Genomic DNA, 137,116 nt, shown 5'->3' with positions numbered 1-137,116 from the left:
GCCAATTCCAACCAATGGTGCACATGTGCACTGTCATCCTGGGTCATGCGAACAGTGACTACAGGCTACAATTCTTTGTACGAATCCCCCCCGTGTTTTGCGGCGTCATCACGTCAACTGTTCTCCTGGCCTTAGTGCCAGTATTAAGGGAGGAAATATCCTTCCTGCTCCAGAATAGGCAAAACGAGTGGTTTATCTGTTGGAAGGTCAGGACAACTGGTACAGTCTATTTCCTGGTTCCGAAAAGTGATGATGGTTTAAGCCCTATTCTAGACATGCGTGCCCTGAACAAGCATCTCAGAGTTCGCAAGTTCAAAATACTCACAAACCAGTGGCTGTTACGGTCTGTACGTCACATAAAGTTCCCGAGGTTCCATTTCGAGGCTATAGCCTACAGTTAGCCAGGCTACAATTCTTTGTACGAATCCCCCCCGCGTTTTGCGGCGTCATCACTTCAACTGTTCTCCAGGCCTCAGTGCCAGTATTAAGGGAGGAAATATCCTTCCTGCTCCAGGCTGTTACGGTCTATACGTCACATAAAGTTCCCGAGGTTCCATTTCGAGGCTATAGCCTACAAGTTTTTGGTACTCCCGTTCGGCTTGTCCTTCTCGCCTCGTCTTTTCACAGGTGGTGGAGGCAGCTCTGGTACCCATCAGGGGCTGAGTGTGTTGGCCTATCTGGACGATGGCTGATAGCAGTCAAAGGAACAAGCAGTGTTACCCACATCGAAGCTAGTTAGACTCATCCTTAAATTGTGCTTTTCTATCCCCGGAGAGGGTGTTCAGGTTCCAGCTCTGTCTGGCCCAATTTTGGTTTGGGTGCACAGTACGTTTTCGTAAGTTTCATCTGCCTACTGGGGATGATGGCTTCTATGATGGTGGTCATTCCCTCTGGATTATTATTGATGCAGCTGTTCCAGTGCTGAGTCCAAGTAACGCGCTTTGATGCATCTCGTCACCTAAACCGGTCAATTCCGGTGTCCCCGACATGCCTTCGGGCACTGGCCCAGTGGAGGGATCCCCAGCTACTGTCGCAAGGGGTTCTCATGGGCCTGGTGTTGTCCCACAAGGTGGTCACAAAAGACTTATCCCCCCAGGGGTTGATGACGGTGTCATAGAGCCCGGCATATCAATTACCTGTAACTTCTGACAGTGTACTTGGCACTCAAGAGTGGAGACTAGGACCATCGTAGATTTTTATGCATCGCCAGAAAACGCACCTTGTCGTCTAGTTCTCTCATTGAGGGACCAGAGTGCCCAGTTGGAAGCGATCGCTCTGGTGCACCAGTGGCCTCACCCTCCTTTACGCATTTCCACCAGTGGTTCTGGTTCAGCACACGTTGGAGAGGGTGCGCCGGGAGGACTTACCATTGATTCTTGTGGCTCCCTGTTGGCCCAGGCAGCCTTGGTTTTGCAGACATCATTCACCTTTTAGGTGGGGGACCTGTGGCAACTCCCGTTGCGCAGGGAATTATTGTCTCAGGCGCACAGGCAGGTTTAGCGCGTGAGGCCGGATATTCAGTTCCAATGGGCCTGGCCCCTGAGAGGGCCAATCTGATGGCTAGAGGTTTACCGTCAAATGTTATTGCTACCATTAGTCTGCAAGGGCGCCCTCCACGACAGGGCTGTATGCGTGTAAGTGGTAAGCGTTTGAGCTATGGGGCCAAGATAAAGGACTTGTTCCTTATCAGTGCTCTTGGAGGGACATCCTTATGTTCCTGCATGAGCTTTTCGAGCAGGGGCGGGCATCCTCAACATTTAAGTGTACATGGTCGCTATCTCAGCGTATCATTTGGGAATTGACGGAGCCTCACCAGGGGCCCACCCCCTGATTGTGCGGTTCCTGAAAGGTGTACAACGTCTCAGACCGGTCTCTAAACCTATTGCGCCCACATGGGACTTGGCTCTGGTTTTAGAGGCACTATGTGCTGCCCTCTGAGCCTCTGGAGTCAGTGGATCTGAAGATCCTCGCCTACAAAAGGTCTCTGCTCATGGCTTTGGCCTCAGTTAAACTTGTTGGACTTCCACACGTTATCCGTACACTCTTCCTGGACTCAGTTCACCCTGGGCGACTAAGGTGACAATGTGGCCTTTGTCCCGAAAGTCATGTCCTTTAGCTTTAGAGCTATTTCCCTTTTTGCCTCCTCATTTTGCTTCTGAAGAGCAAAAGAGGTTACATGTCCGGTGTGTGCTTTACGCACGTACTTTGAACTGACCTGGGATATCCGGTTATGTGACCAGCTTTTTGTATGTGTTGCTAATCCAGCTCGCGGCAAGGCGCTCTCTATGCAGAGTCTCTCCCACTGGGTTGTGGAGGCTATCTCCCTGGCATATAGCGGCAAGGGTTACCTAGCTGTGGCAGCTCCCACTTCACAAGGGGTCTGGCAGCGTCTTGGGCGTTGTTTAAAAGGTTGACTAGAGGAGATATTAATGCTGTGGCGAGTTGGGCATCACCACGCACGTGATATTTTAACGTGGGAGGTTGAGCATTAGGATGGACGCCGACAAGCCGTACGCCCACACCACGTTTGGGAAGCACTTTACTGAGGCGAACTGTGAATAAGCACCAGACCGTTCACGCCAAGGAGAGGTCCTTCAAGTGCAAACTATGTTACAAGAGCTTCTTCCTGAGTAGTCTTATCAGACATAGGAGTGTCCACAATGGGGATAAATCTTAGTGTGGCTTGAGATGTACACAGGGGAGATCTGGGAACCATTCTTTGGTGACATATTATAGTTATCATGTGAAGTGTCTTGGGTAAGAGGGTAATTAACCACATACCCCTTATTAACCCTTCGTTAACTTGTCATTTGAAACAGGCATAAACAAATACCTGTTTTTAGAGAGAAAGTCAACATGGGCTAGAACAGGACAGTTCAATATTTACCTTACTGAGGTGATGTAGATGGAATAAAGTAATTCTAATATTTTCTACTCTATTCTTGCTAACACACTGTTCTTTATAAACAAGTATGCTCTTAGCTTGAAAGATACTGATCATAGGAGATTTAGGGCTCTATTTTAACAAACATAATGGTAAATTTTAGCGAGGCCGTGGTGGTAGTGCTGTAGGTTCAGGAGTGTGTCAAATATTTTTGTTATTTTCACAATTGGAGTTATGGGTGCAGTAGCTGCCGTGAAAGTGCTGGGTTTTGATGAATAAACAAGATGTAGGTGTTGAGGGTTGACCCCAGATGTCACTAGTTACATAAGCCACAATCACAACAAAATTGGCTAAATTGTAAAAATTTATGAAAACATAAATTTGCTTTTTGGTCTTAATTTAAAGGTGCAATATGCAGAAATCGCTCCACCATTTCCTGGTGGCAAAAATTCTAATAGTTTGCCTAATTTCAGTTAATGTGCCAAAACAAGCAGTGTAGAGAATCATTGTACCATCCAAACCGCTGTGAAATATATTTTCAATAACCCAAAATATTGTATTTTCTGCTGTTGGGAGCTGGTGTATGAAACCAAAAGCAAGACACAAAACTGAAGAATGGGAAGCATAGAAACAGAGCAGATAGAACAGATTCACAGGTTCTTAGACTTGCTTTCAATGTGAATGACATATCTATAACTCACATTTGTATGTGAATTTGGTGAGGTAGCACAAAAAAGTTACATATTGCAGCTTTAAGGTTAGGCAAAAGGTTAGCAGTGTGGTTAAGGTTAGAGTTAGGTTTAAAATCAGATTTTAAGAAGACAAATTGTAGAAATAGGAAGGGTTTATGACTTTGGGTCTGTGGTAACTAGTGACGACCCTTGACCCCTCACTGACCAATCAGAATGTGCTCCATGGCTAAATATGTGGTTGCTTCAAGTTGTGTATTTATGGTCTTTTATGTATTGCATTCTCATCAACTCCAATTCGAATGTTAGTCTGTTATAGCCTAGTTTGCTAATTCCATATTTGCTAAATATGTTTAACAGGTTTGCAGTCTACAATTTTCGGAGTAATTGCATGGCTTCAAGGGCTGTTCTAAAGCACGACGCAACACAGAGTGCCTGGACACAGCCCTTAGCCGTGGTATATAGGCTATATATCACAAACCCCCGAGGTGCCTTATTGCTATTATAAACTGTTTACCAATGGAATTAGAGCAGTAAAAATGTGTTTTGTCATACACGTGGTATACGGTCTGATATACGACAGCTGTCAGCCAATCAGCATTCAGGACTCGAACCACCCAGTTTATAATGTTAAACATAGCTGAAATTAAATGCATTCATTATGTCTGAGCCATGGACATGCCAGATGTTGTTAATAAGAACGTTTAAATTCACTAGGCTATTGATAAGACCTAAAAGATTATGAAAAATTCGAATAAACTTTGTTTTAAATAGGCTATCTCAAATGGTTACAGACACCAGAATTGCTCACCAGAATAAGACCCTCGATACTTATTGGAAAGGAGCATCAAGCTCATCATCTTGCACATTCCCCACTCTGTGAAGTTCATCATAATTTATTTCATCTGTAGACTAATAAACAGTGGTGTAAAGTACTTAAGTAAAAATACTTTAAAGTACTACTTAAGTAGTTTTGGGGGGTATCTGTACTTTACTATTTATATTTTTGACTACTTTTACTTCACTACATTCCTAAAGAAACTAATGTACTTTTTACTCCATACATTTTCCCTGACACCCAAAAGTACTCATTCCATTTTGAATGCTTAGCAGGATGGGAAAATGGTCCAATTCATGCAGATATCAAGAGAACATCCCTGGTCATGCCTACTGCCTCTGATCTGGCGGACTCACTAAACACACATGCTTTGTTTGTAAATTATGTCTGAGTGTTGGAGTGTGCCCTTGTCTATTTGTAAATTTAAAAACAAGACAATGGTGCTGTCTGGTTGGCTTAATATAAGGAATTTGAAATAATTTGTACGTTTACTTTCAATACTTAAGTATATATTAGCAATTATATTTTGATGCTTAAGTGTATTTAAAACCAAATACTTTTATAATTTTACTCAAGTAGTATTTTACTGGGTGACTTTCACTTTTAATTGAGTCATTTTCTATTAAGGTATCTTTACTTTTACTCAAGTATGACAATTAGGCACTTTTTCCATCACTGCTAATAAACTGCATGCTTTCCCGAGTCGTAGTGACTCCAAATTTATGGCGTTTCCACTGCCATTTCTCGCATAATTTATTTAACTGACACAAAAAGATCCCACCATGTCGAACGAACAAATTGTCTGTCGGCATTAATAAAATTATACCGGCATTTCATGTTTCCATCAGCCATGTCGTTGCTTTTTTCATGCGACAGGTAATTCATCTGCATGAAATGGTTGGATAGAAACATGGTTACTGACAAATTTCTCTGAACAGGGGGAAAAAAACAACATAAAATTCACTAATAGATTACATAGGATGAAGAAACAATACTCCATGCCGCAACTCCATATTACTTGTAAGACATAGAAAACTGATCATGTATACCTACCTGGTCTCAGAGCATTTTGTACCTAACGTTGTACCTAACGTTAGCCACCTAGCTAAAATTCGTAATGTACATTTTTGCAAATCCGTAACATGTAATTCGTAACATATCATACGAAATAGGAGATGGAAATCCACACATGAATGCATACCGTAAGAAATGTAACATATCATACTAAATGGAGTATCTCGGATTTATGTACAGTGCGGGTAGGCTAGTGAGTTTACATGATGAGATTATTATGGATAAGAGCCAGAATACTTTTATTTGTCAAACCGCAGTCAAGCATCGATCAATATGTCACCAGAATAAGACCCTCAATATGTGTTGGAAAGGAGCATCACATTTACTGTATCACCGTGCACTTTCACCACCCTGTGAAATTCAGTATAATTTATTGAATCTGTAGTTTAATAAACCGCATGGTTTCTGGAGTCGTAGTGGGAGGACCACACATCATATCATCGCGTGACTCCAAGTTTACTTCGATATGATAGTTATTATATTAATATTTGTGCATAAAGTTGTTTTCACCGCATTTCCTCGCATAATTAATTTTAACGACACAAAAAGTTCCCACCATATCAAACGAACAAATGTTCTGTCTGCATTTACAAAATTGTACCGAAACTTCCTGTTTCCGTCACAGCTGTTGTGATTTTTTTTATATGGTATGATTTTACTCGCATAAAACTGTGGATGGAAATGTGGTTAGAGTTAGAAAAAAGTTTGGTTCAAATCGGTTATTAGGTACTGTTTATTGAATATTATGAGTCCTATAAATTAAAATGGCCAATTTGGGTGCAATCGATTACCTTAATTTCAATTTATATTTAATCAAAATAATGTTGCCGGAATGGTAATCTTATGTTTCTAACTACATAAACGATTTCAGGATAGCCTAAAATGGCTTGCTGAAATGACATGGAATGACCCCTATGAGATAATATCAGTCAGTTAATATGACCTTTATGAATTATGAAGCCTTTATGTGTGTACATTGATTACATGTTACATTTACATTTTAGTCATTTAGCAGACGCTCTTATCCAGAGCGACTTACAGTAGTGAATGCATACATTTCATTTCATGCATTTTTTTTGTACTGGCCCACAACCCTGGCGTTGCACACACCATGCTGGCGTTGCAAACACCATACTCTACCAACTGAGCCACAGAGAAGGCCTATTTGGGTGCTTACATAAATGTTTTAAAGTCTTAAATGCTTCAAAATTCACAAAAAAAGTTACGTTAGCTGATTAAAAGAATATCTCACAGAAGACGTATAAGATCTCCTAAGCCTGTGTTAACCACAGACCTGATTTTTTTCGCGTTTATCCAAAACTCTTACAATTTCACCTTGCCCTTTGACCAACATGGCGGAGTTTGTGCCTGCAAAAAGACACCATTATGTTATAAGCAGTACCGTATTTCAAAGAACAGCGCGCATAAATTGCTCTTTAACCACACCCTTTCAGCTCTTACGCGAACCAATAAGATCCTTTCTCTTTAGTGTAAACGGAAGAGAACAGTGACCAAGAACAATTTCCACGTTAGCGTTTTTATTGTTGTTATTTAGACCTGTATTAACCTGTTGGGGCTAGGGGGCAGTATTTGCACGGCCGGATAAAAAACGTACCCGATTTAATCTGGTTACTACTCCTGCCCAGTAACTAGAATATGCATATAATTATTGGCTTTGGATAGAAAACACCCTAAAGTTTCTAAAACTGTTTGAATGGTGTCTGTGAGTATAACAGAACTCATTTGGCAGGCCAAAACCTGAGAAGATTCCTTACAGGAAGTGGCCTGTCTGACCATTTCTTGCCCTCCTTGATTATCTCTAACAAATACAGGGGATCTCTGGCATGACGTGACACTTCCTATGGCTCCCATGGGCTCTCAGAAGGCGGGAAAAAGCTGAACGATGTAATTCCATCCCCAGGCTGAAACACATTAGCGCGTTTGGCAAGTGCTCTATCAGAGGGCCATTAGACTGAGGCTCGTGCATGAGGGGATAGCATGCTTTTACTTTCACTCTCTTTGTAATAAAAAACGATTTCCCGGTCGGAATATTATTGCTTTTTTACGAGAAAAATGGCATAAAAATGGATTTTAAACAGCGGTTGACATGCTTCGAAGTACGGTAATGGAATATTTAGAATTTTTTTGTCACGAAATGCGCCGTGCTCGTAACCCTTATTTACCCTTTCGGATAGTGTCTTGAACGCACGAACAAAACGCCGCTATTTGGATATAACAATGGATTATTTGGGACCAAACCAACATTTGTTATTGAAGTAGAAGTCCTGGGAGTGCATTCTGACGAAGACAGCAAAGGTAATAACATTTTTCTTATAGTAAATCTGACTTTGGTGAATGCTAAACTTGCTGGGTGTCTAAAGAGCAAGCCCTGTGATGCCGGGCTATGTACTTAGAATATTGCAAAATGTGCTTTCACCGAAAAGCAATTTTAAAATCGGACATATCGAGTGCATAGAGGAGTTCTGTATCTATAATTCTTAAAATATTTGTTATGTTTTTTGTGAACGTTTATCGTGAGTAATTTAGTAAATTCACCGGCAGTGTTCGGTGGGAATGCTAGTCACATGCTAATGTAAAAAGCTGGTTTTTGATATAAATATGAACTTGATTGAACAAAACATGCATGTATTGTATAACATAATGTCCTAGGGTTGTCATCTGATGAAGATCATCAAAGGTTAGTGCTGCATTTAGCTGTGGTTTGGGTTTATGTGACATTATATGCTAGCTTGAAAAATGGGTGTCTGATTATTTCTGGCTGGGTACTCTGCTGACATAATCTAATGTTTTGCTTTCGTTGTAAAGCCTTTTTGAAATCGGACAGTGTGGTTAGATTAACGAGAGTATTGTCTTTAAAATGGTGTAAAATAGTCAGGTTAACACCCTGGAACTCAAAATATGATTCATACTTTCCCCATGTAATGTTTAATTGGCGTTGGAAATAGGACTTGGTTGATAGATGTTATCTAGGGAACGCTAGCTAACTAGTAGCTGTTAACAATGGGTAACTTGTTGGGTTATATTTTCTTAAACTAGTTGTGGTGCATAACTTATGAAAACTAATGCTAAACATAAGAGGTTTATATTATATTAACATTGATTGAGCAACATATAATAGACATGACTAACGGGAGGGTTGCTGACTAGTAGTGTAGGCTGAGTAGACTCGTGACACACACACACAATGCCTGGTTGTGGGGCCGTTCAAGGACAGGTGTATGTGAGGAACTAATAGAGGGGAGAATGGCTGTGGCATAAGAACAGGCACTGTCCTTGGGTGTCTGACTCTCGGGTACACACACACACGAAGATAAGCTAGAAGACAACTATGCTTGGCAACAAAGTTGCGTCTAGAGGCTGGGACCAGCCTGCACGCCAACAATAGGCTGGAGTAAGTCTAAACCACACCCAAGCCTCTACTATGACAGGCCCTCAGGGAGAGGGAACTAAGTCTGTCAAGAAGTATTTAAAGAAAAACTTGTGATGTCATTCCAGTTCTCTGTCTGCCCTGCGTGGTGTCACAGTGAGCCCGTATATATGAACTTCATATTTACCATTTAAATGTTTGCTTCATTAAATACATAACTAAAGGAATTCTATTGAGTTAACTGTTTTATTCCAATACCAGATTCGAATTGACGCAACCCGACAATTGGTGACCCCGACGTGATCTGGTAGAGGAACTTCGCTGAGTATTGATCAGCCGACTGGACATCGCTATCGTGGGACGGTGTGTTTCACAAAGAGTCCGGACAACTAAAAACAGGTAAGCAGACACCTATTGTTATAATAACTGAAGATCTGCATATTGGCTATATCCAAATTAATTTTGTGAAGCACCTGTTCGATGTAAGTGAACTAAATTACGAATTATTGTAATCGTAATGAATATTGATTTGAGCAAACCTAAGTGTGGTAAATGTGAGGGTTAATTCAGACATGGCCATGTTGAAATCCTCAGGCTAGGACCACAGGGTGGGAACTGAGGGTACAGGGAAATAATTGATTAGATGGTGTTGCGCTATTGACAAGGACCGTAACTACGAGGGTGCGGCCACGATCATAGGAACACTTAAATTATAGAAAGTGTAGCGCTGACGACAAGGTCCGTAACTAGTACGGCTAGGATCTTAGGTGCACTATAAAGTACACGATAGTGTTGCGCTCCGACAGAGAGGTGTACTTGGGGGTACACCCTAGAGCGGAGGAGCACTTTAAAGTATAGGTGGTTGTATGTATGAGAGTGTGAATGATCCCAGTGAATGTGAGAGTGTACAAAATTGGCAAATATAGAAATTGAAAGTGTATAACAAAACAACGTGGGAATATTAAACTTATATAGAGTGTGTTAATAGAGCCATAAGAGGGTTGGAGTAGTATAAGAAAACTGATGGGGAGAGGGTGTTAAAAGCATTGAAATCCACCCTCGAGATAAATGGGGGGAAAGAGTGGAAAAGGAGGGGATGGTCAGATCTTCCGGAGGAGCAAATCTAGGTCTGATTATCCATTGAAGAAGGGAGACCTAATATGGCGGAGTGAGATACAGATATTATTGTCAAAAGTTACATGAAGCAACAGATAAATAGGCTGTTAACTAGGGCTTTACGACCCCTGGAAAATAGTTTATAGTTGCATACGTATGCGACCTAATGTCCAATCAAAAGTCACCTCTATAGATAAAGTTTCAAGAAAGAGATACACATAGATTGTACAACACATAGACACATTGGGAAATTTCCACAGGGGTAAGAGGATAATTGCGTGTGAGATGGATAAGAGGGTCAAAAGCCATATACATGTGAGACCTAATGGATCTATCAAAAGTCATGAAAGAAATTATTCTGGGATCCTAGAGGAAATTACCAGTAGGACATGGACAAAGGAAAATACAGCACACACATAGAGATCAATAGCAAGTACACACAGATTGTAATTGAATCAGAGTTTTAAAAAACACATAGAATGAAAGATAATTTAAGATTCATATGAATACTCCTTCTAAAAATTCTAGAGTGGGAAAAGGAGCAGAATAACTACGATAGTAATTTAACAAACATGGGTAGTAAATCCTCAAAGGAGGTGCAGGAATTAACGGGAGATGAGCGATACATGGAGTTAAATGTTATAAAATAAATATTTATTTTGGTCCAATGTGGAGAAGGAAATAGGAATTTGATGGAGATTTGGATGTGGAAAAGTTGGGATTAATGGTAAGAAAGATGCATAAGGTATGTGGGGACAAGACAGGGAAACAGCATGTCGAGGGTTAGACATAGCCAGGGTGTGGCTGTCTGAAGCCCGCAGAAGAAGGCAAGTGTAGAAAGAGAGAGAAGCAGAGTCAACGGTCGCAGGAGAAAGGCTTAGATATTTACATTAGGGCTATGTTCTGGAAATTGTATCGATAGTACGTGCCTAATTTTACGACTACAGACATTGATGAATAGGGTTATTTGCGAGGGGTGTCCAACAGTTCAATAACGCGTTAAACCGAACGTTTTGATGGCTTGTTTAGTTTAAATTGAAGAGACAGTTACCGAAATCTAATGAATTATAATGAGCGGATAGGTGATTGCGATAGAATAGTACCGAGCGAAATGGGGTTTATTTTTATGCAGGTTGAGTTTATTTTATTTTGTGGGAATAGTGCAAATTAATCATAGTTGTGCGTGTGCCTGGCCGGCGTGCGCGTTCCTGTAGGACGTAGAGTCGCAAGCTAACTCGAGGACGTGCTATCTGTAAGGGGGGTGAGTGTAACCGCAGTGGTGCACGCTAATAGCGTTTCAATCGGTGAGGTCACTCGCTCTGAGCCCTTGAAGTATAGTTTTGGTACCGCTGTAATAAAACAATTTCATATGCTTTGGAAATTAGCTAGGTTGCATTTGGTTATTAAAATTACTTTTTTCATTTGCTTTTTAAATGTTGAAAGATTGGAATCAATGGTTAAACAAATAAATTGGGTACCAGGACATGGTGATTTGATAGTAGTGACCTGGGCGACAGATGGACAGTATGTCGAGAAAATCACACAGCTGTGTAATAATCTGAGGGACCACTATCACCGACATGCAGATTTCTCTAAGGTCCACGAGTGTAAACAAGCAGACAGTGAGACTATAAGCCAATACCTAGAGAGATTAAAGGACGTGTTCAACGCAAATAGTGGGTTAATAGAACCCCCGGTAGTGGATGGATTTGATGCCCCGTATTATCAGCAATTAAAAATTGCTTTCCTCAGTGGAATGCGTCCTGAGATAAGTCGTGCCATCAAACAGAACCTCGTAGGGTGGGGGCTAGCAGATCTGAGGGAAGTAACAGAGGCAAGAGAGGCCAGAGAGGGGGTTGAGACAAATACAGCGAGAAGAAGGTCAGGCGCTCACAGCCAGAAAAAGGAGCACTTAGCTCTCTTTGGGAAAAATTCATAGGGACAGGATATCTAAAGGGGTATACACACATGGCACTTTGGAAGTTTTGTTTTCTGAGTTTTAATTAAACACGTGAAATTCTTTTGATAGGGAATGTTCTGGGAACCTGGGATACAAAATGTTGATAAAGTCCTTAGCTTTCATTTGTCTAATAAAGTAAGAAACACATTTTTGAAAGGGTGGTATGACTTTTGACCCCTCTAGTGGCTTCCCTGTGTGGTCTGATCAGCCACATTGAAAAGCCATTTGGATAGTGAATTTAAGGTCATTTGTGATACTGACTTTAAGGGAATTTGTATAACTGATAATTATGATGGAGTTAAAGTTCTTAGACACAACTGATAATTTGAACCAATGAGAAGACTAAAAGGGCAAAGCCTTAGACTAAGGGTAGGCTTCCTTAAGTCTATTTTCCTAGAACAATAAGGGTACATTAATTTTCCTTTGTGGAGTAGTTCAGATTAGTCCTTTTTGATCTGATTATGTTATTTGAATATCTTTTGACAAGTAGTAGTATTCTTGTACATTATCTAGCCAAGTTTATTTTCCCCTAGGTAGTCAGCTGTGGTTGTATTCAGTGAAAGAGATTTAACACAACAAGGCTGTGGAATTAATATAATAGAATTATTATATTTTGTTGTTGAATAAGTTTAATAATGGTAGACTTATGTCAAGTATCAGGATATATTCTAAGCCAACGGGACAGGAATATATGACATCTGTAGGTGATCCAGGATCATTGAGGGTATCGAGATCAATTTAAGTAGCTATGGAATAAGATAGTGAGACATTTAGTACTCCCCTACACTGCTGAGACCTTGATGGGTTGGAAGTAGCAGGAGGAGAGCATAAGCAAGGAAGAGAAGATAAAAGGGACACAGAAGAATTAGATAACAGTTAGTGAGTGGAGACCAGCATAGTTAAATTATAAACAGGTGAGGACAGAAATAATACTGGGACAGACAGAAAATACATAATAAGAATAGAAGATAGGAAGAGAATTTAGTTTGGTTCGCTTAGTTAGGATATTAATTCATGGAGAGACTATCGGCTCCATTTGGCATGTATTTTAGTTTATGTTTGGTAAATTCTCTGAGATATGACTATTTACACAGACAAGCACATAGGCATTTAAAACCATACAAAGCAGCACAGATCAATCTTAAATAAGATACTTGACAGAGAATTGTTACAGGGTAGCTAAGGATGAATTCCCCAGGGAGAATTGGACATGTGGAAAATGAAAGGGGGCAATCCTACAAGAGAAGGGCTGACATAAGGATAATTTGTTTAGATATGCAGCAATATTGATACATGGCTTGAGCCATGTATAAATAGGGGGAGTATGGTAGGGCAGGCGATAGAACAGGTTAGGATAATTACTTAAACAAAAAAATTTTTTGTAGAATATCCATTCCAACATTTGGAAATGGACTTAGTGAACTATTCCAAATTGAGGGGAAGAAGGGGTGTTTAACAATAATAGATAAATATAGCAAATGGGTAGAAGCGTTCCCAAATTACTTGGTGGACATGATTATGGTAGCTAAAATATTAAGTCAAGATATGATCCCTAGAGTTGGTTTACTAGGAGCCATCTCTTTAAATGATGGATGACATTTTAGCTAATGAGGTAAAGCCTATAGAATGCCAGAGTTAGGGAGAATAGAGATACCAGAACAGGTAGACATAGAAGTTGAAGAAATACTAGCAGAGCACATGAAAAGACTGTTTGTTAACCAAACCCGTATGTCCAAGAATTTGTGTCCAACAGGTGAATTACAGGAGAAGGTGATTCACTCAGTACAACCAGGAGACTGGGTGTGGATCCAGTCCCTGAGGAGAAAAGACTGGAAGCAGCCCCGTTGGGAAGGCCCATACCAGGGTCTGTTAAACCACTGCTTTTGCCATTAGAGAAGCTGAGAGAGTCACTTGGGTCCACGTTATCCACTGCAAGAAGGTATGTACACATATGAGCACTGCTGATCACACACAGAGTTAGGAGAAGAACCGAGTACCAACAGGGTCCGGGGGCTACCTCCTTAACGAAGATTTCCTAACCCGACCGTTCATCACTGTGTGTGCTCCTAGAGGTGTGAGTATGGGGTGGTACCTAGCAGATCGACTATGGGCAGGAGAGGGTTGGAGGTTTTTGGGAAGAGTAGAGACTCTGAGCTGCATCATAGTCTAATCTTTCTGATACATTCAGATCCACCACCTTCCGGTACTAATCATACGACACCAATCATACGACACCGTTGTCATTTATAAGAATGAAAAGATAAACTATATAATACACTGATGAGTGACATACAGAATAAGGCATTAAAGAAAATCAAGATGAAGAATTTAAGGTAAACATTAAACAATTTCCTGGGAAAGCAGACTACTGTACAGGAATTGGGGTTGGCCAGATAGAAGTGCTTAGCCAACCCACCTCGGTTCACCTTAACTCCTGATGAGTACCAGTGTTATAGATACACAAATGGCACCGAGAACTTAGATGATTTTAATGGCTGAAAGTAATCGTAATGTGACTGAATTAGGTTTGAAAGATAAATAGAAAATGCTTAACCTCACAGCACCTATAACTGATGAAGGGTGGGCTAGTACCAGCAAAGGATGCATACGACAGAAATGACCACAAAGGGTGGTTAGGAGCTTGCGCCCTGGGGTTATAGGTCCAACCAAGTCAAGTTAGTCATCAGAGGCCAGTTTTAAGAGGCTAAAGTAGGCACTGGAGGAGTTTTGACCAGGATGGGAGTAGCTTTGTCTAGATGGATGCTATTGGCATCCTCAGGGAAGTTCCAGATGAATACAAAGCTATGAATCAAATATGTGAAGGTTTTAACACTACATTATTTTGGTGGGGGACAATAAATAAAAATGTGGATTGGATTAATGACTTAATATTTTATAATCATCAGAGATTCATGAATGAAACCGGGGATGCAGTAAAGAGGTTCTCTGACCAATTATCCGCCACCTCCCTCATGACCTGGTAAAATAGATTGACTCTCGATATGTTATTGGCAGAAGAGGGCGGTGTAGGTAGAATGATTAGGTTCATTGCTGTACGTACATTCCTGATAACACAGCTCATGTTTGGGAAATGGAAAATGGAAAAGTGTTGTAAGAACTGTATTATGGGCTGCTTTCACCTGTATGAGTGTGTTTGTGTTGTGTGGTTGTTGTTTGGTCCCGTGTGCGAGAGGTCTCATTTCCAGGGTTCTGGAGAGATTGATAACGGAGCAGATGAGCAACCGGAATGATGCCTTTGATGGAAGTGACCCCAGAGGACACTGAATCCAGCTCGGGGCAAAAGATGGGTCTGTCTGAGGACGATCCTTGGTTTGCTGTTGAGGAAGTGGTTGAATAAAGCCTATCCGAAATGTTCTCATATGTGTTGAATGTAGCGGCAGGTGGATGTGAAGGTTTTAAGTTCTGGGACAAAGAGTCTGTCCCACACATGTTAGGTGTAGCCACTGACGCAAGAAGGTCTTATTTTTATACGTTTTTTAAATAATAATGTTCTGAATTTATCCTGTGTACTATTTGTCTTTCCTTATGTGAAGGTTTGAAGTTCCTGGGTGGCTGGTAGTCAACCTAGTACAATTTAGGTGTAGCTGGAGGACTGAAGGTTTTTTGTTATCGTTATTGCCTATTAATAAAAGTGTATGTATTGTATTTTAGTGAGTGACACCCTAGTGGGTGTCAAAAGGGGGAATCCTAAATTTCTCAAAAATTTCTTACTGGGAAATGTTCACACCCAGTGGGTGTGAAAAGGGGGATTGTTGGGTTATATTTTCTTAAACTAGTTGTGGTGCATAACTTATGAAAACTAATGCTAAACATAAGAGGTTTATATTATATTAACATAGATTGAGCAACATATAATAGACATGACTAACGGGAGGGTTGCTGACTAGTAGTGTAGGCTGAGTAGACTCGTGACACACACACACAATGCCTGGTTGTGGGGCCGCTCAAGGACAGGTGTATGTGAGGAACTAATAGAGGGGAGAATGGCTGTGGCATAAGAACAGGCACTGTCCTTGGGTGTCTGACTCTCGGGTACACACACGAAGATAAGCTAGAAGACAACTATGCTTGGCAACAAAGATGCGTCTAGAGGCTGGGACCAGCCTGCATGCCATCGATAGGCTGGAGTAAGTCTAAACCACACCCAAGCCTCTACTATGACAGGCCCTCAGGGAGAGGGAACTAAGTCTGTCAAGAAGTATTTAAAGAAAAACTTGTGATGTCATTCCAGTTCTCTGTCTGCCCTGCGTGGTGTCACAGTGAGCCCGTATATACGAACTTCATATTTACCATTTAAATGTTTGCTTCATTAAATACATAACTAAAGGAATTCTATTGAGTTAACTGTTTTATTCCAATACCAGAATCGAATTGACGCAACCCGACAAACTGTATGGTTTTTCATGCTCAAATAGCCTCCATCATGGAGGTAGCGAATTCAGCCGTAGCAGAGATCTGTAAACTCGTAGACGACGACTATGCAGTGTTTCGTTTGGAAATAACTCAAAGCCAGAAAGAAAACAGGACATTGCGGAGGAAACTACAGCTACAGGAACTGAAGGTGGCACGGGAGCGCGTCCTCGCCAGTCGTCCTAGTAGTGTCAAGATCCTCTACCGATACAGAGGAACGGCAAGAGGTACATTTTGCAGAAGGCAAGGGCTATGCCCCTTTCTTTCCCCTCTGTGCATGGGTTCAGATGTGTTATCTAGAATTGGGTTTTGTTACATTTTTGGATAGTATCCAATACTACCCCAGATTATCTAGCTTTTTGGGGGGTTTAGCTTCTTTTTTTTACCAGGTGAAGAACAAATTCATCTTGCACAAAGACTCATATTCTAACCAAATTCTTGATTTACTGAGTTTGCTATTATCATACTCAATTAAAATAATGTGATGCATGGAACATAATCAATTCAGCAATAGTATATCAAGAAGTTATGAGAAGTGTTACCTTGCCAATTGTAGACTGTACAATATAGCGTTGCACATTGGCAGCACCTAACTTAACCAACCCATTTTCCCCAATAACTCTCTTAGGTGAAGGACGTCTCACTGGAAGCCAAAGGAGCTTTGTGAAGCCAGCGGAACACAATACATTGAGAGATGACCAACCAATCACTGTTGATGAGGGGAGTGGAACCTCAACCCAGCATGTTATCGTGATAGAGGTTTGTTTCATGGTGACATTGAAAATGGCACTTCATAAAATTTTGTCTGTTTATTTCAGAAAGGCTCCTCTTAACTATTAATTTGCTTACATGTGCATCCTCAGGATGTGAGAGCCCTACGACGTTGTTATCCAATTCCACTGTACCGGTAATAACCTCCTCTCTTTTTGTGTCAGTCAGCAGAGGCTGCAGATTCTGGGGGCAAGCAGGAGAAGACTGAAGGAGAGGAGAACTCACGACACAGCAGAGACATCCAGACAGGCGCAGCGGCTGGAGTGGCGCTCCCTGTAGCCACGGAGGACCTCGCCACCTCCGTCTCGCCACAGGCCATAACTCGATGCAGCATCATGGAGGTCAGTGGAACGCCGAACGCCATCCTCAAGTCAGCGACAGATACAAAGACTGTAACAGACAGGCTCTTACACACAGGATCTGACCATCGATCAGACCCAGAGAGACTAGGGCTCAGGCCACTGGGCTCTCCTACTGTTCCCGGCTCAGAATACCTACCTGTATTTTACCAGAGCCATAGGATGGTTCATTCCTGTGGAGATGGTGACACGTTAGACACTGGCAGTGATGATGCGTCTTGTTCTTACACAACAGAAATGGACCCTGGCAACATATCCTTCGGTTTAGAGAGACAGACTGATCTGTCTAGTGGGGACTGGAACCAGTACAGTAGTAGTGTGTACTCTGAATGGTGCCTAGATAAGGGGAGGTTATAGTCGTAGATGAGGTGACTGTGAAAGTGGAGGGCGACGCTCCTCTGACATGGAATGTAGACGAGTCTCACTCAGGAGAAGGACACTCACAAGGTAGAGATTTCTTAGATTATAGGGAACGCTTAGAGACAAATCCAAATGTCTCAACCCACTCCCCTTGCCCCCAGAAGGTGGAGATCCACCAGAGGGTGCACACAGGGGTGAAATCCTTCAGTTGTACCCAGTGTCACATGCGCTTCGCCCAGGCTGGTGACCTGAAGAGGCACCAGAGGGTCCACACAGGGGAGAAATCCTACAGCTGCCCCCAGTGTGAGAAGAGGTTCTCCCGCCAACACCAGCTGAAGATGCACCTGAAGGTCCACACGGGAGAAAGGCCGTTTGCTTGTACGCGTCGCAGTAAGAGTTTTTCAGAGAGGAGCTACCTCAGGATACACCAGCAGAAAAACCATTCCACTCTATAATATATAAAGTAACCATTCCACCCGATAGCTTCTAACGTTTAGATCAAACCCCGCATTAAAGACAAAGATTAATTTTAATTGTTGTCAACAGAAAGATCCACAGATGCATTTGGAAAAAACGAGAGTAACACATTTCAGTGTTGAATTTTCCTGGGTAGAATATTGTATCCAGACATTGTGTGATTTATATAAGGCTTACAGTATATAAGCCTAAAAAGTCTGTTACATATTGTGTTTGTACTTTGTAAGTCAAGGGTCTCTTGTAGGTTTTCGCTCCAACCCTACTTGTATCGAGCCTGGTTCAGCTTATCAACCAGCTAATTATTAGAATCAGGAGCGCTAGATTAGGGTTGGAGTGAACCTACAGGACAATAGCTCTCCAGGAACAGGTTTGGAGAGTCCTGGTGTAGGCTATATGATGTTCCCAAATTACTATAAAAAATCCCAAGACACTTTTAATGAGAAAATGTATGCAGTTTATCAAGTTCATGCAGATTTTTAGTTGAGATGTGTATTTGTGGTTTTCATATGGAGTATTTAAAATGCGTTTGTTTAATAAACACAAAATGGGACATCTCATTCTAAGACTTTCATTATTCTTTTTAGACAGTACTTCTGAAAGTAGCCCACGAGCCAAAAGTGGTCCCCGAAAATTGCGTACTACCTCACATGACCTAAAGTAAGTGGACACCTGCTCGTCGAACATCTCATTCCAAAATCATGGGCATTAATATGGAGTTGGTCCCCCCTTTGCTGCTATAGCAGCCTCTACTCTTCTGGGAAGGCTTTCCATGTTGGAACATTGCTGCGGGGACTTAATTCCATTCACCTGCAAGCATTAGTGAGGTCGGGCACTGATGTTTGGCAATTAGGCCTGGCTCGCAGTCTGTGTTCCAATTCATCCCAAAGGTGTTCAATGGGGTTGAGTTCAGGGCTCTGTGCAGGCAGGTCAAGTTCTTCCACACCGATCTTGACAAACCATTTCTGTATGGATCTCGCTTTGTGCATGGGGGCATTGTCATTCTGAAATAGGAAAGGGCCTTCTCCAAACTGTTGCCACAAATTTGGAAGCACAGAAGAATGTAGAATGTCATTGTGCTGTAACGTTAAAATTTACGTTCACCGGAACTAAGGGGCCTAGCCCGAGCCATGAAAATCAGCCACAGACCATTATTCCTTCTCCACCAAACTTTACAGTTGGCACTATGCAATGGGGCAGGTAGCTTTCTCCTGGCATCTGTCAAACACAGATTCGTTCCGTTTGACTATTAGATGGTGAAGCCTAATTCATCACTCCAGAGAACCCGTTTCCACTGCTCCAGAGTCCAATGGCAGCGAGCTTTACACCACTCCACTCCAGCCAATGCTTGGCATAGTGCATGGTATCTTAGGCTTGTGTGTGGCTGCTCGGTCATGGAAACCCATTTCATGAAGCTCCCGACGAACAGTTCTTGTGTTGATGTTGCTTCCAGAGGCAATTTGGAACTCGGTAGTGAGTGTTGCAACCAAGTACAGACAATTTTTATGCGCTTCAGCACTCAGCGGCCCCGTCCTGTGAGCTTGTGTGGCCTACCACTTCACGGCTGAGCCGTTATTGCTCCTAGACATTTCCACTTCACAATAACAGCACTTACTGTTGGCCCGGGGCATCTCGAGCAGGGCAGAAATTTTACAAACTGACTTGTTGGAAAGCTGGCATCCTATGACGGTGCCACAATGAAAGTCACTGAGCTCTTCAGTAAGGCCATTCTACTGCCAATGTTTGTTTTATGGAGATTGCATGGCTGCGTGCTCGATTTTATACACCTGTCAGCAACGGGTGTTGCTGAAATAACCAAATCCACTCATTTGAAGGGGTGTCCACATACTTTTGTATATATAGTGCATGTTCAATTCACGTCATTGCGCTCTCTCTTGCTCTGCTGTGTGTGATTCTTGCTACGTTGAGGGAGTGAATGTCATTGGCTGGAACTTGAATTGCTAGGGGGCTGTTCCGTGTGGGGGGAAGTGTGGGGGGAAATGTAGGGAAAATGGCGCAGCACAGCTTCCAGAAAACTGTTTGTTGCTTTCAAACTAGGGATTTCGTAACTGAGGTAAGACAGTAACTGATCTCACCCTATTCTGCATCCCGACAGCGCTTTATAACCAATATACATTAAATATACCTACACGCGCACACACACACTAACAAACACCTACTGTACAAGTCAAAATAGTTTAGTCAGGTCTGTCTGACTTTTGACTTATCATAGCTGACTATTTACCCACATCATATTTATATCCACCATGATGGATTTAACAACAATGAAGTAATTCTGTAACTACAGTATAGAACTCAAACATAGTGGGGATGGGTAAACACTCCATGTTGAAAGTGTGTTGATTATCTGTGTGTACGTACCTGAGGGAGAGGTGTTCTATGTAATCTGTATCACATCTCTCTTCCAGGAGGAGGAGGGTCCTGAGGTGCTGTTGGTGAATGAGGAGGGGTATGAGGGTCTGGGTAACCCTGAGGGGACCATTGTCAGGGAGGACAACCAGACTATACCTCCTCCTGTACCCACAGAGGAACCAGCTGAGCAGCACAGGACCACACACAGTCTCACTGAGGTGAGCCCACTGTGAAATACTGTCTGCATTGTATTAGGTCAGGGCCCGTATACACAAAGCCTCAGAGTAGGAGTGCTGGTCTAGGATCAGTTTAGCCTTTTAGATCATAATGAATAAGACTATGAAGACAGGCGGGGAACTGATCCTCGATTAGCAATTTGTGGATATAGGCCCAGGTCTTGATACATTTATCTTAAGTGTGGGACCATGCCCTTGAATTATCAATCCATTAAAGAGTGTCAAGTAATCAAATCAACTAACACATTTGCGTAATACTCATAGCAATCCCTCATTGCCCAATCAGAAGATGCTCCATAGCAGGGTGCTCATATCATATTTCTTGATCCAACATCCTCTCACTCTGTATCTCTTACAGTCAGTAGACATGGAGGATGGGAAGCCTGATCTGCTACTAGTCAAAGAGGAGACAATAGAAGATGGACCAGAGAGCATTGATCTGCTGAGTGGACTAAAGATGGGGGAGCAAGGTAAGGGAGTAATAATATGGTCTACATACAGTAATAGATCTTCAATGTGAATAGTAAAGTAAGGGTAAGGTAAGGGAGACATACATATACAGAACTTAATATACAGTGCCTTCAGAAAGTATTCATACCCCTTGACTTATTCCACATCTACACACAATACCCCATAATGACAAAGTGAAAACATGTGTTTTAGTATTTTCTTCACATTTATTGAAAGAGAAATACAGAAATCTAATTTTACATAAGTATTCACACCCCTTTTGCTATGACACTCCAAATTGAGTTCAGGTGCATCCAATTTCCTTCGATCATCCTTGAGATGTCACTACAACATGATTGGAGTACACCTGTGGCCAATTCAATTGTTTGGACATGATTTAGAAAGACACACACCTATCTATATACACTGAGTGTACAAAACATTAGGAACACCTTCCTAATACTGAGTTGCACCCCATTTTGCCCTCAGAACAGCCTCAATTTGTCTCTACAAGGTGTCGAAAGCGTTCCACAGGGATGCTGGCCCATGTTGACTCCAATGCTTCCCACAGTTGTATCAAGTTGGCTGGTAGTGGATCTCTACTCTGAATAGCTTGTTCTATCTCATCCCACAGATGCTCAATTGGATTGAGATCTGGTGACTGGGCAGGCCACTGCAGTAAGCTGAATTCACTGTCATGTTCGTGGAACCATTCCTGGACAATCCTAGCCTTGTGGCATGGGGCATTATCCTGCTGGAAATGAAGGGATGCACCTGATTGGCTATGATGTTCAGATATCCTGTGGCATTCAAACGTTGCTCCACTTTTATCAAGTGCCCAAATGTGTGCCATGAAAACACACCATCACACCACCACCAGTCTGCAATGTTGACACGCGGTATGATGGATGCATGTACTCGTGGTTTTCTCCGTAAGCTAGTCCTCTCATCAGTGTAAAACAGCAGGAACCAGGGATTCATCAGACCAGGCAATGTTTTTCCACTTCTCCAGTGTCCAGTGTTTTCGTTCCTTGCCGCACTGCAGCCGCAGTTATTCGTTTTTTGCTGAAAGAAATGTAACTCTGTAAGGTTGTCGGCTGCCATAACCCCTTTGTGTCAAGGTACTATGAGTTGTGCATTATTTTATGGGTCTTTGGGCACTGATGTTGTACTGGAGTGTCAGTTGACTAACTGTAGCCCGTCTGTTTCTCTGCACAATTTGTGTCAGCCTCCTTTGTCCTCTTTCATCAATGACCCGTTTTCGAACAATGGCCTGTCATTGGCTGGATGTCCTTTTGGGTGGTGGACCATTCTTGATACACACACAAACTGCTGAGTGTGAAAAGCCCAGCAGCGTTGCAGTTCTTGACACACTCAAACCAGTGCGCCTGGCACCTACTACCATACACCGTTCAAAGGCACTTAAATCTTTTCTTGCCCATTAACCCTCTGAATGGCACACATACACAATTCATGTCTCAAGGCTTAAAAATCCTTCTTTAACCTGTCTCCTCCCCTTCATTTACACTGATTGAAGTGGATTAAACTGGTGACATCAATAAGGGATAATTGCTTTCACCTGGTCAGTCCATGTCATGGAAACAGGTGTTCCTAATGTTTTGTACACTCAGTGTAAGGTCCCATAGTTGACAGTGCATGTCAGAGCAGAAACTATACCATGACGCCCAAGGAATGGTCTGTAGATCTCCAAGATAGAATTGTGATGAGGCGTATCTGGGGAAGGTTATAAAACAGTTTCTAGAGTGTTGAACGTTTCCAAGAGCACATATGGAAGTACCCAGACTCTGCCTAGAACTGGCCGTCCAACCAAACTGAGCAACCATGCAAGAAGGACCTTGTTCAGAGAGGTGACCAAGAACCCAATGACCACTCTGACAGAGCTACAGAGTTATTTGGCTGAGATGGGAGAACATGCCAGAAGGACAACAGTCTCTACAGGACTTCACCAATCTGGGCTTTAATGGAGAGTGGCCAGAAGGAAGCCACTCCTGAGAAAAAGGCACATGATAGCACACCTGGAGTTGGCAAAAAGGCATGTGAAAGACTGAGATTCTGTGGTCTGATGAGACAAAAATATGTTACTCTTTGGCCTGAATGCAAAGCGCTATGTTTGGAGAAAACCAGGCACAACTCTTCCCCCCTCTAACACCATCGCTACCGTGAAGCATGGTGGTGGCAGCGTCATGCTATGGTGATGCTTTTTAGCGACAGGGACTGGGAGACTGGTAAGGATAGAGAAAACAATAAATGGAGCCAAATACAGGCAAATCCTTGATGAGAACCTGCTTCAGAATGCAAACAACCTTAGATTTACGTTCCAACAGGACAATGACTACAAGCTTTCAGCCAAAACAACGCTGTAATGGCTTCAGAACAAGAATGTGAATGTCCTTGATTGAATCACATTTGAAAATCTGTGTTAAGACTTGAAGATTGCTGTTCACCGCCGCTCCCCATCTAACTTAACAGAGCTTTAGAAGATCTACAAGGAAGAATGGGGGAAATCCCCAAATCCAGATGTGCAAAGCTGATACAGACCTACCCAAGACGACTCAAAACTGTAATCGTCGCCAAAGGTGCTTATACAAAATATTGACTCAGGTGTGAATACTTCTGTAAATGAGATTTTTGTATTTCATTTTCAAAACATTTGCAAACAGTTTTCATTTTGTCATTCATTATGAGGTATTGTGTATAGATGGGTGAGAGAAAAAAAATCTATTAAAGCATTTTGAATTCAGGCTGTAACACAACAAAATGTGGAATAAGACAAGCGGTATGAATACTTTCTGTAGAGTATGGCACTTGCACAGTCATGGTTGTGGGTTCAATTCCCGGAGCCACCCGTACATAAATTGTATGCACGAATGACTAAGTCGCTTTGGATAAAAGCGTCTGCTAAATGTCATATTATTATTATTATTATTATTATATTACTAATGGGCATACAATGAAATCAATAAAATTTGTTTAGATACTAAAACAAACAATGTATGAACTTTACCATTGACAACTGCATATGTAGAGTTCTCTGCCATGTTTAAGTATTTTTTTTAAATTAAACCTCTTCCTGCAGGTGGTTGGCTGGAGGCTAAAAGAAGAGACTGGGCGGCCATCTTGGATTCCCAGACCCAGACGGATGCAGCCCAGGGGACAACATCACTGAGCAGGCCAGGACCAGAGGTGACATAGTGGAGGTCAGTGGATGAGACAGCATCCTCAACTCTGGTCTGGGTATCAACACCACAACCAGAAACAGTGGAACACAAACAACAACTGAACATAATCTCCATGACGACAGGCTGAGACCAGTGCGAGGAGTAGATTTTGTCTGTGGGGACGGGGAGGTGTCCATATGCAGGGGGAGAGAGCAGACACAGACTCGGTTAGCGATGCTCCATCCTGCTCCTATAGTTGTGATTCAGAGAGACTGATGGCGCCTCAGGTTAACCCCCTAACAGGTGCTGCCTTCAGCCTGCCTTCTATAGGATCTATCAACTGGAACATGGACCCTGCGACAACACAGACACTCCCTGGCCTTCGTCCTCCTCACACTCTCCTTATGTTAAACCAGACCTCAGACAATGCCAGTGCTTCAACACCAAATTGCTACACAAATTAAAGTAGTAGTAATGCTATCAGTAGATTCAGTGGCAAAGAGAAGCGCTTCCCGTGTTCATTCTGTGGGAAAGCTTTCAGTTTCCCCAAACAGGTGGAGATCCACCAGAGGATGCATACAGGGGAGAAACCGTTCAGCTGCCATCTGTGCTGGGCCAATTTCTCCCACTTGTCCAACCTGACAAGGCACCAGAGAGTCCACACAGGGGAGAAATCCTACAGCTGCCCCAGTATGAGAACAGGTTCTCCCACCAGCTGAAGATGCACCTGGAGAGAGGCCGTTCATCTGTACGCACTGCAGGAAAAGGTTCTCAGAGAGGAGATACCTCAGGATACACCAGCAGAAAACGCACATGGCCCATGTATAGTTACATGAAGTTCTCAGTCACTGCGATGGATTTCAGTCATATGGATTCTGGTTTAGAGATGACATAGCCTAATACAGACAGAAGCATGTCTGTTCTACGAAATATATTCCCAAATATAGAATTTTCACTGTTAAACTGTGTGCACTGAACTGACATGCATGATTGTTGATGACACTCCAATGTTCAGATGGAAAAGGAATTCAATGGTCTGTAAAGGGCACCACAGCAGCGTTCAACTCAGTGGTGTGTAACTTACTGTAGCTGCTGGCAAAGTAATTCAACGCCTCTACTTTATCACTCAGGATGTTACTTTCCAGTGCTACAATTTTTTTTCTATGTAATGTTATTGTTCAAACCAAATCAGACAGCCCAATAGTAGAATAGTGTACCTATTCAGTGCTTACTTTGTAAATCAGGAGGTGCTGGAACAAAGTGAGCCCTAGAGGGGGGTGACTTGGGGAGTTCTGAGGTACTAGAACGCATGAGAAAAAAAATCACCTTTATAATAAAGCGTTGCATGCATATCATCGCATTTGAGAAGTGGCATAGAGCAGTAGAGTAGAGGCACTTACAGAAGTTTCACACATGGGGAACATTTTTAGTAGCCTAGGGTTCGGGAAAATGTTGGCCTTTTTATAAACGCATTTCATGCAATTATACATCATTTATATGACTGGAGAATTTGGCAGAATCTTTTTTAATACTGCACAAATTATCGAAATGCCAGGCTACTTTGTCACTGACAAACCGAGAATCTGAGATCAATAAAAACAACCTTGTCTTGAATCCGTCAATAGACTAGGTCTAGGTGTGTGGAGACATATTGTACGCTACAATATGAGGAAATTATAGTCCTAAAAATGCTTTCCAGTTTAACTGACTCACCCAATGATGCGCAGCTTACTCGCTGATGATTGTCTATGCGCTCATGCCGAAAGTCTTTTGTAAAAACTATATTTGGAAGTTGATCAAATATTTTGGTAATCTACAGCTTAGAGATTAGTCTTCTCTTTTCAGCAGGAGCCATTGCTTTCCAACCTGTGCTTTCCCTCGATTGTATTTTAAATATTGCTTAAGGCCTGTTTTGTGTGCCTGCTGATTTTTCACTGACAGATTTTCTGCGCGTTCCCGACTATAGTCTATTCCTTGTTATTGGGCTACAATCCACAGACAGCTAGGCTATTTAAAAAAGAAGCCATTGATCCTCTGTTGCTAAATTATTGTAATTATCATGGTGTAGTAGGCTATTCTGAATGATTTCATTTATTTCTGAACAGACGGCAATAATTCTATAACTTTGACAAATGTATTTCAATTTATTAGTGTTGCTGCAGCTCCTCCAGAACCCTTCGCACGGTTATGATTCTATAAGGAAATAAATGATGAAGTGCAACGCTGGAGAGATGAGTTGCAGGCTCATGTCGATCAGAGGGCGAGAGGTCATAGAAAGTGAATCTCACTCTAGTTATGTGAGAGATACAGGCGCGCTTCTCACATAGCCACCGCCTCGGGTTGGTCTCAAACATAGGTTACAATGTTGCACAAACTCTAAACCTGGGCCGGCCCAACCCAAATCAACTCTTAGAATATTAGACCCGTGCTGAAAATCTACTTTTTCACATTACGTTTTTTTGTGGGGGCAGGAGAATAAACAATGGCAACAGAGAGAGAGAGAGAGAGAAATCCAGGGCAAAAGAGGTACCGGATCCTGCCAAATAGGTTCCGGAACAAAACAGTCCAAAACGGAGAGGTGCCGGATCCTGTTCCTGCAGGAACATCTGTTTACCTTGTTGTGTTCTGATTCAGAGGGGTTGGGTTAAATACCACATTTTCAGTTGAATTCATTCAGTTGTACAACTGACTAGGTATATCCCCCTTTCCCTTCCCTTTCTATGCGAGATAAATATTCCTCCTCGAGGCTCATTCAAGTTTTAAGAGCAATAGGAGGGCCACATGTATTCTGACAAGCAGTCAATGCACAACAATTCTTAATGCAATCGCGGGAAAACACTTTTGAAAGCAGTTTTGTCAAATGTATTTTCAAAGCAGTTTTGGCATTTGTTGAAAAATGCTTCAGCGTATGTACATTTTATAGCCACATCTGATAGCATAGGCTAAATGCATGGTTAAATACAGTGCATTCGGAAAGTATTCAGACCCCTTGACCTTTTCCACATTTTGTTAACAGCCTTATTCTAAAATTGACTAAATTGTTTTCTCCCTAATTCATCTACACACAATACCCTATAATGACAAAGCAAAAACTGTTGTTTTTAAAAAAAAATATTTGCAAATTTATAAAAACAAATACAAAGAAACTGACCCTTTACTCAGCCTACCACTTTGAAGATGAAAAATATTTTTTTATTGTGAAAGAAATAAGACAAAAAAACAGAACTTGAGCATGCATAACTATTCACCCCCCCCAAAGTCAATACTTTGTAGAGCCACCTTTTGCAGCAATTACAGCTGCAAGTCACTTAGGATATGTCTCTATAAGCTTGGCACATCTAGCCACTGGGATTTTATCCCATTCTTCAAGGCAAAACTGCTTCAGCTCCAAGTTGGGTGGGTTTTGCTGGTGTACAGCAATCTTTAAGTCATACTACAGATTCTCAATTGGATTGAGGTCTGGGCTTTGACTAGGCCATTCCAAGACATTTAAATGTTTCCCCTTAAACCACTCGAGTATTCTCTTTAGCAGTATGCTTAGGGTCATTGTCCTGCTGGAAGGTGAACCTCCGTCCCAGTCTCAAATCTCTGGAAGAGTGAAACAGGTTTCCCTCAAGAATTTCCATGTATTTAGCACCATCCATCATTCCTTCAATTCTGACCAGTTTCCCCATCCCTGCCGATGGAAAAACATCCCCACAGCATGATGCTGCCACCACCATGCTTCACTGTGGGGATGAAGTTCTCGGGGTGATGAGAGGTGTTGGGTTTGCGCCAAACACAGCATTTTCCTTGATGGCCAAAAAGCTCAATTTTAGTCTCATCTGACCAGAGTACCTTCTTCCATATGTTTGAGGAGTCTTCCCACATGCCTTTTGGTGAACAACAAACGTGTTTGCTTATTTTTTTCTTTAAGCAATGGCTTTTTTCTGGCCACTCTTCCGTAAAGCCCAGCTCTGTGGAGAGTATGGCTTAAAGTGGTCCTATGGACAGATTCTCCAATCTCCGCTGTGGAGCTTGCAGCTCCTTCAGGGTTATCTTTGGTCTCTTTGTTGCCTCTCTGATTAATGCCCTTCTTGCCTGGTCTGTGAGTTTTGGTGGGCGGCCCTCTCTTGGCAGGTTTGTTGTGGTGCCATATTCTTTAAATATTTTAATAATGGATTTAATGGTGCTCCGTGGGATGTTGAAAGTTTCAGATATTTTTTTTTATAACCCAACCCTGATCTGCACTTCTCCACAACTTTGTCCCTGACCTGTTTGGAGAGCTCCTTGGTCTTCATTGTGCCGCATACTTGGTGGTGCCCCTTGCTTAGTGGTGTTGCAGACTCTGGGGCCTTTCAGAACAGGTGTATATTTACTGAGATCATGTGACAGATCATGTGACACTTAGATTGCACACATGTGGACTTTATTTAACTAATTAAGTGACTTCTGAAGGTAATTGGTTGCACCAGATCTTATTTAGGGGCTTCATAGCAAAGAGGGTGAATACATATGTACCCACCACTATTCCATTTTAATTATTTTTTCAAATTTGTTGAAACAAGTTATTTTTTCCATTTCACTTCACCAATTTGGACTATTTTATGTATGTCCATTACATGAAATCCAAATAAAATGCAACAAAATAGTAAAAACGCTAAGGGGGATGAATACTTTTGCAAGGCACTGTATGTTCCTATGATATACACACACACCACAGTATCCATGATGAACAGAGCAGGTCACCCTGGGCTTCAGCCTTCACGGAGAGTGTTGGGAGACACAGGGTGTCTGTCTTCTAATGCCTGGTGAATGGCTTCATAGAAGGCCTGGACCCGGACCTTGGTTTAGCCTTCCTCAGCTACCTCATGGTTACCCATGAATACAGACAGGGTTTGGATGGGCGTTCACCACAAGAGGTACCAAGCCTATAACGCAGCACACAATCCCAACAACACCCAAACAATGGCTAGAGGTCAAGGAGGGAGGTCAAAGACTAACCACCTGAGGGTGGTGGCTCCTGCTTCTACCTCTGGTGTCATTGGGTTACAACATGGGAGGCCGAGTATTAGGACGGACGGCAATTAGCTATACGCCTGCCCCACGTGTGGGAAACGCTTCACTGTGGCGAACTATGTAAAAAGCCACCAGACCATTCACACCAAGGAGAGGCCCTTCAAGTGCAAACTATGTTACGAAAGCTTCCCCTTCCTGACTAGCCTTATCAGATATGTGTCCACAATGGGAAGACATCGTAGCAGTGTGGTTTGAGATGTACACAGAGGATATCTGGGAACCATTCCTTAGCTGACATATTATAGTTGTGAAGTGTCTTAGGGTAAGACGGTAATTAACCACATACCCTTTGTGGTGAAATTGTAATCAAAAGGAGAGACTTTTAGATTTCTTCAAAACAATCAAACTTTATTATTTAATTACTGCAGTAATGGAGCTGTGAATGTCCATCCCTCATTGTAAACTAGACGATCACTTTTAGTTTATGCTTGTGTGGTGTTGACTAAGAGCCAATAAAACATCTGCCTTGTTCTTGCCGGACAGCCTGTAGTGAGTCAGAACTTAATCAGCATAAAGTACTAGCGGGTGAGGACATTCACAGCCGACCGCTTAGATGAGCTCCAGCGAACCGTTTTTTCATGGTCCTTCGTATTGCCTGATACTGACCTAGTTCACATTGAAGATGTTCCAGTATCCAAAAGAGTGTTATCGTTGTCCAAAGGGAGAAGACACACATTTTTTGGAGGACTTTTTATTGTGGACATTAACACAAATACCTGAATGTTGTGCGTGCATCGAAATGTAAGTTGCATGGGTTCTTATTTGGGGGTTTGACATGCTGTGTAATAATGAGTAATTACCACTAATTACTTTGTTATTTTGATAAGCTTGCAGACATATTTTCTACTATACTACCAAACTAGTCTGTAATGTACGTGTGTTGCCAATACTGCGATGCATATTGTCTATAGACACACTGAACAAAAATATAAATGCAACATGCAACAATTTCAAAGATTTTACTGAGTTACAGTTCATATAAGGAAATCAGTCAATTGAAATACATTCATTAGGCCCTAATCTATGGATTTCACATGACAGATAACTTACAAAAAACAGTATGTGCGTGGATCAGGAAATTAGTCAGTATCCTGTTTGACCACCATTTGCCTCATGCAGCGTGACATCTCCTTGGCATAGAGCTGATTAGGCTGTTGATTGTGGCCTGTGGAATGCTGTCCCACACTTCTTCAATAGCTGTGCGAAGTTGCTGGATATTGATGGGAACTGGATCACATCAGTCCACAGCAGCCCAAACATGCTCAATGGGTGACGTCTGGTAAGTATGCAGGCCATGGAAGAATTGGGACATTTTCAGCTTCCAGGAATTGTGTACAGATCCTTGAGGTGATGGCTGCGGATGAATGGCAAGACAATGGGCCTCAGGATCTCATCACGGTATCTCTGTGCATTCAAATTGCCATAGATAAAATGCAATTGTGTTCGTTGTCTGTAGTTACTGCCTGCCCATACCATAACTCCACTGCCAACACGGGGCAGTCTGTCCAAGACGTTGACATCAGCAATCCGCTCGCCCACACGACGCCATACATGCGGTCTGTCATCTGCCCGGTACAGTTGAAACCGGGGTTAATCCGTGAAGAGCACACTTCTCCAGCGTGCCAGTGACCATTTACCCACTGAAGTCTGTTACGATGCCGAACTGCTGTCAGGTCAAGACCCTGGTGAGGACGAAGAGCACACAGATGAGCTTCCCTGAGACAGTTTTTGAAAAAATTATTTGGTTGTGTAAACCCACAGTTTCATCAGCTGTCCGTGTTTTTAGTCCCAGACGATCCCGCAGGTGAAGAAGTCGGATGTGGAGGTCCCGGGCTGGCGTGGTTACACGAGGTCTGCGGTTGTGAGGCCGGTTGGACGTACTGCCAAATTCTCTAAATCAACGTTGGAGGTGGCTTATAGTAGAGAAATTAACATTAAATTCTCTGGCAACAGCTCTGGTGGACATTCCTGCAGTCAGCATGCCAATTGCATGCTCCCTCAAAACTTAAGACATCTGTGGCATTGTGTTGTGTGAAAATAAATGCAGATTTTAGAGTGGCCTTTTGTTGTCCCCAGTACAAGGTACACCTGTGTAATGATCATGCTGTTTAAGCTTCTTTATATGCCACACCTGTCAGGTGGATGGATTATCTTGGCAAAGGAGAAACGCTCACTAACAGGGATGTAAACAAATTTGTGCACAACATTTGAGAGAAATTAACTTTTTGTGCATATGGAAGATTTCTGGGATCTTATTTCAGCTCATGAAACATGGAACCAACACTTTACATGTTGCTTTTATGTTTTTGATCAGTGTATGTGCCTGCTACTGCATTGGTTGCACAGGGGCTTATGCACAAGTGTACTGTTATTGCTTGTACTGGTAGAGTGTCATATAAGCATACTACCGTGGCGCTTCTCAATGTAGCCACTTACTGTTGCTGTTGTGCACTGTAATTTACGGCTTTGTGGCGCCAGGCAGATCAGATCTTTAACCCGGCAGATTCAGATGACAGCTTCACCAGGCTGGAGAGAGTGCCAGAAATATTTGTTTTGGTTTCTCTCTTTAGTGTTTATTATTTAGGTTAATGTTATTATGCTATGTTTATAGCCCTGTGTATAGTTGTTATAATAGTCTAATGCTATGGTTATTAATTTGTGTATATATCCTATTTACATAGCATATTTATAACGCTTTAACAACTGTTCACAAGTTGTGCATATTCTTGCCTTGTAAAACCACAACAGTTCAACTGCTATTGTCACGACTTCTGCCAAAGTCGGTCCCTCTCCTTGTTTGGGCGGCGTTCGGCGTTCGACGTCACCGGCCTTCTAGCCATCGCCGATCCACTTTTCATTTTCCATTTGTTTTGTCTTTGTTTTACACACCTGGTTTCAATTCCCCAATTACATGTTAATTATTTAACCCTCTGTTTTCCCCATGGTGTTTGTGCGTGTTTGTTTATTGTATTTCGGCCCGTTTGTGTGGGCTTGGTAATTCTACATGTACTTGGTATTTTGAGTAAAGTTACTTTATTACTCATCTCTGCTGTCCTGCGCCTGACTCCTCTGCACCAGCTACACCCAGACCATTACAGAAAAACGCACCTTAGAATGGAGTCAGTAGGAGCAGACAACCCCCCTTTCGATGTCGAGGACCGATGGGAGAGAGGAGGAGTTCTGCCAGCGCCTCCACATCCGGCACCACTACAACAGCCACCACCGTTCACCCCTCCTTCACCCGGTCCCAGTGGGATTAGGCCCGCGCTCCCGAGGGAGTATGACGGGATGGCTGCCGGATGCCAGGGGTTCCCACCCTAGCTGGAACTACCTGGCGACCGTCCACCCGGCTCCTTCGGGACGTGAGAGCGTGTCCGCCCTTGTCTCCTGTCTCTCAGGGAAAGCCCTGGAGTGGGCCAACGCCATATGGGGGGAAGGAGAAGCGGTGTTGGACAATTACGCAGAGTTCACCCGTCGCTTTCAGGCAGTTTTCGACCACCCGCCTGAGGGTAGAGCGGCGGGTGAACGTCTGTTCCACTTGAGGCAGGGGACGAGGAGCGCACCGGAGTTCGCCTTGGACTTCCGGACCCTGGCCGCCAGCGCGGGATGGACCGGCAGGGCCCTGATCGATCACTACCGGTGCAGCCTGCGCGAGGACGTCCGTCGGGACTTGGCCTGCAGTGATACCACTCTAATGTTTGACCAGCTGGTGGACCTGTCCATCCGGCTGGATAACCTGCTGGCTACCCGCGGACGTCTGGATCGGGGCCTATCAGTTCCATCCCCCAGCACCACCGCTCCGACTCCCATGGAGCTGGGAGGTGCTGCGCGTAGGGCGACCGGAGGAGGGGCCGTTCCCTGTACCATCTGTGGCCGCAGAGGGCACACTGCTGGTCGGTGCTGGGGAGGTTCCTCTGGAAGTCGAGACAGCAGGCAGGGCACTCTCGTGTCACCCCAGGTGAGTCGGCACCAGGCTCACTCAGAGCCCCCTGTTGCTCACATGTTTTTGTTTATTAATTTTCCTGGGTTTTCCCCGCATTTCCAGCATAAGGCGCTCGTAGATTCAGGAGCAGCTGGGAATTTCATTGACAGAGCATTTGCCCATAGTTTAGGATCCCCATTGTTCCTGTGGATATACCCTTCCCTGTGCACGCCATAGTTAGTCGACCATTAGGGTCAGAGCTAATTATGAAGGCCACCGCTCCACTGGGCATGGTGACGCAGGAGGGTCACAAGGAGAGAATTAGTTTTTTCCTTATTGATTCTCCTGCGTTTCCGGTGGTGCTGGGCATACCCTGGTTGGCCTGTCATGACCCCACTATTTCGTGGCAACAGAGGGCTCTCAAGGGGTGGTCACGAAAGTGCTCGGGGAGGTGTTCAGGGGTTTCTGTCGGTGCTACTACAGTGGAAAGTCCAGACCAGGTCTCCACCGTGCGCATCCCCTCTGAATATGCAGATTTGGCTCTCGCCTTCTGTAAGAAGAATGCGACTCAATTACCACCCCATTGACGGGGGGATTGTGCGATAAATCTACTGGTAGACGCAGCACTTCCCAGGAGTCACGTGTATCCCCTGTCACAGGAAACATATGTCTCCGAATCCCTGGGGCAGGGGTACATTTGGCCCTCCACTTCACCTGCCTCCTCAAGTTTCTTTTTTGTGAAGAAGAAGGATGGAGGTCTGCGCCCGTGCATTGACTATCGAGGTATCAACCAAATCACTGTGAGGTACAGCTACCCGCTACCGCTCATAGCCAGTGCGATAGTCAATGCACGGGGCGCGCTTCTTCACAAAATTGGATCTCAGGAGCGCTTACAACCTGGTGCGTATCCGGGAGGGGGACGAGTGGAAGAAGGCATTTAGTACCACCTCAGGGCACTATGAGTACCTCGTCATGCCGTACGGGTTGATGAATGCTCCATCAGTCTTCCAGGCATTTGTAGACATGATTTTCCGGGACCTGCACGGGCAGGGTGTAGTGGTGTATATCGATGACATTCTGATATACTCCGCTACACGCACCGAGCATGTATCCCTGGTGCGCAGGGTGCTTTGTCGACTGTTGGAGCATGACCTGTACGTCAAGGCTGAGAAATGTCTGTTCTTCCAACAGTCCGTCTCCTTCCTAGGGTACCGCATTTCCACTTCAGGGGTGGAGATGGAGAGTGACCACATTTCAGCCGTGCGTAATTGGCCGACTCCCACCACGGTAAAGGAAGTGCAGCGGTTTCTAGGGTTTGCCAACTACTACCGGAGGTTTATCCAGGGTTTTGGTCAGGTAGCGGCTCCCATTACCTCACTGCTGAAGGGGGGACCGGTGCTACTGCAGTGGCCGGCTGAGGCGGACAGGGCTTTTGGTCACCTGAAGGCTCTGTTTACCTCGGCTCCCGTGCTGGCTCATTCGGATCCCTCTTTGGCGTTCATATTGGAGGTGGACGCGTCTGAGGCTGGGATAGGAGCCGTGCTCTCTCAGCGCTCAGGTACGCCACCAAAGCTCTGCCCCTGTGCTTTCTTTTCAAAGAAGCTCAGCCTGGTGGAGCGAAACTATGATGTGGGGGACCGGGAGCTGTTGGCTGTTGTCAAGGCTCTGAAGGCATGGAGACATTGGCTTGAGGGGGCTAAACACCCTCTGGACTGACCACCTCAATCTGGAGTACATCCGGGCGGCGAGGAGACTGAACCCTCGCCAGGCAAGGTGGGCCATGTTCTTTACTCATTTTGTTTTCACCCTGTCCTACAGACCAGGTTCCCAGAACGCTAAGGCAGACGCACTGTCCCGGATGTATGACACAGAGGAGCGGTCCATGGATCACACTCCCATACTTCCGGCCTCTTGCCTGGTGGCACCGGTGGTGTGTGAGCTGGATGCGGACATCGAGCGGGTGTTACGTACAGAGCCCACTCCCCCCCCCAGTGTCCATCTGGGCGTCTGTACGTTCCGGCTGCTGTCCGCGACCGTTTGATCTATTGGGCCCACATGTCACCCTCCTCTGGTCATCCTGGCATCAGTCGGACGGTGCGCTGTCTTAGTGGGAAGTACTGGTGGTCCACCTTGGCCAAGGACGTGAGGGTTTATGTTTCCTCCTGCTCGGTGTGCGCCCAGTGCAAGGCCCCTAGGCACCTGTCCAGAGGGAAGTTACAGCCCTTACCCGTTCCACAACGGCCGTGGTCGCACCTATTGGTGGATTTTCTCACGGATCTTCCTCCCTCACAGGGTAACACCACGATCCTGGTCGTTGTGGATCGGTTCTCTAAGTCCTGCCGTCTCCTTCCTTTGCCCGGTCTCCCTACAGCCCTACAGACTGCGGAGGCCCTGTTTACACATGTCTTCCGGCACTACGGGGTGCCTGAGGATATCGTGTCTGATCGAGGTCCCCAGTTCACGTCAAGGGTCTGGAGGGCGTTCGTGGAACATCTGGGGGTCTCGGTCAGCCTTACCTTGGGTTTTCACCCCGAGAGTAACGGGCAGGTGGAGAGAGTAAATCAGGATCTGGGTAGGTTTCTGCGGTCTTATTGCCAGGACCGACCGGGGGAGTGGGCGGCGTTCATCCCCTGGGCAGAGATGGCCCAAAACACGCTATTCACATCCATTCCTAATTATAACCATGAAGATCACATCCTAATGCTTTAAAAGGCTGGTCATGGCTCCCATCATCACCCCAGACACCATTGAGCCACTCTGACTTACATACCGCCCAAGCAACTGCTTGGCATCCAACCATAAGGTGCTACAGAGGGTAGTGCATACGGCATAGTACATCACCGGGGTCGAGCTCCCAGCCATCCAGGACCTCAGAGGAAACGTCAGAGGAAAGCCCTGCTGAACAGTTAGTCAAATGGCTACCCTGACAATTTGTATTGCCGCAGTAATGATGTCATTACCTAAATGTTTGGCCTATTTATAAACTACTACAAAAACATACAACAAAAAATAATTCTTCATTATGCCTTGCTGGGGCAAGAGTGCCCAAGTGCACTATCCAATATGTCTCTCTTTGGAGAAGTAATTTAGTCCCATCTCCTCCTCTATGTGGCGTTAAGTTTATTTACCAGAGTGCTGTCCTATTTCTGTTCATTGGATTATATACGAGGATCGAGCACTTTGTTTATCTTTTCATACCCTGACTATTTGCATTGACACCTTTTTATTTGCACTGAGTCACTGACTCTCTTGCACCAGCTCTATGTACACTCACTGGACTCTGACACACTACACTGGCACATACTACACTGACACTCCAACACACAAAACACACTTTCACACTCTTCACATATGCTGCTGCTGCTACTCTGTTTATTATCTATCCATCTAGCCTAATCACTTTTACCCCTACCTACATGTACATATTACCTCAACTACCTCATATCCCTACACATTGACTCAGTACCGGGACTCCTTGTATATAGTCTCGTTGTTGTTGTTTTTTTATTTTGTTATCATTTCCTTTTTTCAAAATGTTCTATATTTTTATTCTGCATTGTTGGGAACGGGCTCATAAGTAAGCATTTCACAGTAAAGTCTACACATGTTGTATTCGCCATGTGACAAATAAAATGTTATTTGATTTATAAAGGTAAAGGGTTGTTTATTCTACATGGACCTGATACTACATTTGAATGTTATCAAAACACTTAGTTTAGAATATCTTGTTACTTATTGTGATTTATTCCATCTAATTTTTTTTATGATTCTCTGCAATGTTGGGAAGGGCCTGTAAGTAAGCATTTCACAAAAAAAAATAAAACATTAAATGTTTTGATCTACATACATTTAGCAATTCCCCTTTAAAGAAAAATATGAATTTTCATTGTTGTCAGCAAAATCAATCAATCAAATGTATTTATAAAGCCCTTTTTACATCAACAGATGTCACAGAATGCTATACAGATTCACAGATGCATTTGGAATAACAGATTTTAGTGTTGAATATTCTTGGGTAGAATGTTGCATTTAGAATTTGTATATAAACCTAAAAAGTATGTTAAATATAGTGTTTGTACTGTGTAGGCTATATGATGTTCACAAATGCCTATATATATTTTCCGAATTCATTCCTATTAATGCAGTTTAACAAGTTCATGCAGATTTTTTGTTGAGACGTGTGGGGTTTTCATGCGGTGTATTTAACACTTGATTATGTTTAATAAACACAAAAGACTTTAATTGAGTCTCTTTAGTATACATTATCTGATCTCGCCAGTCGTCCCAGTAGTGTCAAGCTTGTCAACCGATACAGAGGAATGGCAAGAGGTACATTTTGCAACAGGCCGATGCTGAGGGGCACCCGGTTCCCTTATGCACATGTGTTCAGACGTGTTACCCAGAATTGGTTTTTGGAAAGTATGCAATAATTCCCCCAGTCCCCTGATTACTTATCTAACCAGGTTCTTGATTGACTGTTTTTCCTATTATTTACTCAATGAAAACAATATGATGCATGGAACACAATAACATTTATCAATAAAGAGTAGGCCTATATCAAGAACTTATGAGAAGTGTTACATTACATCAGCTATATAGTGTTGAGCATTGAAAGTAGCTAACCAAACCACTTCCTTTGCCCCAATCACACTCTCAGGTGAAGGACATCTCACTGGAGGCCACAGGAGTTTTGTGAAGCCAGTGAGAGATGACCTACCAATCACTGTTGATGAGGGGAGTGGAACCTCAACCCAGCACATTATTGTGATAGAGGTTTGTGTAATAGTGTTGAATTGAAAATGTAAATCAAATGTGGCCGTTTATTTCAGAAAGGCTCCCCTCAGCTATTCACTTGCTTACATGTACATCCTCATATATCTGCCATAAGCAGGCACGTACACAGATAGGGCTCCACCTGTGCAGAGCCCTTCAATTCTCCAAAGTGTCCTTTTGGGTGGTGGTATAATTTCCTCCAAAACTTTTTTTTGTTTGTACAGTTTTTTGTCATTTGTTCAGTACGCACTGATCGCAAGTTGTTGTCAAGCCCCCACCCTGTTGGTTGCTCCTGTTGATCTGCCCTGTACGGAGCTTGCGCACGCCCGGTTATGCCTATTTCCCAGTCTGCCCTGTACGGAGATTGCTACTAAATAGCAACAGTGTTGCCACAGCAGCATAACATTTTATTAACACTTGATAACACATGATTTAGCCTACATCATCGCCAATATTTGGTCTGGTTGGCTGATACAAGCAGCAGAGAGAGGCAAAAATACAGAGGTAAACCACAATCAGTAAAAGAAAGATTTACATCAATCATCAACACAAATGATCAGCCTATAGCCCAACTTCTTTTCCCAATGCCAATCATGTCTTCAGGAGTCACTGTAACTAGCTTGCTTACAATTTGTGATGATGAGTGAGTGAGTTGTTGCAGAAATAAATAGGCCTATGCTCGTTATTTATTTTCGCTACTGAGGAAGTTTGGGGGGTCTCTGCATGGCCCTGCCCATAGGAGAGCTTGTGAGACTTACCTATGACATTGTTATCTAATTCAGCTGATGTACCGATAATAACCTCTTTCCTCTTGTGTCAGTCTGCAGATACAGAGGCTGCAGGTCCTGGAGTCAAGCAGGAGAGGTCTGAAGGAGAGGAGGATTCACGACACAGCAGCGACATCCAGACTGGAGAGCACCATGTAGTCACGAGGGACCCCACCACCACCCCAGCGCAGCCCAGGGACATCAGTAGAACGTCGAACGCCATCCTCAAGTCTGAGACAGAGACTTTAATGAGGCTGGGGAGACTGGGCTGTCCTCCTACTCCCCGCTCAGAGTATTTACTGTACGGTAACCCGAGCCAGAGGACAGTTCTGTCCCATCGGGACTCAGGTGATCGTTACAGACTGGCAATGATCCGTCCTGTTCATACGCTACAGAGATGATACCTGGTGACGTGCCTGTGGGCTTAGATACACAGACTAATCCAATAAGAGGGGACTGGAACCAGTACAGTAGTAATGTATACTCTGAAGGGTGCCTAGATAAGAAAGGGGAGGGTCTGGTCGTAGATGAGGTGACTGTGACAAAGGAGGGCGACGCTCCTCTGACATGGAATGAAGACGAGACTCACTTAGGAGGACAGTCGCAGGGCAACACTAGTGACTTCTTAGACTACAGGGAAAGCTTAGAGCCAAATCCAAATATCGCAGCCCACTCCCCTTTACACGTGCTCAGGGATCGCGACCCAGTGTCCACGTCGATGGCACCTTCCGATTCTCACGGCCGCATCATTTTTGATCAGGTATTGAACTCAAACGACAAGACTAGAGTCCAGGCTCGGGAAGTGGGAGCAACATCTGGCGGTAGTAAAGAGAAACGGTTCCTCTGCATGTTCTGTAACAAAGGCTTCAACTGCCCCCAGAAGGTGGAGATCCACCAGAGGGTCCACATAGGGGTGAAACCCTTCAGCTGTAGTCAGTGTCAAATGCGCTTCTCCCAGGCTTGGAACCTGATGATCCACCAGAGGGTCCACACAGGGGAGAAACCCTACAGCTGTAGCCAGTGTCACATGCGCTTTGCCCAGACTTGCAACCTGAAGAGGCACCAGAGGGTCCACACAGGGGAGAAACCCTACAGCTGTCCCCAGTGTGAGAAGAGGTTCTCCCACCAGCACCAGCTGAAGATGCACCTGAAGGTCCACACAGGAGAGTGGGCCCAGTATTACTCCCAGACTAGCAGTAACGAGTCATGACCTCAGTTTAATTCTACGTCCCTCACGGTAACTAGGCTACTCCAAAACTGCGCTCTGTAAATGAATGGCGCTGATGGGCGTTAGAAGCCTGCCAAACTTGCTAACAGCATCAATTCGCTAATAGCCTGATACTCAGTGCTCTAGTTAAAATGATAGTGTTGCATTATGAAAATACAGGTGTATTGACCATGGCATTCAATTTTAAGTTCCACATTTTTGTATTTAAATAGACTCACTGCTAAACTCAGCAAAAAAAGAAACGTCCCTTTTTCAGGACCCTGTCTTTCAAAGATAATTCGTAAAAATCCAAATAACTTCACAGATCTTCATTGTAAAGGGTTTAAACACTGTTTCCCATGCTTGTTCAATGAACCATAAACAATTAATGAACATGCACCTATGGAACGGTCATTAAGACACTAACAGCTTACAGACGGTAGGCAATTAAGGTCACAGTTATGAAAACGTAAGACACTAAAGAGGCCTTTCTACTGACTTTGAAAAACACCAAAAGAAAGATGCCCAGGGTCCCTGCTCATCTGCGTGAACGTGCCTTAGGCATTCTGCAAGGAGCCATGAGGACTGCAGATGTGGCCAGGGCAATAAATTGCAATGTCCGTACTGTGAGACGCATAAGACAGCACTACAGGGATCGTCCTCGCAGTGGCAGACCACATGTAACAACACCTGCACAGGATCCGTACATCCGAACATCACACCTGCAGGACAGGTACAGGATGGCAAGAACTGCCCAAGTTACAACCAGGAACGCACAATCACTCCATCAGTGCTCAGACTGTCCGCAATAGGCTGAGAGAGGCTGGACTGGGGGCTTGTAGGCCTGTTGTAAGGCAGGTCCTCACCAGACATCACCAGCAACAACTTCGCCTATGGGCACAAACCCACAGTCATTGGACCAGACAGGACTAGCAAAAAGTGCTCTTCATTGACGAGTCACGGTTTTGTTTCACCAGGGGTGATGGTCAGATTTGCGTTTATCGTCGAAGGAATGAGCGTTACACCGAGGCGTACTCTGGAGGGTGATCGACTTGGAGGTGGAGGGTCCGTCATGGTCTGGGGCAGTGTGTCACAGCATCATCGGACTGAGCTTGTTGTCATTGTAGGCAATCTCAACGCTGTGCGTTACAGGGAAGACATCCTCCTCCCTCATGTGGTACCTGTGAGGACCTGCCTTACATGACCCTCCAGCATGACAATGCCACCAGCCATACTGCTCGTTCTGTGCGTGATTTCCTGCAAGACAGGAATGTCAGTGTTCTGCCATGGCCAGCGAAGAGCCCGGATCTCAATCCCATTGAGCACATCTGGGACTTGTTGGATCGGAGGGTGAGGGCTAGGGCCATTCCCCCCAGAAATGTCCGGGAACTTGCAGGTGCCTTGGTGGAAGAGTGGGGTAACATCTCACAGCAAGAACTGGCAAATCTGGTGCAGTCCATGAGGAGGAGATGCACTGCAGTACTTAATGCAGCTGGTGGCCACACCAGATACTGACTGTTACTTTTGATTTTGACCCCCCCTTTGTTCAGGGACACATTATTCCATTTCTGTTAGTCACATGTCTGTGGAACTTGTTCAGTTTATGTCTCAGTTGTTGAATCTTGTAATGTTCATACAAATATTTACACATGTTAAGTTTGCTGAAAATAAACGCAGTTGACGTTTCTTTTTTTGCTGAGTTTATTATCCGAAATGTCTCATCCATCCTCCAAACCACACTCTCTCTCTCTCTCTCTCTCTGGGCTCCGAGTGAGTGGGAGAGGAGAGAGAGAGAGTGTGGTTTACATTGTGATTGCAACATTTCAAATTGCAGGAAAATGACAGTTTTGAAAGCAAATAGTTCTACTGTTGTGACTGTTGGAGAGAGGGTGGTCTCAGCTTTCTGTAGTTATTACATTTATTTCTCAACTGTCCATATGGACCGCTGAAGCACTGTTTTTTAACCAAAGTGTCTGGTAGGCTATGGCTTTGAGATATAGCTTATACGGAACGGTGCGCAAGATGTGCACATCTGCCATTTGCAGTGATTGTATAGGGCTATAGACATCATTGGGTATACTGAAAAAGTTTAAGACATTACATCATCTGTTACCTAACTACATTAACTGTTAGATTAATCAATTACACAGCTAACTAGCAGCATATTATATTTATCAATCTAGCTAATGCATAATAGGGGGAATTCTGACCCGAGTTAAGCATGTGTAAATGGGTGTAATTCCCTTAAGTATGATAATAGCATCTTGATCTATTTGACCTAATAATCGCTGGAGACAAATGTGAAACCAGTCATATGGTGGTACTGAAACATTTCTACATATCAACTTTACCACAGAAAAGTTTATGAAATGTTGTTCCATTATGCAGGATTTAAATGTGAACACATACTGAATTATAATTGGATGCATTTTACCGCCGTATCATACTGTGCAGTGATTGGTTAAGACCACCCAGACGGTTAGGTCATGGCCAGTTGATCATGGTTGGAGATAGGCGAAATGCTGTTGTAGCTAGTTAATAAAGAGTTATGTTAAGAAACATCCTGTAGTTCTGTGTTGTATTATTTTGTACAAAGCGTACAAAACAAGACATGGTGTCAGAGTAAATGGTCTTAAAAGATGGATTTTTCTGGAGTTCCTTCACCCCGAATGGACTGGGAGTCTACAAACTTACGCGATGCATGGCGTAAGTACAAACAGCATGTGGAGCTAATGTTCACGGGTCCTCTGAAGGCAAGAGAAGAGGAAAAATGCAGCTACCTGCTCCTCTGGATCGGTGAAAAAGGGAGAGATATTTACAACACATGGACACTTACCGAGGCTGAATCAAAGTTACTGAAAACATACTACGATCGTTTTGAAGCATATGTTGTGCCGAAGACTAATACAATGTTCGCTAGGTACAAATTCCATGAGAAAGTACAGGGAGCTAGCGAGTCTTTTGAACCGTTTGTGACTGAGCTGCGTCTGCTTGTGAAAGACTGTGATTATGCAAACAAGGATGAGATGGTCAGGGACCGTATTGTATTTGGAATACACTCACCGCGAGTGAGAGAGAAACTTTTGAATGTTGGGTCTGAGCTAACGCTGGACAAAGCTATCGACATAGCCAGATCTCACGAGCTAGCACAGGCTCAGATGAAAACCATTTCGCGCCGCAGCACGAGCGCATCACGTGAACAAGCAGTGCACGCAGTCAGGCAGACATCAAAGCCTACCTCCGGTGCCCAGAGAGCGAAAACTCCAAAACAGAGCGACACAGACTCAAAACGCCCCAAAACATGTGGATATTGTGGATACAAAGTGCATGGCGAACAAGGAAATTGCCCAGCTAAAGGCAAACAGTGTACTAAATGTGGTAAATGGAATCACTTTGCAAAAGTGTGCAGAGCTTACCATGGAAAAACAGTACACACAGTGAGTGAAGATGAAATGTCAATCAAAGAGTCAAATGATGATGAACTGTTTATTGATTCAGTGACACAGAAAAGTCACATATCAGAGACAGAGCAAGCCTTTGCTGACATTGAGATAGGAACACAAGGCACAAAGCTAAAGTTCAAACTAGACACTGGTGCACAAGTAAACATTATTCCTCTGAATAAGTACCGCAGCTTGACATCTGAGTGCGAGCTACAGCCCACCATGCGCAGACTGACTGGTTATGGTGGTGAACAGCTCCCAGTAAAAGGCACATGCACTTTCAAATGCAAATACAAGGAAAGTGTCATGATGTTGGACTTTTACGTTGTTGACACTAGAGCACCTGCAGTGCTAGGTCTTAAAGCATGTTTAGACATGGACCTCATCAAGCTAGTTTTATCAGTAACAGCACCAGTAGAGACAGAAAATGTACTGGAGGAGTTTGCTGATGTCTTTACAGGAATAGGATTATTCCCAGGAGAATGTACCATTCACCTTGACCCAGACGCAACCCCTGTGGTCTACCCACAGAGAAAGATTCCCCTTGCTCTCCGTGCCCGTCTGAAGAAAGAGTTGGAGAGCATGGAGCAATCTGACATAGTCACCAAGGTTACAGAACCGACTGACTGGGTAAACGCGTTAGTGGTGGTGGTGGAGAAACCACGCACAGGCAAGCTCTGAGTATGTCTCGACCCAAGAGACTTGAACAAGGCTATCAAACGGCCCCATTACCCTTTACCGACGCTAGATGGTATCACACACAAGCTAGCGGGAGCACACTACTTCAGTGTCATGGACGCTAGATCAGGCTACTGGGCTATCAAGCTCACAGAAGAGTCATCTAAGCTCACAACATTCAACACACCGTTTGGACGCTACAGGTTCCGTCGCCTGCCTTTTGGGATTATCTCAGCCCAAGACGAGTTTCAGCGAAAGATTGACGAAGTGTATGAAGGCCTCGACGGAGTTGTGGCAATTGTGGACGACATCCTTGTTTATGGTCGAACCAAAGAGGAGCACGACCGAAACCTCCGCGCGATGCTGCAAAGGTCCCGCGAGAGAGGAGTCCGGCTCAACCCCGAGAAGAGCACAGTCAGCGCTACAGAGGTCAGCTACTTCGGACATCTTCTCACAGCGAATGGAATCAAGCCAGATCCACAGAAGATCTCAGCCATAAAAGAAATGGAGCCACCAAAGAACCGTGCAGAGCTGGAAACAGTGCTTGGCATGGTCAACTACTTAGCCAAGTTCGCACCCAGCCTCTCCAATGCTAATGCACCCCTGCATCAACTGCTAAAGCAGTCCAGTGAGTTTCTTTGGGACAAGCAACACGACATTGCTTTCCAGAATGTGAAAGACTTGATCACGAGAGAACCAGGACCAATCCTTGCCTACTACGACCCCAACAAAGAGCTCAGACTCCAAGTGGACGCGTCGAAGTATGGACTAGGTGCAGTGCTACTGCAAGAAGGAAAGCCCATCGGCTACGCTTCCAAATCTCTCACAGACTGTGAAATCAACTACGCTCAAATCGAAAAGGAGCTCTATGCCATTCTGTTCAGATGTAAATGTTTCCATCAGTACGTATATGGACGACAAGTCATTGTGGAATCCGACCACAAGCCCCTTGAGTCAATCATTAGGAAACCACTAGCTGCAGCCCCGCCAAGGCTACAGAGAATGATCCTTCAACTACAAAAATACGACTTCACAATCACTCACCGTCCAGGCAAAGACATCCCTGTTGCAGACACACTCTCCAGGAAGTTTCTTACCTACAAGGACAGCAGCCTCAGTGAGGGCATGGACATGCAAGTGCACACTGTGTACAGCATCTTACCAGTTAGTGACACGAAACTGAAGGAGATCCAAGCAGAAACAGACAAGGACTCACAACTCACACAGCTAAGGAAAGTCATACAGGATGGATGGCCTGAGGAAAGGAGAAAATGCCCTCAGAGTGTCTCAGAATTCTGGAACCATCGTGATGAACTATCACAGATCAACGGAATAATTCTCAAAGGAGAGAAAATCATTATTCCTACCAGTCTCAGAGAAGAGATTTTGACAAAGATCCATGCTGGACACATGGGCATGGAAAAGTGCAAACAGAGAGCACCGGACATTTTGTTTTGGCCTGGAATGTGCAAACAAATAGAGGACATTGTTGGTAGATGCACCATCTGTCTTGAAAGACGCCCCTCAAACACCAAAGAGCCAATGTTACCTCACTGTATCCCAGACCGACCCTGGCAGGTTGTGGCAACCGATCTGTTCACCTGGAACAACGAGGACTACATCGTAACAGTGGACTACTACAGCAGATACTTCGAACTCGACAAGCTTCACAGCACCACATCTGCAGCTGTGATACACAAGCTGAAAGCAGCCTTTGCCAGGCATGGCATTGTAGAGACTTTAATATCTGACAATGGGCCCTGTTACAAATCAAATGAGTTTGAATCCTTCACAAAAGCATGGGAGTTCACACATGTCACCACAAGCCCACATTACCCTCAAAGTAATGGCCTTGCTGAAAAATCTGTGCAGATTGCTAAATCACTCATGGACAAAGCAAAAGCAGACAAGAGAGACCCCTACCTCAGTCTCCTTGAATACCGCAACACTCCAGTTGACAACTTCAAATCACCAGCCCAGCTGTTGATGAGCCGCAGACTTCGCTCAACCCTTCCCAGCACCAACCAGCAGCTGCAACCTGAGGTCGTCAGCTACAAGGAAATGCATGAAAAACGTGCACAGAGACAACAACAACAAAAGCGATACTACGACAGGTCAGCTAGACCACTGCCACCACTGATCGACGGAGAGTCAGTTAGAATCCAGGAGCATGGCCTCTGGAAACCAGCAGTCGTCATCCAGCCAGCTGACACTGAACGTTCATATCACGTCCGCACCGCAGAAGGAGCGGTGTACCGCCGCAATCGTCGTCACCTACTGAACACAAAAGAACAACACACTGATGAGATGAACTGTTCCCCTGAAAGAGAACGTGATGGACTAAACACACACACAGCACAACATACACCACACTTACCTGCAACACCACAAGAGCTGTTGACTGACACAGAAGCATGCACAACATCATATCGCACAAGGTCAGGAAGAGAGGTCAAGCCCAGAGCTGTCCTAGACCTGTGAAATGTCAAAGGGTGTAGGCGGATCGCTGCCCTAAAAGAGTTCCGGACTGTAAACTTGTTATTGAAAGTTGACTTGACATGCTTTGGTATTGTATTTGTTTGAAATGTTAAGATGTCATTTCTACAGTGAAAGCCGAGTTGCTGAGAATCCCTTGTTTGAAAAGTTGGATCATTGTTTCAGAGTCTATGTTGATTCAGTTGGTGTATTATGCAATATAAATGGTTACTTACCTTGAGTTCAAACTACAGAGCATGTATCCAAAAGAAAAGCTTAGAATATGTAAAACATTTGTATTTTGTTTAAAAGAAGGGGGATGTAATATTCATATGTGAATACATACTGAATTATAATTGGATCCATTTTACCGCCGTATCATACTGTGCGGTGATTGGTTAAGACCACCCAGACGGTTAGGTCATGGCCAGTTGATCGTGATTGGAGATAGGCGAACATGCAGTTGTAGCTAGTTAATAAAGAGTTATGTTAAGAAACATCCTGTAGTTCTGTGTTTTATTATTTTGTACAAAGCGTACAAAGCAAGACAAATACGACACCCTTTTTATGTCTCAACTACACTAATTGCGCACAGAGCAGACACTACTAAAACGAGAGTATCAATGAACATTGATTCTAGGAAATGAATGTTGAGTTTGTGGCGCGCGGCATTGGGGTACCGCTAACAATATTTTAGCCGGAGACCGTTATAGTACCTGTCTAGTCTGTTTTATAAATGTGCAATAAGCATAAAACAAAATTATATAAGGAATTGGCAACTGTTCTCATATAAGGAATTTTCAACTGTTCTAATTCACCTTTCTGCAGGACAAATGCCTAAACACACTGGAGTTGCTTACCAAGACGACATGAAATATTCCTGAGTGGCCAAGTTACAGTTTTGATTTAAATCAGCTTGAAAATACTTGACAATGGCTATATAGCAATGATCAACAACAAACTTGACAGAGCTTGAAGAATTTAAAAAACAATAATGAGCAAATATTGTACAATCCAGGTGTGCAAAGTTCTTAGAGACTTACTTACCCAGAAAGACTCACAGCTGTAAACGCTGCCAAAGGTGATTCTACAATGTATTGACTCAGGGGGTTGAATACTTACCTAATCAAGATATATTATTGTTTATTTTCCATTTATAATAAAACATTAGCATTTTTATTCCACTTTGACCGAGTATTTTGTGTAGATCGTTGACAAATAATGATAATTAAATCCATTTTAATCCCACTTTGTAACACATCATAATGTGTAAAAAGTCAAGGAGTGTGAATACTTTCTGAAGGCACTGTAGCTCAATATTTGAATTATTCATTGTAGTCTTTTTTGCTCATCTTCATCAAGGGTGATAATTATTATGGAGGTGACTGTACATATACATAATATAATATAGGGCCCTCAAACTCAAGTCTGGACCTCGAAGCCAGTTCCAATGTACTTTGTCATTGTTACTACCTCTAAATCAGGGACAGATTTAGACCTGGGACACCAAGTGTGTGCAATTAATTATCAGGTAGAACAGAAAACCAGCAGGCTCCGGACCTCATAGGGTAAGAGTTAAAGAGTGACAGTCTTTAAAAAGCAATGAATCCCTTTGAAAACGGGTCAGAAACCGTTATTCTAGTGTCAAACTGGACTACAAAGTGTAAATAGGATGATTTTGGTCATAAAGTCAGTCTCTTCTAAAAACGGAGTTTGGAACATCCGTGCATCACAACGGGTAAATGAAGGTTGGGTTTTGATTTGACAATGTCCATTTGCTCACTAACATGGGGTGAACATCTGCAGTGGCTGCGCTCTATCCAATAGCATAGATAGTCCTGCCCATCAGCTCCTTAGTTAATGTAAAATTGTGCAACTAAAACACCCTCGGCATGAACGTCAAAATGAATTAAAGATTTTTGTTATGTTAGTTAGATTCATATTGGGGATTTTGAGGACGTGAAATAGGATCCTGCGTCTACAGTGTTTCATGGGGGCTAATTATTGGGCTAATTAACCAAATGCGGAATCGGTGAGGAAACACACCTCTAAGACTGAAATTGTGTTTTTCCAATGAGCAACAGAAAAACACACGTGCCAATTAGCTTGTTCAGTGGCTTTATAAATACCGCTGATGTTGGGTGTTAATATTTACCTTACTGAGGTGATGTAGATGGAATAAAGTAATTATATTATTTTCTACTCTATTCTTGTTAACACACTGTTCTTTCTAAACAGGTCTGCTCTCAGCTTGAAAGATACTGATCATGAATATGAGATTTGATGTGTCATGTAATAAGCAGTAACGTAATTCAAACAGCGCGCATACCTTTGATTTAAAGACGCCATTTTGAGCCATGACGCCGACCAATTAGATCCGTTCTCTTCAGTGTAAACGGAAGTGAACATTGACTAAGAACAATTTCGTACCTTAGTGTTTCTATTGTTGTTATTTAGACGTTTATTAACACCCTGGAACTCAGAATATGACTAATTTAACTGCATAGCCTCACATAGTTACACCCAGGTAGTATTTAATTCGCGTTAGAGACAGAACTTGGTTGGTAGATAGTAATGCTAGGTAGCTGCTAACAATGGCTAAATGTATGGTTTTTCACACACAAATAGCCTCCATTATGGAGGTGCTAGCGAATGCAGCCGTGGCAGAGATCTGTAAACTCGTCGACGACGACTATGCAGTGTTTCGTTTGGAAATAACTCAAAGCCAGAAAGAAAACAGGGCATTGCAGAGGAAACTACAGCTACTTGAACTGAAGGTGGCACGGGAGCGCGCAGAGAGGACAACTCGAGAGCGCGCCCTAGCTAGTCGTCCCAGTAGTGTCAAAATCCTCGACCGATACAGAGGCATGGCAAGAGGTACATTTTGATTTTGCAGAAGGCCGAGGCTGTGGGGCCTGTCGCCCCGTTCCCCTCTGTGCTTGTGTTCAGATGTGTTACCCAGAATTGGTTCTTGGTCCGTTTTTGGATAGTATGCAATACTTCCCCATCTTGCATAATTCTTTTATTTTACCGGGCAGGTCAATTAAGAACAAATTCTTCTTGCACAAAGACACAATACTATATTCTAATCAGATTCTTGATTCACTGAATTTCCTATTGTCATACTAAATTTAAATAGTCTGATGCATGGAGCATAATCAATCCATCAATAAATAGTATATCAAGATGTTATGATAAGTGTTACCTTAGATCCTCCTTGCCAATTGTAGATATTGTCAATAGTGTAGAATATAGCATTAAGCATGGACAGTACCTAATTTAACTACCTCTTTTCCCCCAATCACTGTCTTAGGTGAAGGACATCTCACTGGAGGCCACAGGAACTTTGTGAAGCCAGTAGGACACAACGTGTGGAGAGTTGACCAACCAATAGCTATAGATGAGGGGAGTGGAACCTCAACCCAGCATGTTATCGTGAAAGCGGTTAGTGTAACATAAAAAATTACAATAAATCAAATGTGGCCCATTTATTTCAAAGGCTACCCTCAGCTATTCATTTGCTTACATGTACATCCTGATTTATCTGCCACAGGGGAGCTTGTGAGACTACCCTATGACATTGTTATCCAATTCAACTCATGTACCGGTAATAATCTCCTCTCTTCTTGTGTCAGTCTGCAGATGCAGAGGCTGCAGGTCCTGGGTTCAAGCTGGAAAGGTATGAAGGAAAGGAGGACCCACCGCACAGCAGAGACATCCAGACTGGAGTGCCTGCTGTAGCCACGGAGGACCCCACCCTCGCCCCAGCACTGCCCAGGGCCCAATGCAGCATCACGGAGGTCAGTGGAACGCTGAACACCGTCCTCAAGTCAGAGACAGACACTGAGTCTTTAACGGTGCTGGAGCGACTGAGCTGTCCTCCTGCTCCCCGCTCAGAGTATTTAGTGTACGGGAGCCCGAGGACGGTTCTATTCCATCAGGACTCAGGTGATGCGTTAGAGACTGGCAATGATCCGTCCTGTTCATACGCTACAGACACAGAGATGATACCTGGTGACGTGCCTGTGGGCTTAGATACACAGACTAATTCAATGAGAGGGGACTGGAACCGGTACAGTAGTAGTGTATATTCTGAAGGGTGCCTAGATAAGAAAGGGGAGGGTCTGGTCATAGATGAGGTGACTGTGAAAGTGGAGGGTGATGCTCTTCTGACATGGAATGCAGACGAGACTCACTTAGGAGAAGGACACTCTCAGGAAAACAAGAGTGACTTCTTAGACTACAGGGAAAGCTTAGAGCCAAATCCAAATATCGCAACCCACTCCCCTTTACACACGCTCAAGGATCGCGACCCAGCGTCCACGTCTATGGCACCTTCCGATTCACACAACCGTGCCCTTTTCGATCAGGTATTAAACTCAAACGACAGGGCTAGAGCCCAGGGAGGGGGAGCAACATCAGGCGGTAATAAGGAGAAACGGTTCTTCTGTATGTTCTGTAACAAAGGCTTCAACTGCCCTCAGAAGGTGGAGATCCACCAGAGGGTCCACATAGGGGTGAAACCCTTCAGCTGTACCCAGTGTCACATGCGCTTCTCCCTGGCTTGGAACCTGAAGATCCACCAGAGGGTCCACACAGGGGAGAAACCTTACAGCTGTACCCAGTGTCACATGCGCTTCTCACACTCATCCAGCCTGAAGAGGCACCAGAGGATCCACACAGGGAAGAAACAATTCAGCTGCCCCTAGTGTGGGAAGACGTTCTCCCACCAGAACCAGCTGATGATGCACTTGAAGTTTCACACGTGAGAAAGGTCGTTTGCCTGTACGCACTGCGGGAAGAGGTTTCTCAGAGAGGAGCTACCTCAGGATACATAAGCAGAAAAAACATTTGACTCTATAACATAGAAAGTAACCATTCCCCTCGATAGCTTCTGACATTTAGATCAAACCTTGCATTAAAGATACATTTTCATTTGGAATAACAAGAGTAACAGATTTCAGTGTTGAATATTCCTGTGTAGAATATTGTATTGAGACAGTGGCCTTGTCCGAATACCCATACTAGCGTACGATATACTTAAACTGCATACTAATTTCGGCATTGGATCTAGTAGAATTCACTCACCTTTTCCCACTCACGTGTTTGACAACAGCTGATCATCAGAAAAATTAATGCTCTGTACCAAAAAGAACGAATGGCGGGAGTCTACGTAATCACACAATAGATGATGCATTTGGTGTACTATTTTCAACATTTCATATATTATAGAATTGTATTTTTTGGCATACTATTTAGTACGCTACTATGGGTATTCGGACACAGCCATTGTGTGATATAAGCCTAAAAAGTCTGTTACATATCGTGTTTGTACTGTGTAGGCTATATGATGTTCACAAATGCCTATTTCATTACTTCCATTCAACTACTTGATTTTTTTCCCAAGACACTTTTCAATTAGAAAAATAATGCAGTTTGTCAAGTTCATGCAGATTTTGGTCTAGAATGAAGATGACAAGCGCCTGGATTAGGATCTGCGCAGCTTCCTGTCTGAGGAAGGGTCGTACTCTACGGCTGGAGTGAGTCACTGCTTTGATTTTTGCTGAAAATGACAGGGTGTTGTCCAGGGTCACGCCAAGGTTCTTTGCACTCTGGGAGGGGGACACAGTGGAGATGTCAACCGTGATGGAGAGGTCTTTGAGCGGGCAGGCTTTCCACGGCAGGAAGAGCAGCAACATCTTGTTGAGCTTGAGGTTGTGGGCCGATATCCAAGTTGAGATTTCTGCCAGACACACACAGATGCGTGTGTATGTGTGGTTTACATATATGGTGTATTTAACTCTCGTTTATGTTTAATAAACATAAAATGGGACTTTTCATTCTAAGACTTTCATTGAGACTCTTTAGTATACATCACTTCTGATCTCATCCTATTCTGCATACACATGACAGTGCTTTATACCTATATACTGTACACACGAAATACAGTGCATTTGGAAAGTATTCAGACCTCTTGACTTTTTCCATATTTTGTTACGTTACAGCCTTATTCTAAAATGGATGAAATTGTTTTTCCCCCCCTCAATCTACACACAAAACCCCATGATGACAAAGCAAAAACAGGTTTTTAGAAATTTTTGCAAAAGTATAAAAAATAAAAAAACAGGAAATAACACATTTACATAAGTATTCAGACACTTTACTCAGTAGTTTGTTGAAGCACTTTTGGCAGGATGCGCCTGAGCTCAATTTCAAGTCTCATTGCAAAGGGTCTGAATACTTATGTAATTAAGGTATTTCAGTTTTTTATTTTTAATACATTAGCAAACATTCTAAACCTGTTTTTGCTTGGCCATTATGGTGTATTGTGTGTAGATTGATGAGGGAAAAAAGTATTTAATACATTTCAGAATAAGGCTGTAACATAACAAAATATGGAAAAAGTCAAGGGGTCTGAATACTTTCCGAATGCACTGTATACCTACACATACCAACAAACACCTACCGTACACGTCAAAATAGTTTAGTCAGGTTTGTGTGATCATGACTTTTGACTTATATCAGTTATTTTTACACACAACATATTTATGTCCTCCATGATGGGTTTAACAACAATGAAGTAATTCGGTAACTACAGTATAGTACTCAAATGTAGTGAGGATGGGTTAATAATGCTCCATGTTGAAAGTGTGTTTATTATGTGTGCGCGCGTGTGTGTGTACGTACGTACCTTTGGGTAGTGTATGTCTGCGTGATCTGTATCACCTGTCTCTTCCAGGAGGAGGAGGGTCCAGAGGTGTTGCTGGTGAAGGAAGAGGGGTGTGAGGAGGGTCTGGGGAACCCTGAGGGTAGTGATGGAATGATTGATACTGAGCTCTGACACTCCGATGCAGTTTTCAAAGCACTACTGATTCGACACAACATATCGATGCTTGTATCAAAGTGGCAATACCACATGATGATGACATTCGAAGCTTCGGACGTCACACTATCATCTGACAGGCGTCGGAACTGGTGCCGCGTTGAGGTGCTAGTCAGAACTAGGAAACTCTGACATTTCTGACTTGCCGACTGGTTGTAGTTATACGCGTGCCGTGTCATTTTCCGAGTTTCCTAATTCCGACTAGCATGTAAACGCAGCATGAGAGCACAGACCTCTGTTGGGACGTAAACCTTGAGCATTGCACCACCTCTGCAGGGTTCTCAAGTGTAGAAGGCCCAGTGGGGTAAAAAGAGAGGTTGCGGAGAGGAGATCCATCAGTCTCTGACACTGACGAACAGTCACCTTCTGGTCTTGGACAAAAGGATTGAGCTGATCTACTATTTTCTGGACTCATACTTCAGTGAGTTGAGCCCTCATTAGAGATGAGTCGATCCTCATGCCCACGATGGTCACAGTTTGTATGGGGACCAGGTGGCTTTTTTTGCGTGTTCAACCTGAGGACTAGCTCTGAGATGTGCTTCAGGAGAGATGTCGTGACTGCTGCTGCCTGTTTTTGTGACTGAGCACAGATTAGCCAATCGTCTACGTAATTTAGTATGATCATCCCTTGTGATGTTAGCGGTGCTAGAGTGGCATCCATGCATTTTGTGAATGTTCTTGGTGCCAGGGAGAGGCCGAAAGGTAACACTTGGTACTTGTACGTTATGCCGTTGAATGCAAAGTGCAGGAACGTCCTGAGAGCCGGGTGGATCGGTACGTGGAAGTAGGCATCTTTTAGGTTGACAGTGGTGAACCACTGGCCTGGGCTGATAACATCTTGAAGGGCAGGGTTTTCAAGCACCAGTTGCGAGGCATCAAGTCCAGGATGGGGTGAAAGCTGCCATCCCACTTGGGGATTAGGAAATATACTCCATAGAACCCACTGTGGTGTTCTGATGCTTTGATTTATCTGATTGCCTCCCTGCTGGTAAAGAATGCAATCTACAGTTGGAGAGCTTCTCTTTTCAGGGGGTTGGCTATTGTAGTTGACCAAACTTCTCTGAAAGGTGGTGGCCGGCAACGGAACTGCAGTTTGTACCCCTCTAGTACTGTATCCAGCACCAAGGGGGACTCCACAAGCTCCCACTTTGCCCGATGGGCATGGGAGAAGCGGCTGATGCTGGTGCCACACCCATCAGGATGACTGAGGGGGCACGTCCTTCTTCGGAGCAGAGGGATAGTGCTTGTTATGCCGCTGCCTGTGCTGGTGGTGGCGCCACTGCTGACCCAGAGCCTGTTGACGTGGCTGATCAGGGTGTGACTGGTTTGGGGGAGGGCCCAAGCGGCCTTACAAGGCAGGGGAGATCTGAGGTCTAGACTGCAATGGTCTCTGGGTAGGGTAACGCGGGGCAGGGGGGACCCATGAAAGACTGCAGGGTCTCTTTGTCTTTCCGCAGCTTCGCCATTTGGTCCAAAATGGTGTCCACACCAGGACCCCCCCCAAAAAAAAACCCAGCTCCATAAAGGGTTTCTTCACGGAGGCCGACATCTTTGTCTGTACAGTGAGGGAAAAAAGTATTTGATCCCGTGCTGATTGTGTACGTTTGCCCACTGACAAAAAAATGATCAGTCTATAATTTTAATGGTAGGTTTATTTGAACAGTGAGAGACAGAATAACAACAAAAAAATCCAGAAAAACGCATGTCAAAAATGTTATAAATTGATTTTCATTTTAATGAGGGAAATAAGTATTTGACCCCCTCTCAATCAGAAAGATTTCTGGCTCCCAGGTGTCTTTTATACAGGTAATGAGCTGAGATTAGGAGCACACTCTTAAAGGGAGTGCTCCTAATCTCAGTTTGTTACCTGTATAAAAGACACCTGTCCACAGAAGCAATCAATCAATCAGATTCCAAACTCTCCACCATGGCCAAGACCAATGAGCTCTCCAAGGATGTCAGGGACAAGATTGTTTTTATGTTACACTAACCGCTTTCACTAACTATTCAAGACCATCGCCAAGCAGCTTGGTGAGAAGGTGACAACAGTTTGTGCGATTATTCGCAAATGGAAGAAACACAAAAGAACTGTCAATCTCCCTCGGCCTGGGGCTCCATGCAAGATCTCCCCTCGTGGAGTTGCAATGATCATGCGAACGGTGAGGAATCAGCCCAGAACTACACGGGAGGATCTTGTCAATGATCTCAAGGCAGCTGGGACCATAGTCACCAAGAAAACAATTGGTAACACACTACGCCGTGAAGGACTGAAATCCTGCAGTGCCTGCAAGGTCCCCCTGCTCAAGAAAGCACATATACATGCCCTTCTGAAGTTTGCCAATGAACATCTGAATGATTCAGAGGACAACTGGGTGAAAGTGTTGTGGTCAGATGAGACCAAAATGGAGCTCTTTGGCATCAACTCAACTCACCGTGTTTGGAGGAGGAGGAATGCTGCCTATGACCCCAAGAACACCATCCCCACCGTCAAACATGGAGGTGGAAACATTATGCTTTGGGGGTGTTTTTCTGCTAAGGGGACAGGACAACTTCACCGCATCAAAGGGACGATGGACGGGGCCATGTACCGTCAAATCTTGGGTGAGAACCTCCTTCCCTCAGCCAGGGCATTGAAAATGGGTCGTGGATGGGTATTCCAGCATGACAAGGACCCAAAACACACGGCCAAGGCAACAAAGGAGTGGCTCAAGAAGAAGCACATTAAGGTCCTGGAGTGGCCTAGCCAGTCTCCAGACCTTAATCCCATAGAAAATCTGTGGAGGGAGCTGAAGGTTCGAGTTGCCAAACGTCAGCCTCGAAACCTTAATGACTTGGAGAAGATCTGCAAAGAGGAGTGGGACAAAATCCCTCCTGAGATGTGTGCAAACCTGGTGGCCAACTACAAGAAACGTCTGACCTCTGTGATTGCCAACAAGGGTTTTGCCACCAAGTACTAAGTCATGTTTTGCAGAGGGGTCAAATACTTATTTCCCTCATTAAAATGCAAATCATTTTATAACATTTTTGACATGCATTTTTCTGGATTTTTTTGTTGTTATTCTGTCTCTCACTGTTCAAATAAACCTACCATTAAAATTATAGACTGATCATTTCTTTGTCAGTGGGCAAACGTACAAAATCAGCAGGGGATCAAATACTTTTTTCCCTCACTGTAAGAGCCAAAGCTGTCTGCGTGACGAGATGACCATAGACAGGGCTTTTCCATTAGCATGTGACTCACTCATAAAAACAGCAAGTCTTTGCTGTATTCGTTGACAGTCTCTCTCTAGTCATGGTTTTAAACGTTTTGAAATCTCACAGCATCAATTTTGCCGTAGCTTTCTTTTATGCCTCCTACGATACTGCAGACTCGGTCATCTGATCAATCTGATTGACAAGCGGAGGCATAGCACTGTCCAAAGCCAATTCCTTCTTTGGCCGCCTTTCCTTCCAGTTCTCTGCTGCCAATGACTGGAACGAACTGCAAAAATCACTGAAGCTGGAGACTCATGTCTCCCTCACTAACTTTAAGCACCAGCTGTCAGAGCAGCTCACAGATCACTGCACCTGTACATAGCCCATCTGTAAATAGCCCATCCAACTACCTCATCCCCATACTGTTATTTATTTTGCTCCATTGCACCCCAGTATCTCTACTTGCACACTCATCTTCTGCACATCTATCACTCCAGTGTTTAATTGCTTTATTGTAATTATTTCGCCACTATGGCCTATTTATTGCCTTACCTCCCTTAACCTACCTCATTTGCACACACTGTATGTATATAGACTTTTTCTATTGTATTATTGACTGTATGTTTGTTTATTCCATGTGTAACTCTGTGTTGTTGTTTGTGTTGCACTGCTTTGCTTTATCTTGGCCAGGTTGCAGTTGTAAATGAGAACCTGTTCTCAACTAGCCTACCTGGTTAAAAATAATGGTGAAATAAAAAAAAATTAAAAATTGTGCACTTGATTTCCTCTCCAGGCCCACCGGGAAGGCAGCATTTGTACCTTCAGACACATGAAATGGCAACAGTTTGCCTACCCGGTGCGCAGGGCAGCTGAATTGTCTTCACCTACCACCAACAGCCCGAGACTAATAAAAAAAAAAATAGGAACAAGGCTATCGTTGTTGTTTTTTTACAGAAATGTTTGCCGATCGACTACTAAAGCCTTGGAGATCGACTGGTTGGTGACCACTGAAGTAGACGGATATAAATAATGAATAACTTAGCCTTACTAATATTACAATACTAATGATTTGAGTCACACGTATGTATGTGTGCTTGATTAATGAGGAGGAAGCCACTGATTAGCTGCGGGTCATTACCTGGAAAGTAACTATTAGTGATGTATTATTGTTGTGTACTATTAGGCCTATATACTGTCTATACAGTATGTGTGAGAACCATTGGTGGAAACTGTACTTTTCACTGACCAATCAAATGCAATTGACCAATGTGTTCAGTAATTGAATAGGCCAAATCAGATCTCAAAACCAACTGACTACATCAACTATATGTCCAGCAAGAAGCATAGCCTTCATTTCTACCATTGAACTTCACTTTCACAAAATAATGCAAACACCAATTTAACAGAAGATCTAAACCCAATCATTGTTGTTTTTCTAAGAAATGCACTTGTGGAAATACAAGAACAACCAAATGTTGATAAAAGACTGGTCATTAAACATATATATATTGTTTCCAATGTTTTAGGCTAAACCTAGCTATTTATCCAATTCATCCAGTGTTTGATCATTGATTCGAAATGGGACATTTGTGAAATGTCATGAGAAATATTTACTTTAAATCATTAACACAAAAGATAATCATACAATCAGAGGGAGATATTAGCTTTGTAAATGTAAACAAAAACATGCATGATGTAGATTTCTAAATGAAAACATGTACATTGTCAATGTATAGGCTACAATTTAGGATTGTTATATAACTTTACATTTGATTGAAAGGCCAGGGAATGTCGAAATACCTCCAGAGATCCTGAACCAAGTTTCTGCAACATAAGGCATAACATAATCTCTTTGAACAACTTCAACAACCAGCTGTGGTATTTGGTATTTTATTAGGATCCCCATTAGCTGTACAAAATCAGCAGTTACTCTATCCTGGGGTCCCCACAGAACATTAATAGACAAGTAAGTGTTCGGCTGCCACCTGTTCCCGGCCAGTTTCTCCCACTCGTTCAACCTAAAGAGGCGCCATAGGATTTCTTACATAGGGGAGAAATCCTGCAGCTGCTCCCAGTGTGAGAAGAGGTTCTCCTACCAGCACCAGCTGAAGGTGCACCTGAAGATCCAAACAGGAGAGAGGCCATTCGGCCCATGTATAGTGTGTAGTTCCAGTCAGTATTAGATAGAATGCCCGCCTGTAGGGAAAACAACCTGTGGTTACCCAGGTACAAATGCAAATCTTGTTCGCTTGTTTTTGTGAATTGCAAAACTACATTTAAGAAACGTACATGTCTAAAAATGTATTTTCAACATTGTCTGCTCCAGAGCGTTCTCACTACTTAGAAAAACGTCATATTGTAGGGATTCCCTCATGCCCCTTTTCATGACGGTGATACCAGCCATGTGAGTGAGTGAGTGAATCCTAGCTACCTACCGACTGGACCATTAAACTAGCAAAGACCAACAACGCAAAACAAACAGATACAAGTAGTGAGTGGAGTAACAAATGGACTATACTAAAGTTAAACGTCTTACCACTCGTGCTCTAGGTGGCACTGTAAAATTAACGTGACAATGGGGACTGAGGTACTATTACTTTTAGCTTTATATCTGAAGAATAGTAACGATTAACACTCTCCAGTGCTGCTTGTTGTTCTGGGTGCCACTGCCGTGCCATGTCCTTCCTGAAGAGCATTCTGAGTGGTGCAGTGAGCGTGGCTTCATCTTGGTTATACTGGGTTAGGAAACGTGTCATACCCAGTAAACTCTGTCTTCTGGTGGGGGCATCTGTGTGACTGCTGTCACCTTGGAGTTGCCTGCTTTAACCCTGTCTGCGCTGATGTGTCCCATGTACTTCACTCACCATGTATTGTATCTTGTCAGCATTGAACTTCACATTCAGACGGATAGCTATGCCCATCACCTGCTGTAGAATGCAGTCATGCTCTTCTTTGGTGGCTGCTGCAATTATCATGTCATCTGCAATTACATAGACTGAAGCATGGTAATGATTAACACTGTGCACACTTCAAACTGCAAGACCGCTCATTTACATATCCCCTTGACCTTAAACCTCAAGAGTGATACTGATTGGCTGTTAAACACAAGGGAGTTATGGACTACCATTAAAGGTGTATAGCTCCATATAATACAATACCTGTGATGAAATGTTTTCCACAAACATAGCTGGCTACGTGTAGACTGATGGCCCTTAAATTTCCCACACTCTGTGCTGACTGACTTGGTTATTTTTGTCTCATTGCAGGGACGGAGTTTCCCTTATCCCAGTCAAAACAAAACATTATACTTAATTCACATAAGGACATTTTTTAAATAATTGACTTCAATGGCTCCATATTGTTAGGTACCTAACAGTGTTAGAGATGGGCTTGACTGTGGTTAACATTTAATAATATCATGTTTCTGTTTGTACAGCAAAGAGTTTCTTATATAAACCTTTATATGTTCTTCTGTACAATTTGTGTTTACTGTCTGCAGTCCATGAGGACCTGCTGATATCCAGTGTTGCTGGTAGCAGAGACTGGACCTCTGAAGCAGCTTGTCACAAACCATGGCCCCAGATCAGGACCCTGGATCAGGAGCCGTCGCTGTTTCTTCCAGAGTAGAAACCGGGAACGAACCACGAGGGACAGAGACTCCACCACCACACAGAACACAACCAGTGGACAGGTGGACTGAACAACCTCAGTCCTGGTGGTCATCATAGAGACAGAGACTCCAGTCAGGGATCCAGTCTGCAGCCCAGACCATTCTCTTCACAGTCTCAGTGCAGGGATGAAGCAGGGCCTGGGGCTGATAGAGATAGGAGGGTTTCTCTCTGTGATACAATCACCACAGTATCTGTGATGAACAGAGCAGGTCACCCTGGGCTTCAGCCTTCACATAGTGGTGGGAGACCCCTGGTGGTAGCCTATCAGCAAGTCTGTCTTCTCCTTCAGGGTCTTGTTTAATGCCTGGGGACTGGGTTGGTAGAAGGGCCTGGACCTGGGTCTAGCCTTCCTTAGCAACCTCATGGTTACCCCACGAATACAGACAGGGTCAGGATGGGCATTCACCACAAAAGGTACCCATCAAACACTAGGGCTAAGAGGGTAATTAACCATAGACCCCTCATTAACTTATCATTTGAAACAGGCTTGTGTAAATACCTGTTTTTAGAGAGACAGTAAACCTAGGCTAGAACAAGGACAGTTGAATATTTACCTTACTGTGGTGATCTAGATGGAATGAAGTCATTATAATATTTTCTACTGTATTCTTGCTAACACACTATTCTTTCTAAACAAGTCGGCTCTAAGCTTGAAAGATAGATACTGATCAGTAAGTACCGTATTTCAAAGAACAGCGCGCATACCTTTTTTCATTTAACCACACCATTTGCGCTATGACGCCGACCAATTAGATCATTTTTCTTCAGTGTTAACGGAAGTGAACATTAAATCAAGAACAATTTTGTACGTTAGTGTTTTTATTGTTGTTATTTAGACGTTTATTAACACCCTGGAACTCAACATATGACTAATTTATCTGCAAAGAATCACATACTTACTCCAGGTAGTATTTAATTCGCGTTGGAGACTGGATTTGGTTGATAGATGTTATTTAAGTAAAGCTAGCTAGTAGCTGCTAACAATGGCTAAACGTATGGTTTTTCACACTCAAATAGCCTCCATCATGGAGGTGCTAGCGAATGCAGCCGTGGCAGAGATCTGTAAACTCGTAGACGACGACTATGCAGTGTTTCGTTTGGAAATAACTCAAAGCCAGAAAGAAAACAGGGCATTGCGGACAGAACTGAAAGTGGCACGGGAGCGCGCAGAGAGGACAATACGAGAGCGCGCCCTAGCTAGTCGTCCCAGTAGTGTCAAGATCCTCGACCGATACAGAGGAATGGCAAGAGGTACATTTAGATTTTGCAGAAGGCCGAGGCTGTGACGCATGTCGCCCCGTTCCCCTCTGCACATGTTACCCATAATTGGGTCTTGGTCAGTGTTTGGATAGTATGCAATACTTCACCTGATTACTTAACTATCTTGTACATTTTTATGTATTTTACCAGGCAGGTCAATTAAGAACAAATTCTTCTTGCACAAAGACACAATACCATATTCTAAGCAGATTCTTGATTTGCTGAATTTCCTATTGTCATGCTCAACTAAACTAATGTGACACAAGGAACATAATCAATCCACCAATAAATAGTATGTCAATAAGAAGTGTTACCTTAGATCCTCCTTGCCAAATGTAGACAGTGTCAATAGTGTAGAATATAGAGTTGCGCATTGACAGTACCTTATTTCACCATCCCTTTTCCCCCAATCACTCTTTTAGGTGAAGGCCACAGCTGCTTTATGAAGCCAGCGGAACACAACGCGTGGAGAGATGACCAACCCATAGCTATAAATGAGGGGACTGGAACCTCAACCCAGCATGTTATCGTGAAAGAGGTTAGTGTCATAGTGTAACAAATTACAGTACATCAAATGTGGCCTGTTTATTTCAGAAAGGCTCCCTTCAGCTATTCACTTGCTTACATGTACATCCTGATTTATCTGCCATAGGGGAGCTTGTGAGACTTCCCAATGACATTGTTATCCAATTCAACTCATGTACCACTAATAACCTCCCCTCTTGTGTCAGTCTGCAGAGGCTGCAGGTCCTGGGGTCAAGCTGGAGAGGTCTGAAGGAGAGCACCCACGGCACAGCAGAGACATCCAGGATGGTGCAGCGTCTGGAGTGGCACCCCCTGTAGCCATGGAGGACCCCACCACCACACCAGCGCTGCCCAGGACCCGACACAGCATCACGGACGTCAGTGGAACGCTGAATGCTGTCCTCAAGTCAGAGACGGACACTACGACTTTAACAGTGCTGGAGCGACTGGACTGTTCTCCTGGTCGCCACTCTGAGTATTTACTTTATGGGAGCCCGAGGAAGGTTCTGTCCCATCAGGACTCAAGTGACACGTTACAGAATAGCAATGATCCGTCCTATTCATACACTACAGAGACGATACCTGGTGACATGCCTGTGGGCTTAGATACACAGACTAATCCAATGAGAGGGGACTGGAACCAGTACAGTGGTAATGTATACTCTGAAGGGTCCTTAGATAAGAAAGGGGAGGGTCTGGTTGTAGATGAAGTGACTGTGAAGGAGGAGGGTGACCCTCTGACATGGAATGCCGACGATACTCACTTAGGAGGCCAGCCGCAGGGCAACACTAGTGACTTCTTAGACTACAGGGAAAGCTTAGAGCCAAATCCAAATATCGCAACCCACTCCCCTTTACACGCGTTCAGGGATTCAGACCCAGAGTCCACATCGATGGCACCTTCCAATTTACACGGCTGCGTCCTTTTTGATCAGGTATTGAATTCAAAGGATGTAAGGTCCAAGACTCGGGGAGAGGGAGCAACATCAGGCAACAGTAAAGAGAAACGGTTCCTCTGCATGTTCTGTAACAAAGGCTTCAGCTGCCCCCAGAAGGTGGAAATCCACCAGAGGGTCCATACAGGGGAGAAATTATTCAACTGTACCCAGTGTCACATGCGCTTCACCCAGGCTGGCACTCTGAAGAGACACCAGAGGGTCCACACAGGGGAGAAACCCTTCAGCTGTACCCAGTGTCACATGCGCTTCACACAGTCTGGCAACCTGAAGATCCACCAGAGGGTCCACATAGGGGTGAAACCCTTCAGCTGTACCCAGTGTCACATGTGCTTCTCCCAGGCTTGGAACCTGAAGAGCCACCAGAGGGTCCACTCAGGTGAGAAACCCTTCAGCTGTCCCCAGTGTCACATGAGCTTCTCCCACTCGTCCAGCCTGAAGAGGCACCAGAGGGTCCACACAGGGAAGAAAATGTATAGCTGCCACTAGTTTGGAAATACTTTTCCCCACCAGAACAAGCTGAAGATGCGCCTGAAGCTTAACATGGGAGAAAGGCAGTTTGCCTGTAACCACTGCGGGAAGAGGTTCTCATAGGAGCTACCTCAGGATACACCAGCAGAAAAAACTTTTCACTATATAACATAGAAAGTAACCATTCCACTCGATGGCTTCTGATCTTTAGATCAAACCTTGCATTGAACACAAAGATACTCTTGTTATTCTAAATCAGAATGTAACAGATTTCAGTGTTGAATATTCCTGTGTAGAATATTGCATCCAGGCAGTGGCCGTGTCCGAATACCCATACTAGCGTACTTCATACTTAAACTGCATATTCATTTTGGCATTTGATCTAGTAGAATTCACTAATCTTTTCCGACTCATGTGTTTGATAACAGCTGATAATCCAATAAATTGATGCGCTGTATGAAAATGAACGAATGGTGGGAGTCAACGCAATCGTGCATTCAGTGTACTTTTTCAAAATGTGACATATAACAGACTTAGCAAGTGGGGGGGGGCTCTTCTGTCTTAACATCAGTGGGAAGCTGGTTCCACCAGGACAGAGAAGCGCTTTGACTGGGCTGAGTGGGGGCTGATCCCCACTGGTGGGACGGCCAAGAGACCAGAGGATGCAGAACAGAATGCTTGAGTTGGGGTGTAGGGTTTGACCATAGCCTGAAGGTAGGGAGGGGCAGTTCCCCTTGCTGCTCTGTAGGCAAGCACCATGGTCTTGTAGTGGATGTGAGCTTCGACTGGAAGCCAGTAGTGTGCCAAGGAGCAGTTGAACACTTTGGGAAGGTTGAACACCAGGCGGGCTGTGGCATTCTGGATAAGTTGCAGGGGTTTGATGGCACAAGCAGGGAGCCCATCCAACAGAGAGTTGCAGTAGTCTAGACTGGAGATGACAAGAGCCTGGATTAGGACCTGCGCCACTTCTTGTGTGAGGAAGGGTCGTACTCTACTGTTATAGAGCATGAACCTGCAGGAAAGTCACTGCTTTGATGTTTGCAGAGAATGACAGGGTGTTGTCCAAGGTCACGCCAAGGGTCTTTGCACTCTGGTAGGGGGACACAGTGGAGATGTCAACTGTGGAGTTGTCAACCATGATGGAGAAGTCTTGGAGTGGGCAGACCTTCCCCGGGAGAAAGAGCAGTTATGTCTTGTCGAGGTTGAGCTTGAGGTGGTGGGCCGACATCCAAGCTGAGATGTCTGCTAAGCACACAGAGATGCGTGTATGTGTGGTTTACATATATGGTGTATTTAACACTTGTTTATGTTTAATAAACACAAAATGGGACTTTTAATTCTAAGACTTTCATTGAGACTCTTTAGTATATATCACTTCGGATCTCGCCCTATTCTGCCTACACACGACAGTGCTTTATAACCGATATAATGTACACTTACTAAATATACCTACACATACCCACACACTAACAAACACCTACTGTACATGTCAAAATATTTTATTCAGGTTTGTCTGATGACTTGATTTATAAGTTATTTTTGCCCACAACATTTTTTTGTCCACCATGATGGGCTTAACAACAATGAAGTCATTCTGTAACTACAGTATAGGACTCAAATGTAGTGAGGATGGGTTAATACTCCATGTTGAAAGTGTGTTTATTATCCGTGTATGTACCTTAGGGTAGTGTATGTCTGTGTAATTTGTATCACCTGTCTCTTACAGGAGGGTCTAGAGGTGCTGCTGGTGAAGGAAAAGGGGCGTGAGGTGGGTCTGGGGATCCCTGAAGGTAGTGACGAGATGATTAATACAGAAGCTCCGATGCAGTTTTCAAAGCACTACTGATTCGACAACGTTTCAATGCTTGCGTCAAAGTAGCAATACCACGTGAGGATGACGTTCGAAGCTTCGGACGTCACAGTACTATCTGACAAGTGTCGGAAATCGGAACTGATGGTGCTTTCAAGACCACTGGGAACTCAGAGAAGGGGGAAAAAACACAGTCTAATCAAGACGTCAGTGATCTTCAGGTCGGAGCTGTAGAAAGAGGCCCAAGTTCTCGACTTGGATTTCCAGTCGGAGCTCATATTTTCCCCCAGAGTTCCCAGTTATTTTGAACGCACTTAAGTCGGAGATTTTTGAGTTTCCAGTTGCTCTGAAGAAGGCATGAGAGTGCTGATCTCATTCCAGCTCTGCTGGGAGCTTTCAAGAATCTTTGAATTTTGTCTAGATAATTCAGTTTTAGCAGGTGAACGATAGTTCAGGGCGTACAGCCAAATGGCGGATTAATCTATCCTGAAACCATAACACAGTATCGAATCTCGAGACCTTTTCTTTCTCAGAACAGTGATTGTAAATGAAACAACTATAGTAGTTTTTATTGATAATTATCAAATGATGTATCCAAAGTTTGTTGTTAATATGTAAAATTGAGTGGGAAAAGTTTAATTAAAACCCAAGGCAAAGTTGACAAGCAGTTACCTCGTGATAAATGAGGTAAAAAGCTTCGTTTGATCCAAGTCAGTAGCTTCCAAAACAGCGACCTCTGCTGGACAGTACATAGAGTTATTCTAGATATTCTTCTGCTTTTCTCACCTGACAGGTGGCTCAGCCTGTAGAGCAGCGCAAGTCAGTCGTGTTCTTACAGCACAGGATTACATTCCTGTATAAATGTATTTTTTTTATTTGAAACACTGGCTACATTGTATTTCTAACTTTTACATTCTTTGTTTAGAGAAGCATAGGCTGCTCAGGTTTTTTATTTAACATCCTAAACCATGCCATGTAACCACCATCTTTTGTAAAGTTGTTCGTTTCAAACACTGAGCTAGTGTGCTTTTTCGAACCATAATTTGCAAAATTCTTGATCCCACGGAATTCAATACAATGTTTCTGTCATACACCGACCTCTACTGGACACCTTATTTACCAATTTACTTCGATTTTTAAATCTTCTAGTACATCAACGCTAGTGCAGGTAGGGACAGCGATTTGGGATCAGACACTAGCGTAGGCACAATATATAATCCTGGCTATGGTTGAAAATGTAGTTTCTTCCCATAGTTGTTCAAATAAAACTTTTTTGTGTAACCTATGATAATCTTTTGTCTTCTGGATCCTAAATAATACCCGTTTTTAATAAACTGGCGGAAAAAAGGACAAATAGGATGTGAACCCCACATTCTAATTGAATGTACTAAATCAACGCTCACACCTACCCATTGCACCACGACGTTTTGATGGATGCATCGGAAAACAAGTATACTGCATATAAACATCAAACATGCTGACCAGCAGATGTCACTGATGCGCACTGTGTTAAAAGCTCAGAGTAATTAACCTTTTTCGGTACAATTTGGTGAAAGCCCCAAGTTTCAGAAAGCATCGATTTCCCATCACCAGAAATTGACCGTGGTGATATAAATCAACAAGTTTTAGGCAATGTTATCATGCAGCTTGGGTATCCACTCAGCTGTTGTCTAAATAATAAATGCGGTGGTTTTCTAACATGGCCGGCAGGAGGCGTCGTACGTCAACTGGCATCCCAGACTTGACTGTGGTTAATATTTTATAATATCATGTCCCCCAGACACGATCAGGACACGCATGTTGAAATACCAAAACAAACTCTGAACCAACTATATTAATTTGGGGATAGGTCGAAAAGCATTACATATTTATGGGCATTTAGCTAGCTAGCTTGCTGTTGCTATCTAATTTGTCCTGGGAAATAAACATTGGGTTGTTATTTTACCTTAAATGCACAAGGTCCTCTACTCTGACAATTAATCCACAAATAAAAAGGGGAAAAGTTTGTTTTCTAGTAATCTCTCTTCCTTCAGGCTGACTTGCCTAGTTAAATAAAGGGTACATTTCAGGCTTATTCTTCTGCGGACTTCATATGTCGGTTGGAAACCAACTTTAAGGTGCATTACCACAACCAACTGGACTGGAGTCTGGACCTCAGTTCATCTTTCAATCACCTATGTGGGTATTGGCTCCTAAAAACCAATGAGAAGATGGCTTGTGGGTATATGCTCCTAAAAACCAATGAGGAGATGGGAGAGGCAGGACTTGCAGCGCATCGATTGTCACAAATAGAACCAAGTTCTATTTTAGCACCTGGCAACGCAGACGCGAGCAGTGTGGGTGCAATGATTGAATAACATGTATGTGTACATTTCCTTTGCAGTGCTTGTGCACACGACGCGAGCGGTGTGGTCAGCATCTGAGACTGCCATCAATTATTAATTTGTTTGTGGTGATGAGGGATGTTTTACAAAACAAAAGTCCTTAGCGAGTGGATATAATCAGAGTATCAACGCCAATGATACATTTTCAAACCATGGCTTTACTCAAGTGTGTTCTGTCTCTGGCCCAACCCCTCGGTTTCTGGACAAATCAGAAGGCCCCGAATTTGTTTGCATTGGTGAAGGGTTGGGGAGGTACTCAGAGCTACCCAGAACCAGACTCATTGCTGAGAAGAAACTAACGTCCTTGGGCATGGCGTAGCGTTTGGCTGGAGCAAAGAGTCTGGGTAGCCAGACAAAACCTTTATATGCTTTTCTGTACAATTTGTGTTTACAGTCTGCAGTCCATGAGGACCTGCTGATATCCAAGTGTTGCTGACAGGAGAGACCAGCCTCTTAAGCGGCTGTTCACATATAGCCGTCGCTATACCTTTCCAATTCGGAACCGGGACCGAACCGTGAGGGACAGAGACTCCACTGCACAGAACACAACCAGTGGACAGGTGAACTGAACAACCTCAGTCAAAGGTTGAGGTGGAGAGAGTCAAAAAGCTTTAAATGTCATGACTGGTCAAAATCATTGTTTTTCATGAAATTTGATGATATTTGGATGAAACCAGATCAAAGTATGATGACCAAAGTGTGACAAATGACTGTTGGTTCTACATATTCTATTCTTTTACCCCTTTTTCTCAACCAATTGGTAGTTAGTCTTGTCTCATCGCTGCAATTCCCTACAGACTCGGGAGAGGCAAAGGTCGAGCCGTGCGTCCTCCGAAACACATTCCAACCAAGCCGCACTGCTTCTTGACACAATGCCCACTTAACCTGGAAGCCAGCCGCACCAATGTGTCGGAGGAAACACCGTACACCTGGCGACCGAGTCAGCGTACACTGGGCCCGGCCTGCCACAGGAGTCGCTAGTGCGCGATGGGACAAGGACATCCCTCCCTGCTGGCCAAGCCCTCCCCTAAGCCCCATGGGTATCCCGGTTGCAATAGAGCCTGGACTCGAACCCAGAATCTCTAGTGGCACTTAGACCAATGCGCCACTCGGGAGGCCCTGTATTGTATTCTACTGTATTTTAGTCAATGCCACTCCGATATTGCTCAAACTAATATTTCTATATTCCTAATTCCATTCTTTTACTTTTAGATTTGTGTATTGTTGTGAATTGTTAGATACTACTGCACAGCTGGGGCTAGGAACACAAGCATTTCACTACACCCGCAATAACATCTGCTAAATATGTGTATGTGACCAATAACATTTGAATTGATTTGGAGAAGGCGTCTTTGCAGAGGGGAGAGGTTTACATACCTAGATAGCACACAAGGTTGGTGGCACCTCAATTGGGGAGAACGGGCTCGTGGTAATGAATATAAGCTCCCCACTCACTCAGCCTTGTCTTTTCAAACCTCCTGGTAGTTAGCCATGAGAGAGAAATGACTTTTTCTCAAATTTGGAGCAATTCCATCGGCCCAAAATATTATGGTCAATACATACAATTCTGAACACATTGTAAATGATTGGAAGTCCCATAGGGCGGCGCACAATTGGCCAAGCGTCACCCGGGTTTGGCCATCATTGTAAATAAGAATTTGTTCTTAACTGACTTTCCTAGTTAAATAAAGGTTAAATTAAACATTTAAAAATGTATAATGCTAATGCATCGGCACCAATAAATTGTCCAGTACACTTATTGTATGATATTTTCATGTACATGCTCTTATGTCTAAGCTTCTAAGGTGACTCAGGCTTTACTAATTCTTGTGAAGTGTATCAGTGATTAGTATTCTGTAATAAGTTCCAAAACAATAGATATGCAATTGTGTATTACTGCTGTTTGTCTGATATCCAACAGTCTATGATCAGCTCTGTTGACCATGAGAGCATTTTGCGGAGAATATGGGTTGCGGGCGCATACTTACATGTCTAAAGATGACTTTTCAACATTGACTGCTCCCAAGCGTTCTCAAACACTAGAAACAAGTAATACTGTAGGGCTTCCCTCAAGCCCCTTTTCATGACAGCACTAAAGTTATCCATGTGAGTGAGTGAGTGCTAGCTAGCTAGCTACCTGGGTAGGTATTTCAAAATCATAATTTAACAATTCCAAATGTTGTGTATATTTTGTGGTAACTTGTAGAGACAGACGCGGTCAACTAAACAAACATTTTTACACAATGATATTAGGACGGATCTAGGCTAGAACTCGGACAGTTGAATATTTACCTTACTGTGGTGATTCAATTATTTTTCTACTATATTTTTGCCAACACTTCTTTCTAAACAATTCTGCTCTCAGCTTGAAAGATACTGATCATATGAGATTTGATATCTAACGTAAAAACAGTACCGTTATTGAAACGGCGCCAAAATGTTTTATTTAACCACACCCTTTGAGCTATGACGACAACCAATAAGATCATTTCTCTTCAGTTTAAACGGAAGTGAACAGTGACTAAGAACAATTTCCACGTTAGCGGTTTTATTAGGACGTTTACTAACACCATGGAACTCAAAATATGACATTTAAATGCATAGCGTCACATAATTATCCCAGGTAGTGTTTAATTCTCGTTGGAGACAAGACTTGGTTGATAGATGTTATCTAGGTAACGCTAGGAAGCTGCTAACAATGGCTAACTGTATGGTTTTTCACGCTCAAATAGCCTCCATCATGGAGGTGCTAGCGAATGCAGCCGTCGCAGAGATCTGTAAACTCGTAGACGACGACTATGCAGTGTTTCGTTTGGAAATAACTCAAAGCCGGAAAGAAAACGGCTCATTGCGGAGGAAACTACAGCTACTGGAACTGAAGGCGGCACGGGAGCGCGCAGAAAGGACAATGCGAGAGCGCGTCCTTGCTAGTCGTCCCAGTAGTGTCAAGATCCTCGACCGAAACAGAGGAACGACAAGAGGTACATTTTGCAGAAGTCCGGGGCCTATCGCCCCGTTCTCCTATGCGCATGTGTGACTTTAGATGCGTTAACTCAGCATTTCCCAAACTCGGTCCTCCAGACCCTAAGGGGTGTACGTTTTGTTTTTTGCCCTAGTACTACACTGATTCACTGGGTCAAAAAGTTAACTAATCATCAAGCTTTGTAGTGTTAGGGCAACAAAATAAAATGTGCACACCTTAGGGTCCCGAGGACCAAGTGTTAACCATAATTGTGTCTTGGTCAGTTTTTGAATAGTGTGCAATAATCCCCCTGATTTAAAAAAATATATATATTATATTTATTTAACACTTAGCAATCTTGCACAAAGACCCTACCATATTCTAACCAGATTCCTCTATTTACTGCATTTCCTATTATTTACTAAATTAAAACAATGTGATGCATTAAACATAATACATCAATCAACAAATAGTACATCAATAAGTTATGAGATGTTACCTTACATCCTTGCCAATTCTAGACAGTAACAATAGTGTACAATACACCGTTGAGCATTGACAGTAGCTAACCTAACCACCTCTTTCACCCCCAATCACACTCAGGTGAAGGACATCTCACTGGAGGCCACAGGAGCTTTGTGAAGCCAGCGAGAGACAATACATGGCGAGATGACCAACCAATCACTGTTGATGAGGGGAGTGGAACCTCAACCCAGCACGTTATTGTGATAGAGGTTAGTGTAATAGTGTTACATCAAAATTACAGTAGATCAAATGTGTCCAGTTTACTTCAGAAATGCTCCTCTAAGCTATTCACTTGCTTACATGTACATCTTCATTTATCTGCAATAGGGGAGCTTGTGAGACTTCCCTACAACACTGTTATCCAATTAGACTCATGTGCCGGTAATAACCTCTTCTCTTCTTGTGTCAGTCTGCAGATGCAGAGGCTGCAGGTCCTGGGGTGAAGCTGGAGGGGTCTGAAGGAGAGGAGGACCCACGGCACAGTAGTGACATCCAGACTGGAGTGGCTGGAGTGCCCCATGAAGCCACTGAGGACCCCACCACCGCCCCAGCGCCGCCCAGGACCCAACGCAGCATCACGGAGGTCAGTGGAACGCCGAACACCGTCCTCAAGTCAGAGACAGACACAGAGACTTTAACTGTAACACACAGGCTCTTCCATACAGGATCTGACCACAGTTTAGACCCGGAGAGGCTGGGGCTACTGGGCTGTCCTCCTGCTCCCAGCTCAGAGTACTTTCCGATATGTCACCAAAGCCAAGGAACAGTTCATTACCGTGGAGATGGTGACACGTTACAGACTGGTGGTGATCAGTCTAGTTCTTACGCTACAGACATGGACCGTGGCAACATGCCCTTGGGTTTAGAGACACAGACTGATCTGTCTAGAGGGGACTGGAACCGGTACAGTAGTGGTGTATACTCTGAAGGGCGCCTAGATAAGAAAGGGGAGGGTCTGATTCTAGATGAGGTGAAAGTGGAGGCCGACGCTTCTCCCACATGGAATGCAGATAGTCACCAAAGAGACGGACACTTACAAGGCAGAGATTTCTTAGATTACAGGGAAAGCTTCGAGACAAATCCAAATGTCGCGACCAACTCCCCTTTACTCACGCTCAGGGATCGCGAACCAGTGTCCACGTTGATGGGGCCTTCCGATTCACACATCCTTTTCGATCAGGTATTGAACTCAAAGGACCAAAGGGCTGAGGCTCTGGGAGGGGGAGAAACATCAGGCAAAAGTAAAGAGAAACAGTTCCTCTGCATGTTCTGTAACAAAGGCTTCAGCTGCCTCCAGAAGATGGAGATCCACCAGAGGGTCCATACAGGGGAGAAACCCTTCAGCTGTACCCAGTGTCACATGCGCTTTGCCCAGGCTGGTAACCTGAAAATCCACCAGAGGGTACACACAGGGGTGAAACCCTTCAGCTGTACCCAGTGTCACATGCGTTTCGCCCAAGCTGGCAACCTGAAAATCCACCAGAGGGTCCACACAGGGGTGAAACCCTTCAGCTGTAGCCAGTGTCATATGCGCTTCTCCCATTCGTCCAGCCTGAATAGGCACCAGAGGGTCCACACGGGAGAAATCCTACAGCTGCCCCCAGTGTGAAAAGAGATTCTTCCACCAGAACCATCTAAAGATGCACCTGAAGGTCCACACAGGAGAGAGGCCGTTTGCCTGTACACACTGTGGGAAGAGGTTCTCAGAGAGGAGCTCCCTCAGGATGCACCAACTGAAAAACATCCCATTCCATAACATATAAAGTAACCATTCCACTCAGGAATGGTTTAGAGCAAGCCCTGCATTAAAGTCAAAGATTAATTTTCATTATTGTCAGCAAAAATATCCACAGATTTCAGTGTTGAATGTTCCTGGATAGAATATTGCATTCAGATAGTGTGAAACAGTATATAAGGCATATGTGTGTGTATATACAACAGTACCAGTAAAAAGTTTGGACACACCTACTCATTCAAGGGTTTTTCTTTCTTTTTACTATTTAAAATGTATATCTTTTCAAAAGTTTGGGGTCACTTAGAAATGTCGTTGTTTTTGAAAGAAGAGCACTTTTTTTTGTCCATTTTAAAGTAACATCAAATTGATCAGATATACAGTGTAAACATTAATGTTAAATTACTATTGTAGCTGGAAACAGCAGATTTTTTATGAAATATCTACGTAGGCGTACAGAGGCTCATTATCAGCAACCATCACTCCTGTGTTCCAATGGCGCGTTGTGTTAGCTAATCCAAGTTTATACATTTATAAGGCTTATTGATTATTAGAAAACCCTTTTGCAATTATGTTAGCACAGCTGAAAACTGTTGTTCTGATTAAAGAAGCAACAAAACTGACCTTCTTTGGACTAGTTGAGTATCTGGAGCATGAGCATTTGTGGGGTTTGATTACAGGCTCAAAATGGCCAGAAACAAAGAACTTTCTTCTGAAACTCGTCAGTCTATTCTTGTTCTGAGAAATGAAGGCTAGCATCCCGGAGTGGCTTCTTCACTGTTGACGTTGAGACTGGTGTTTTGCGGGTAGTATTTAATGAAGCTGTTAGTTGAGGACTTGAGGCGTCTGTTTCTCAAACTAGACACTCTAATATACTTGTCCTCTTGCTCAGTTGTGCACTGGGGCCTCCCACTCCTCTTTATATTCTGGTTAGAGACAGTTTGCGCTGTTCTGTGAAGGGAGTAGTACACAGCGTTGTACGAAATCTTCAGTTTCTTGGCAATTTCTCACATGGAATAGCCTTCATTTCTCAGAACAAGAATAGACTGACAAGTTTCAGAAGAATATTCTTTGTTTCTGGCCATTTTGAGCCTGTAATCGAACCCACAAATGCTGATGCTCCAGATACTCAACTAGTCTAAAGAAGGCCAGTTTTATTTCTTATTTAATTAACACAACAGGGGGATTAGCTAACACAACGTGCCATTGGAACACAGGAGTGATGGTTGCTGATAATGGGCCAATGTAGATATTCCATTTAAAAAAAAAAATCTGCCATTTCCAGTAGTCACTTACAACATTAACAATGTCTACACTGTATTTCGGATCAATTTGATGTTATTTTAATGGACAAAATGGGCTTTTCTTTCAAAAACAAGGACATTTCTAAGTGACCCCAAACGTTTGAACGGTAGTATATCTGTGCGATGTTCACAAATGCCTATTTCATTACCTCCATTCAACTACTTATTTTTTTTTACCCAATACACTTTTCATGAGACAATTAATGCAGTTTATCAAGATCATGCTGATTTGTTGTTGAGACATGTGCATGTTTGGTTTTTATATGGTGTATTTAACACTTCTGTTTAATAAACACAAAATGTGACTTTTCATTCTGAGACTTTTATTGACTGCAGGCACTCAAGTGCTTTATAATCAATACACACACTAAATATACCTACACACTAACAAATACAGTTGAAGTCAGAAGTTTACATACACTTAGGTTAGAATCATTAAAACTCGTTTTTCAACCATTCCACAAATTTATTGTTAACAAACTATAGTTTTGGCAAGTTGGTTAGGACATCTACTTTGTGCATGACACAAGTAATTTTTCCAACAATTGTTTACAGACAGATTATTTCACTTATCATTCACCGTATCACAATTCCAGTGGGTCAGAAGTGTACATACACTAAGTTGACTGTGCCTTTAAACAGCTTGGAAAATTCCAGAAAATGATGGTATGGCTTTAGAAGCTTCTGATAGGCTAATTGACATCATTTGAGTCAATTGGAGGTGTACCTGTGGCTGTATTTCAAGGCCTACCTTTAAACTCAGTGCCTCTTTGCTTGACATCATGGGAAATTAGCCAAGACCTCAGAGACATTTTTTTTTTTTTAGACCTCCACAAGTCTGGTTAATCCTTTGGACCAATTTCCAAATTCCTGAAGGTACCACGTTCATCTGTACAAACAATGGTAAACAAGTATAAACACCATGGGACCACGCAGCCATCATACCGCTCAGGAAGGAGACGTGTTCTGTCTCCTAGAGATGAACGTACTTTGGTGCGAAAAGTGAAAATCAATCCCAGAACAACAGCAAAGGACCTTGTGAAGATGCTGGAGGAAACAGGTACAAAAGTATCTATATCCACAGTAAAATTAGTTCTATATCAACAACCTGAAAGGCCGCTCAGCAAGGAAGAAGCCACTGCTTCAAAACCGCCATAAAAAAGCCAGACTACGGTTTGCAACTGCACATGGGGACAAAGATCTTACTTTTTGGAGAAATGTCCTCTGGTCTGATGAAACAATATAACTGTTTGGCCATAATGACCATCGTTATGTTTGGAGGAAAAAGGGGGAGGCTTGCAAGCCAAAGAACACCATCCCAACCGTGAAGCACGGGGGTGGCAGCATCATGTTGTGGGGGTGCTTTGCTGCAGAAGGGACTGGTGCACTTCACAAAATAGATGGCATCATGAGGTAGGAAACTTATGTGGATATATTGAAGCAACATTTCAAGACATCAGTCAGGAAGTTAAAGCTTGGTCGCAAATGGGTCTTCCAAATGGACAATGACCCCAAGCATACTTCCAAAGTTTTGGCAAAATGGCTTAAGGACAACAAAGTCAAGGTATTGGAGTGGCCATCACAAAGCCCTGGACCTCAATCCTATAGAAAATTTGTGGGCAAAACTTAAAAAGTGTGTGTGAGCAAGAAGGCCTACAAACCTGACTCAGTTACACCAGCTCTGTCAGGAGGAATGGGCCAAAATTCACCCAACTTATTGTGGGAAGCTTGTGGAAGGCTACCCGAAACGTTTCACCCAAGTTAAACAATTTAAAGGCAATGCTACCAAATACTAATTGAGTGTATGTAAACTTCTGACCCACTGGGAATGTGATGAAATAAATAAAAGCTGAAATAAATCATTCTCTACTATTATTCTGACATTTCACATTCTTAAAATAAAGTGGTGATCCTAACTGACCTAAGACAGGCAATTTTTACTAGGATTAAATGTCAGGAATTGTGAAAAACTGAGTTTAAATGTATTTGGCTAAGTTGTATGTAAACTTCCGACTTCAACTGTACCTACTGTACACTTCAAAATAGTTTAAGGTTTGTCTGATGATTACTTTTCATAGATGACTTATTTTTACTCACATCATATTTATGTCCTCCATGATGGGTTTAACAACAATGAAGTCATTGTGTAACTACAGTATAGCACTCAACTGTATTGGGGATGGGTAAATACTCCATGTTGAAAGTGTATTTATTATGTGTGTGTGTGTGTATATGTACGTACATCAAATCACATTTATTTGTCACATACACATGGTTAGCAGGTGTTAATGCAAGTGTAGCGAAATGCTTGTGCTTCTAGTTCCGACCATGCACTAATATCTAACAATATCTAACAAGTAATATCTGTATCACCTGTCTCTTCTAGGAGGAGGAGGGTCCAGAGGTGCTGTTTGTGAAGGATGAGGGCTGTGAGGAGGGTCTGCCGAACCCTGAGGGGACCATGGTTATGGAGGACAACCAGACTACACCTCCTCCTGAACCCACAGAGGAATTAGCTGAGCAGCACAGGACCACATACAGTCTCACTGAGGTGAGTCCACTGTAAACTACTGTCTGAATGGTATTAGGTCAGGGCCCGTATTCACAAAGCCTCTCAGAGTAGGAGTGCTGATCTAGGATCAGTTTAGCCTTTTAGATCATAATGAATAAGACTGTGTAGACAGGCAGGGAACTGATCATTGATCAGAACCTCTACTCAGATTCTTTGTGGATATGGGCCCAGGTTTTTTCAGAAGGGTGGGACCATGCCTTTGAATTATCAAACCATTTTAAAGAGTGTCAAGTAATCAAATCAACTAACATGTTTGCATAGTACTTATCGCAATCCTTCATTGCCCAATCAGAAGATGCTCATATGAGATTTCTTGATCCAACATCCTCTCACTCTGTATCTCTTACAGTCAGTAGACATGGAGGATGGGAAGCCTGATCTGCTGCTGGTCAAAGAGGAGACAATAGAAGATGGACCAGAGAGCATTGATCTCCTGAGTGGACTAAAGATGGGGGAGCAAGGTAAGGGAGAAATACATATAACCCATAGATCCTCAACAGGGTTCTACAGTGCAACCATTTTACTCACATATGCAACTAAATATTTTGTTGTGCCATGTGGAATTTTAATTTAGGAGCATCAGTGTGCCTAGAAAAATTTAAGATTCTAGTTTCAATACCTGAAATATTTTTAATTGTGCTACTATATTTCTTTGTGCGCCTACATTTTACTTATACTTACTCTTTGTAAAAATAAAGTCAGCATAGAGCCCTCTTCAATGGGAATAGTGATGCGCCTGGATATTATTTTCTTCATTCATAAAATTAAATGAATACAACTTATGTTGATATATACAAAAACACAATGTATGAACTTCACCAGGTAATTTACATAAAAATGTATATGAGTTCCCCCTCAGTCACTCAACTTAGGTACAACATACTATGGGGAGTCGCACTCTCGTGACCGGTTGAAGGTTCCACAATCACACCTGACAAGGCCAATGAAATCTGCACCTCGCTCGAAGCTCCGCCTTCCACAGGTGATAATCATGAGGCTCGGATTCATTCCTTCAACTATTCCACTCTTCACCTTGATGTGAACGGGAACAATTCACACTACTGAAACAAGCAATTAGAAAACGTGACTGTCTTACGTTGTGCCAAATAAACTGTCCCGTAGTGGTAGAGCGTGCTCACCCCCTGGACGTTGTGTGCTGAAGTTTGTATTTGGTATCGTTAGTTTCCTAATCACAAACAGTTAATTATTCTTCAGTTTGCTGGAGCAATGGTTAAGATGGCTAAGAAAGCGACCGAGATGACGATGGCTAAGCCGGGTTCGAGGTCACGATCATGCCCCCAGTCATGCGGGTTATACTATGTCGAACCAGTCTGTGTGCGCATTGCCACCTACTGTGTGAGAACTCCCTGGAAAGACGTGTAGCATTCTTGTAGCATTCTTTGCGACTTTCCTTTCCAAGAATTCGGCAACTTAGCTGGGACCGAGGTACAGGAAGCGGAGAGGGACTTGAGGCTTTTGTCGGAAAAGGTGGAACTAGCCCCCCAGCAGGGAAATGGTGAGCTGGTGGGTTTGGTGACATACAGGGCCCATGTTCGGATGACGACATGGTGTCCTTGGACAGCTCAGGGGGTTTCCTCGGGTGAGGAAGAGTACTTAGTTTGGGGACAACCACCTTCTCACGCTACGAGAGTAGCATCGTTTTTTGGTACTCCATGAGGGGCCAGGGGCTGAGGGTGTTGGCCTATCTTGACGATTGGCTGATAGCAGTCAAAGGAACAAGCAGTGTTACCCACATCGAGGCTAGTGCCCCATGTTCATTCTCTAGGTTTTATTGTAAACCAAAAAAAGGAGCTGTCTAACCCCATTGCAGCACATTCCATTCCTGGGTCTCGAGTTAGACTCATCCTTAAATTGCACTTTTCTATCCCTGCAGAGGTTGTCAGGTTTCCAGCTCTGCTTGGCCCAATTTTCGGTTGGGGCACACAGTACGTTTTCACCAGTTCCTGCGCCTACTGGGGATGATGCTTCTATGATGGTGGTCATTCCCCTGGGGCTGTTCCATTGCTGGGTTCTAGCAACACGCTTGGATGCATTTCGTTACCTAAACCAGTCAATTCAGGTGTCCCCGACATGCCTTCAGGCACTGTCCCAGTGCAGGGATCCCCAGCTACTGTCGCAAGGGGGTCTCATGGGCCAGGTGTTGTCCCGCAAGGTGATCACGACAGACTGCGAGGGTTACTGAATTTGGGGAGTATGGATGGTGTCACAGAGTGCCCGGCTTATCAATTACCTGGAACTTCTGATGGTGTACTGGCGCTCAGGCCCTCCTGCGTTTGTTGAGCCGGCATGTGCTGTCAGTGGTGTAAAGAGTACTCAATTGTCATACTTGAGTAAAAGTAAGGATACAGAGCCTTGCAAAATGATTCATCCCCCTTGGCGTTTTTCCTATTTTGTTGCATTACAACCTGTAATTTAAATTTATTTTTATTTGGATTTCATGTAATGGACATACACAAAATAGTCCAAATTGGTCAAGTGAAATTAAAAAAATAACTTGTTTTAAAAAAAATGTGAAAGTGGTGCGTGCATATGTATTAACCCCCTTTGCTAGGAAGCCCCTAAATACAATCTGGTGTAACCAGTTACCTTCAGAAGTCATGTAATTAGTTAAAGTCCACCTGTGTGCAATCTAAGTGTCACATGATCTGTCACATGATCTCCGTTTATATACACCTGTTCTGAAAGGCCCCTGAGTCTGCAACACAAAGCAAGGGGCACCACCAAGCAAGCGGCACCATGAAGACCAAGGAGCTCTCCAAACAGGTCAGGGACAAAGTTGTGGAGAAGTACAGATCAGGGTTGAGTTAAAAAAATATATATGAAACTTTGAACATCCCACGGAGCACCATTAAATTCATTATTAAAAATGGAAATAATATGGCACCACAACAAACCTGCCAAGAGAGGGCCGCCCACCAAAACTCACAGACCAGACAAGGAGGGCATTAATCAGAGGCAACAAAGAGACCAAAGACAACCCTGAAGGAGCTGCAAAGCTCCACAGCGGAGATTGGAGTATCTGTCCATAGGACCACTTTAAGCCGTACACTCCACAGAGCTGGGCTTTACAGAAGAGTGGCCAGAAAAAAGCCATTGCTTAAAGAAAAAAATAAGCAAATGCGTTTGGTGTTCGCCAAAAGGCATGTGGGAGACTCCCCAAACATATGGAAGAAGGTACTCTGGTCAGATGAGACTAAAATTTAGCTTTTTGGCCATCAAGGAAAACACTATTTCTGGCACAAACCCAACACATCTCATCACCCCGAGAGCAGCATCCCCACAGTGAAGCATGGTGGTGGCAGCATCATGCTGTGGGGATGGTTTTCACCGGTAGGGACTGAGAAACTGGTCAGAATTGAAGGAATGATGGATGGCGCTAAATACAGGGAAATTCTTGAAGGAAACCTGTTTCAGTCTTCCAGAGATTTGAGACTGGGACGGAGGTTCACCTTCCAGCAGGACAATGACCCTAAGCATACTGCTAACGCAACACTCAAGTGGTTTAAGGGGAAACATTTATATGTCTTGGAATGGCCTAGTCAAAGCCCAGACCTCAATCCAATTGAGAATCTGTGGTATGACTTAAAGATTGCTGTACACCAGCGGAACCCATTCAACTTGAAGGAGCTGGAACAGTTTTGCCTGAAAGAATGGGGGGAAAATCCTAGTGGCTAGATGTGCCAAGCTTATAGAGACATACTTCAAGAGACTTGCAGCTGTAATTGCTGCAAAAAGTGGCTCTACAAAGTATTGACTTTGAGGGGTGAATAGTTATGCACGCTCAAGTTCTGTTTTTTGTCTTATTTCTTGTTTGTTTCACAATCAAAAATATTTAGCATGTTGTGTAAATCAAATGATACAAATTTAATTCCAGGATGTAAGGCAAAAAAATAGGAACAATTTCAAGGGGGGTGAATACTTTCGCAAGCCACTGTACCTTAAAACAAAATGACTCAAGTAAAACTCACCCAGTAAAATACTACTTGAGTAAAAGTCAAAGTATTTGCTTTTAAATATACTTAAGTATCAAAAGTAAAAGTATAAACCATTTCAAATTTCTTCTATTAATTAAACGACACAATTTAATTTTTATTGACGGATAGCCAAGGGCACACTCCAACACTCAGACATAATTTACAAACTAAGTATGTGTTTAGTGACTCAGTAGGGATGACCAGGGATGTTCTCTTGATAAGTGTGTGAATGACAATTTTCCTGTTCTTTTGGGTGTCAAGGAAAATGTATGGAGTAAAAAGTACATTATTCTCTTTAGGAATGTAGTAAAGTAAAAGTAGGCCAAAATATAAATATTAAAGTACAGATACTCCCAAAAACTACTTAAGCAGTTCTTTCAAGTATTTTTACTTAAGTACTTTACACCACTGTGTGCTGGTCATATCTAACGACGGTGGCTCAGTTGGTTGAGCATGGTGCTTGCAATGCCAGGGTTGTTGGTTTGATTCCCACGGGGGACCAGTACGAAAACAGTACACAAATGTGTGCTTTCACTTTTGTAAGTCACTCTGGATAAGAGCGTGTGCTAAATTACAAAAATGTAAATATAATACATCAACAGGCATGGGCGGTCCCTCCCCCTCCTCACCTCGGCTCAGTCCCTGTTGCTCTCACTTCAGGTGATGCATGTTCCTGGTTACCTCAACTCAGGTGGATCTGCTATACCCCTGAGTGGTTGCCCAGATATGGGAGCGGTTCGGCAATGCCAACATAGATCTTTGCGCATTGTCTTTTTTTCTGCATGAGGGACCCAAGTGCCCCGTTGGAAACGGACTCTCTGGCGGACCAGTGGCCTTTGACCTTCCTTTATGCATTTCCGCCAGTGGTTCTGATTCAGCCCACGTTGGAGAGGGTGCGCCTGGAGGGTTTATCATTGATTCTTGTGGCTCCCTGTTGGCCCAGGCAGCCTTGGTTCGGGAGATAATTTGCTCTTTAGGGTGGGGACCCTGGCAACTCCCGTTGCGCAGAGTCCTGTTGTCCCAGGCGCACAAGCAAGTTTGGCACCGGACGCCGGAGATTTGGTCTGGGTGGGGGACAAGTTACTTGAGCTTTTGGACAAGTAAATAATCTGTCCTACTTGTAAAAAGTTCATGTCAAGCCCTGAAAGCGGTATTAAATTGAAGGAATTAATCCTGTGGAAGATGGTGTGTCCAGCGAGGCGTGGATTTCATTGACCTTGTCAGGCGTGATTGTAGATCCTTCAACCGAAGTTGCAAGGGTGCGACTCCCCATAGTATGTTGTACCTTGTTTCCCTCCTTCAGGGAACAGTAGTTATAACGTTACGTTTTCTCTGCCATGTTTGGAAAGTATTTGGTAACCTCTTCTTACAGGTGGTTGGCTGGAGGCTAATAGAGGAGACTGGGTGAACATCTTGGATTCCCAGACCCAGAACGGTGCCGTCAAGGGCCCAGGGGACAACATCACTGAGCAGGCCAGGACCAGAGGCGACATAGTGGAGGTCAGTGGATGGGACAGTGTCCTCAACTCTGGGCTGGGGAACAACACTGTTAATCACAACCAGAAACAGACAATGGAACACAAAACAACAACTGAACTGAGACCAGGACTGGCTGAGACCAGGGCAAGGCGTAAAATTGGTCTGCGTGGACTGGGAGGTGTCCGTATGCGGCTGAAGAGAACAGACACAAGCTCGGCTAGCGATGCTCCATCCTGCTCCTATAGTTGTGATTCAGAGAGACGGATGGCGCCTCAGGTTAACCCCCTAACAGGTGCTGCCTTCAGCCTGCCTTCTATAGGATCTGTCAACTGGAATATGGACCCTGCGACAACACAGACACTTCCTGGTCTTCATCCTCCTCACACTCTCCTAATGTTAAACCAGACCTCAGACAATGCCAGTGCCTCAACACTAAATGGCTACACAAGCTCATTGACAAATGAAACTAGTAGAGATGGAATCAGTAAAGGTGGCAGTGCCAAAGAGAAGCGCTTCCCGTGTTCATTCTGTGGGATAGCCTTCAGTTTCCCCAAACAGGTGGAGATCCACCAGAGGATGCACACGGGGGAGAAAGCGTTCAGCTGCCACCTGTGCCCAGCCAGTTTCTCCCGATCGTCCAACCTGAAGAGGCACCAGAGGGTCCACACAGGGGAGAAACCCTACAGCTGCCCCCAGTGTGCAAAGAGGTTCTCCCACCACCACAATATGAAGGTGCATCTGAAGGTCCACACAGGAGAGGCAGTTTCCCTGTATGCACAGCAGGAGTAGCCTTATCAGACAAAGTTGTCTAATAAATTGGGAGAAATCGTATCACTTGAGATACTTAGGGGATGTCTGGAAACTGTTATTTAGATTAAATATAGTTATCATGTGAAGTGTCTTGAGGTAAGAGAGTAATTAACCACATACCCCTCATTAACCCTTTGTTAACTTGTCATTTGAAACAGGCTTGTGTAAATGCCTGTTTTTAGAGAGACAGTAACCCTAGCTGGGGGGGAATGCATCGATACTAGTGTTAGCGCAAATACATGCTAGCTGTTCCCGTAGACTTCCAGTCATTGAGCCAACAACTATCCATTTAAAAGCTTGTCTCTGCAAAAATATAAAAACAAATGTACATATCTTTTGCGGAGATGGCTAAATGAATATGGAAGAAACACTGAATTCCTCTTTAAAAAAAACTGCCCCTTCCCACAATGACACCACGTTCAGGAAGTATCATAATTTGTTGGTGGGGGAAAAAACGGTTTAAAGCAAAATTATTCCACTCTAAGGTTCCACCCTGTTAGGATTATGCACCTATCGGTTGTTAAATATTGTTAGGAAAGATGGCAAATAAAAGACTAATGTCAATATTTATTTATCTTTGAATATATTTTTATTTTATGTATATTTAGATACATTTGTTACTAATTACAGTTACATAGCCTAATGTATGTAATTGTAATGAAATTAAATGTGAATAAATAATTGTAATTAGTAATGTAATTGGCTAGCAACAATTTATAATCTATTTTCATGTTTTACAAACTCCGGTTGACAATGTTTTTAAAAAAAATGTTTTTTTTGGATTTGATCAAATAAATAGAAAGTAAACTAATGCACAATATTAATTCTTATTATAGATGTTATGTTTTTCATCCATTTCATACATGGTACAAAAATATATAATGCAACATTTAAAGTGTTTGTCCCATGTTTCATCAGCTGAAATAAAAGATCCCAGAAATGTTCCATTCACCCAAAAAGCTTATTTTGCACAAATGTTGCGCACAAATGTTTACATCCCAGTTTGTGAGCATTTCTCCTTTGCCAAGATAATCAGCATGATCATTACACTGTTGCACCTTGTGCTGGGGACAATAAAAGGCCACTCTAAAATGTGTAGTTTTGTCACTCAACACAATGCCACAGATGTCTCCATTTTTTGATGGAATCTCCACCAGAGCTTTTGCCAGAGAATTGAATGTTCATTTCTCTACCATAAGCCGCTTCCAACGTTGTTTTAGAGAATTTGGAAGTACGTCCAACCGGCCTCACGACCGCCGACCACGTCTATGGCGTCGTGTGCGTGATCCCGTGTGGCTCAGTTAGTAGAGCATGGTGTTTGCAATGCCAGGGTTGTGGGTTCGATTCCCACGGGGGACCAGTACGGAGAGATTTTTTTTTTTGAAATGTATGCATTCACTACTGTAAGTCGCTCTGGAAAAGAGCGTCTGCTAAATTACTAAAATGTAAATGTAAAAATGTGTGGGCTTGCTGATGTCAACGTTGTGAACAGAGTACCCCATGGTGGCGGTGGGGTTATGGTATGGGCAGGCATAAGCTACGGACAACGAACACAATTGTATTTTATCGGTGGCAATTTGAATGCACAGAGATACCGTGATGAGATCCTGAGGCCCATTGTTGCGCCATTCATCTGCCGCCTTTACGTCATGTTTTAGAATAATAATGCACGGCCCCATGTCGTAAGGATCTGTACACAATTCTTGGAACCTGAAAATGTCCCAGTTCTTCCATGGCCTGTATACTCACCAGACACATCACCCATTGAGCATGTTTGGGATGCTCAGGATCAACATGTACGACAGCGTGTTCCAGTTCCTGCCAATATCTAGCAACTTCGCACAGCCATTAAAGAGGAGTAGGACAACATTCCATAGGCCACAATCAACAGCTTGATCAACTCTATGCAAAGGAGATGTGTCGCGCTGCATGAGGCAAATGGTGGTCACAACAGATACTGACTGGTTTTCTGATCCATGATTTCCTTATATGAACTACAACTCAGTAAAATCTTTGAAACTGTTGCATGTTGCGTTTACTTTTGTTCAGTAAAGATGTAAAAAGTTATTTCATTTTAAATCATGTATTCATTATTGGTGTTAGTTCTACCCTGTTATGCTTCATACTACCCTGTTGTGTTGGTATTTTAATATCAGAATTTAACAATACCATCAAATGTTCTGCATATTTTTGTGGTAACTTGTAGTGATGTAAGGGGTCAACTAAACATTCACCCCCTTTAGGCTTTTCCTAATTTTGTTACGAACAAAAATGAAAATGGATTTCATTTTTTTTTTTTACATTTCATTTTTCGTCAACAATCTAATCAAAATATTCTGTCAAAGTGGAAGATCTTTTTTAAATATAAAAATTGGATACTAAAATATACAGTAATCATTGCATAATTATTCACATCCTTTGTTTAGGCAAACCTAAATTAGTTCAGGAGTAAAATTTCATTAGACAAATCACATAAGTTACAAGGACTCACTCTGTGTGAAATAATAGGGGTTGACATGATTTTTAAATGACTAACCCTTCCTCTGTCCCCCATACATACAACATATGTAAGGTCCCTCAGTCAAGTATTGAATTTCAAGCACAGATTCAATTATGAAGACCAGGGAGCTTTTCGAAAAGCCTCAAAGAAAGGCAGAGATTGGTAGATGGGTAACAATAACACATCCGATATGGAATGTCTCTTTAAGCATGGTCAAGTTAATAATTATGCTGTGGTTTATGTATTAAACCACCCAGACACATCAAAGATAGTCATCCTTCTGAACTGAGCTGCAGGACAGGAATGAAACTGCTCAGGGATGTTACCATGAGGCCATCAGTGATTTTAAAACTCATTGGTGAGTTTAATGGCTGAGATGGGAGAATTGAGGATGGATCAACACTGTAGTGACTCCACAATAATGACCTAAATGACAGAATGAAAAGAATAGAAATATTCCAAAACATGCATCTTGTATGCAACAAAACACTAAAGTAATAATGCAAAAAAACACAGAAAAGGAATAAACTTTTTTGCCTAAATGCAAAGCCTTATGTTTGGGGCAAATACAACAGAACACATGACTGAGTAACTGCCTCCTTATTTTCAAGAATGGTGGTGGCTGCATCATGGTATGGGTATGATTGACATCGGCAAAGGCTGGGATTTTTCAGGATGAAAAGAAAAAGGATGGAGCTAGCACAGACAAAATCCTAGAGGAAAACCTGCTTCAGTCTGCTTTACACCAGACACTCAGAGGAATTAACCTTTCAGCAGGATAATAACATACGACACAAAGCCAAATCTAAGTTGCTTACCAAGAAGATGAATGTTCCTGAGTGGCCAAGTTACATTTTTTACTTAAATCTGCTTGAAAATCGAGGGCAAGATTTGTAAATTGCTGTCTAGCCATGCTCCCCAACACTTTGATAGAGGTTGAAGAATTTAAAAGAATATTGGGCAAATATTGCACAATAGCCTACAGGTGTGCAAAGCTCTCAAGAGACTTACCCAAGAAGACTCAACACTGTAATCACTACCAAAGGTGTTTCTAGCAAGTATTTACTCAGGGGGGTGAATACTTATGTAATCAAGGTATATTAGTGTTTTAGTTTTCATTCATCTTCAAACTATTTTAGAATTTTTGTTCCACTTTGACAGATTTTCAATACATTTTTATTTTCAATAATTTGTATTTTCAATAAATTGTTGACAAATTACAATTAAATCCATTTCAATTCCAGGTTGTAACACACAATTTAGAAGTTTTAGGGGGGTGAATACTTATGCAAGGCACTGTATTGTAATAATTACCATAAGGATCTAGGAAAGAACAAGTATAGTTGAATATTTACCTTACTGAGGTGATGTGGATAAATAATGACCTTATTCTTCTACTATATTATTGCTAACACACTGTTCTTTCTAAACAAGTCTGCTGTCATCTTGAAAGATTGATCATAGGAGATTTTTGTAATATAATAAATTGTACCGTAATTCAAACAGTACACAAATGTTTCATTTAACCACACCCTATGAGCTATGACGAGAACCAATAAGATCCTTTCTCTTCAGTTTATACGGAAATGAACATTGACCAATAACAATTTCCACGTTAGCGTTTTTATTGTCGTTATTTAGACGTTTATTAACATCATGTAACTCAAAATATGATTAATTTTACTGCACAGCATCACATTATTTCCACAGGCAGTGTTTAGTTCGCGTTGGAGACGGGACTTGTTTGATATATGTTATCTACTGTTAGCTAGCTGCTAGCTAACGATGGCTAACTGTATGGTTTTTCACACGCAAATAGCCTCCATCATGGAGGTGCTAGCGAATGCAGCCGTAGCAGAGATCTGTAAACTCGTAGACGACGACTATGCAGTGTTTCGTTTGGAAATAACTCAAAGCCAGAAAGAAAACAGGTCATTGCGGAGGAAACTACAACTACAAGAACTGAAGGTGGTACGGGAGCGCGCAGAAAGGACAACGCAAGAGCGCGTTCTCGCCAGTCATCCCAGTAGTGTCAAGATCCTCGACCAAAACAGAGGAATGGCAAGAGGTACATTTTGCAGAAGACGCAGCCTGTCGCCCCGTTCCCATCTGCCATGTGTGACTTTAGATGTGTTAACCAAAATTGGGTCTTGGTCAGTTTTTGCATAATATGCAATAATTCCCCTGATTTCTTAGCTATCTTGCATAAAGACAAAATATCATATTCTAACCAGATTCTTAATTTACAGCATTTCCTATTATGTACTAATTGAAAACAATATGATGCATGGAACATAATCAATCGATCTATAAGTAGTGTATTAAGAAGTTATGCAAAGTGTTACCTTACATCCCTACCAATTCTAGACAGTGTCAGTAGTGTACAATATACCACTGAGCATTGACAGTAGCTAACCTAACCACCTCTTTCCCCCAGTGACTCTTTCAGGTGAAGGACATCTCACTGGAGGCCACAGGAGCTTTGTGAAGCCAGCGGAACACAACACATGGAGAGATGACCAACCAATCACTGTTAATGAGGAGAGTGGAACCTCAACCCAGCATGTTATCATGATAGAGGTTAGTGTAATAGTGTTACATAAAAATTACAGTCCAACAAATGTAGCCAGTTTATTTCAGAAAGGCTACTCACATGTACATCCTAATTTATCTGTCATAGCAGAGGGAGATTGTGAGACTTGAAAAAGAAAAGGACTGCCGCACACACTAGGAGCTCAGATGCAATAATTTTGTAACGTTTCAACAGCCAAGCTGTCTTCATAATGACAGTGCAGGTCACTAGTTTAGAGTTTGAAAGGACACACACAAGTGTCTGTAATCATAGCCAGCTGTGGTTTGATTTCATTGGTTAATTTACAGATATAAATAAAACATGATTTATATAAAGCATGAATGGATTACATATGATCATAGATATAAACTACAAAAGCATGTGGACACCTGCTTGTTGAACATTTCATTCCAAAATCATGGGCATTAAATGGAGTTGGTCCCCCCTTTGCTGCTATAACAGCCTCCACTCTTCTGGGAAGGCTTTCCGCTAGATGTTGGAACATTGCTGCAGGGACTTGCTTCTATTCAGACATGAGCATTAGTGAGCGCGGGCACTGATGTTGGGCGATTAGGCCTGGCTCACAGTCGGCATTCCAGTTAATTTCAAAGGTGTAAAATGGGGTTGAGGTCAGGGCTCTGTACAGGCCAGTCTAGTTCTTCCACACCGATGTCGACAAACCATTTCTGCATGGACTATGCTTTGTGCACAGGGGCATTGTCATGCTGAATCAGGAAAGGGCCTTCCCCAAACTGTTGCCACAAAAGTTGGAAGCACAGAATAATCTAGAATGTCATTGTATGCTGTAGCGTTAAGATTTCCCTTCACCGGAACTAAGGGGCCTAGCCTGAATCATGAAAAACAGCCCCAGACCATTATTACTCCTCCACCAAACTTTACAGTTGGCACTATGCACTCGGGCAGGTAGCGTTGTGCTGACATCCGCCAAACCCAGATTCTTCCATTGGACTGCCAGATGGTGAAGCGTGATTCATCACTCCAGAGAACACTTATCTACTGCTCCAGAGTCCAATGGTGGTGAGCCTTACACCACTCCAGCCGACGCTTGGCATTGCGCATTGTGATCTTAGGCTTGTGTGTGGCTACTCAGCCATGGAAACCCATTTCATGAAGCTCCCGACAAACAGTTCTTGTGCCGACGTTGCTTCCAGATGCAGTTTGAAACTTGGTATTGAGTGTTACAACCGAGAACAGACGATTATTACGCACAACGAGCTTCAGCACTCGGCGGTCCAGTTCTGTGAGCTTGTGTGGCCTACCACTTCGCGGCTGAGCTGTTGTTGCTCCTAGACATTTCCACTTCACAATAACAGCACTTACAGTTGACCCGGGGCAGCTATAGCAGGGCAGAAAGTTTACGAACTGACTTGTTGGAAAGGTGGTATCCTATGACGGTGCCACGTTGAAAGTCACTGAGCTCAGTACGGGCCATTCTACTGCCAATGTTTGCCTATAGAGATTGTATGGCCTTGTGCTTGATTGTATACACCTATCAGCAACGGATTTGGCTGAAATAGCCAAATCACTAATTTGAAGGGATGTTCACATACTTTTGACCATGTAGTGTAATTTGGCGACATAGGCTTACAAACATTATTTACAATGGATAGCAAAAACAGAATCAGAAGAATGGTTTCAGATCAAACTCTACGTTTAGCTGAAAGGGAGCAAGGATCTTTAAATTAAAGATCCAGGCAGCCTCTCATTTTAATAATAAATTGTCAAGGTCATCCCCTCTCCTAGGGAGGGTGACATGTTCAATGCCGATATAGCGAAGGGACGAAAGTAGAGCTTGTGAGACTTCCCTATGACATTGTCATCCAATTCAACTCATGCACAGGTAATAACCTCTCTTCTTGTGTCAGTCTGTAGATGCAGAGGCTGTTGGTCCTGGGGTCAAGCAGGAGAGATCTGAAAGAGAGGAGGACCCACGACACAGCAGAGAGATCCAGACTGGAGCGCCCCATGTAGCCACGGAGGTCCCTACCACCACCGCCCCAGCGCCGCCCAGTACCCGATGTAGCATCACGGAGGTCAGTGGAACGCCGAACGCATTCCTCAAGTCAGAGACAGACACCAAGACTTTAACTGTAACACACAGTCTCTTATACACAGGATCTGACCACAGATCAGACCCAGAGAGACTAGGGCGGGGGAGACTGGGCTGTCCTCCTGCTCCTGACTCCGAGTATTTACCGGTATTTCACCAGAGCCAGAAGATGGTTCATTCCTGTGGAGATGGTGATACGTTAGACACTGGTGGTGATGATCTGTCTTGTTCTTACACTACAGAGACGGAACCTGTCAACGTGCCCTTGGGTTTAGAGAGACAGACTGATCTGTCTAGAGGGGACTGGAACCAGTACAGTAGTAGTGTATACTCCGAAGGGTGCCTAGATAAGAAAGGGGTGGTTATAGTCATGGACGAAGTGACTGTGAAAGTGGAGGACGACGTTCCTCTCCCACTGAATGCAGACGAGACTCAATTAGGAGAAGGACACTCACAAGGTAGAGATGTCTTAGATTACAGGGAAAGCTTAGAGACTAATCCAAATGTTGCGACCCACTCCCCTTTACACATTCTCAGGGATCGCGACAGAGTGTCCACGTCGATGGGGCCTTCCGATTCACACAGCCGCGTTGTTTTCGATCAAGTATTGAACTCAAAGGACCAAAGAGACAAGGCTCAGGGAGGGGGAGCAACATCAGGCAAAAATAAAGAGAAACGGTTCCTCTGCATGTCCTGTAACAAAGGCTTCAGCTGCCTCCAGAACGTAGAGACCCACCAGAGGGTCCATACAGGGGAGAAACCCTTCAGCTGTACCCAGTGTCACATGCGCTTCAGCCAGGCTGGCAACCTTAAGATCCACCAGAGGGTCCACACAGGGGTGAAACCCTTCAGCTGTACCCAGTGTCATATGCGCTTCTCCCACTCGTACAGCCTGAAGAGGCACCAGAGGGTCCACACAGGGGAGAACTCTACAGCTGCCGTAGTGTGAGAAGAGGTTCTCCCACCAGAACCCGCTGAAGATGCACCTGAAGGTCCACATGAGAGAAAGGTTGTTCACCTGTACGCACGGCAGGAAGAGGTTCTCAGAGAGGAGCTACCTCAGGATACACCAGCTGAAAAACCATTCACTCTATAACATAGAAAGTAACTATTCCACAAGATAACTTCTGACCTTTTAGATCAAACCCTGCATTAAAGACAAAGATTACTTTTCATTGTTGTCAGCAGAAAAGATCCACAGGTGCATTTGGAATAACAAGGGTAACAGATTTCAGTATTGAATATTCCTGGGTAGAATATTGCATCCAAACATTGTGTGATATGTAAGGTGTATATAGATATATAAGGTGTGTATAGATATAAGGTGTGTGTATATATATATATATATATATATATAAACCTAAAAAGTCTGTTACATAGTGTTTGTACTGTGTAGTCTATATGATGGTCACAAATGCCTATTTCATTACTTCCATTCAACTACTTAATTTTTTCCCAAGACACTTTTAATGAGAAAATGAATGCAGTTAATCAAGTTCATGCACAGTTTTTTTTGAGACAGGTACAATGCCTTCGGCAAGTATTCTCACCCCTTCACTTTTTCCTAATTTTGTTGTGTTAGACTGAATTTAAAATTGATTAAATTGAGATTTTGTGTCACTGGCCTACACACAATACTCCATAATGTCAAAGTGGAGTTATGTTTAGACATTTTTTACAAATGAATTAAAAATTAAAAGCTGAAATGTCTTGATTCAATAAGTATTCAAACCCTTTCTTATGGCAAGCCTAAATACATTCAGGAGTAAACCTTTGCTTAACAAGACATGTAAGTTGCATGCTCACTCTATGCGCAATAATAGATTTTAACATGTTTTTTTTTCATAACTACCTCTTCTCTGTACCCAGTACAATTATCTGTAAGGTCACTCAGTCGAGCAGTGAACTTCAAACACAGATTCAACCACAAAAACCTGGGAGGTTTTCCAATGCCTCGCAAAGAAGGGCACCTATTGGTAGAAGGGTAAAAAAAACATTGAATATCCCTTTGAGCATGGTGAAGTTTGGATGGTGTATCAATACACCCAGTCACTGCAAAGATACATACGTCCTTCCTAACTCAGTTGCCGGAGAGGAAGGAAACCTCTTAGGGATTTCACCATGAGGCCAATGGTGACTTTAATACAGTTGTAGTTTAATGGCTGGGATAGGAGAACTGAGGATGGATCAACAACATTGTAGTTATTCCACAATACTAACCTAAATGACAGAGTAAAAATAAAAAAGCCTGTACAGAATACAAAATATTCCAAAACATGTATCCTGTTTGCAAGAAGGGACTAAATTAAAACTGCAAAAAATGTGCCTAAAATGTTTAACTTTATGCCCTCAATACAAAGCGTTATGTTTGTGGCAAATCCAACACCACATCACCTACCACTATTTTCAACGTTATCATCTCTTGCTTGCTAGCTAGCCAACTACGGCTAACTTAGTCACATCAAACAATGCAGCCAGAATGACAAAGCTGTCTTTTAGTGACATTTATTTGGAATCATCCATAAAAATGAGCTAATGATGCGCGATTCCACCTGGCATAGGAAATGTGCTCTCTCGTCAGGACACTTGTTCAGAGGAGCTAGCCAACAACACATCTAACACAATCACTTCAAACTGAAGCTGGAAAGACTCCAAACTAGCTGCACTTTGTTTCGTTTTACCTGTTTTCTATTGGCATTTCTTTGTACACTATATATCCATAAAAACTATGCTGATTCATGATTTCGACTGGCTGAGAAAAGCTGCCTGCCTGTCTCATCATGACTCCCGACCCTTACTTGTTCATTACTATGGGACAGCTGGAATTCGAATTTCAATACTGAAACAATGTTGCAAATGTCAGAGAAAGACAGCAAGGTTTATAAAAATCTCCACTATTGAAAACCAATTGCTAGTCTAAAAGAAATGGAAGATAATGTCTAGATGCTTTTTACAGTGGAGATCAAGTTTATAAATTGTCTGGCTGGGCTGATGAGACAGTGGATTGCGCAGTGAGATGAAACAGCGTAAATAGGCATTTTAACATCATAGTTTTACCCGGTGGTAACTTGTGGAATAGACACCGCCTGGAATGCGGTTTTAAACAATCAGCGTCCAGGATTAGACCCACCCGTTGATTAATGATCAACAACCAACTTGACAGAGCTTGAAGACAGTTTAAAAGAATGTGGAAGTATTGTACAGTCCAGGTGTGAGACTCAGTTCATTAGTTTAACATGTATTGACTCAGGGATGTGCATACTTATTTAAATTAGATATGTATTTCATTTTCAATAAATGTGCAAAAATTTCTAAAAACATGTGTTCACTTTGTCATTATGGGTTAGTGTTGTCACGATACCCGAATTTTGACTTCGATATCGATACCAGGTTTAGTATCACGATACTTGACACCAAAACGATACCACAAAAAAAGGCGTATTTGCCAAAGTCACAGAATGGCACATGATCCAGTCAGATCAATTCAGATACTGCTCTGTTCAATCGTTGGGCATCTTTTGAGTTCAATATCATTACATTTTTACGTCAATTTGTTTTAGAGACAGCCATGTATGCATTAATTGAATCAATTATACAGTTATATTCAAATGGTCTTTTTTTACCAATCTAACTAGAAAACAACATGGTAATCATTTATTTCAATGGAAAATCTGTATTGATACACTGGGTAAATCAAGATGTAGCCTAAGTCTATTCACAATGCAGGTGAATGCATATTATTCAATAGGAGTGTGTGCATGCATTGAGTAATTGAGCTTGTTTTCCTTTCCATTTAGGACTTATTTTATTGGCAACTGCTAAGATAATTATTTTATTGTACTAACAACATTTGCATAGAAGAAGCAATCTCTTCTTTTATAAAAGTGTGCACTGTCTAAGAAATTAATGTCATTCGCGAGGCAGAATGTGGCTGGAATCTGAGTTTGTTGCTATGAAATCGAGTGGAAGCCAGATGGGAGGCAAAGGAAGGAAGACAAGTTAATTTGTTTTTGTTGGCGAGGGAGACAAAGTGAATTAATAACGTTTTTGGTGACAATCATCTTTGAAATCAGCATATTTTGCATCATGGTTTGCATATCACAAACAAAGAACTAGGGTAGTGAATTCAGCTGTAAGCTAGCAAGGAAATTTAGCTTAATTAAAGCTGGATGCTACCTTGTCCAAACATCAGGTTGTTACCATGGTTACTCCATGGCTTATCAGTCTGACTGAAGTCGCCCTACAAAAGATGCAGCAGTCTCTACAAGCCAGAATGTTGAATAAAATGTATTGTACTTTCAATCTCTTAACACATTGCACCTGATGAACAATATATCAACAATAGCTGAATGTAACCGAACATAGTTTCCTCACAATCAGCTGTGGTTCGGTTAGGATCGGCCATATTGTGCAAGTGTTTGTCATGTGCAAATTTGCAACTGTATTGAAATTAAAAACCGGTAATACCAACCATAGTCCAGCGTACTGAAAGTCGGGCTAATAACTCATCCCTGTGGATATTTTGTCTCAGTTTACCTCCTACATAAGGACAAAATCAGAGGACAACGGGTAAAGTTAAATATACATTTATTCAACATTCTGACTTTTGTGATGGTACTGTTCAGGAATGCTGAACTTCCATGTTAGAAACGAGTGTGTAAGTATCGTCTTGCATTGTAAATGTGTTCTAGCCTGTTTAGACATTGTTTTGCGAACTGTAATGAACAGTTTCAATATTTCTACATGCCGTGGTGCATTATTCAAGTGTGTTAACTTCTGTGCGGCATAAGTTAACACACTTTAGCAATGAATAAGTAGAGGAGGTTCTTTGCGCTATAATGAGGCTGTGCTGACTTGATCCTCTCAATCACGTGAGACACATTTGACAGAAGTACCGGACGTAACAAATTGTAGTGCCGGACTGTTTATTATTTTTTGTGTGTGTCAAAAAAGTTCTGAGATTTCGGTGTACCATGCAGTACTAATGTGTAGATGGGTGAGGAAAAAAATATTTAATCAATTTCGAAGTTAGGCTGTAACACAACAAAATGTGGAATAAGTCAAGCGGTATGAATACTTTCTGAATGCACTGTGTGTGGTTTTCATATGATGTATTTAAAACGTGTTTGTTTAATAAACACAAAATGGGACTTTTCAAATCAAAGTTTGTCACGTGCGCCGAATACAACAGGTGTAGACCTTACAGTGAAATGCTTACTTACAGGCTCTAACCAATCGTGCAAAAAAGGTATTATGTGAACAATAGGTAAAGAAATAAAACAACAGTAAAAAGACAGGCTATATACAGTAGCGAGGCTATAAAAGTAGCGAGGCTACATACAGACACCGCTTAGTCAGGCTGATTGAGGTAGTATGCACATGTAGATATGGTTAAAGTGACTATGCATATATGATGAACAGAGAGTAGCAGTAGCATAAAAGAGGGGTTGGCGGGTGGGACACAATGCAGATAGCCCGGTTAGCTAATGTGTGGGAGCACTGATTGGTCGGCCCAATTGAGGTTGTATGTACCGTACATGAATGTATAGTTAAAAAGTGACTATGCATATATTTACATTTAAGTCATTTAGCAGACGAGCGACTTACAAAATGGTGCATTCACCTTATGATATCCAGTGGAACAACCACTTTACAATAGTGCATCTAAATCTTTTAAGGGGGGGGGGTTAGAAGGATTACTTTATCCTATCCTAGGTATTCCTTAAAGAGGTGGGGTTTCAGGTGTCTCCGGAAGGTGGTGATTGACTCCGCTGTCCTGGCGTCGTGAGGGAGCTTGTTCCACCATTGGGGTGCCAGAGCAGCGAACAGTTTTGACTGGGCTGAGCGGGAACTGTGCTTCCTCAGAGGTAGGGGGGTCAGCAGGCCAGTGGTGGATGAACGCAGTGCCCTTGTTTGGGTGTAGGGCCTGATCAGAGCCTGAAGGTATGGAGGTGCCGTTCCCTTCACAGCTCCGTAGGCAATCACCATGGTCTTGTAGCGGATGCGAGCTTCAACTGGAAGCCAGTGGAGAGAGCGGAGGAGCGGGGTGACGTGAGAGAACTTGGGAGGGTTGAACACCAGACGGGCTGCGGCGTTCTGGATGAGTTGTAGGGGTTTAATGGCACAGGCAGGGAGCCCAGCCAACAGCGAGTTGCAGTAATCCAGACGGGAGATGACAAGTGCCTGGATTAGGACCTGCGCCGCTTCCTGTGTGAGGCAGGGTCGTACTCTGCGAATGTTGTAGAGCATGAACCTACAGGATCGGGTCACCGCCTTGATGTTAGTGGAGAACGACAGGGTGTTGTCCAGGATCACGCCAAGGTTCTTAGCACTCTGGAAGGAGGACACAAGGGAGTTGTCAACCGTGATGGCGAGATCATGGAACGGGCAGTCCTTCCCCGGGAGGAAGAGCAGCTCCGTCTTGCCGAGGTTCAGCTTGAGCTGGTGATCCGTCATCCACACTGATATGTCTGACAGACATGCAGAGATGCGATTCGCCGCCTGGTTATCAGAAGGGGGAAAGGAGAAGATTAATTGTGTGTCGTCTGCATAGCAATGATAGGAGAGACCATGTGAGGATATGACAGAGCCAAGTGACTTGGTGTATAGCGAGAATAGGAGAGGGCCTAGAACAGAGCCCTGGGGGACACCAGTGGTGAGAGCGCATGGTGCGGAGACAGATTCTCGCCACGCCACCTGGTAGGAGCGACCTGTCAGGTAGGACGCAATCCAAGCGTGGGCCGCGCCGGAGATGCCCAACTCGGAGAGGGTGGAGAGGAGGATCTGATGGTTCACAGTATCAAAGGCAGCAGATAGGTCTAGAAGGATGAGAGCAGAGGAGAGAGAGTTAGCTATATACTATATATATATGATAAACAGAGAGTAGCAGCAGCGTAAAAAGAGGGGTTGGGGGGGGGGGCACACAATGCAAATAGTCCGGGTAGCCATTTGATTACCTGTTCAGGAGTCTTATGGCTTGGGGGCTTGTTGAGAAGCCTTTTTTGTCCTAGACTTGGCACTCCGGTACCGCTTGCCATGCGGTAGTAGAGAGAACAGTCATGACTGTGGTGGCTGGGGTCTTTGACAATTCTTAGGGCCTTCCTCTGACACGGCCTGGCGTAGAGGTCCTGGATGGCAGGCAGCTTAGCCCCAGCGACGTACTGGGCCGTACGCACTACCCTCTGTAGTGCCTTGCGGTCAGAGGCCGAGCAATTGCCGTACCAGGCAGTGATGCAACCAGTCAGGATGCTCTTGATGTTGCAGCTGTAGAACCTTTTGATGATCTCAGGACCCATGCCAAATCTTTTTCGTTTCCTGACGGGGAAATAGGCTTTGTTGTCGTGCCCTCTTCACGACTGTCTTGGTGTGCTTGGACCATATTAGTTTGTTGTTGATGTGGACATCAAGCAACTTGAAGCTCTCAACCTGCTCCACTACAGCCCCGTCGATGAGAATGGGGACGTGCTCAGTGCTCCTTTTCCTGTAGTCCACAATCATCTCCTTTGTCTTGGTTACGTTGAGGGATAGGTTGTTATTCTGGCACCACCCGGCCAGGTCTCTGACCTCCTCCCTATAGGGTGTCTCGTCGTTGTCGGTGATCAGTTGTGTCGTCTGCAAACTTAATGATGGTGTTGGAGTCGTGCCTGGCCATGCAGTCGTGGGTGAACAGGGAGTACAGGAGGGGACTGAGCACGCACCCCTGGGGAGCTCCAGTGTTGAGGATCAGCGTGGCAGATGTGTTGCTACCTACCCTCACCACCTGGGGGAGGCCTGTCAGGAAATCCAGGATCCAGTTGCAGAGGGAGGTGTTTAGTACCAGGATCCTTAGCTTATTGATGAGCTTCGAGGGTACTATGGTGTTGAACGCTGAGCTGTAGTCAATGAATAGCATTCTCACATAAGTGTTCCTTTTGTCCAGGTGGGAAAGGCCAGTGTGGAGTGCAATAGAGATTGCATCATCTGTGGATCTGTTTGGGCGGTATGCAAATTGGAGTGGGTCGAGGGTTTCTGGGATAATGGTGTTGATGGGAGCCATTACCAACCTTTCAAAGCACTTCATGGCTACGGACGTGAGTGCTTCGGGTCTGTAGTCATTTAGGCAAGTTGCCTTTGTGTTCTTGGGCATTCTAGGAGTTTCATTGATTCTTTTAGCATACATCACATCTGATCTCACCCTATTCTGCATACACCGACAGCACTTTATAAGCATAAGGATGGGTAAACACTCTGCTTAAAGTGTTTATTATCTGTGTGCGCACGTACCTGAGGGAGTATGTCTGTGTAATCTGTATCACCGCTCTCTTCCAGGAGGAGGAGGGTCCAGATGTGCTGCTGGTGAAGGAGGAGGAGGGGTGTGAGGAGGGTCTGGGGAACCCTGAGGTGACCATGATCATGGACAAACAAACTACACCTCCTCCTGCAACCAAAGAGGCACCAGCTGAGCAGCACAGGACCACACACAGTCTCACTGAGGTGAGTCCACTGTAAACTACTGTCTGAATGGTATTAGGTCAGGGTCCGTATCCACAAAGCCTCTCAGAGTAGGAGTGCTGATCTAGGATCAGTTTTCTATCATAATGAATAGGACTATGTAGACAGGTGGGGACCTGGGCCCGTATTCACAAAGCGTCTCAGAGGAGAAAATTGGTCGTAAGTGCTGAGAATAGAAACATTCTACTCTTATGGGTAAAATAAAATCTATGCATGAAGCCTCTTTAGTCATAATTCACACCTAGTAGACAGATATTTAGGACACCTCGTGAGCGTTAAGAGTTACCAGCAAGTGTCTCGATAATAGAAAAATGCAGCGAGTCGGTGGTTCCTGCGTCACATGCAATTGCTTTGTTCAAATGTTTTGATAATTCTATATGATCGATCCATAAATAATCTAAATCTACATGCAGCAGTATCTCTTGTGCCTTTGCCAATGATTTCACATGAGTTTCTATTTCACATGATATGCCTAAATACTTATAACAAGTAGGCAAATAAATAAACATGTTTTTCTATCGATTTATTTAATGACCTACATTATGTTATTTCAAGTTATCCCTTTGGAGCGCAATATCGCGTTATTCAAAAAGATGTCTAAATTGGACCTTCCATATGAATGTGTTTAATGAAAATGATCGACCTTTCATACGATTTGAAGTTGTTAAACGGGAGTGAAGAGTGTATTGATATAACGGTAATATTGTCAAAATTCTGCCTTTAACAACCATCAGAATTGGTTAAAAAAAGTTTATGCATGCCAATAATTAAGAGAATTGATCGTGTCAGGCGAAATTAAACAGTATCAAACGTTTTACCATGGCAACATTAAGATGCACAGTCACATTCAACATGGTTGTCTGAGGCGTGCTGTAGAGTTCACAGCTGGCGATGCCTCATTGTGATTGGTTATTCCCCATCATTTGCAACAATGTCAATGGGCCTCATCACCATCTTTCCTTTGCAGTACCTCAAACTGTTGTGATGACCAGCTGAGAAACTTTTCTGAGTTGATTTTACTCCTGGCTCAGAGTTTGTCTGGGCAGTGTCTAAACATCATCCTAAAACCTACTCTGAGCTGGGAGTTATTTTTGTCTTAAACTGGTTTTAGCAGAATTCCTAGGACCTTTTCTGAGATGCTTTGTGGATACGGGCCCTGATCCTAGATCAACAATCCTACTCTGAGACTCTTTGTGGATACATGCCCAGGTCTTAATTCATTTTGTCCGAAGTGTGGGACCATGCCTCTGAATTATCAAACCATTTTAAAGAGTGTCAAGTAATCAAATCAATTAACACATTTGCTTAGTATAAAATCAACTAACATGTTTGCATAGTACTCATAGCAATCCCTCATTACCCAATCAGAAGATGCTCCATAGCAGGGGGCTCATATCAGATTTCTTGATCCAACATCCTCTCACTCTGTATCTCTTACAGTCAGTAGACATGGAGGATGGGAAGCCTGATCTGCTGCTAGTCAAAGAGGAGACAATAGAAGATGGACCAGAGAGCATTGATCTGCTGAGTGGACTAAAGATGGGGGAGCAAGGTAAGGGAGAAATACATATAGCCTACATACAGCAATAGATCTTCAATGTGAATAGTAATACATATAGCCTACATACAGTAATAGAATAGTGATGCACCTGGTTATTATTCTTTCTTCCAGCCGGTGTCTATTCCACAAGTTACCACCGGCTTATTCTATGATGTTAAAATGCCTATTTAGTCTGTTCCATCTGACTGCGCTATCTACTGTCTCATCAGCCCAGGCAGGGAAGTTGATCTCCACTATAAAAGGCATCTAAACATTATCTCACATTTCTTTTAGACTAACATTTAGTTTTCAACAGCAGAGATTTGTATAAAACCTTGAATATTGTTTCAATGTTCAAATCCTATCACCAATTGTCCCATAGTAATGAACGAGTCTGGACGAGAGACAGGCAGGCAGCGTTTCTCAGCCGTCGAAATCATGAATCATTATTTAACTAGGCACTTTTCTTTTAACTAGAGTGAGCACATTTTCTATGCCAGGTGAAATCGTGCCTCATTAGCTCATTGTTATGGATGTATCCAAATAAATGTCACTAGAAAACAGCATACAAATGCAAATACAAATGCAAATACAACTACTGTTGTTATTCTGGCTGCTCTGTTTGACTTAACTGTAAATTAGCCGTTGTTGGCTAGCTAGCAAGCAAGGGATAATAACGTTGCCAGCCAGTATGGCAATGGAACATTCAGAACGAACGACTGGGTCACGTCTTTAGCAACCGAACCAGTAGAACGAACGACCAGCCGGCTTGGATAGCAACCCCAGATTTGTGTCGGGACTACATCTTGTGGAAGGATGAAATAGTATGAATAAATTGATCAAAATAATATTTAACGAAAATATATCAATCGTTATTTTAATATGTTGGTAACCCGTTGTATAAAAGTGATAATGCCCTCGACTTATGTTTACATACAAAAACACAATGTATAACCTTGACCAGGTAATTGACTCAAAACATGTAAATCAGTTCCCCATTAGTCAGTCAACTTTGGTTCAACATACTATGGGGAGTCGCACTCTTGCGACTTCGGTTGAAGGATCTACAATCATGCCAAACAAGGCATTCCTTCAACTATCCCGCTCTTCAACTTGTGAACAGGAACGATTCAAGCTACTAAAACAAATAATTGGAAAACAAGACTCTTGCGTTGCACCAACTAAACTGTCCCGTAGTGGTAGAGCGTGCTCACCCCCTGGACGTTGTGTACAGAAGTTTGTATTTGTTATACGTTTCCTAATCAACCAGTTCCTTATTCTTCAGTTTGCTAGAGTAATGAGTAAGAAAGCGATCAAGACGACGATGGCTAAGCAGGGGTCGTGATCATACCCCCAGTTATGCGGTTATAGAATAGTTTGTCTCGGCTTGGAACCGGCGACCCTTGCTCAGAACAGTATGTGTGCGCATTGCCACATACTGCGTGCAAACTCCCTGGAAAGACCTGTAGCATTCTTGAGGAAGCTTGGAGTTACCGATGGCAACTTTGCTTCCCAGGATTCTGTTGGAAACGAGGTGCAGGAAGCGGAGAGGCACTTTAGGCTGTTGTCGGAAACAGGTGGAACTAGCCTCCCAGCAGGGAGATGGTGAGCCAGCTGGTTCAGTCTATCACGGTGACATACAGTGCCCAGGTTCAGATGATGACTTCGTGTCTCTGGACAGCTCCGGGGTTTCTCGGGTGACGAAGAGGACTTAGTTCCAGGACAGCCACCTCCTCATTCTACGGGAGTAGCGGGGGAAACCCTGGTATCCAACACATCGCTCATAGAACTGTGCCGCAAGGTGGCTATGCGTTTGGAGGTGAAGTGGCCGTGTTCACCCCCGCGTCAGAAGACATCAAGGTTTGGTGGGAAGTACCTGCCCCGTTTGGCCCTGGAGGCCCAGTTCAAGACCAGAAAGAAGCAGGAAGAGGCACTGCACGGTTGTCTTCCTTTGGGATTGCCGGGGGCCAGGCCCAGCACCAGGTCGGACCTGCCTGATTTCCGCCCCGCTTCCAGGAGCGAGGTGAGAGATGGTCCTGCTATGGTGCGGAGAAGGAGACAGCCCCCGCGCACTTAGCTCGGGGATGGGAGGTGGCAAGGGATCGGGTCCTCCCATGCCAGCTGCCCCAAACACCCATTCTTACAACAGTTACCCCAAGTGGCAAGGCCAATCGAGGTACGTCACAGATTGCATTATTCATTAGACCGGTCTCTAAACCCTATGGTCGACATTTTCTCTTTCAATGAGTAAGATCATGTTATTCTCACAAGTCCTGTGAATGTTCAGTTGGGTTTGTGTGAGTTGAGTACGGAAACCTATTTCATATTGACCTGTGGGGCTTCTCACCTCAAACTGTGTTGTACCCCCTTGTACCCAGTCGTATATTGTGTCTTTAACTACTTAATTTTCCAACTTATTTAGTCTAGTAAATAAAACATTGAATGAATTATTTGTGACATGGAGTTAATTTGTAAGCGATTGGGTTCTTGTGGTTTCAGAGCTCGACGTAAATTGACTAATGATAAGTACTGATAGTTAATTCAAGGGTCTCTCTATATCCAACCCTTAATGGTGCCCCTCTTAGATTCATTTGGATAGGATAACCAAATTAATCAAATAAATCTGATAAGTTAATTATTCCAATAATTAAATCAGTAAATTATCTTAATATTAATTAGCCAAAAGTCACAACACCACCTAAACTGGTAGATTCAGGTGTCCCCGACATGTCTTCGGGCACTGGGCCAGCGGAGGGATCCCTGGCTACTGTCGCGATGAGTTTTCATGCGCCAGGTGTTGTCACGGCATGAGTCGGCTATTTTTCTCGATGAGGGACCCGAGTGCCCCGTTGGGAACGGACACTCTGGCACACCAGTGGCCTCGGACCCTCCTTTACGCGTTTCTGCCCGTGGTTCTGATTCAGCCCACATTGAAGAGGGTGTGCCGGGAGGGACCTGTTGTCCGAGGCACGTTTAGCTGGAGATTTGGGTCCTATGGGCCTGGCCCCTGAGGTGGCCAATCTGATGGCTAGAGGTTTACCGCAGAATGTTTTGCTACCATTGTCTACAAGGGCGCCTTCCACGAGAGGGCTGTATGCGTATAAGTGGCAAGTGTTTGAACTCTGGTACCAAGATAAAGGACTTGTTCCTTTTCAGTGCTCTGTGAGGGACAGCCTTATGTTACTACAGGAGATTTTTTTAGAAGGGGCGGGCATTCTCCACGTTAAAAGTGTACATGGCCGTTATCTCAGTGTGTTGTGGGAATTGACGGAGCGTCAATGGGGGCCCACCCCCTGGTTGTGCATTTCCTGAAAGATCTACATCGTCTCAGACCGGTTTTGGAGGCACTGTGTGCGGCCCCCTTTCAGCCTTTGGAGTTAATGGATCTGAAGATCTTCTAAAAAAAAAAAAAAACTCCCTGCTAATGGCTTTGGCTAAATGTGGTTGGGGACTTCCATGTGTTATCTGTACACCCTCCCTGTACTCAGTTCGCCTAAGGTGGTATTGGGTCCAATATCATGGCTATGTCCTACAGTTCCTTTCCTTTTGAGCTATTTCCCTTTTCACCTCTTCCTTTTGCTTCTGAAGAGCAACAGCGGTTACATGCCCTGTGTCAGCTGAGAGCTTTACGCACATACATTGAACGGTCCCGGGATATCCGGTTATATGACCAGCTTTTTTTTCTTCTGTTTTGCTAATCCAGCTATCTCCTGGGCATATAGCAGCAAGGGGCTAGGTTTACCTAGCGGTGTACACGCTCACTTGGGCGTTGTTTAAAGGGTTGACTATAGGAGGTATTTGTGCTGTGGCGAGTTGGGCATCACCACACACGTGATATTTTATCGTTTGGATGTCACAGCTCCCAGTGTAGCCCACCATGTGCTTACGGCTGGGACAGGAAGTAACCAGGCAGGACGCCCTGTGTGCATCATCTGGACTGCCCCGTCTAGGTGGTCAGTCATGGGCCGTTTCATTTAGTATCCGTTGGGTTCGGCTTGGGGCGTGATTATATTTCTCCATAGTATGTTATACTGAAGTTGACTGAAAAGAAACGTACCGTCAAGACTATAACTATTGTTCCCTGAAGGAGCAAAATGAGGTAGAACACCTGTTTGGCCCAGTTCCAGGGCTTGGTGAAAAGCGTTATTAAATTGAAGTAATGAATCTGAGTCTCACGCTTGTCATCTGTGGAAGGCGGGGCTTCCAGCTAGGCGCAGATTTCATTGGCCTTCTCAGGCATGATTGTAGATCCTTCAACCAACTCCCGTAGTATGATGTACCTCATTTCCCTCCTTCAGGGAACCATAGTTATAGTCATAACGTTACATTTTCTCTGCCATGTTTGTAAAGTCTATTTTGTAAACTCTTCCTGCAGGTGGTTGGCTGGAGGCTAACAGAGGAGACTGGGTGGCCATCTTGGATTCCCAGACCGGTGCAGCCAAGGACCTGGGGAATAACATCACTGAGCAGGCCAGGACCAGAGGCGACATAGTGGAGGTCAGTGGATGGGACAGCGTCCTCAACTCTGGGCTGGGGATCAACACTGTTAACCACAACCAGAAACAAACAGTCGAACACAAAACAACAACTGAACTTAGTCTCCATGACAACAGACTGGCTGAGATCAGGGCGATGCGTAGATTTGGTCTGCAGGGACGGGGAGGTGTCCGTATGCGGCTAGAGAGAACAGACACAGACTCGGCTAGCGATGCTCCGTCCTGCTCCTATAGTTGTGATTCAGAGAGACTGATGGCGCCTCAGGTTAACCCCCTAACAGGTGCTGCCTTCAGCCTGCCTTCTATAGGATCTATCAACTGGAACATGGACCCTGCGACAACAACACAGACACTTCCTGGCCTTTATCCTCCTCATACCCTCCTAATGTTAAACAAGACCTCAGCCAATGCAAGTTCCTCATTAATAAATGGCTACACAAGCCCATTTACAAATGACCGTAGTAGAGACAGAATCAGTAAAAGTGGCAGCGCCAAAGAGAAGCGCTTCTCGTGTTCATTCTGTGGGAAAGCCTTCAGTTTCCCCCAACAGGTGGAGATCCACCAGAGGATGCACACGGGGGAGAAACCGTTCAGCTGCCACCTGTGCCGGGCCCGTTTTTCCCGATCGTCCCACCTGAAGAGGCACCAGAGGGTCCACACAGGGGAGAAACCCTACAGCTGCCACCAGTGTGAGAAGAGGTTCTCCCACCAGCACCAGCTAAAGATGCACCTGAAGATCCACACGGGAGAGAGGCCATTCGCCTGTATACACTGCGAGAAGAGGTTCTCAGAGAGGAGCTACCTCAGGATACACCAGCAGAAAATGCACAGGGACCATGTATAGTGTATAGTAATGTAGAACTAGATAGTTTTATAGTTAATTCTGTTGGTTTTGGATGTATTAGGGAACTGGATGAGGTGAACTGAGGAAAGAATGAGTATGATGAGACAGAGTAGATGATATGGTGATGGTTGGTGTGATGGTGTCTGTAAAAATGCTTCACTGATGAAGAGTGACAACCTTGTCCTGTTGTTTGATGCTGTTTTTTATAATGAGGAAATTATAGTGCCTTAATTCATGTTTACTTCACATAAACGAGTGAAGGTGTGTGTAATGTAATGTTGAACCTTTTCCAAAGTATTCTAAAATTAATTTTTATCAAAGTGAGGGTACCAGATTTACAGAAAAGGTCAAGTGTTACCATAGTGAGAGGTTATTCTACTTGTCACATTGCTTTGTGAAATAAAAGTATTGTACTTCAAATTATGTGAGTGTATAACCATTTTGTTGAAATTAAATACAAAATTGACTTCATGCTGATTGACTTGGTTATTTTTCTATCATTGCAGGGACTGGGTTTTCCTAATGAGTCTAACCAAAACATTATACTTAATTCTTCAATCAATACATATGGATTTTTTTTAAATAATAAACTCCAATGGCTCCATATTGTTAGGTACTTGAATCACAGTGTTAGAGATGGGCTTGACTGTGGTTAACATTTTATAATATGTTTATTATATAAACCTTTATATGTTCTTCTGTACAATTTGTGTTTACAGTCCATGAGGACCTGCTGATATCCGGTGTTGCTGGTAGGAGAGACTGGACCTCTAAAGCAGCTGGTCACAAACCCTGGCCCCAGATCAGGACCCTGGATCAGGAGCCGTTCCTTCCCGAGTCAGAACCACGAGGGACGGAGACTCTGTAGTGGGCAGTAATATTTGACGTGTATATACAGTATTTATGATATTACAAATACCTCAGATGCGACTCGTAATAAGACTAAGCAGTTAGCCTATTCAAATGTTCACCGTGTAAACCATGTGCAATCAAGTATTATGCCTTTAGCTGACTAAGTTCAAGGAATGGTCATGAGAATAGAATTCAAAATTCAAGTATTACTTCGCTTGAATGGATTCACATACAAGGCATAAAGCTTAAGTAACAAAGCATTACAAGTCATTATTCTAAGCATGGTCAGAGAGAAAGAACCAGTGTAGGTATCTCACCACAGCAAGTCAGGAACATAAGAGAAAGAACAATGAAACTAAGACCCTTTTATAAGCTTCTGAGTTGTGTGGATTCAAAAACGAAGTTGTTGACCAATAGTATTACTGTAAATTTAACCTCCAATCAGACCTACAGGATGTAACCTCTGCTTCTCAGAGGTGAGACAATGGGGGTTGGTGAGATCAACACAGAGGAAATTCTTGCAGTTGATAAGAATTGTCACTTCGTGGCTGAGGTGCCCTACAACTCCACCACACGGAACACAACCATTGGACAGAGGCTCCAGTCTTAGTGCAGGGATGGAGCAGGACCTGGGGCTGATGGAGATAGACCCTTCTGTTCCTATGATACAAACACCACAGTGTCCATGATGAACAGAGCAGGTCACCCTGGGCTTCAGCCTTCACAGAGAGTGGTGTGAGACCACCCCATGGTGGTAGTCTATCAGCAAATCTGTATTTCCCTTCAGAGTAGTGTCTAATGCCTGGTGACTGGGTTCATAGAAGGCCTGGACCTGGTTCTAGCCTTCCTAAGCTGCCTCGGGGTTACCCCACCAATACAGAGGGTCAGTATAGGCATTCATCACGCGGTACCTAGCCTACAACATAGCATACAATCCCAACAACACCCAAACAATGTCTAGAGGAGGGAGCTCAAATACTAACCACCTGAGGGTGGTGGCTCCTGCTTCTACCTCCTCTGGTGTCATTGGGTCACAACGTGGGAGGCCGAGCGTTAGGACGGACGCCGGCAAGACGTACGCCTGCCCCACGTATGGAAAGCTCTTTACTGAAGCGAACTATGTGAAGAAGCACCAGACCGTTCACACCAAGGACAAGCCCTTCAAGTGCAAACTATGTTACAAGAGTTTCTCCTTCCTGAGTAGCCTTATAAGATATAGGAGTGTCCACAATGGGGAGAAATCGTAGCAGTGTGGCTTGAGATGTACACAGGGGAGATCTGGGAACCATTTTTTAGCTGACATAGTATATAGTTATGTGAAGTGTGTTGGAGTAAGAGTTTAAGAGGGTAATTAACCACATACCCCTCATTAACTTGTCATTTGAAACAGTCTTGTGTAAATTCCTGTTTTTAATAGAGACCGTAAACCTATACTAGAACAAATACAATTGCATATTTACCTTACCGAATTGATGTAGATGGAATTATTTTATACTTTATTCTTGCCAACAATGTTCTTTCTGGAAAAAAAGGGCTGGGTTTTGATGAATAAAGTTGTAGGTGTGTCGAAGCTTGACCCCGTTTGTCAATAGTTACCACAGCCACAAAGTCAAAATGGCCATATCGTAAACATTCATGAATTTTTTGTTTTGCTTTTTGGTCTTAATTTAAGGTTAGAGATAAGGTTAGCAGTGTGGTTAATGTTAGATTTTAAGAAGATAAATTGTAGAAGTGTACAACTGCAGCCCGCAATTCGGGTCATTTCTACATGTGCTGTTTTTGATTGGCCAGGACCTGAAAAGACAGCGAATAATTCAAATCAAATTTTTATAAGACGAAACAGGAACTATTTTAAATAGGCTGTCTAAATAGTTACAGGCACCATAATTGCTCCCCTTGGGCATATAATATTATGATAACGAAGGGGGTTTTACGCGCATCCAAACTTTTCACAACAGCTGGAAAAAGATCCAGTATAAAAGTGAAAGGGGGAATGTCAACTCACCTTTATACTGCTCCCAAATATATACACTACCTTTCAAAAGTTTGGGGTCACTTAGAAATGTCCTTGTTTTTGAGAGAAAAGCAACAATTTTTGTCCATTAAAATAACATCAAATTGATCAGAAATACAGTGTAGACATTGTTAATGTTGTAAATGACTATTGTAGCTGGAAACGGCAGATTTTTTAAAAATGGAATGTCCACATAGGCGTACAGAGGCCCATTATCAGTAACCATCACTCCTGTGTTCCAATGGCACATTGTGTTAGCTAATCCAAGTTTATCATTTTAAAAGGCTAATTGATCATTAGAAAACCCTTTTGCAATTACAGTTGAAGTCGGAGGTTTACGTACACTTAGGTTGGAGTCAATAAAACTCATTTTTCAACCACTCCACAAATTTCTTGTTAACAAACTATAGTTTTGGCAAGTTGGTTAGGACATCTACTTTGTGCATGACACAAGTAATTTTTCCAACAATTGTTTACAGACAGATTATTTCACCTATAATTCACTATCACAATTCCAGTGGGTCAGTTGTGTACATACACTAAGTTGACTGTGCCTTTAAACAGCTTGGAACATTCCAGAAAATGATGTCATGGCTTTAGAAGCTGGTGATAGGCTAATTGACATCATTTGAGTCAATTGGAGGTGTACCTGTGGATGTATTTCAAGGCCTACCTTCAAATTCAGTGCCTCTTTGCTTGACATCATGGGAAATTCAAAAGAAATCAGCCAAGACCTCAGAAAAAAAATTGTAGACCTCCGCAAGTCTGGTTAATCCTTGGGAGCAATTTCCAAATTCCTGAAGGTACCACGTTCATCTGTACAAACAAAGTACGCAAATATAAAACACCATGGGACCACGCAGCCGTCATACCGCTCAAGAAAGAGACACATTCATCTCTAGGAGACAGAACGTACTTTGGTGCGAAAAGTGCAAATCAATCCCAGAACAACAGCAAAGGACCTTGTGAAGATGCTGGAGGAAACAGGTACAAAAGTATCTATATCCACAGTAAAACGACTCCTATATTGACAAAAACCTGAAAGGCCGCTCAGCAAGGAAGAAGCCACTGCTTCAAAACCGCCATAAAAAAGCCAGACTACGGTTTGCAACTGCACATAAGGACAAAGATCATACTTTTTGGAGAAATGTCCTCTGATCTGATGAAACAAAATAGAACTGTTTGGCCATAATGACTATTGTTATGTTTGGAGGGAAAAGGGGGACGCTTGCAAGCCAAAGAACACCATCCCAACCATGAAACACGGGGGTGGCAGCATCATGTTGTGGGGGTGCTTTGCTGCAGGAGGGACTGGTGCACTTCACAAAATAGATGGCATCACGAGGTAGGAAAATTATATGGATATATTGAAGCAACATCTCAAGACATCAGTCAGGAAGTTAAAGCTTGGTTGCAAATGGGTCTTCCAAATGGACAATGACCCCAAGCATACTTCCAAATTTGTGGCAAAAGGGCTTAAGGACAACAAAGTCAAGGTATTGGAGTGGCCATCACAAAGCCCTGAACCTCAATCCTATAGAAAATTTGTGGGCAAAGCTTAAAAAGCATGTGCGAGCAAAGAGGCCTACAAACCTGACTCAGTTACACCAGCTCTGTCAGGAGGAATGGGCCAAAATTCACCCAGCTTATTGTGGGAAGCTTGTGGAAGGCTACCTGAAACTTTTGACCCAAGTTAAACAATTTAAAGGCAATGCTACCAAATACTAATTGAGTGTATGTAAACTTCTGACCCACTGGGAATGTGATGAAAGAAATAAAAGCTTTAATAAATAATTCTCTCTACTATTATTATGACATTTCACATTCTTAAAATAAAGTGGTGATCCTAAATTACCTAAAACAGGGAATTTTCAATAGGATTAAATGTCAGGAATTGTAAAAAACTGAATTTAAATGTTTTTGGCTAAGGTGTATGTAAACTTCTGACTTCAACTGTATGTTAGCACAGCTGAAAACTGTTGTTGTGATTAAAGAAGCAATATAACTGGCCTTCTTTAGACTAGTTGAGTATCTGGAGCATCAGCATTTGTGGGTTCGATTACAGGCTCAAAATGGCCAGAAACAAAGAAGTTTCTTCTGAAACTCGTCAGTCTATTCTTGTTCTGAGAAATGAAGGCTATTCCATGCCAGAAATGTCCAAGAAACTGAAGATCTCGTACAATGCTGTGTACTACTCCCTTCACAGAACTGCGCAAACAGGCTCTAACCAGAATATAAAGAGGAGTGGGAGGCCCCGGTGCACAACTGAGCAAGAGGACAAGTACATTTGTGTCTAGTTTGAGAAAGTCCTCAACCGGCAGCTTCATTAAATAGTACCCGCAAAACACCAGTCTCAACTTCAACAGTGAAGAGGCGACTCCGGGATGCTGGCCTTCTAGGCAGAGTTGCAAAGAAATATATATATATATACTGCTCCAAAAAATAAAGGGAACACTTAAACAACACATCCTAGATCTGAATGAATGAAATAATCTTATTAAATACTTTTTTCTTTACATAGTTAAATGTGCTGACAACAAAATCACACAAAAATAATCAATGGAAATCCAATTTATCAACCCATGGAGGTCTGGATTTGGAGTCACTCAATATTAAAGTGGAAAACCACACAACAGGCTGATCCAACTTTGATGTAATGTCCTTAAAACAAGTCAAAATGAGGCTCAGTAGTGTGTGTGGCGTACACATGCCTGTATGACCTCCCTACAACGCCTGGGCATGCTCCTGATGAGGTGGCGGATGGTGTCCTGAGGGATCTCCTCCCAGACCTGGACTAAAGCATCCGCCGACTCCTGGACAGTCTGTGGTGCAATGTGGCGTTGGTGGATGGAGCGAGACATGATGTCCCAGATGTGCTCAATTGGATTCAGGTCTGGGGAACGGGCGGGCCAGTCCATAGCATCAATGCCTTCCTCTTGCAGGAACTGCTGACACACTCCAGCCACATGAGGTCAAGCATTGTCTTGCATTAGGAGGAACCCAGGGCCAACCGCACCAGCATATGGTCTCACAAGGGGTCTGAGGATCTCATCTCGGTACCTAATGGCAGTCAGGCTACCTCTGGCGAGCACATGGAGGGCTGTGCGGCCCCCAAAGAAATGCCACCCCACACCATGACTGACCCACTGCCAAACCGGTCATGCTGGAGGATGTTGCAGGCAGCAGAACATTCTCCACGGCGTCTCCAGACTCTGTCACGTGCTCAGTGCGAACCTGCTTTCATCTGTGAAGAGCACAGGGCGCCAGTTGCGAATTTGCCAATCTTGGTGTTCTCTGGCAAATGCCAAACGTCCTGCACGGTGTTGGGCTGTAAGCACAACCCCCACCTGTGGACGTCGGGCCCTCATACCACCCTCATGGAGTCTGTTTCTGACCGTTTGAGCAGACACATGCACATTTGTGGTCTGCTGGAGGTCATTTTGCAGGGCTCTGGCAGTGCTCCTCCTGCTCCTCCTTGCACAAAGGCGGAGGTAGCGGTCCTGCTGCTGGGTTGTTGCCCTCCTATGGCCTCCTCCACATCTCCTGATGTACTGGCCTGTCTCCTGGTAGCGCCTCCATGCTCTGGACACTACGCTGACAGACACAGCAAACCTTCTTGCCACAGCTCGCATTGATGTGCCATCCTGGATGAGCTGCACTACCTGAGCCACTTGTGTGGGTTGTAGACTCCGTCTCATGCTACCACTAGAGTGAAAGCACCGCCAGCATTCAAAATTGACCAAAACATCAGCCAGGAAGCATCGGAACTGAGAAGTGGTCTGTGGTCCCCACCTGCAGAACCACTCCTTTATTGGGGGTGTCTTCCTAATTGCCTATAATTTCCACCTGTTGTCTATTCCATTTGCACAACAGCATGTGAAATTTATTGTCAATCAGTGTTGCTTCCTAAGTGGACAGTTTGATTTCACAGAAGTGTGATTGACTTGGAGTTACATTGGTTGTTTAAGTGTTCCCTTTATTTTTTGGAGCAGTGTATATAGCGGTCAAACATTTTAGAACACCTACTCATTTGAGTTTTTTTTTTTTTTTTACTATTTTCTACAATAATAGTGACGACAAAACTATGAAATAACACATACGGAATCATGTAACCAAAAAAAGTTAAATAAATCAAAATATATTTTATATTTGAGATGCTTCAAAGTAGCCACCCTTTGCCTTGATGACAGCGTTGCACTCTTCCTAACCTCCTGCCAAATGTATGACCATATTAGAGACACATATTTCCCTCAGATTACACAGACCCAGAAAGAATTTGAAAACAAACACCATTTTGATAAACTCCCATATCTACTGGGTGAAATACCACAGTGTGCCATCACAGGAGCAAGATTTGTGACCTGTTGGCACAAGAAAAGGGAAACCAATGAACAACAAACACCATTGTAAATACAACCCATGTTTGTTTATTTTCCCTTTAACTATTTGCACATTGTTACAACACTGTATATAGACAATGACATTTGAATTGTGTTTATTCTTTTGGAACTTCTGTGAGTAATGTTTACCTGTTAGGGCTAGGGGGCAGTATTGACACGGCTGGATAAAAAACATACCCGATTTAATCTGGTTACCACTCCTACCCAGTAACTAGAATATGCATATACTTATTACATATGGATAGAAAACACCCTAAATTTTCTAAAACTGTTTGAATGGTGTCTGTGAGTATAACAGAACTCAAATGGCAGGTCAAAACCTGAGAGATTCCTTTACAGGAAGTGGCCTGTCTGACCATTTGTTGAACTTCTTTTCCATCTCTATCATTTACTAAGGATCTCTGCTCTAACGTGACACTTCCCACGTCGTCCATAGGCGCTCAGAGCCCGGGAAAAAACAGAATGTCGTCATTCCAGCCCCAGGCTGAAACACATTATCGCCTTTCTCAAGTGGCCGATCAAGGGACACGGGCTTATGCGCGTGACCCCGACCGCCCCGCCTTTGGGATTTTTTCCTCTGTTTGCCGAAAAGGAGATTCCCTGTCGGAATATTATCGCTTTTCTACGAGAAAAGTGTCGTAAAAATTGATTTTAAACAGCGGTTGACATGCTTCGAAGTACGGTAATGGAATATTTAGAATTTTATTGTCACGAATTGCGCGTGACACTTCTTTACTATTTCGGATAGTGTCTGGAACGCACGAACAAAACGCCGCTATTCGGATATAACGATGGATTATTTTGGACCAAACCAACATTTGTTATTGAAATAGCAGTCCTGGGTGTGCATTCTGACGAAGACAACAAAAGGTAATCAAACTTTTATAATAGTAAATATGATTATGGGGAGTGCTAAACTTGCCGGGTAGCGAGCCCGTGAAGCCTGGGCTATGTACTTAGAATATTGCAAAATGTGCTTTCACCAAAAAGCTATTTTAAAATCGGACATATCGAGTGCATAGAGGAGGTCTGTATCTATAATTCTTAAAATAATTGTTATGCTTTTTGTGAACGTTTATCGTGAGTAATTTAGTAAAATGTTAGCGAATTCCCCGGAAGTTTGCGGGGGTATGCTAGTTCTGAACGTCACATGCTAATGTAAAAAGCTGGTTTTTGATATAAATATGAACTTGATTGAACAAAACATGCATGTATTGTATAACATAATGTCCTAGGGTTGTCATCTGATGAAGATCATCAAAGGTGAGTGCTGCATTTAGCTGTCTTCTGGGTTTTGGTGACATTATATGCTGCCTTGAAAAATGGGTGTCTGATTATTTCTGGCTTGGTACTCAGCTGACATAATCTAATGTTTTGCTTTCGTTGTAAAGCCTTTTTGAAATCGGACAGTGTGGTTAGATTAACGAGAGTCTTGTCTTTAAATGGCTGTAAAATAGTCATATGTTTGAGAAATTGAAGTAATAGGATTTTTAACGTTTTGAAAATCGCGCCACTGGATTACACTGGCTGTTACGTAGGTGGGACGAATTCGTCCCGCCTAGCCTAGGGAGGTTGTTTATTTAACTTTTGTATATTATCCACTTCACTTGCTTTGGCAATGTTAACATATGTTTCCCATACCAATAAAGCCCTTAAATTGAAATTGAATTGAGAGAGATGCAGTAACATCCAGCAAAACTAGCTAACTTGTAGCAGCCACAATGGTATGCATTATCCCACATAACAGTGCCTGTTTTCACTGGAGTATCCTAGAGTAGCTAAGCTAGGTAGGCTAATTGAGGCGCTCTCTTCAACCCCATTCTGTAAACAGCCTACCTGTTGGTTGCTGGTTGTAGCCCACTCCTACTCATTTCACCATAAAGCTACACATGTGAAGGCTACTAGTCTTTGCGGGGCGCAGGTCATAACTACATTGAAAAGTTTGTTTTATTAATTCATTTCAAATGATTGTCAGATGGATGTTTTAATTCATATATTTTTCTTACAAAAAAAATTGTACTCGCACAACTATTCGCATACTATGGATATTCGAATAACCGTGCACATCCATAACAATCGTATTTGTGACCAAAGCATAAATTGGAGAAAACACTTCAAAAACCCCACCGTAAACTTTTATCTCAAACAAAGGTTTAAAAAAAATGCTTGCTATTTCCTTATAGAGGATGAACTACTCGTGTACATATGTTTAACGACCGGTATATGCCCACACCATTCCAACACACAAAATATGCTTTTTAACATACTTAATGACTATTTTAAACACTAGCGTATTTCAAAGTACAATACGCATATTTGTATTTATTTAACCACACCCTTTGAGCCATGACGCCAACCAATGAGATCCTTTCTCTTCGGTGTAAGCGACCTGTGACCAAGAACAATTTCCACGTTAGCGTTTTTATTTAGACGTTTATTAACCCCCTGGAACTCAGCATATGACTAATGTAACTGCACAGCATCACATACTTACCACAGGTAGTGTTTAATTCGCTTTCGCCTTGGTTGATAGATGTTATTTAAGTAAAGCTAGCTAGTAGCTGCTAACAATGGCTAACTGTATGGTTTTTCACACTCAAATAGCCTCCATCATGGAGGTGCTAGCAAATTCAGCCGTTGCAGAGATCTGTAAACTCGTAGACGACGACTATGCAGTGTTTCGTTTGGAAATAACTCAAAGCCAGAAAGAAAACAGGGCATTGCGGAGGAAACTACAGCTACAGGAACTGAAGGTGGCACGGGAGCGCGCAGAGAGGACAATGCGAGAGCGCGTCCTCGCCAATCGTCCCAGTAGTGTCAAGATCCTCGACCGATACAGAGGAATGGCAAGAGGTACATTTAGATTTTGCAGAGGGCGGAGGCTGTTACCCTCACCACGTGTTCAGATGCGTTACCCAGAATTGGGTCTTGGTCAGTTTTTGCTCACTTCCGCTGATTACTTGTCTGTCTTGCACAATTTTTTTATTTGACCTTCATTTTACCAGGCAGGTCAATTAAGAACGAATTATTCTTGCACAAAGACACAATATAATCTAACAAGATTCTTGATTTACTGAATTTCCTATTGTCATACTCAAAATAATGTGATGCATGGAACATAGTAAATCAATCAATAAATAGTGTATCAAGAAGTTATGAGGTGTTTCCTTACATTATTGCCTATTATAGACAGTGTGCAATATAGCGTTGAGCATTGACAGTACCTAACTTAACCACCCCTTTTTCCTCAATCAATCTCTCAGGTGAAGGACATCTCACTGGAGGCCACAGGAGCTTTGTGAAGCCAGCGTGGAGCGATAACCAACCCTTAGTTATAGATGAGGGGAGTGGAACCTTAACCCAGCAGGTTATCGTGATAGAGGTTAGTGTCATAGTGTGACATAAAAAAACACTAGTACTAATCTTCTTTCCCTGACAATCCCACCCCTAATAATTCATTGACAGATCTGAAACCCTAACAAGCCTGTGACTCTCACATATTCTGCTCCTCCCCTGACCATCCCAGCCACAGTGATCGATTGACAGGCCAAACTGATAATGAAAGCGAAAATGGGAGGAATAATATTGTTTTACTCAATAAGGATTTACAGGTTAATAAAAAACATTGTTAAATTGCACATTAAGTTGTCATCTTCTTTTTGTCACAAATAATGCGAACATAATAATGTAGTACAATTACAAATGATAACTTTGATCTTTTAACAATGTTCTTTCTCAATATGGCAGTGTTATCTGGTAGGGCATTGAACAAGCACTGTCAACTTTTGCGTTTACATTTGGTCATTCATTATTTTCACATAAAAAAATGATATTCCAAATGTATTATTAATTTATCATTATGAAATGCATATTTATTTTTTTGGTCAGCTATATATCCATAAATTGCGGCCCTGAATCTGCAATAGAAAGAAAAATGTAGCTCTGGTAATATGGGTCATATTTCAACAGTTTGACCTAGAGCAAGGGTCTCCAACCTTTTCTTTCATAAACGCTACTTCATCCAAAAAGAAATGTACTCATATACAGCCTGCATATTTTGTCATTATGCAGGCCTAATTTGATGAAGAGTAACTTTTTATTTTATTTATTTCACCTTTATTTATCCAGGTAAGCTAGTTGAGAACAAGTTCTCATTGACAACTGCGACCTGGCCAAGATAAAGCAAAGCAGTGCGACACAAACAACAACACAGAGTTACACATGGAATAAACAAGCGTACAGTCAAAAACACAATAGAGAAAAAAAGAAAGTCTATATACAGTGTGTGCAAATGGCATGAGGAGGTAAGTAGCGAAGAAATTACAATTTAGCAAATTAACACTGGAGTGATAGATGAGCAGATGATGATGTGCAAGTAGAGGTACTGGTGTGCAAAAGAGCAGAAAGTAAATAAAAACAATATGGGGATGAGGTAGGTAGATTGGGTGGGCTATTTACAGATGGACTATGTACAGCTGCAGCGATCGGTTAGCTGCTCAGATAGCTGATGTTTAAAGTTAGTTAGGGAAATATAAGTATCCAGCTTCAGCGATTTTTGCAGTTTGTTCCAGTCACAGGCAGCAGAGAACTGGAAGGAAAGACGGCCAAAGGAGGTGTTTGCTTTGGGGATGACCAGTGAGATACACCTGCTGGGGCGCGTGCTACGGGTGGGTGTAGTTATCGTGACCAGTGAGCTGAGATATGGCGGAGCTTTACCTAGCATAGACTTATAGATGACCTGGAGCCAGTGGGTCTGGCGACGAATATGTAGCGAGGGCCAGCCGACTAGAGCATACAGGTCGCAGTGGTGGGTGGTATAAGGGGCTTTGGTAACAAAACGGATGGCACTGTGATAGACTGCATCCAGTTTGCTGAGTAGAGTATTGGAAGCTATTTTGTAGATGACATCGCCAAAGTTGAGGATTGGTAGGATAGTCAGTTTACTAGGGTAAGTTTGGTGGCGTGAGGGAGGCTTTGTTGTGAAATAGAAAGCCGATTTGATTTTGGATTGGAGATGTTTAATATGAGTCTGGAATAAGAGTTTACAGTCTAGCCAGACACCTAGGTATTTGTAGTTGTCCACATATTCTAGGTCAGAACCGTCCAGGGTAATGATGCTAGTCGGGCGGATGCGGGCAGCGAACGGTTGAAAAGCATATATTTGGTTTTACTAGCGTTTAAGAGCAGTTGTAGGCCACAGAAGGAGTGTTGTATGGCGTTGAAGCTCGTTTGGAGGTTAGTTAACACAGTGTCCAAAGAAGGGCCAGATGTATACAGAATGGTGTCGTCTGCGTAGAGGTGGATCAGGGAATCACCTGCAGCAAGAACGACATCATTGATATATATACAGAGATAAGAGTCGGCCCGAGAATTGAACCCTGTGGTACCCCCATAGAGACTGCCAGAGGTCCGGACAACAGGCCCTTCGATTTAACACACTGAACTCTGTCTGCAAAGTAGTTGGTGAACCAGGCGAGGCAATCATTTGAGAAACCAACGCTATTGAGTCTGCCGATAAGAATACGGTGATTGACAGAGTCGAAAGCCTTGGCCAGGTCGATGAAGACGGCTGCACAGTACTGTTTTTTTATCGATGGCGGTTATGATATCGTTTAGGACCTTGAGCGTGGCTGAGGTGCACCCGTGACAAGCTCGGAAACCGGATTGCACAGCGGAGAAGGTACGGTGGGATTCGAAATGGTCAGTGATCTGTTTATTAACTTGGCTTTCGAAGACTTTGGAGAGGCAGGGCAGGATGGATATAGGCCTATAACAGTTTGGGTCTAGAGTGTCACCCCCTTTGAAGAGGGAGATGACCGCAGCAGTTCTCCAATCTTTAGGGATCTCGGACGATACTAAAGAGAGGTTGAACAGACTAGTAATAGGGGTTGCAACAATGGCGGCGGATAGTTTTAGAAAAAGAGGGTCCAGATTGTCTAGCCCAGCTGATTTGTACGGGTCAAGGTTTTGCAGCTCTTTCAGAACATCTGCTATCTGGATTTGGGTGAAGGAGAAGCTGGGGAGGCTTGGGCAAGTAGCTGCGGGGGGGGCGGAGCTGTTGGCCGGGGTTGGGGTAGCCAGGAGGAAAGCATGGTCAGCCGTAGAGAAATGCTTATTGAAATGTTCAATTATCATGAATTTATCGGTGGTGACCGTGTTACCTAGCCTCAGTGCAGTGGGCAGCTGGGAGGAGGTGCTCTTGTTCTCCATGGACTTTACAGTGTCCCAAAACTTTTTGGAGTTAGAGCTACAGGACGCAAATTTCTATTTGAAAAAGCTAGCCTTTGCTTTCCTGACTGACTGCATGTATTGGTTCCTGACTTCCCTGAACAGTTGCATATCGCGGGGACTATTCGATGCTATTGCAGTCCGCCACAGGATGTTTTTGTGCTGGTCAAGGGCAATCAGTTCTGGAGTGAACCAAGGGCTATATCTGTTCTTAGTTCTAAATTTTTTGAAAGGGGCATGCTTATTTAAGATGGTGAGGAAATGACTTTTAAAGAACGACCAGGCATCCTCGACTGACAGGATGAGGTCAGTATCCTTCCAGGATATCCGGGCCAGGTCGATTAGAAAGGTCTGCTTGCAGAAGGGTTTTAGGGAGCGTTTGACAGTGATGAGGGGTGGTCGTTTGACCACGGACCCATAGCGAATGCAGGCAATGAGGCAGGGATCACTGAGATCCTAATTGAAAACAGCAGAGGTGTATTTAGAGGGCAAGTTGGTCAGGATAATATCTATGAGGGTGCCCATGTTTACGGATTTAGGGTTGTACCTGGTCGGTTCCTTGATGATTTGTGTGAGATTGAGGGCATCTAGCTTAGATTGTAGGACTGCCAGGGTGTTATGCATATCCCAGTTTAGGTCACCTAACAGAACGAACTCTGAAGATAGATGAGGGGCAATCAATTCACATATGGTGTCCAGGGCACAGCTGGGAGCTGAGGGGGGTCTATAACAGGTGGCAACAGTGAGAGACTTATTTCTGGAGAGATTCATTTTTTAAATTAGAAGTTCGAACTGTTTGGGCGTAGACCTGGAAAGTATGACAGAACTTTGCAGGCTATCTCTGCAGTAGATTGCAACTCCTCCCCCTTTGGCCGTTCTATCTTGACGGAAAATGTTGTAGTTGGGTATGGAAATCTCAGAATTTTTGGTGGCCTTCCTAAGCCAGGATTCAGACACGGCAAGGACATCAAGGTTGGCGGAGTGTGCTAAAGCAGTGAGTTAAACAAACTTAGGGAGGAGGCTTCTGATGTTAACATGCATGAAACCAAGGCTTTTTCGATTACAGAAGTCAACAAATGAGAGTGCCTGGGGACACGCAGGACCTGGGTTAACCTCCACATCACCCGAGGAACAGAGGAGGAGTAGGATGAGGGTACGGCTACAGGCTGTCAAAACTGGTCGTCTAGTACGTTGGGGACAGAGAATAAAAGGCGCAGATTTCTGGGCATGGTAGAATAGATTCAGAGCATAATGTGCAGATGTAAGCATGATTCATCACTCCAGAGAACGAGTTTCCACTGTTCCAGAGTCCAATGGCGGCAAGCTTTATTGGTCATTACGGGTCTGTTGTGTATAGATTGATGAGGGGAAAAAACGATTTAATCAATTTTCGAATAAGGCTGTAACCTAACAAAATGTGGAAAATGTCAAGGGGTCTGAATACTTTCCGAAGGCACTGTATGTGTGAAATTTGTTTTGATTTAGAATGGACCATTATCATGCACCTGTCTCGAAACGGGGGCAGCTGAAAAAATACATGTCATCTATGCACTTAAATAGTGCTTTTCCCTTGGTTCATTTTCATGCCAGCCAGGTAGGCTATACTCCTGTTGTAAAGATAAGCAATGTGCTTAATATTAGGAAAGTTGAGAAATAAATATTGTAGGCCTAGCCTATAGAAAGCTGATGGGATCCTCCTCTTTTTAATAGAGGCCATCACTCTGTTTTATTTCGCACAATTGCATAACCTATGGAAATGTTGCACATCATGAGCTCATGGGTTCTCATTAAGTATTTGATTACATTTTTGATTACATTTGCATTGATGTCAGAGTGATTAGAGGGACAATAGAGTGCTGAGTACCAGGCAGTTAGCAAGTTTAGTAGGCTACGAATGACCATCAGCAGCATCAGAGCTTGGAGAAGCCTATTTGACTGCCTTTGTGACTCGTGACTGCCGGGGTGTGGCAGTAATACGGTCACCGCAACAGCCCTACCTGTGAGACTTCCCTACACCATTTTTATTGAATTCAATAACCTTCTCTCTTTTTGTGTCAGTCAGCAGATGCAGAGGCTGCAGGTCCTGGGGTCAAGCATGAGAGGACTGAAGGAAAGGAGGACCCACGGCACAGTAGAGACATCCAGACTGAAGCAACGGCTGGAGTGGCGCCCCCTGTAGCCAAGGAGGACATCGCAACTGCCGCCGCACCCCAGGCCAAGACTCAACGCTGCATCACGGAGGTCAGTGGAACGCCGAACGCCGTCATCAAGTCAGAGACTTTAACTGTAACACAGAGGCTCTTATACACAGGATCTGACCACAGATCAGACCCAGAGAGACTGGTCAGTCCTCCTGCTCATGGCTCGGAATACTTACCGGTATTTCACCAATGCCAGAGTACGGTTCATTCCCGTGGAGATGGTGATGGTGACACGTTAGACACTGGTGGTGATGATCTGTCTTGTTCTTACACTACAGAGATGGACCTTGGCAACATATCCTTGGGTTTAGAGACCCAGACTGATCTGTCTAGAGGGGACTGGAACCGGTACAGTAGTAGTGTGTACTCTGAAGGGTGCCTAGATAAGAAAGGGGAGGTTATAGTGGTAGATGAGGTGACTGTGAAAGTGGAGGGCGACGCTCCTCCCACATTGAGTGCAGATCGTCACCTAGGAGATGGACACTCACAGGGCAGAGATTTCTTAGATTACAGGGGAAGCTTAGAGACGAATACAAATGTTGTGACCCACTCCCCTTTACACAGGTTCTGGGATCGCGACTCAGTGTCAACGTCGATGGCATCTTCTGATGTACTTTTCGATCAGGTATTGAACTCAAACGACGAGGCTAGAACCCAGGCTCAGGGAGGGGGAGCAGCACCAGGCAATAGTGAAGAGAACCTGTTCCTCTGCATGTTCTGTAACAAAGGCTTCAACTGCCTCCAGAAGGTGGAGATTCACCAGAGGGTCCATACAGGGAAGAAATCCTTCAGCTGTACCCAGTGTCACATGCGCTTTGCCCAGGCTGGCAACCTTAAGATCCACCAGAGGGTTCACACAGGAGAGAAGCCCTTCAGCTGTACTCAGTGTCACATGCGCTTCGCTGAGGCAGGCAGCCTGAAGAGGCACCAGAGGGTCCACACAGGGGAGAAATTATTCAGCTGTACCCAGTGTCATATGCGCTTCGCCCAGGCTGGCAACCTGAAGAGGCACCAGAGGGTCCACACAGGGGAGAAATCCTACAGCTGCCCCCAGTGTGAGAAGAGGTTCTCCCGCCAACACCAGCTGAAGATGCACCTGAAGGTCCACACGGGAGAGAGGCTGTTTGCCTGTACTCATTGCGGAAAGAGGTTCTCAGAGAGGAGCTTCCTCAGGATACACCAGCAGAAAAACCATTCCACCCCATAAAATAGAAAGTAACCATTCCACTCAATATCTTTTGACATTTAGTTCAAACCCTGCAGTAAAGACAGCGATTAATTGTCATTGTTGTCAGCAGAAAATATCCACAGATGCATTTGGAATAATGAGAGTAACAGATTTCAGTGTTGGATATTCCTGGGTAGAATATTGCATCCAGACATTGTGTGATATAAGGCATATATACTGAACAAAAATATAAACAAGGCATATATACTGAACAAAAGTATAAACGCAACGTATAAAGTGTTGGGTTTCATGAGCTGAAATTTTGTGCACACATTTGTTTATATCCCTGTTAGTGAGCATTTCTCCTTTGCCAAGATAATCCATCCACTTGGCAGGTATGGCATATCAAGAAGCTGATTAAACGGCATGATCATTACACATGTGCACCTTGTGCTGGTGACAATAAAAGGCCACTCTAAAATGTGCAGTTTTGTCACACAACACAATGCCGCAGATGTCCCAAGTTGAGGGAGTGTGCAATTGGCATGCTGACTGCAGGAATGTCCACCCGAGCTGTTGCCAGAGAATTGAATGTTAATTTCTCTACCATAAACTGTCTCGAACGTCGTTTTAGAGAATTTGGCAGTACAACTGGCCTCACAACCGCAGACCACGTGTAGCCACGCCAGCCCAGGACCTCCACATCCGGCTAATTCTCCTGCGGGATTGTCTGAGACCAGCCATCCGGACACCTGATGAAACTGAGTATTTGTGTCTGTAATAAAGCCCTTTCGTGGGGAAAAACTCATTCTGATTGGCTGGGCCTGGCTCCCCAGTGGGCTGCGACCCTGCCCATTCATTTGAAATCCATAGATTAGGGCATAATAAATGTATTTCAATTGACTGATTTCCTTATATGAACTGTAACTCAGTGAAATCGTTGAAATAGTTGCATGGTGCGTTTTATATTTTTGTCTCTTACATATTGTGTTTGTACTGTACTGCCTATATGATGTTCACAAATGCCTGTTTCATTACTTCTGTTCAACTACTTTTTTTTTTCTTTCCCAAGACACTTTTAATGAGAAAATGTATGCAGTTTATTAAGTTCACGCAGATTTATTGTTGAGACGTGTATGTGTGGTTTTCATATGGATGTTTAATAAACACAAAATGGGACTTTTCATTCTAAGACTTTCATTGAGACTCTCTTTAATATACATCACATCTGATCTCCTATTCTGCATATACCCTACAGCACTTTATAACCAATATACACTTACTAAGTATACCTACACATACCCACACACTAACAAACACCTACTGTACACGTCAAAATGACTTTTGACTTTTCATAACGGAAATGTTTTAACTACATCGTATTTATGCCCATTATGATGAGTTTAACAACGATGAAGTCAGTCTGTAACTACAGTATAGGACTCAAACATAGTGGGGATGGGTAGACACTCCATGTTGAAAGTGTGTTTATTATCTGTGTGTGTGTGTACGTACCTGAGGGAGTGTGTGCCTGTGTAATCTGTATCACCTGTCTCTTCCAGGAGGAGGGTCCAGAGGGGCTGCTGGTGAAGGAGGAGGGGTGTGGGGAGGGTCTGGGGAACCCTGAGGGGACCATGGTCATGGAGGACAACCAGACTACACCTCCTCCTGAACCCACAGAGGAACCAGCTGAGCAGCACAGGACCACACACAGTCTCACTGAGGTGAGCCCACTGTGAACTACTGTCTGTATGGTATTAGTTCAGGTCCCGTATCCACATAGCCTCTCAGAGTAGGAGTGCTGATCTAGGATCAGGTTTGCTTTTTAAATCATAATGAATAAGATTATATGGAAAGATATTCGATCAGCACGTTTGCTTAGTATAAAATCAACTAACATGTTTGCATAGTACTCATAGAAATCCCTCATTGTCCAATCAGAAGATGCTCCATAGCAGGGGGCTCATATCAGATTTCTTGATCCAACATCCTCTCACTCTGTATCTCTTACAGTCAGTAGACATGGAGGATGGGAAGCCTGATCTGCTGCTAGTCAAAGAGGAGACAATAGAAGATGGACCAGAGAGCATTGATCTGCTGAGTGGACTAAAGATGGGGGAGCAAGGTAAGAGGATAATATTAGTAATAGATCTCAATGTGGTATACATATAGCCTACATACAGTAATAGATATTCAATGTGAATAGTGATACACATGGCTATTATTATTTCTTTATTTTCTTCATTCACAAAATGAAATCAGTACAACTTATGTTTATATGCAAAAACACACATTATAATGTTTGAACTTCACCAGGTAATTGACAAAAATCCATAGGTATAGAGTTTTGATGTTTGTAAAGTCTATTTTCTAACCTCTTCCTGCAGGTGGTTGGTTGGAGGCTAACAGAGGAGACTGGGTGGCCATCTTGGATTCCCCGACCGGTGCAACCAAGGGCCCAGGGGACAACATCACTGAGCAGGCCAGGACCAGAGGTGACATAGTGGAGGTCAGTGGATGGGACAGCGTCCTCAACTCTGGGCTAGGGAACAACCCTGTTAACTACAAACAGAAACAAACAGTTGAATACAAAACAACTGAACTTAGTCTCCATGACAACAGGCTGGCTGTGACCAGGGCAAGGTGTAGATTCGGTCCACGGGGAAAGGGAGGTGACCGTATGCAGCTGAAGAGAACAGACACAGACTCTGCTAGCGATGCTCCGTCCTGCTCCTATAGTTGTGATTCAGAGAGACTGATGGTGTCTCAGGTTAACCCCCTAACAGGTGCTGCCTTCAGCCTGCCTTCTATAGGATCTATCAACTGGAACATGGACCCTGTGACAACACAGACACTCCCTGGCCTTCATCCTCCTCACACTCTCCTAATGTTAAACCAGACCTCAGACAATGCCAGTGCCTCAACACTAAATGGCTACACAAGCCCATTGACAGTAGTAGTAACGCTATCAGTAGATCCAGTGGCAAAGAGAAGCGCTTCCCGTGTTCATTCTGTGGGAAAGCCTTCAATTACCCCAAACAGGTGGAGATCCACCAGAGGATGCACACAGGGGAGAAATCTTTCGGCTGCCACCAGTGTGAGAAGAGGTTCTCCCACCAGCACCACCTGAAGAGGCACACGAGGGTCCACACAGGGGAGAAATCCTACAGCTGCACACAGTGTGAGAAGAGGTTCTCACGCCAGGACCAGCTGAAGATGCACCTGAAGGTCCACACAGGAGAGAGCCTGTACGCCTGTTCGCACTGCGAGAAGAGATTCTCAGAGAAGAGCTACCTCAGGATACACCAGCAGAAAATGCACAAGGCCCATGTGTAGTGACATGTAATGCAGTATTAGTTAGTTTGATGTTAATTATGTTGGTTTTGAATGTTCTAGGGAGCTGGATGAGGTGAACTAAGGAAAGAATGAGTATGATGAGACAGAGTAGATGATATGATGGTGTCTGTAAAAATGCTTCACTGATGAAAAGTGACAACTATGTCTTGTAGTTTGATGCTGGTGTTTTATAATGAGGAAATGATAGTGCCTTAATTCATGTTTACTTCACATAAACTAGTGAAGCTGTGTGTAATGTTGAACCTTTTCCAAAGTATTCTAAAATACATTTGATCAAATCGATGGTACCAGATTTACAGAAAGGGTAAAGTGTTACCATAGTGAGAAAAGTTATTGTACTTGTCACATATCGTTTTGTGCAATAAAAGTACTGTACTTCAGGTTATGTGAGTGTATAACCATTTTATTGAAATTAAATACAAAAATGACTGTGCTGACCCCTTTATTATTTTTGTATCATTGCATGGACTTCCCTTCTCAGTCGAACCAAAACATATTTAATTCTTGAATCAACACGTGGAAAGGTTTTTATAATACACTCCAATGCCTCCATATTGTTAGGTACTTGAATCACAGTGTTAGAGATGGGCTTGACTGTGGTTAACATTTTATAATATCATGTCATGTTTCTGTTTGTACAGCAAAGAGTTTCTTATATAAACCTTTATGCTTTTCTGTTCAATGTGTGTTTACAGTCTGCAGTCCATGAAGACCTGCTGATATCCAGTGTTGCTGGTAGCAGAGACTGGACCTCTGAATCAGCTGGTCCCAAACCCTGGCCCCGGATCAGAACCCTGGATCAGGAGCCATCGCTCTTCCTTCCCGAGTCAGAACCAGGACCCAACCACGAGGGACAGAGATTCCATCACAACCACACAGAAGACAACCAGTGGACAGGAGGACTGAACAACCTCAGTCCTGGTGGTCATCAGATAGACAGAGGCTCCAGTCAGCAGCCCAGACCCTTCTCTTCACAGTCTCAGTGCAGGGATGAAGCAGGGCCTGGGGCTGATAGAGATAAACCCTCCTGTTCCTATGATTCAAACACTACAGTATCCATGATGAACAGAGCAGGTCACCCTGGGCTTCAGCTTTTACAGAGAGTAGTGGGCGACCCTTCTTGTGGGAGTCTATCAGCAAGTCTGTCTTCTCCTTCAGGGTCTCGTCTAATGCCTGGTGACTGGGTTCATAGAAAGCCTAGACCTGGGTCCAGCCTTCCTCAGCTACCTCATGGTTACCCCACCAATACAGACCGGGTCAAGATTGGCGTTCACCACGAGAGGTACCTAGCCTACAACACAGAACACAATCCCAACAACACCCAAACAATGTCTAGAGGAGGGAGCTCTAAGACTAACCACCTGAGGGTGGTGGCTCCTGCTTCTACCTCCTCTGGTGTCATAGGGTCACAACGTGGGAGGCCGAGCGTTAGGACGGACGCCGGCAAGACGTACGCCTGCCCCACCTGTCAGAAGCGCTTCGCTCATGCGAACTATGTGAAGAGGCACCAGACAGTTCACACCAAGGACAAGCCCTTCAAGTGCAAACTATGTTACAAGAGCTTCTCCTTCCTGACTAACCTGATCAGACATAGGAGTGTCCACAAAGGGGAGAAATCGTAGCAGTGTGGCTTGAGATGTACACAGGGGATATCTGGGAACTATTCTTTAGTTGACATACTGAATTATAATTATCATGTGAAGTGTCTCAGTTGAGCATCTGAGTATGCTCACCATCTCTGATCATACAGACTTGTTGTTTGGTGTGCAGGCATAGCCAAAACACAGTCATTTTATTGAAGTGTAACTATATCTCCCCTCTGAATTTGGTTTTGTCTATATTCTATACCCTCTTTTTTATAATATATTTATAACACCCCCTAATGTTATTGGGCATAATCAGGTGGTACCTGTTCCTTTATGTACTAAAACAATGTGATCAAATGTTAATACATTTTGAACCATGTTGTCCTTTTGATACACTACATTACCAAAAGTATGTGGACACCTGCTCGTCCAACATCTCATTCCAAAATCATGGGCATTAATATGGAGTTGATCCCCCGTTGCTGCTATAACAGTCTCCACTCTTCTGGGAAGGCTTTCCACTAGATGTTGGAACATTGCTGCAGGGACTTGCTTCCATTCAGCCACAAGAGCATTTGTGAGGTCGAGCACTGATGTTGGGCGCGATTAGGGCTGACTCGCAGTCGGCGTTCCAGTTCATCCCAAAGGTGTTCTGATATGGTTGAGGTGAGGGCTCTGTGCGGGTCAGTCAAGTTCTTCGACAAACCATTTCTGTGTGGACCTCACTTTGTCCATGGGGGCATTGCCATGCTGAAACAGGAAAGGGCCTTCCAGAGGCTGTTTGGAACTCGGTAGTGAGTGTTGCAACTGAGGACAGACGATTTTTACATGCTTCAGCACTCGACGGTCCCGTTCTGTGAGCTTGTGTGGCCTACCACTTCGCGGCTGAGCCGTTGTTGCTCCTAGACATCTCCACTTCACAATAACTGCACTTAGAGTTGACCGTGGCAACTCTAGCAGGGCAGAAATTTGACGAACTGACTTGTTGGAAAGGTGGCATCCTATGATGGTGCCTCGTTGAAAGTCACCGAGCTCTTCAGTAAGGCCATTCTACTGCCAATGTTTCTCTATGGAGATTGCATGGCTCATGTGTTCGATTTTATACACCTGTCAGCAACGGGTGTGGCTGAAATAGACGATAATTTGAAGGAGTGTCCACATACTTTTGTGTATATCTATAGTGTATGTTGACTTTTTACTTACTTGGTTGTTATATAGTATTATAAACTGGGTGGTTCGAGCCCTGAATGCTGATTAGCTGACAGTCGTGGTATATCACGGTTATGTCAAAACATTTATTTTTACTGCTCTGATTACGTTGCTAACCAATTTTTAATAGCAATAAGACACCTTGGAGGTTTGTGGTATATGGCCAATATACCACGGTACTCCGCATTGTGTCGTGATTAAGAACAGCCTTATGTTGCATTCGTAACCAAGTGGGAATTTACCACATACGACTGGAAGAAATCTATTTGAGCTGGTAACTACTGGTAATTACTAGTCTATCATCATGAGTTCCCACTTGTTGACCTCTGACATCACCTACTAAAGAAATTACCTCGATAATAGCATTCTGGACTGGTAAATGCAACAACAAAACATTATTTTTAAAAAGCAATCTATTAATATGGGTTTTTAACACTATAATTTGTTTACAAGCATGATAGCTGTACTTTATAGTTTACGCAGCTTGTTGGCCATTAGCCAATCTACCTTTCTCAACGAGTTCAAAGCACGTGAATGCATTCAACTGGTATTTACGACTTCACAACTGGTAAATTCCCACCTCCCACTTAGTTATGAACTCAGAATTAGTCGTGGTATATTAACCATATACCACACCCCTCTGGCATTATTGCTTAATTAAAATTGGCCTTAGTTTCCTTGGCTTCCTTCGATCTAAGCCAAACGTCTCAGCAATTATTTTAGGTAATTTACTGTAATTTTTCCACCACTGGAAATGACCACCAGCACAGAGTAGTTTCTTTAGAATCTACACTGAGTGTACAAAACATTAAGAACACCTTCCTAATGTTGAGTTGCACCTCCCCTTTGCCTTCAGAACAGTCTCAATGGAATCTACAAGGTGTCAAAAGTGTTCCACAGGGATGCTGGCCTATGTTGACTCCAATGCTTCTAACAGTTATGTTAAGTTGGCTGAATGTCCTTTGGGTGGTGCGCTATTCTTGATATACATGGGAAACTGGCACCTACTACCATACCCCGTTCAAAGGGACTTAAATATTTTGTCTTGCCCATTCACCCTCTGAATGGCACACATACACAATCCATGTATCAATTTTCTCAAGGCTTAATGTTTTTTTTTTTTTTACCAGTCTCCTCCCCTTCATTCATCTACACTGATTGAAGTGGATTTAAGAAGTGACATCAGCAAGGGATCATAGCTTTCACCTGGATTCACCTGGTCATTCTATGTCATATACACTCAGTCATGTCATGTACACTCAGTGTATATATGGTGCTATTTAATGGAGGTCTCTGGTCTAAATACTCAGCAACACATGCTACTCCACTCATTCCATAGCCCCCAATGCAATACATTGTAGGCCTATAAATTACATTAGTATTCCCAACGCCACTTTTACATTGGCACATAGAATAGTTTTTTCTCTATAAGCCAATATGTAATGTATAGACCTACAGTGTATTGCATTGGGGGCTATGGAGTGGGTGGAGTAGAAAGTGTTGCTGAGTATTTAGACCGGAGTCCCCCATTAAATAACACCATATATATATTCTACAGACCCTACTGAGTAATCCCAACCCTCTTTTACATCGGCACCTCGAATAGTTCTCTCTATAAACCAATATGTATTTTACAATATACAATGTATTGTATCGGGGGTTTATTTGACCTTGGAACGTATTTTGAAACCCACATTTAATGCAAATGTCACTTAAATATGAAAAAATATGAATCATTAATGTTTAGACAATCCTGTTTCATATATCATGAATAAATAAAGGGTAATTACACTTCTACTATTACGTGGGGGACTTTTATTTTACAATTTTCCGAATTTCCGTGACTCGGAAGTACTTTTTTCATTTTATTCAAGACTGCTGAGCGTCACCAACAGCAGCTTTGCATAGTGCATAAAAATGGTTTACTACATGGGGGAAAATCTTAACTAAAGATAATTACTACTTTAATTAAGATAAAAAAAATCTTATAAGGTTGAGCACATTGAAAAATGGTTGGAGCTTAAGTAAATTAATGTAAAGAACATAATAGCCTACTGGTAAAAAATGTACAATGACAATATAGAAAAATAAATCATTATTTTGATGGTATGATTCTTGATAATTTACTGGTGCTATTGTTTAAGGGTGCAATTTTGAAATCTAGAGTTTAAGAAAAGTATTCATAAATTTTTGTTGTATTTCACAAACAAACTGCACTGTACAGGAAAAACAATGTCCATAAACCATGGTCCAGTCTATTCACTAGATCCCTTAACCTCCGTGATAACTGTTGATAGGCTATAGGCATAATTGGGGTTACAGTAACCTATAGCACCATCAGCTTGCTTGGGTACTGCCTCAAAAAAAAAAAATGTTTTTCTAGCCAAAATGCTTGACCTGATGCATGTTTCGACACATAAGGCTGGCCTTGGCCTGATTTAAATGTAAAGTCTGCAACATGCTCTTCATCATTAGGATAATGTAGGTCATTTACAGGTATGCCAGTCAGTTAATTAACACCCCATCTACTGGTCACATTGTTTCCATTGTTTATTTGAAGGAGTTAGCATCTTACCAAATCACCTGCTTATGCTAGTACGAATTCTGTGCCTAAATTATAGTGCAAGCCAAGAGTACAAGTCTGGTATGGAATGGTGTTTTATTTCACACTGGTGTCAAACAAAGACTAAGCTAAATTTGTTCATTCATTGTTTTGTTATTTGGACATGAATTAGTCAGTCAGCAGAGAGTTAAAGTGCCAGTACAAAAGTGCAGATCTGTGATTTAGACTCAACCAACATGAGTTCACTGATCTCATAGCTTCAAAGTGAAAATGGAGGGGGGCTTGCCTGTTTTGCATGTTATTTTGGCGTTAATACGGTCACATATCAGTTTGCAAACAATTGTGGCAAAGAAGGGGGTCCAGTGATAAATGGCAGATATGTGAGGGCAGAACTAATAAACGGGCTCTGCCCGATCACTAAAATGGCCACCCCGATCAGAACTACAGATCACAAAATGGCCGACTGCCAAAACTACAATTCCCAGAAGCAAGGGGAACCCTCAGAAGGTGGAGCCGACCCACAGATAAAAGGTCAAGAAAAAACAGGAAGAGAGAGAGAGGGCGGGAAGGATCTATGAACCATAGAGAAAGAGACAATCTACATTGGCTGGATTTACCGTGTACGAGCTGGACTGTTTTGGACTTACCTGTTGGCGTTTAGACCTGGACCTACCGAGAACCAGATTTGTGTACCGAACCCTGCTATCCTTGACCTTACCTGTGGCCTGGGTGGACCAGGACAGCGAAACAAACACACAGGTACTGTCATGTTCGAAAGAACTTTCATTCTGGGCTGACTTTGGTGACAGTTTCCCACTTAATTTGTGACAAACGCTCCTAACTTTGAAGAGGTTTGCCACACAATGTAAAAAAATATATAATTGAGTTAATAAAGCCACATACAAACATGGACTCTTTTTTTGTTTTCTCGAGTAAGGGAGCTCCAAAATGCAGGTGTTTCAGTGTGGTGGTGGGCCAAGCCAGCAGAAAATACGGAGCGTTGCGCCGTGATTGGCTCAGTGTTCTGTCAGTGATGGGGACACTACGTCACCGCCAAGTCTAAGGGTAGAGCTCGAAAATTCAAGCCCTTTGGGTGCTGCCATAGACTTACATTAGAAGTGCCCATCCAAGAAGGCTCAAGGTTATTGGCCACAGATAAAATTATATCAAATCACGTTATATCTACAGTAGCTTTGATTGGACTGATCATGAATCAAGTCGACAATCTACTGGCAAATCCTTTTTTTTTGTATTAATATTTTTTATTATTGAATATCCGAAACAAACAATATACTTGCGCTCAACAACTACACCATACCAGTCATCCAACAGACTCCCATTCAAATCGACACACAGAAGCATCCAGGGTCAATGCCCTGCTCAAGGGCACGTTGACAGATATTGACCCTCAGCTTCCCTCAGCCCATCCCACCTATCTCCGCTGGCCACCCTCTTCGGATTTCTACGCAACATATATCCTTCAACTATGCTGTGATGTTTAACGTACAATTTTAATCTAATAGAATCCTCAGATTGCGAGTTGAAGATAAATACTTTTACTAAGAGTATTGGTATATTAGTAATTAACTGACCCGTACTCTCCAGATCTCCTAACAATACTATTTCTAGGGTAAATTTTAGATCAATGCTATGCATTTTCAGACACTCCTGAACCTGAGACCAGAAACAGGCTACCTGAGGGCAATACCAAAATAAATGGTCTATTGATTCTGTATCCTCACAACAAAATCTGCAGAGCTTCGATGATTTTATGCCCCAAATATTCAACATTTTGTTGGTGACAAGAATTCTATATAATAATTTCAGCTGAAAAGCACGAAGTCTTGAATCTTGCGTTGTTTTATACATCAACTCATACACCCTGTACCATGGAATCGGTACATCAAAAATCTCTTCCCAACTATTTTGCAGTCTGTATGGCACAGTTGTCAACATCCTGGTCCTCAAATGAAAATGGTATACTTTCCTATTTGTGCTATTTTTATTCCTCCACCAGTTTTGATCCTTTATATTGGGCAGACAGACCAGTTCCCTACTTCCTCCCGCTGCCACCTGCCTCCTCCATTTTTGGGGTAATGCTGTAATCAATTTGATTGTACTCTTGGATTGAGCAGACCTTCCCGTGCAATTCTGATAACTCCATGAAAGACATAACTCTACCATTCCAATTTACAATATCATTTAAGAACAAAATACCTTTTTCAAACATCTTTCCCATAAATACAGGTATTTTATCAACCAGCACATTTGAGTTCAGCCATAATATTTGTTGTAATATTTGTTCTATCTTTTCAGGGGGATGAAATTGTAACCAGCTCTGCAATGCTTGTTTGAATAAAGTATCATTTTCAATTAATCGAAAAATAGATATGGCAATCTGCACAAAGGTAAAAAGGCCATTTTTAAACAATGGATGAGCTTTTCTTAGTAATCTACTTGAGACCCATTTAGGGTTCAAGTAAAACTTTTGAATAAGTGAAGCTTTTAGAGAGAGGTTTAGTACTTTTATATTTATTAATCTCAACCCACCCAATTCACATTATATAGATAGGCATGCTTAATTTGGTCTGGTTTAGCGTCCTAGATAAAGCAAAATATTATTTTGCTCATATGATTTGAAAAACGAATGATCAGGAGTAGGCAGCGCCATAAGTAAGTGAGTAAACTGAGATATGACTAATGAGTTAATCCATTTTTCCATAAATAGACAGGTATTTAACTCTCCATGGTTGCAGGTTCTTGTCTATTTTTTACAAGTTTTCTATTGAAATTCATTGTGGAGAGCTTATTTATATACTTATTTATATACTGCTCAAAAAAATAAAGGGAACACTTAAACAACACATCCTAGATCTGAATGAAAGAAATAATCTTATTAAATACTTTTTTCTTTACATTTTTCTTTACATAGTTGAATGTGCAAAATCATACAAAAATAATCAATGAAAATCCAATTTATCAACCCATGGAGGTCTGGATTTGGAGTCACACTCAAAATTAAAGTGGAAAACCACACTACAGGCTGATCCAACTTTGATGTAATGTCCTAAAACAAGTCAAAATGACGCTTAGTAGTGTGTGTGGCCTCCACGTGCCTGTATGACCTCCCTACAACGCCTGGGCATGCTCCTGATGAGGTGGCGGATGGTCTCCTGAGGGATCTCCTCCCAGATCTGGACTAAAGCCAACTCCTGGACAGTCTGTGGTGCAACGTGGCGTTGGTGGATGGAGCGAGACATGATGTCCCAGATGTGCTCAATTGGATTCAGGTCTGGGGAACGGGCGGGCCAGTCCATAGCATCAATGCCTTCCTCTTGCAGGAACTGCTGACACACTCCAGCCACATGAGGTCTAGCATTGTCTTGCATTAGGAGGAACCCAGGGCCAACCGCACCAGCATATGGTGTCACAAGGGGTCTGAGGATCTCATCTCGGTACCTAATGGCAGTCAGGCTACCTCTGGCGAGCACATGGAGGGCTGTGCGGCCCCCCAAAGAAATGCCACCGCACACCATGACTGACCCACCGCCAAACCGGTCATGCTGGAGGATGTTGCAGGCAGCAGAACGTGCTCCTCCTTGCACAAAGGCAGAGGTAGCGGTCCTGCTGATGGGTTGTTGCCCTCCTACGGCCTCCTCCACGTCTCCTGATGTACTGGCCTGTCTCCTGGTAGCGCCGCCATGCTCTGGACACTACGCTGACAGACACAGCAAACCTTCTTGCCACAGCTCACATTGATGTGCCATCCTGGATGAGCTGCACTACCTGAGCCACTTGTGTGGGTTGTAGACTCCGTCTCATGCTACCACTAGAGGGAAAGCACCGCCAGCATTCAAAAGTGACCAAAACATCAGCCAGGAAGCATAGGAACTGAGAAGTGGTCACCCCCTGGAGAACCACTCCTTTATTGGGGGTGTTTTGCTAATTGCCTATAATTTCCACCTGTTGTCTATTCCATTTGCACAACGGCATGTGAAATGTCAATTAGTGTTGCTTCCTAAGTGGACTGTTTGATTTCACAGAAGTGTGATTGACTTGGAGTTACATTGTGTTGTTTGTGTTCCCTTTATTTTTTTGAGCAGTGTATATTGTGATAAATAGCATGTATGTCTACTTCACCATCAGCCCATTTTATAGGTAAACTGCAGGGTAATGTAAAAGTTGTATTTTGAAAGATCCAATACGTATTTTTGTACACTTATAATTAGGTTTTAGTCCAGAGAGCACAGTTATCTAGATATTGCAGGGATCTAGCTTGCGGACTTAATATAAAACTTGAGTCATCGGCATACATGGACACCTTTTGTTTTTAAGCCTTGGATTTCTAATCCTCTAATGTTATTAGATCTGATTTTAATAGCTAGCATTTCGATGGCCATAACGAATAGATATGATGACAGGGGACACCCTTGTTTAACTCCTCTTGACAATTCAAAACTCTGAGAAGTAGCCGTTATTTACTATTTTACACCTGGGGTTGCTATACATTATTTTGACCCATTTTATAAGATCACCGAAATTGAAAAAAAAAAAAGACATTTATTAATAAAATCCATTCTTACTTTATCAAATGCCTTTTCAAAATCCACTATAAATACCAGGCCTGGCTTCTTAGATGTTTCATGATGTTCTATTAGTTCTAGTATATTATCTTCAATGTATCGTCCATGTAAAAAACCTGTCTAATCAGGATGAACAATACCTGGTAAAACCCTTTTAATTCTGAGTGCTATGCATGTCGCTAGTATTTTTGCATCACAACATTGAAGTGTAAGGGGCCTCCAGTTGTTTTAGATAGACCGGGTCTTTTTATTTGCCATCTGGGTCTTGTTTTAATAATAGAGAAATCAGACCTTCCTGCTGAGTACCTGACAGACTACCATTTCTAGGAGTAGTTAAAACAATCTAACAATGGCTGTAACGGTCGTCGTAGGTAGAGGACCAAAATGCAGCGGGTTGAGTGCTCATTATATATTTATTTTGAACACTTAAGAAAACAAAACAAGAAAACGTACGAACGAACAGGATTACAGGCTAAACACAGTTATGCAATCACAACTTCCCACAAAACACACCCCTCTATATAGGACCTTCAATCAGAGGCAACGAGGAACAGCTGCCTCCAATTGAAGGCCAAATCAATAAACATAGAACTAAAGAGACTAGAACAGAAATATACTAACATAGAACAGGCCAAAAACCCCAGAAAACACTAACCAAACACCCCTCTACATAAACACACACCCCGAACCACATAAAATAAATACTCCCCTGCCACGTCCTGACCAAACTACAATAACAAATAACCCCTTTACTGGTCAGAACATGACAGCACCCCCCCAAAGGTGCAGACCCCAGATGCACCTCACACAAAAAAAATAAACACAAAATAAACCTCCCAAACTAAAGGGAGGGTGGCTGCCGTCACCGACGGTTCCCTTGCTACACCCCCCCTCCCCAATCCTCCTACTGTGGAGGTGGCTCAGGCTCTGGCCTAAGTCCCCCACCTAACCTGTCCACCCCCGCTGAATACATATTTAATGTTACCCCTCCTGAAGTCTCTTT

The 137,116-nt window shown here is 43.3% G+C and overlaps 6 protein-coding genes across 14 annotated transcripts; all 6 read left to right on the top strand.

Moving 5' to 3' along the window:
• The first annotated feature begins 49,295 nt into the window (after nt 1-49,295).
• Nucleotides 49,296-52,745, top strand: LOC106602444 (gastrula zinc finger protein XlCGF48.2-like). Its single transcript, XM_014195098.2, has 3 exons — nt 49,296-49,782; nt 50,219-50,349; nt 50,541-52,745. Exons 1-3 carry the CDS (start codon nt 49,500-49,502, stop codon nt 51,612-51,614), a joined length of 1,488 nt encoding a protein of 495 aa, XP_014050573.1. The 5' UTR covers nt 49,296-49,499; the 3' UTR covers nt 51,615-52,745.
• Nucleotides 52,746-61,393: 8,648 nt separating this feature from the next.
• On the top strand, nt 61,394-123,232 carry LOC106602427 (zinc finger protein 41). 8 transcript variants are annotated; one of them, XM_014195057.2, is made up of 4 exons: nt 61,414-61,905; nt 62,337-62,452; nt 62,646-63,774; nt 65,593-67,524. In XM_014195057.2, the coding sequence occupies exons 1-4, from the start codon at nt 61,638-61,640 to the stop codon at nt 65,631-65,633; spliced, it is 1,554 nt and encodes a 517-aa protein (XP_014050532.2). In that variant the 5' UTR covers nt 61,414-61,637; the 3' UTR covers nt 65,634-67,524. The 8 variants fall into 8 exon arrangements, with proteins under 8 accessions (XP_045573498.1, XP_014050532.2, XP_014050533.2 ...); XM_014195058.2 differs by lacking the exon at nt 65,593-67,524 and having other exon boundaries at nt 62,646-63,512; nt 63,597-65,203; XM_045717541.1 differs by lacking the exons at nt 61,414-61,905; nt 62,337-62,452; nt 62,646-63,774; nt 65,593-67,524 and adding exons at nt 115,550-115,717; nt 115,823-116,071; nt 116,482-116,600; nt 121,505-123,232.
• On the top strand, nt 70,533-84,390 carry LOC106602417 (neurotrophin receptor-interacting factor homolog). The gene is made up of 6 exons (XM_014195039.2): nt 70,533-71,041; nt 71,626-71,756; nt 71,957-72,130; nt 76,970-77,134; nt 77,505-77,616; nt 82,523-84,390. The coding sequence occupies exons 1-6, from the start codon at nt 70,759-70,761 to the stop codon at nt 83,416-83,418; spliced, it is 1,761 nt and encodes a 586-aa protein (XP_014050514.1). The 5' UTR covers nt 70,533-70,758; the 3' UTR covers nt 83,419-84,390.
• zn271 (Zinc finger protein 271) lies at nt 87,486-106,423 on the top strand. 2 transcript variants are annotated; one of them, XM_045716228.1, is made up of 6 exons: nt 87,486-88,007; nt 88,377-88,519; nt 90,398-90,565; nt 98,890-99,054; nt 100,513-100,624; nt 104,988-106,423. In XM_045716228.1, exons 1-6 carry the CDS (start codon nt 87,725-87,727, stop codon nt 105,950-105,952), a joined length of 1,836 nt encoding a protein of 611 aa, XP_045572184.1. In that variant the 5' UTR covers nt 87,486-87,724; the 3' UTR covers nt 105,953-106,423.
• Nucleotides 123,233-124,898: 1,666 nt separating the features above from the next.
• LOC106602457 (zinc finger protein 467-like) lies at nt 124,899-128,259 on the top strand. The gene is made up of 3 exons (XM_014195121.2): nt 124,899-124,940; nt 125,203-125,324; nt 126,868-128,259. The coding sequence occupies exons 1-3, from the start codon at nt 124,928-124,930 to the stop codon at nt 127,792-127,794; spliced, it is 1,062 nt and encodes a 353-aa protein (XP_014050596.2). The 5' UTR covers nt 124,899-124,927; the 3' UTR covers nt 127,795-128,259.
• On the top strand, nt 125,335-126,586 carry LOC123742532 (protein krueppel-like). The gene has a single exon (XM_045717596.1). The coding sequence runs from the start codon at nt 125,876-125,878 to the stop codon at nt 126,149-126,151; it is 276 nt and encodes a 91-aa protein (XP_045573552.1). The 5' UTR covers nt 125,335-125,875; the 3' UTR covers nt 126,152-126,586.
• Nucleotides 128,260-137,116: the final 8,857 nt, after the last annotated feature.

Source organism: Salmo salar, chromosome ssa04 (assembly GCF_905237065.1).
Source record: "Salmo salar chromosome ssa04, Ssal_v3.1, whole genome shotgun sequence".
Taxonomy (NCBI): Eukaryota; Metazoa; Chordata; class Actinopteri; order Salmoniformes; family Salmonidae; genus Salmo; species Salmo salar.
This window is presented reverse-complemented; position numbering and strand designations above follow the sequence as displayed.

Excerpts from the sequence above, each read along its gene's own strand:
- LOC106602444 (XM_014195098.2), top strand. The coding sequence starts at position 49,500 with ATGGCTAAATGTATGGTTTTTCACACACAAATAGCCTCCATTATGGAG. Across the intron at positions 49,783-50,218 it reads ATACAGAGGCATGGCAAGAG|GTGAAGGACATCTCACTGGA; the intron begins GTACATTTTGAT and ends TCACTGTCTTAG. Across the intron at positions 50,350-50,540 it reads AGCATGTTATCGTGAAAGCG|TCTGCAGATGCAGAGGCTGC; the intron begins GTTAGTGTAACA and ends TTCTTGTGTCAG.
- LOC106602417 (XM_014195039.2), top strand. The coding sequence starts at position 70,759 with ATGGCTAACTGTATGGTTTTTCACGCTCAAATAGCCTCCATCATGGAG. Across the intron at positions 71,042-71,625 it reads AAACAGAGGAACGACAAGAG|GTGAAGGACATCTCACTGGA; the intron begins GTACATTTTGCA and ends AATCACACTCAG. Across the intron at positions 71,757-71,956 it reads AGCACGTTATTGTGATAGAG|TCTGCAGATGCAGAGGCTGC; the intron begins GTTAGTGTAATA and ends TTCTTGTGTCAG.
- zn271 (XM_045716228.1), top strand. The coding sequence starts at position 87,725 with ATGGCTAACTGTATGGTTTTTCACACGCAAATAGCCTCCATCATGGAG. Across the intron at positions 88,520-90,397 it reads AGCATGTTATCATGATAGAG|TCTGTAGATGCAGAGGCTGT; the intron begins GTTAGTGTAATA and ends TTCTTGTGTCAG. Across the intron at positions 90,566-98,889 it reads CCCGATGTAGCATCACGGAG|GAGGAGGAGGGTCCAGATGT; the intron begins GTCAGTGGAACG and ends GCTCTCTTCCAG.
- LOC106602427 (XM_014195029.2), top strand. The coding sequence starts at position 115,678 with ATGACTAATGTAACTGCACAGCATCACATACTTACCACAG. Across the intron at positions 116,150-116,481 it reads TTACCCAGAATTGGGTCTTG|GTGAAGGACATCTCACTGGA; the intron begins GTCAGTTTTTGC and ends TCAATCTCTCAG. Across the intron at positions 116,601-121,504 it reads AGCAGGTTATCGTGATAGAG|TCAGCAGATGCAGAGGCTGC; the intron begins GTTAGTGTCATA and ends TTTTTGTGTCAG.
- LOC106602457 (XM_014195121.2), top strand. Across the intron at positions 125,325-126,867 it reads CCAGAGGTGACATAGTGGAG|TCTGCAGTCCATGAAGACCT; the intron begins GTCAGTGGATGG and ends GTGTGTTTACAG.
- LOC123742532 (XM_045717596.1), top strand. The coding sequence starts at position 125,876 with ATGCACACAGGGGAGAAATCTTTCGGCTGCCACCAGTGTGAGAAGAGG.